This window comes from Calliphora vicina, chromosome 1 (assembly GCF_958450345.1).
Source record: "Calliphora vicina chromosome 1, idCalVici1.1, whole genome shotgun sequence".
NCBI classification, from domain to species: Eukaryota; Metazoa; Arthropoda; class Insecta; order Diptera; family Calliphoridae; genus Calliphora; species Calliphora vicina.
This window is the reverse complement of record NC_088780.1, coordinates 163,148,399-163,292,577: the sequence shown is the minus strand read 5'-3', so window position 1 is coordinate 163,292,577 and position 144,179 is coordinate 163,148,399. Positions and strand designations below refer to the sequence as shown.

Sequence of the window (144,179 nt, the reverse complement as noted above, 5' to 3'; positions counted from 1 at the left end):
TGGATTCATACAAAAATTAACTAACAGGTTGTTATTTGGAGTGCCATGGTGTATTTTAGGCCAAATCCGGGTAAACAGTTTGGAACTTTTTCAAAACATATTTATTATTGGGCTCATTGCAAAATGAAATATTTTTAAATTTCAAAATTTGAGGGGTGTTCAAGGAGGAAAAGGGAAATTGGTACTTTTCTCCTAATGGTACCTTTTTAATATTTTAAATTATTTCACTTAGAAATTAAAGTTAGCTGATATGTATCTGAGTGAAGTTAGTGTTGAAATAAGGGATTATATTTAGGTACCATGAGAACTGTGAGAACTGAACTATAGGTACTTTTTCATTCTTCTAATGGTACTTTTTGAATTTTGTTTTACAATGGACTTAGAAACATGAAATTAAGCATATATGGTCCTAAGTGAGTGAGAATTCTAGGGGAAGACTTTTTGGTACTTTTTCTTTATTTGAATTGTACTTTTTGTAATTTCTTCACCAATGAACCTAGAAACATGAAATAAAGCTTACATGGGCCCGATTGGGTGGGAATCCACAAGTGGCTGCTTTTTGGTACTTTTTCTATATTCTAATGGTACTTTTTGAATTTTCTATAATAATGGATATGAAATTAAGTGTATATGGTCCTAAGTGAGTGAAAATTCAAGCGGATACTTCATGGTACTTTTTTTATTATAACGGTACTTTTTTTAATTTTCTTGAATAATGGACTTAGAAACATGAAATTAAGCGTACATGGTCCTAAGTGAGTGAGAATTCTAGGGGTAGACTTTTTGGTACTTTTTATTTATTCTAATGGTACTTTTTGTAATTTCTTCACCAATGAACCTAGAAACATGAAATAAAGCTTATATGGACCCAAGTAAGTGGGAAACTACAAGTATATATGGTCCTAAGTGAGTGAAAATTCAAGGGGATACTTCATGATACTTTTTCATTTATCTAATGGTACTTTTTTGAAATTTCTATAACAATGGACTTAGAATCATGAAATTAAGCATATATGGTCCTAAGTGAGTTAGGATTCTAGGGTAGACTTTTTGGTAGTATTTCTTTATTCGAATGGTACTATTAGTATTTAGAAACATGAAATAAAGATTATGTGCACTGGAGTGAGCGGGAGACTTAATAGTACTATTTCTTTCTTCTAATTGGGGTGGCGAAGCGCACCGGGTCAGCTAGTGCAATATATTTGTAATTTATGTAGGTCAAGTGTTCTCCTGTTTAGAACTAGTCACGTAAATAGCTATTTATGTAAATGATAGGTAAAATCACTAGTTCGTTACAGTCACCCAGTCACACTGCTGGAATATTTGAGTTTTGAAATCTATACGAAAATATTACTTGTTCTACTGTCCATGTGTTCAAATCAACAACCAAAATAAAAACTAAATTTTGCCGAATTATAATTGCAGTAGTTGTTGCCACAGTTGTAGCGGTAGTCAAAACATGTTGTAATTTTCGGTTTTAGCTTTAAAACATTTTAATCTATTTTAAACTATCAATAAATTGTGTTTTTGTTTTTTTCTAAATGTTTACACCCTACACACAGCAAGGGGTCCATGTAATGTTTTAATTTAACAATTTAACAAATGTGTTTTTATTTTTGATTACAAACAACATTAGAGTCATGGTTAACAATGTTTTTAAAATCAAAATGAATGTTAAAGTTCAAAATACTTAATTCTTAATTCAGTTATCAAAATTAAATTATATCTATTAACTATTCTCTTAAGGAATTCATTACAAATGAATTCATAGGCTTAATTCATATGAATTCATTCTTTATAGAATCTCTTATTTAATAATTCAAGTTTTATTTTATTCAAATCCATTCAAGTTTTCTTTAATTAAAATTCATCAAATCGAATGTCCTTCCTCCTTCCCACAACCTATTTTCCAAGTTCCAACACAATGCTTTGCATGAGTAGGTGTCATCCCATTTCAAAACGGGATCCCTTCGACTCTTCTTTATTGTTCGCATATAGTGAACTACCACGCTAACCAAGGTGTCATCCCATGATTGCTGGTCCAAGAGGGAAAAATAGCTTAATTAAAAATGAGAGGATAACAGCAACAAAAAAATTACATAAATATTGGGTGTATCACTTAAAAATGGGGGATGTTCAATATATGGTGGATCTTTTTAACGCCCAATTATGAATAAAAAATTCCCCGGAAGTTTTTTCCCTTTTCCCATTAAAATTCAATGGGAAAAAACTCCCGGGGAATTTTTTATTCATAATTGGGCGTTAAAAAGATCCACCATATATTGAACATCCCGCATTTTAATTCATAATTGGGCTGAATAACTTTTATGTGTTTTTGAAAGCTACATATCTGTAATTTATTCTTACTTAGTTATTGAACATTATTGTGTTTTTTTTTTTTGCTTCGAAAATGTCGAATTTTGTATCAACAGAGCGTCATATGCCGGAAGTTTTGCTTTACTTCTTTAATTTGAAAAAAGTGCCGCTGAAACACACCGATTGCTCACCGAAGCTTGTTTTGTTTTATAGGCTTCCATGTGAGATAGATAGAGAAAAATAGTCCAGACCACCCAAATAAGTTTGTAGACCAAGAATTGAAGGCATTACTCCATGAAGATCGTTGTCAAACTAAACAAGAGCTTGCAAAATCATTGGAAGCTACTTAAATTCATCCAAAAGCAGGGAAACTGGGTACCATACGAATTGAAGCCGAGAGACCTTGAAAGACGATTTTGCATGTCCGAAATGATTACCAAATGATCACCAAATTATTACTTTTCATGTTAAAAAAAGGATTCATTACGATAACCCGAAGCGAAAGGTAATTATCTGTATTTGGTGGAACAAAAAGGGTCCTACCTATTATGAGCTGCTGAAAGTATTCAGAATGAAGTCGTTGGGAAATTTTGCTTCACTCGCTTTGTAGTGGCCCGTCCGACAACTATTTTTTTTTTTGATCGATTCTTCTGAATCGACTGTCTCTGGAATACGCTTCACTTTGGAACAGAGTCTTGATTCGTTCTTGGCCTCAAAAGATTACCTGTTAATTTGACTCGGAATTCATATATGTTGCCAGAAATATGGGAAAAATTCTCGAATTAAATTCTCTATAATAATCCGAATGACAACTTTAGATAACACAGGTCAACAGCAAAAAAAGGCTTCACTAATCACTATATAGATTTGATGTGTCAGTACAAAAATTGTAATATTTTTGAATTCTATGGATAGATTTTTAAAAATTTTTTTTTTTTCTAAAATTTTGAATTTTTTTAGATGTTTCTCCACGTAATTTATGATAATTTAAAAAGTGTTAGTCCGATATTATTGAAGTAAACTTAGAAAAGTTTAGATTTAAATAGCCTTTAATCTGTTTATATATTGCGTTTTAATTGGCTCAGTAGTTTCGGAGTTATAATAACAAATTGAAGCGAAAAATATATTTTTTATGTGAAAATATAAAATTTTTATGTTTAAAAAAAATCAGAAAAAATCGAAATCGGCAGAACTTTTTCAGGTTTAGCGTAGACAGACCACAGCGTTAATTTGCATTAGCAGTCTTAATTCAAATTAACTTGTGAATTATCCCCATCCTAATGCGCATTAACTTTGATGTAAATGCTCAAAATCAAACTGAATTTAGCTATTTCAATATGGCAATACCGTTGACAATCAATCAACTGTGGGCAAATTGTTTATTATTGTGGTATAGAAAAAAAAGAGGGAAATTAATCTGTAACTTCTAAACGGTCAGCCCGGTTTGAATGTAATTTCACATGCGCAATGAGGTGTTGTCAAATTTAAGTTTTGTATTTGGACCACATGTGTCCACCAGGCACGCGGTCAGTGGTCCCCAAAGTAGGACACCTCCGGTATGTTAAATTTTAAAAACGATCCAATTTCTTCGTTTGTGTCCTGATTTCAAACAAATTTCATATATAGAATCTTCACATAGAGCACTACAATTATAGATATATGTGACAAAAATACTAGCTTTCAATTATCTCTTACAGCTTATGAGATATTCGCATTGGAAAATTAAATTTTCAAAATTACCCACCCTACTCCAGTTTTTTTATAATAGCGGGTTCAAATATTTCCCGATTTTTTCCATTTTTCCTTTATTGGACTAACGACAAATGTATGCATCAAATAAAAATAATAATTGTTGAAAAATCATGACTGACTCCAAAGTTATTCACCCCTATCGTGAAAAACATGTGAAATTTATGTTCCCATGAAATATTTATTTCCCTCGAAGGGAAAATTGCTATCGTGATATTCCCTTAAACTTTTCATTCACAATAGTTGATTTTGTTCGTAGCAGCTGTTTATTGTTTACAAAATTTCATCTAAAAATTTCACAACATGGGGAATTTTTTCACGTGAACAAAGTTTATGAACGAAAAATGGGAAATAGGAACATATTTCATGTGAAATATTGATTCGCGATAGGGGTGATTGCATTTGAATTCAAAAAAATTTAAAAATGCGATTTTTCGCTAGTTTTTTTGGGAATAATACATTTTATACCCTACACCACCATAGTGGGGAGGGTATTATGCGTTTGTGCAGATGTGTGTAACGCCCAAAAATATTAGTCTAACACCCACCTTAAAGTATACCGATCGAATTATAATCACTTTCTGAGTCGATTAAACGATGTCCGTCCGTCTGGCTGGTTGGTTGGCTGTCCATGTAAACCTTGTGCGCAGAATACAGGTCGCAATTTTGAAGATATTTCTATAATTGGTACATATAATTGTTTCGGCTCAAGGACAAAGCCTATTGAAACTGGCTGAAATCGGTCCATTATTTCACATAGCCCCCATACAAATTTTGGACTTTATCGGTCATAAATGTTTAATTTATACATGTATCTACACAAAATTCGCTCCAAAGATGTTTTATATATACAAAATTCTTGTCACCAAATTTTGTTACGATCGGTCCATAATTAGTCATAGCTCCCATATAGACCCGCTTCCGAAAATCACTTTAACATGCATAAATCGCTTAAAAATGTTGGTATACTCACAAAATTCAACATAGTAAACTTTCATATAGACATAAATCACACGACCTAATTTCATGGTGATCGGTCCATAATTGGTGATAGCACCCCATATAAGGCCCACTTCCGAAAATCACTCAAAAATATAAATTATTGAAATTTTAAAAGAAAAATGTTTTTGCTCTTTTACTTAGTGTAGGGTATTATGTGGTCGGGCTTGACTTTCTTACTTGTTTATCTTTTTAAGTTATCTAAAAAAAATCTACGAAGATGTATAAGGAATTTATACTTTTTGAAAAGCTAACTTTACAAAAAATATTTTAAATGAAAATCGATTTTAAAATTGTTGATACCGAACGGACCAGTTCCATCCAAAAAATTGCTATTTTTTATGTAAAATTTAACTTTAGGGCAAAAATTCTCAAATCGCATAGTCGATATCAAAATATAGTAACTCAGTTTAGATGGCCCAATATGTTCTTAATTATTTTGTAAAAGGTTCCGATAACACCGCTCCTGGTATGGATATTATAGCCAAAAAAAACAAAAATCCCATTTTTGGGATTTTTCAAAACTTTTTTGGGAATTGTTTTAAATTTTGCATTTTCAATAGAAAAATCTATATAACTGTTAAATTTCATTCAACAAATATTCACAAATAAAAATTCGCAAAATTAATATCTTCGCAAAAACTCAATAAAAAGATTTTTTTGTCATATTTTTGATAAAAGTATTCCATGATTTTTTTAATTGTCAAATGTTATACATATTTTTGAGAAATAGACAAAATTCCCTATCCATTGATATATAACATGTCTACTTTATGTTTTTTACGTGACAATTAATTAGGGAAAACTTAACATCTAGCAGAGAATTTACCGATTTGCAAAAATTTTTTTCACAATTAAACAGTTGTTTACAAACAAACAGCTGTTTACTAAATGCAAAAAATTGTCATCTGTCAGGGTTAAGTTTTAATTCACATTAGTGTGCTGCAAGGCGAATTCATACAAGGTGGTGTCAGTTCTACAAAAAACAACGATTGGTATTAACAAATGTCAAAAAACCAAAATGAAAAATTAAACAAATAAGTATTTTAACTTAATATAGTGTAGATAATTCAATAGTGAGGGCTTTACTTATTTATGTAAACAATAAATATTTTGTTAATAAGCTTAGAATATGTAGATATTTAAATATATAAAACAAGCTATGACAGTTGTTAGAACCAAAAAGCGAAAAAAAAATTATCAGCTGTTTGACTGACTCCACCTTGTATAAATTCGCCTTGGTGTGCTGTTAATGCAAGTTAACTCTGTCGTCTGTCTACGGTATTACTTTGTCGCAAAGCCGAATATAATAGCAACCAAATGAGATATCAATCTTATTAACTACTCAATTTTGAGACAAATCAACAATTCAGGCAAGCTTGACAATAAATTGCAGATCATTGTAAAACATTTGGGAACAAATTGATATAGAATTTAACAATAAATTTTGTCTTACATCATAAAGGAGTAGGGTTTTTTCCAGTTGCCTAAATCCAATCAATAATGAGTAGTTATATTCGTAATTCGTTTTCCCCCACACCGTATTTATTAATGTTCTATGCCAGTAATATAAATAATTACAACTTTATAAGACAAGGTTTAACTTACGAAATTTTAAACTTAAATGTTGAAAAAGTAACATTAATTAAAATAACGACCTACAAATGCACATGTACAACAAAATTATTGTAAAAATCTGGTTTCGTATAAAAACAAAATTTTTGTTTTTTATTTCGGCAAAAAAACGGCGTTAAAATTGCTTCCGATATCTAGGCTTACTACGCCTAAGAAAAAAACTTATATCAGTTGTGTTTAAAAACAAGTTTTCAAATAGTTCAAATATGTTTTTCAATATGCTAAATTTTGGATAATTGTTTGGCAAAAATATTTTTTGGTTTATTAAGTATTTTAAGTATGCATTTTAATTAAATTTAATGTTTGAAATACATGCACTTGTTCAAACAACTATTTCTTAAATTAGATGATATGAAAATTTTTGAAAATTGTTAAATGACAGTTCTTGAAATGGCAATGAATATGCTGTCTTTCAAACATTTAATAAAATGATTTCTAATCCTTAAATGGTAATTGGTTGGATATATCAAGGACAAGTGTTTAGAAAGATATTTCAAAATGGTAATTTCAACAAACTTAAACAATTGAACATTCTATATGGTAAAAATGTGGTATTAAAATTGATTGCACTTACCATGTTACTGTACAGCAGCAATAATAAATTGAATAAAATCTGAAATTAAAAAAAATTATTTTCAAATCCATATTATATTTTACAAATCAACAATTATTTAAGTAAATAGTTTTACAGGTCAATAATTTGCAGGTCAATGTTTGTTGTAAACTAATACTTTGTTGCATTTGAAATATTTATTTAGCGTATAAGTATAGAACTATGTGTGTGCATGTATTTAATTAGTAACAAATATTTTAAGTTGTCATTTAAATCACATTTGTCAATTAGCTGCCAAAACAAAAAGTGATTGAAAATATGTTCATATGTATGTATCTTAACATTATTGCAATGCACTAATTCTAAATATCCAAACTTTAATTAAAACTAAATTAATTTTTAATGTTACTTATAAAATGTTTTAATAATTAAATGCTCGCGTGATCGTTATTTTAACATAAAATTAAATTTAATAAAAATTAATAGACTCAGACATGAGTGACCTTCATGTGTAAGATTTTGGTTTGATTTCTTCTTGTAAACAAATTAAATTTGTTTAAACCCATAAATCTATTACTTTTACATTCAAAAACGTACTTAGATTTATTTAAAATCTTAACAGTTTTATTGTTATTTTATTACAATATTATTTGTCTTGCATTTCGTTCGGTATGTTCAATGTGAACTTGACAGTAGATACATTTCAATTTGACACTTTGTAAATAACAGGGTACAGCCAATATAAGGTAGTTAAATAGATGTGGACATTAGTATTTGCGATCAAAGCTAATTTTATTAAAAACATTTTAATTATTTAATTGCAGCGTATTTGTTTGTGCCAGCAAAATATTTCTAAACATTTGTCATTTTTGTTTAGCATATTAAGTAATGGCTATCAAATACTGTCTTCATTATTAAGAAGCAGTTTAGTAATGACTGGCTTATACAATTTTTTTTAATAAAGAGTAATTTATTGAACTTAAGTCTAAGGACTTATTAATTAGTTATTACAGTCATTACATGTAACTAGTTATTTTAATTGTGACATGTAATGACTTAAGCAGAGCAATGAATTAATTATTTAATTAATTCCATTTGAGCTTAACTCACTAACTTGGCGGTTACACGATCAAGTTTTGCCTTTTAAGTTTTAATACACTCACACTTTTTTACTAATACACTTGCATTCAATTTCTTATTCAAGTTGGTGTTTCAATTTTCAATCAAGAAAACAGCTGATTACATTTTGTACAATTTGTACTAAAATTGTTTTCAAGTTCCGTGCAGCCTACCTTACAGCTTTAAATTTTTATACATTTTGACAAACAGTTATGTAAAAGACTATCAAGAAAAACTTGATCGTGTGGCTGCAGGGTAAAATCTTATTTCGGAATTAAACAAGTAAGAGAGCTATGTATATTCGGTTATGCCGAATCTTATATACCCTTCACCAAATTATACTTCAAAATAAATATTTTAAATATTTTAGATAAAGAAAATTTATTTTTTTTCTAAAGTTGTTTTTTCATTTTTTGGAAAAAAAAAATTTCGAATTGTTTTTTTTAAATTTAAAATTTTTTTTTGGTTTTTTAAATTTTTTTTTTTTTTTAAAAATGTTGAAAAAATATTCGGGTTAAAAAATTTCCGATTTTGACCCATTGTAGGTCCAACTTATTATGGTCTTATATACGTCGTTGCAAAGGCCTTTGAAATATCTATCATTAGATATCCATATTGTCTATATTAATGACTTAGTAATCCAGATATAGGTCAAAAATAGGTCAAAAATCGACGATGTCCTGGTTTTTTCCTTATATTTCAGCCATTTGTGGACCGATTTTCTCGATATATCATATCAACCGAGTCGGAAGAATTCCGGAGATATTGATGTATAAATCGTGTACGTAAGTTATTTGGGGGCTTCGGAAAGTTGATTTCAACAGACAGACAGACGGACATGGCTTAATCGACTCCGCTATCTATAAGGATCCAGAATATATATACTTTATAGGGTCGGAAAATTATATTGTGGAAATTACAAACGAAGGTGAAGGGTATAAAAATGTCAACCACTCATTGCATAAATCCATTCCCAACATCTAATTCTTTAGCATCATTCATAGGCTTAAATAGAATTCATTCATCATTGAAAAAAATTTAATTATTCAACAAATTTTATTAAGCTATTTTGTAAAGGATTGTAACTAAAGAAAACTTGAATGGTTCAATAAGCAAATAAATCTATAAAGAATAAATTCTCACAGGAATAACTTATGTACATGCGTATGAAGTACTAATGAACTAACTACTAACCCGCAAGAGTGCCTTTACAAAACACCAATTATCTCAAAAAGTAATTATAATTTTTATAGTTTAAGTTTGTCATTCCGTTTGTAATTTCTACATTTTTCATTTCCGACCCTATAAAGTATTCTGGATCCTTATAGATAGCGGAGTCGATTAAGCCATGTCCGTCTGTCTGTTGAAATCAATTTTATGAAGACCCCAGATATCTTCGGGATCCAAATCTTTAATAATTCTGTCAGACATGCTTTCGAGAAGTTTGCTATTTAAAATCAGCAAAATCGGTCCATAAATAACGGAGATATGAGCAAAAACCCGGGACAACCTCGATTTTTGACCTATTTTTGATCTATATTGGATTACTAAGTCATTAATATAGACAATATGGATATCTAATGATAGATATTTCAAAGTCCATTGCAACGATGTACATAAGGCTATAGTAAGTTGGACCCACAATGGGTCAAATAGGGAAAAATATTTTTTTAAAAAAAAAAAAAAAATTTAAAAATTGTTTTTAAAAAAAATTTGGAAAAAACGTTTTTTTTAAAAAAAATTAAAAAACAATTTGGAAAAAAAAATTTTGAAATACAATTAAAAAAAAAAATTAAATTTTGTTTACCTAAAAATATTTAAAAAAATTTATTTTAAAGTATAATTTGGTGAAAGATTCGGCACAGCCGAATATAGATCTCTTACTTGTTTTTTTTTTTTTAATTTTACTGTGACTTTAGTTACAGATTTGTTAACATTTCCATCGATGGTGGAAATGCATTCTAACTTTTAGTTTTTGTTCTGTCAGCTATTTTGTGAGTGATGTCATAATTTTGGCACGTGAAATTGTGTCTAAATCAAAGTTTTACTAACTTTTAGTCGCCCGATATATTCGAAATATTTTTTATTAGTTCTTTTTCATTAGTTTTTCAATAAAATCGATCATAATTACTGTTTTTTACACATAAACCGGCAACAATGCCCTGAGGCACTCTTCACCTTTTTGCACCTGGTTCCTAAACATAATTTGCAAATTAGTTTCTGATTTATTGGGTCATAGTTAATCTAAAAAAATTATTCGACATCTTTTTTTTAGCTTTTTAAAGTTTGGGGATTGAGGGTTAAGCATATGAATTCATTCGTAATAAATTCTTTTAAAGAATAGTTAAGAGAAAAATTTAATATGATTTTGAAAATTGAATTTAGCATTAAATATTTTGAACTTAAAGCAGTTGTGGGCATAAAAATAACATGAAAAATGGAGAATTAATAAGGGTCCTCATGTAAGCGCTTAAATGTCTCGTAAACTGTGCAATCTGTGCATTTTTTACACTCTCGCAAATGAACTGTCAAAAAATTTATGGAAATTCGATATTATGGTTTCATATCTGGCCGCATATTCTGGGCATTTTTCGGCCATTGCTTGCTTTAAACGAATCAGTTCCGTTCGGTACAGGTTCCCTAGAAACAGATTTACCAGATTTCAGCAGCTCATAATAGATAGGACCCTTTTGATAGCACCAAATACAGATAATTACCTTAGCGCCATGGATATTTGACTTTGGTATCGATTCGGCTGGTTGGCCGGGCTTCACATACGATCTCTTACGCTTCGGATTATCGTAATGGATCCATTTTTCATCGCTAGTAATGATTCGGTGCAAAAGCAATTTTCTTTTATAGCGTTCAATCTTCATTACGGACATGCAAAATCCTATTTCAAGGTCTCTCGGTTTCAATTCGTGTGGTATCCAATTTCCCTGCTTTTGGATGAATCCTGCTGCTCGCAAACGTGTTGAAATTGCTGCTTGTGTAGCTCCCAATGATTTTGCATGATCTAGTTGAGTTTTACAACAATCTTCGACTTGTTTGGCTGGCCTGGCCGATCTTTGCCTTCAGTGTCAAAATCACCACTTCTGAACCGCACAAAATATATTTCGCATATTGAAATCGTTGAAACATTCACCATAAGCTTTGGTGAACAATCGGTGTGCTTCAGCGTTTCTTCCCGCACAAACCATCTCTCGTTCATTGAAACCATTGAAACTCATTCAGTAAGCAATAGGCGTGCAAAACTTCCCGCATATGACGCTTCGTTGCTAATCATGTTGTTCGCTGGCAAATAATCGATTTTTTGGCAATGAGCGCCGACGACTGGTTTAAAGTACATATTTTGGATTTACTTCATGCGGAGTAAAAACTTTTGTTCGGAAATTGATTAAAAGTTTATTGGTTCTGGAAATCGATTTTGAAAACAAAAAACGGGAGTGATGTATAAACTTCGATTCAAATACTTTGGTAATACTGTATATGATATTTTATGCCTAAATTATTTAATGGCAAATAACTATTTGTCATATGTAATTTATTTTGCAAGAAAAGAAAAAGCGATGGGTTTAAGAAATAATTCTTGAAATCGGTCGAAATCATCTATCCTTTCAATTGAGCAATGACTACTGTTTTGTAAAGGTTAAATACTGCCCCTCTATTATGGTGAAGCAAAGACGAGAAATTCTTGTTTAGTGCAAAAAGAAGTCAAGTGATGGTTCTTTGTTTCCGCAACCAGTCAAGTGCAAACTTTATATTATTTTTTAAATATACATATGTTTATATAGATAAAAAAAAAGTTTTATGTTTATCAAACAAAAATATTAATTTAGTAAAAGTAATTTTTAGGTTTAGGTTTCTTTGATTTACTCAAAATCAATAATATGTTGCTTGACTGGTTTTTGAAATAAACGATTGAATCTATGCCCCATTGGCCACATACTGTAAAAATTCTTCAAAAAAGACCATATGTATGCGTAAAATTGTTGATATTTAATTTAATTATAGTAAACAACCTAATATAAAAAATTATGTACATAATAAGGAAATTAATGCAAACAATATTTAAAATCTATTACATACTTACTACACGTAATCTACAAGATGTTAACCCTGAACTTCAATTAAAAACAAACAAAAATCTACATTTTAAAAGAAATAAAAAAACATTTGACTGTAACAGTAGCAGCCATGATCAAATTTTAATTATAATAAAACTTTTAAAGGTTTTCATTTAATTGTTACTCCGTCCGCACTGAAGGCAGAAAAGAATTACGGAAAAAAACTAAATATTTTTTTTATGTTTATTAAACAATATAAATTTAAAAGCCATGATGATTATTGCATGTTTTATTTTTTTAAACTACTGACAGCAGCTACAAAATAATTACAAAATTTAATTTTAAATTTATCAAGATAATTAAGCCAAAAACAAGATGTTAAAACTATGATTGTTATTCAACAAACAAAAAAAGTAATAAATAAATACTTTTCTGTATAAGATGCATAATTTTGTGATGTTTTAAAGTAGGAAATGTATTAAATCACAATTACAGCTATTTTCCCATCCTTTGTTTTTATTTTTTATTTTTATAGATTTGTATATATTTTCATTTTAAAAAATAAAAAAATTTGAAAGGTTTTTTAACAATGATCATTATGAATTCAGTATAAAAAGTAAATTGTTTGAGTATTTTTTTATTTATTTAAACATCTCGGCAGCATTACAATTGTTCACATTTGTTTGCTAACCAATAAATAACGTTTATTTACACTTGTTACTTGTCGCCTTTTCCCCCATTTGATTTCAAATCCAATAAATCGAATTATTGATAGCTGGTTTAAATTATTCTAATGTGTAATAACTACAATATAATGAAACAAAAATGTTAAAAACAAATTGCATTCGTTTTTATTTCACTTTTAATTGAGATTTGTTATGCACTTTTAACATGTGTAACTGACTTTTATAATCGATTAAAGCGTTTAATAAATAATGATTATTTTAAACGCATTTCAAATTCTTGTATCCGGATTTATATAACCTTAATCTTAGTTACGGTTTGTCAGATAGTGACGGCCTACTTTGGTCTAAACTAAAAAATTATTACATCAGAAATAATCAATTTTTTTGAGAGCTCGATATATTTTTTTATCAGTATTGAAAGCAAAAGTTTGAAAGTGTATAAATTCTTAATTCAAATCACATGTTTTCCAATCCCAATTCATCAAGTTGCGGAAAAAAGAACTCGCAATATTCCGCCATCTGGAGCGTGTATTTCGCATGTGTTTACTACACAAATGTCAAAACAGAACTGACATTAGGGGCCAATCGCAAAATTTATAGCATTTTCTGATAGGAGGATTACTTTTGCGCCACCTTGTATAATAAAAAATATTTGAAATTTCGTCTAATTTACAAATAATATAAATATGAATTTGGCTTCCCATATTCTAATTCCTAATAATAGTAAGTTAAATAGATGAAATTTACAATAAGACCTTGACAATGAAGATTGTTGATGACGCCCTTGGCAGGGTAGAAAATGCATTCCAATTTGACAATTGTCAAAATTTTAGTATTCAGTGATATTCATTGAATTGTTACAAATAAATTATAATAAAATGAACTTAAGCCTAATTAAAAATTTACTTTCAAATTTGTATCTATACAAAAACTCAATAAAATGCATTTTTTGTCATATTTTTCAAAAAAGTTTTCCATGAAAAGTAGACAAAATCCTCTATCCATTGATATATAACATGTCTACCTTATGTTTTTTACGTGGCAAATTAATTAGGGAAAACTTAACAACTCGTAGATAATTTACCTTACTCACAATTTTCATTTAATTTGATCTGTTGTTAATCCTATAAAAGAAAAATGGAGAAAATCGGGAAATATTTGGAACCGCGGTCATCAAAAAACTGAAATCGGAATACCAACGAAGAAATAGGATCATTTTTAAAATTGACCATACCCGAGGTGTCCTACTTTGGGGACCCCTGGCCCAGCTCCTGGTGGGCTCATGAGGTCCAGATTCAAAACTTAAACTCCCCTTTGCGCATGTGAAATTTCATTCAAATTGGACTAAGGGTTTTTTTCTCATACCACTGTGCAACGTGGGAGAATAACGACTATGCAATTTACCTAGAAAGTTTGATAGATGAAGCCATTGCTCAACAGTTGGCGACTGCAGCAGAGCTATTCAGCACTCGACAACATTTCATGCAGCAGCAATAGTAATGCAAAATATGCCCGTTGTTCATTAATTTTTTATTGTTAAAATGTTTTTAATTTTATTATTAATTTTATAAAAATGTCTATGTTCTTTTTTTGTGAGGATACCAAATAAAAATCTCATTTTCAATTGTTAATTTCCTAATTTCAAATAAAAAATTCTAATATTCAACTGAGCTTTTCCGAATTTTAAATGAAAATTCTCATTATCAATTGTTCATTTCCAAATTTGAAATTAAAATTCTCAATATCAATTGCTCTTTTCCGAATTTCAAATGAAAATTCTCATTATCAATTTTTCTTTTCCGATTTAGAAATTAAAAATCTCAGTTTTAATTGGGTTTTTCTGAATATCAAATGAAAAATCTCAATTCCAATTGATCGTTCCTGAATTGAATTGAAAAGTTCTCATTTTCAATTGAAAAAGGTGTAGAACGGTTGTCTCTAGCGTATCTCTACTCACGCTTAAAGGAAAGTTGTCGGCATTTTAACTAGTGCAATTGTCGATAGAGAAAGAAAGAGTGTTGACATTGAGACATATGATTCTAGGCTGACTAAATGCAACCATACAACATTTCATTTATTTTATTTTATTTCCTTTTTCAATATACTTGTTAATGGGGTGCCTGAATATATTTAACCAGCTTGAATATATTCTATTTTTAATCATACTTGATTAATTAGTAACATTTATTTGAAATGTATTGACATTAATTGACCATAATATATGAGCATTCTTGGCTTAAGTAATCGAAATCCCTATAGACCCATATAATTAATAATTTTTTAATTTTTATTACCTGTCAGCACAAACATACAAAGGCTTTCAATGCCGCATTTTTATTAAATGGAACGACATTTTTACGACAAATGCAGATATTTACAGTTGTGGTTGAGAAAAAGGCAGTTACTGGTGTCTTTATTAATTCTTAATTATTTTGTAATACTAATACTTTAAGAACTATTAAGAGATTAAACGTTTAGAAAGGAACAAGTTATTCCCAAATACAGCTTATTTTATTTCAATATTCCCTGTAATTTATATTTGGTCAGTTCACAAGGTCTCTAATCATGTCATATTGTCATAATGTTCTAATATTTCACAATGATTTGAAAATGTTGTTATTGCCTTTCAAGCTCAAAATGTCCTAAAATAATATGTATTACTCTGTACCAGCAGAGACCTCCGACGAACGCCTAAGAGTCGGCTAAGACAAGTTGTCGAGTCGTGAAATATAAGGACATTGTGACAATATGACATGACCTTGTGAATTGAACAATTATATTCACTCTTGTAAGGAGCATGAGACTGTATTTGAATGTTTGAATTAAAACATTTCAACTTTCCAAGTTGTCTATAGAAATTTATATAATTAACAATAAATCTATATTATTAATTTTGTAGCTACAACATACAACAATATCAAATGTTAGATATTTCTATGTTTAAAATACCTTTTAAATTGACTAACCAATCAACTTCATTCAGTTTCCCTTTACATTTCAATTAATTTATGGCAATTATTATAATAATTTTTTTAGCCATTTCAAAACGCCATATTCAACGATTTCAATTTATTATGTATAATTTAAGTTAATCATTTTATAACTTATCAAAGAGACTGCTGCTGGTTGTCGCAGTAGCGACATAAAAAATCTAAAAGAATTATAAAAACCATCAATTTACCACCTTGTTAAGCAAAAGAAATCTATGAGTTTCAATATAACGTATCTCAAGATTAAGTAAGCAAAAAGTTGTTAGAACGTTTGTTTTTTTTTTGTTTTTTTTGTATCAAAAGAATTATAATTTCACATAAATTGTTCGCAACAGGTCTTGAGATCATTTACGAGTACTTAATTTATTTATATGATTGAATTTATAATTTTCTTTACAACTTTATTGTTTGAAATTGTGCAAACAGGTGGCGCTGTGCGGTTTTCACTCTTTTTATACCCTTCAGCTTCGTGAGAAGGGTATATATAAGTTTGTCATTCCGTTTGTAATTTCTACATTTTTCATTTCCGACCCTATAAAGTATATATATTCTGGATCCTTATAGATAGCGGAGTCGATTAAGCCATGTCCGTCTGTCTGTCTGTCTGTCTGTCTGTCTGTCCGTCTGTCTGTCTGTCTGTTGAAATCAGTTTTCTGAAGACCCCAGATATCTTCGGGATCCAAATCTTCAATAATTCGGTCAGACATGCTTTCGAGAATTTTGCTATTTAAAATCAGCAAAATCGGTCCACAAATGGCTGAGATATGAGGAAAAAACCAAGACAACCTCTATTTTTGACCTATTTTTTACCTATATCTGGATTACTAAGACATTAATATAGACAATATGGATATCTAATGATAGATATTTCAAAGACATTTGCAACGACGTATATAAGACCATAGTAAGTTGGACCTACAATGGGTCAAAATCGGGAAAAAAATTTTGAACCCGAATTTTTTTTTTTAAAAAAAAAAATTTAAAAAACAAAAAAAAAAATTTTTAAATTTAAAAAAAAAAAAAATTTTAAATTTTAAAAAAAAAATTTTTTAAAATTTAAAAAAAAAAAATTTAAATTTAAAAAAAAAAATAATTAAATTTAAAATAACAATCGAAAAATTTTTTTTTTTCAAAAAATTCAAAAAACAACTGGAAAAAAATTAAATTTTGTTTACCTAAAAATATTTAAAATTTTGAAGTATAATTTGGTGAAGGGTATATAAGATTCGGCACAGCCGAATATAGCACTCTTACTTGTTTTGTTTGTGATTGTTCATTACAGTTTTAATAATTTCAAAAATAATCGTTATTTATTGCTTTTATTGTTTTAGCAGTTTTATTATGATCAAATAATGTTGGTGGCTGTTTTTTAGCCGGCCAATAAAACGTTTGCTTGTTAATTATAAAATGTTTATTTCAAATATTTTATAATTAATTTTACAATTATTGTAATTTTACAAGTTTTTTTTTATTTCTAAAGTTCTAAATGAAACTGTATTTAATCGATACTATCACCGCCTCCATATTTAATTAAGAAGGTAGATTTTATTTGTAATCTTTATTAAATAGTTGTTAGTATGTATACGTTTATGTAATAATAATTTAATTAAAATGTAAACACAATCTGGAGATTGGAGAATATAAGTATTTGAAAACTCGTACTGTGACAGTTTATAGCGGCTATATTATTGAAGCTTCAGTTTGTTTTGCCAAAATTACCATGGAAGGATATACATAGCGTTCAATAACACGACTAATTGTAAAATTGTTTTAACAAAATTGAAAGTGCTTAATGAAAGACCCTTTAGAACTAAGTACAAAACAACAAAAAAACGAGTAAGAGAGCTATATTCGGCTGTGCCGAATCTTATATGTCTACCCTTCACCAATTTATACTTAAAAATAAAAATTTGTAATATTTTTAGGTAAACAAAATTTAGTTTTTTTCCAAAGTTGTTTTTTTAATTTCTTGGAAATTTTTTTTTAAATTTTTAAAATTTGAATAAAACAAGTAAGAGTGCTATATTCGGCTGTGCCGAATCTTATATACCCTTCACCAAATTATACTTCAAAATTTTAAATATTTTTAGGTAAACAAAATTTAATTTTTTTTCCAGTTGTTTTTTTCATTTTTTGGAGAAAAAATTTTTTCGATTGTTATTTTATTTTTTTTATTTTTTTTTTAAATTTAAATTTTTTTTTTTTAAATTTAAATTTTTTTTTTAAATTTTTAAATTTTAAAAATTCGGGTTAAAATTTTTTTCCGATTTTGACCCATTGTAGGTCCAACTTACTATGGTCTTATATACGTTGCAAATGTCTGAAATATCTATCATTAGATATCCATATTGTCTATATTAATGTCTTAGTAATCCAGATATAGGTCAAAAATAGGCCAAAAATCGAGGTTGTCTTGGTTTTTTCCTCATATCTCAGCCATTTGTGGACCGATTTTGCTGATTTTAAATAGCAAAATTCTCGAAAGCATGTCTGACAGAATTATTGAAGATTTGGATCCCGAAGATATCTGGGATCTTCAGAAAATTGATTTCAACAGACAGACAGACGGACATGGCTTAATCGACTCCGCTATCTATAAGGATCCAGAATATATATACTTTATAGGGTCGGAAATGAAAAATGTAGAAATTACAAACTTATATATACCCTTCTCACAAAGGTGAAGGGTATAAACAAATTTTTGTGAAAAAACAAAATTCGGGTTAAAAAATATTTTTTCAGATTTTGACCCATTGTAGGTCCAACTTACTATGGTCTTATATACGTCGTTGCAAAAGTCTTTAAAATATCTATCATTAGATATCCATATTGTCTATATTAATGACTTAGTAATCCAGATATAGGTCAAAAATAGGTAAAAAATCGAGGTTGTCCTGGTTTTTTCCTTATATCTCAGCCATTTTTAATAGCAACCGAGCCGGAAGAATTCCGGAGATATTGATGTATGAATCGTGTATGTAAGTTATTTAGGGGCTTCGAAAAGTTGATTTCAACAAACAGACAGACGGACAAGGCTTAAGGGTCGGAAAAGTATACCTTCTCACGAAGGTGAAGGGTATAAAAAAAAATAAAAAAAATTGATTCCCTTAAATATGCTCTAAGCTTTGCTTTGCTCACCAAAGCTTATAGTAAATGCCCAGGCCAGCCAAAAAAAGTTTGAAGACCAAGAATTGGAGGTATTACTCCATGAAGATTGTTGTAAAACTCAACAAGAAATTGCTAAATTATTGAGAGCTACTCAAGCTGTAATTTCAAAAAGTTTGCGAACAGCTGGATACATCCAAAAGCAGGGAAATTGAGTACCATACTAATTGAAGCCGACCTTGAAATACGATTTTGCATGTACGAAATTATGCCTGAACGCTATAAAAGAAAATCATTTTTGCACCGAATCATTACTAGCGATGAAAAATGGATCCATTACGATAACACGAAGCGTAAGTGATCGTATGTGAAGCTCAGCGAACCAGCCAAATCGACACCAAAACCAAATATCTATGGCTCTAAGGTAATTCTATGTTTTTGGTGGGAGCAAAAGGGTCCTATCTATTATTAGCTGCTAAAATTTGGCCTGACCATTACAGGGAATCTTTACCGAACATAAATGATACGTTTGAAGCAAGCATAAGGCCGAAAAACGCCCACAATATGACAACGCTCGGCCACATGTTGCAATACCTGTTAAAAAGTATTTACAATGTGGTTGGAAAGTTTTGCCTCACCAGACATAGTCCAGACCGTGCTTCGTCCGATTACTATTATTTTCGATCGATGCAGAACGTTCTCTCCGGGATACGCTTCACTTTAGAACAGAGTATCCGATATTCGTTCTCGGCCTCAAAAGATGAGCAGTTCTTTTAGCGCGAAATCCGTATGTTGCCAGGAAGTTGGGGAAAAAGATTGTACATATTTTTAAGTCTTACACCCAATATTTAAAAATGAATAATTTGAACAACATATTTCTAAAGATACCTCCAATTCGTATACATACTTAGTGGATTCACAAAGTATCGTATCATGTCATATTGTCATAATGAGTTAATATGGTTTAAAAATGCATTTTAAGCAAAAAAAAATTGCTAAAATAATACTATTCTATAGGCTATGTTTATTGTGCTGTGGTAACCAATAAGCAGATACCTGAGCCGAATGCCTGAGAGCCGGATAAGTCGAGACGCTGAGTCATGAAATATTAGAACATTATGACAATATGATAGGATAGTAGGATACCTTGTGAATCCTCTAACTGTGTTTTGGTTTAAAATGTAAAATAAATTAAATAAAACATGAAAATTGTTCGAGTTGTCTATATGAATTTTTGGTATCATATGAAAGGAAAAGGTTAGAACATGAGAGACCATATATTGTACTTAAAGATAATTGTATCTCCAGGGTCTTTGATTTTGGAAAAGTTGTTTTATAATTAAAATACTTTATAATGATTGAGTGAAAACCCGCCCCAAGGTGATACTAACCATAATAATATATATAATTTACGAACAAAGAGTGTGAAATAAATGTAAAAACAGTCAGTAACTATGTGTAAATTAAGGGCTATTAATTTACATAGTACAACTACTAGTTTTTACAATTACATAACATAACATCATATCTATATAATTTTAGAAATGATTCAATTAAAAATTCATTTAAAACTAACTTATTCTAATACGAATACAAAAACAAACCTTTTTTTAAACTAAATTTTTAGTTATCTCAAATCTCATCGATATTTAAATGTAACAATTTAGTCATACAAAAAACAAGTAGATAAGTTTTAATTAAAACATTTAAATCTAGCTATTAATTAAATCTATCTAAACACTCAATAGATATAATTAATTTAAAATGAAATTAATAAATAGTTATCAATTTACAAGCTAAATAATTATAAATACATAAATATAACACTATTATTTATGTATATTTATATTAACATACATATCAGTAACATACAAAGCGTTTTAGTTTAAATTGAATAGAAACAAAAAAAAAATAATAAACATAAAAAACTAATAAATGTTGGTATATTATGATACATATTATTGTTAATATGACAACATTATGACTACAAAGCTGTAGATTTCATGAAAAATTACCTCTAACATATTTGTTTATAAAAAAAAAATAATAATTATTTCAGCTGCTATATACAGAAACATGTTGGAATATTACACATATTCAATGGACCGAATCTGGTTTACCCTTCATTTTTGTATATTGCTTAAGTATCTAATAGTACATGTAATAATAGTTTGTTTTTTTCAAATTTAAATTCGGCTATCATTTCAAATTCATACTTTTCATGAATACCTGTTCAAGGACATTATGGTCTGGAAATTTAACCACTAAACAACAATTTCTGCTTAGAGCTAGCTGTAATTGTCATTTTATAATGAATTTATTGTTTTTTTTTTTTGATTGAACAACTTATTTCCACAATGTAATGGTTGCTAATGGATTTCCATTTTTTGGAAACTTATGAACAACTAGATTTCAAATCCGTATAATCAGATCCTGCATAGCTTTGTATTGCCCGAAAATAACTCTAACTACAACTTACCCCCAGTAACACGAAGTCTGGTTATATGTTAACTAATAGTTAAACTGACAGTTTTCATACAAAAATAATTTTAACCGACCGTATAACTATTAGTTAACACCTAACCAGGCTTCGTGTTACTGGGGGTTACTGTTACAAATCCAAGGTCGGCTACAGATTCGAAACGGTTAAAAGGTAACGGTAATGCTAATTTCTATTATTTTGATAGCTTAACGGTAACAGTTATTGTTGTAATAGCAGTGCTTGCTGAGTTGACCGAGTGAACTCGGGTCATTCCGATGCGTAGAATCGTCTGTCGTGGGGATGAGGGGTAACAATGCTTAAAACTATTGGTACATGTTATATTTCCCAATTTTTACAACGAATCATTACTTGCGACGAAAAATGGATCCATTACGATAACCCGAAGCGTAAGAGATCGTATGTGAAGCCAGGCCAACCAGCCGAATCGACACCAAAGTCAAATATCCGTTCTCTGTATTTGGTGGGAGCAATAGAAGCTGCTGAAAACTGGCCAGACCATCACAGGGAACCTGTATCAAAATCAACTGATTCGTTTGAAGCGACCATTGGCCGGAAAACGCCCAGAATATGCGGCCAGACATGAAACTGTAATATTCCATCATGGCAACGCTAGGCTACACTTTGCAATACCTGTTAAAAACTATTTAGAAAGAAGTGTTTAGGAAATTTTGCCTCATCCGCCTTATAGTCAAGACCTTGCCCCGTTCAACTACTATTGGTTTCGATCGATGCAGAACGCTCACTCTCTGGGATACTTTCGGGAACAAAGTATCCGAAATTGACTTGAATCCTTCTTGGCCTCAAATGATGAACAGTTCTTTTGCCATATGTTGCCAAAATAAACTAGTTACCCCCATTAATACGATGGCTGGTTATGTGTTAACTAATAGTTATACTGACAGTTTACATTTTAACCGACAGCATAACTATTAGTTAACACATAACCAGCCATCGTGTTAATGGGGGTAAGAGTGTTATATTCAGATGTACCGAATCTTGTATACCCACCAGCAATATGTGACAATAAAATATTTGTCTGATATAGGGGTTATATGGGGGTCAATTATGGACCTATCCTCACAAAAGATGGTAGAAAAATATATTTTTTTTCTCCCCTCTTGGGAGCATTTGGCTTTCACAAAGCATCTCCATCTTATACGTTTTTGCACTCCTAGTTATTGGAGTATCGTGCTTCACCATTAACGATGTTGCCATTAGATCAAGTCTGTTGTTATTTTTCCCTTTTATCAGTTTCGTTAATCGGTTGTTGTTCCAGCTAAGTAGATGATTGGTCTGCTGTAGCTGGTCTAGGATAATGGGGCTGCCACCTGTCGTTGTCTAGAAACAATGTCCTCTGTATATTTGGTGTAGTGGTAAGGAAACTTGCTAATCTTTGATTCCTATCTTTTTTTACCATGATGTTATCCTCTTTTCCAGGGGGAGGGGTGGTCAGGGGGATTATTGGATTTTTAAAAACTTGAAAACCATGATGAACATTTTTCGTTCTCTGCCAGGGATCGAACCTGGGGTGCTTGGTTTTGTAGGCAAGCACTTTAAGCACTACACCATGCCGCCACGGTAGACAGATATAGGTTCATATAAAACTTGTTTATGTCCAATTTCATCATGTCCTCATACCTCAGACTAGGGTCAAACGTTGCCCGATTTTCGACATACTTTACAGTATAATTTTAGAGTACTTAGAAATAATTTGTGCAAAATTGTATCACAATTGTCGCATAATGTCACATATTTATGACTGCCCAAACAGTATTCCGAAGCTAGGTGAAATCATGGACCGATATTGCTCATTTTCATTACCAAACAAACCTTATCAACAGAGAGTATTTGTGGAAAATTTTACCTAGAAAAGAAGCTAGTCTTTTGTTTGGGACCTCTCGTGTTTTCAACAGACAGACGGACATAAGGATCCAAAATAACTTTTTCTATGTGAAGACCAGTTATTAAATCTTTTGCGAATTTGCATAGATGAAAGGCATCCAATTACGGAATTCAAACCTTTTATGACAGACAACTCATGACTTATCCAACTAATCATACCAAACATTCACCTATAGCGACAATAACTCATAAAATAATCATACAACTAGCATTTGTACAAATAGATGTAAAACAAACTCATAACTTCAAGCACGATTTAAAGTTTCCATTTCCAAAGTGCATACATTGCATTGCATTGTAACAGCAAACAAAAAATCTAAATTGTATTTAATTCTAATGAACGCATCATTAAACACAGTACTGAATACATATTGATATAGTAAATATTTAATAGATTTAAACACTATTTAAGAAAATATTACCATTATTATTAATGTATAGAACATACTAAATGTTGCCTAACCAATAATCATGCTTAAACACATACCCTACTTTGGCATTAAACGAATTAGTTGGCTGACTAATTCATATAATTGCAGTGTGTGTGTTATAAAGTAATCAAATTTAATAGTAAGGATTGGAAAATGCTAATTTTTAAAAAAATTACAGAAAGATTTATACTGCACTGTTTAAGAATTGCTTGTGCTTACACGTTTTTGTTGAGATAACTAAACAAATTGAATAATTTTAAAGTTTTGCAATACTTTCCTATACTTTTTGTATTACAAATTTACTAGCTACTCATTGAAAAAATAAAAAAAAAAACTTAAAAAAATCGATTTTTTACCTTTTTTTCCCTGTTCAGGTCCATAGGTAGCAAACCGTTCAAAATTCAAGGAAACAATCAACTACAAAAATGTACCTAAGATCTCAATAAACAACTTTCTAGAACATATGAACTTCCTAGGAATGATTCTTAACACCGATTAGGTAGGTCACTATATGTTAATAAGAAAAAACTAAAGGAATTAAATGTTTTGGGAAATAAACTATTAAATTATTATAAACTAAAGCATACTTTTAGGCAGCTTTAAACAAATGTATTTCGAATTTTTTTAAGTTTTTTGCGATTTTTGATTATTTATGTTAACAATTTTTGTTCTTTATGACAAGGGCTGCAACTTTGCCTCAGAGAGTAAATCAAAATTCGGAACTGTTTGCAAGATATTAGCCTGAGAAAATTATCACTTTTTTGCAAAAATTACACCGAGGCCCCAAATCTTTGGGGGCCCATTAAAAAAGTGGATGACTTTGGGCAAAACTGGGAAATACGTGTCTTTTTTTTTTGGTCTTTTATCACGTAGTGGTGGTGTCCGTATATGATGTAATTAATATCGTGATGAAAGTGGACATAAACAAGTTGTAACAGCATTCAGAATCTGGCGTAACAACAAAAATGGCGAAACTGATGACGCGAGATCTTCGTGTGCCAAAGTGCTGAGGCGTGAAAAATCTCTACACGAGCAGCGCCTTCGAGCCAAAGTTCTTACTGCTCACCGGGGCAGTAAGAGCTTTTGGTCATTCGTTAAAAGAATTAAGGATAATGCTAGTTCATCAATTCCTACACTTTTAAGGGATGACCAACCATTCACTGACCCGGTTGATAAAGCTAACCTTTTGGCTGAATTATTTTCAAATAATTCGAACTTACCGGAAAGCAATCAACCACTACCCGAGCTCGAAAGAGTATCAGTTACTATGCCGGATATATTCTTTCGCGCTCGCGCAGTTAAAAGGTTTTTAGCGGATCTCAACATAAATAAGTCTCCTGGGCCTGATGGTATACCAGCACTGGTCTTGAAGCAGTGTTCTTCGACGCTAGCTCGTCCATTAGCTAACCTTTTCAGCACTTTATACCGTTCCGGCAAATTTCCAGTATGTTGGAAAGTTGCTAATGTAACGCCAATTCCTAAAAAGGGAGAGGCTAACAACCCTGAAAAATATCGCCCAATAGCAATTTGTTCTGCACTTTCCAAAGTTATGGAGAGTATGGTTAACTACCATCTTGTGAAATATTTAGAGTCCAACAATTCACTCAGCGACCGGCAGTATGGCTTTCATAGAGGACGCTCTACGTACGGGAGACTTGCTAGCCTTCCGTTTTGGCGAAAGTAAAGTGGTGGCTCTAGATATTTCTAAAGCGTTTGATAGAGTATGGCATGGTGCGCTTTTAGCAAACTTATTGCTTTTGGTGTTGGTAATAACTTATGTCGATTTATATCGAGCTTTCTCAGAGATCGCACTATACGAGTTGTTATAGATGGAATTTCATCAAACGAGTTCAAGATCAGTTCAGGGGTACCGCAAGGCTCCGTCCTTTCTCCTACTCTATTTCTTATCTTTATAAATGACCTTCTACGTCAATCTTCCAACCCTATATACTCTTTTGCAGATGACAGCAACATTTGCCATTCATATGCATTCAATTATAGACCAAGCCTGTCGGAGATTGGGGCAATGAGGCAAAATATGAATGATACGCTCAACCAAGATCTTGTGACAATCTCTGAATGGGGTTGTGCGAATAGAGTCGATTTTAATGCGCGCAAGACTCAATGTTGTATGTTAACCCATAAACGCACAACAGATCATGTTGCTCCATCTGTTTTTATGGGTGGTGTAAATATTAAGGAATCAGAAGCTCTTGATGTTCTAGGCATGAGTATTCAGTGCGATGTCCGCTGGACAAAACACATTTTTCGAGTGTCGAAAGAAGCATTCAAGTGCCATGGTTTTCTAAAACGGTGTAAGAAATACTTCACTTCATCTGATCTCCTTACTATTTACACCACTTATATCCGACCTAAAATGGAATACAACTCTCATGTGTGGGCCGATGCTTCGAAGTCTATTTTGGAGTTACTCGACCGAGTACAGGAGAGGGCGAAGATGCTTATCGGTGACAGTAGGGTATCCAGCTCTATTGACTCACTGGAACATCGTCGCAATGTGGGTTTTGTTTCACTGTTCTACCGATACTACAATGGTATGTGCTCTGCTGAAATTAGGGAACTTGTTCCCGAAACCCGTAGATTTTTACGCAACACACGCTCTTCGGCAAGGGCACATCAATTCGTTCTTTAGCCGTACTGTCCGTATGTGGAAGAAGCTTCCTCCTGAAGTATTTCCTGTAACTTTCAATATAGGAAAATTCAAATCAAATGTCCACAAACACTACTCCCTCTATCCTCCCTCCCATAACCTATTTTCCTAGTTCCAACACAATGCTTTGCATGAGTAGGGGATCCCCTGAGTGCTGGTCCAAGAAAAAAAAAATCGAAAGTTATCGGTTTTATATTCGATCTAGAATTAAATGCTTTATCGACTAAACAAAAAATTGCGACAATTATTGGATTCTATGACAACCCCAATTGTACCGTTTTACTGACCTCATGATCCCAAAAATCTTAAATTTAGAATGAAGCATATGTTACCAACTATTGCCGGTAACCTAACTGTTTTAATTTGCCAATGAAGGGTATTTAAACTTTTTAACACCCGTTAAATTAGAAAGAAATACTAGTTTTAAGAAGAAAAAAAAACTAAATTAAAATGTTTGCTCAATTGAATGAACCCCTTGGCGATACGTTCTATCAAATTTATTAAAGTGGGTTGGATTAATGTAAATAAATTTCATTAGAATTGTAATAAATCAGGAATGGTGGCAAATAAATATTAATCACTCTGACAATATAATTGCAGTTTTTTTTTTTTTTTTGTTTAACTAGGTTTTGAAATAAAAAATTATTAATATTTTGAATACAACTTGTTGCACAACATTCAAAAAATGAATTAAATGATTTTTGGTTCTTTGATTAAAAATGCAGGGTGGTAGAAGTTTTAGCATTTCATTGGTTACAAAAAAGCAAACAATCTGTTTGCATGTACATACCTTTTGCATTACTTAGAATCAGTTTAGTAATAGTTGGAATAAAATCTAGTCATTCAATAACTATTACTGAAGAGAATTCAGAATCCATAGAAACGAAAACTGAACAAGTTCATTAAGATATGTATTAATAGTATTAAATTACCCCTTCAAATAAGATGAGCCCTGTCACTTTAACAGTTAGAACTAAAACTGTTTCCTGCCACCAGTAGCCAGTCAAGTGACTAGTATTGTGTCAGTTACATTGTCCCTAAGTAAATAAAATCAAAAATAAACTAAATCTATCAGCCCAATTATGAATAAAAATTCCCCGGGAGTTTTTCCCCTTTTCTTATTTTTCCTATTCAAATTTAATGGGAAAAAAACTCCCGGGGGACAAACTCTCGCCGAATTTTTTATTCATAATTGGGCTGTATCTGTATTTATTCAGTCAAAATATTTAACCCCCAGTTCCCCTAGTTCAAAGACGCTACTTGTTTAATTAATACGAAATATGTTGAAATCAAAACATTTGTAATTAATCATTTTTCAACTACTATTAATTTTAATACGTTTTGTTGTTTCGGTTTTATTACATGACATCTACATAAATAATAACTAGTTGTAATATTACAATACTTGCCTTTGTTCTAATTCTAATTATACTTGAAAATGTACATATTTAATAAATACGACTAAAACTTTATATTACAGAAAAAACAACTAACATCTGACTAATCCAAGGCACAAATATGGGTACCATTGCCAAATTATCGATTGTTAAGGGCCAACAATTGGAAATTGTTTCCCGACCTTTGCATAGAATCTTTGAAGAAAATCTACCACATCATTCACATGAAACAGCTTTAATTTCCAATCAGGACAACAGCAATGACTTGCAAACTCCCAGACAAACCACCTACTTGCATATGAATCAACGGGCCAATCAATGTGCCCGCCTTTTGGTGCGTGAGGCCACCCAACGTTTTGCCCCACCCAACTCGGATGGTGACTTTATTGTGGCCGTATGCATGCAACCATCCGATGCTTTGGTCACCACACTTTTGGCCATTTGGAAATCGGGTGCTTCATATCTGCCCATAGATCCCACATTTCCCATCAATCGTATACAACACATTTTAAAGGAATCATGTCCGATTTTGGTGATTCACGACGATGATGTGGATAAGTCACGTTTCGGTGCTGTACCCACTTTGACCATAACCGAGTTAAGCATGAATTCGTCGCAATTGAAGGAGGAAAATTTAATGTCTGATGAAATGTTGGACGATGGTGACACAGACTTGGCAATTGTTTTATATACTTCCGGTAGCACTGGTATACCAAAGGGTGTGCGTTTGCCTCATGAGGTTCTTTTAAATCGTTTACAATGGCAATGGTCTACATTCCCCTATACGGCCCACGAAACGGTGGGAGTTTTTAAGACGGCCTTGACATTTGTTGATTCGGTGGCTGAATTGTGGGGACCGCTATTGTGTGGTGAGTAAAGTCATTATGAAATAAGACCCCTTTCACACTAGGCAATTTAGTTGCGTAAGTCTCTTGTGCGCAACTAAATTGCCTAGTGTGAAAGGGGTCTAAGCTAAGCATACTGTTTAACATTTTGTATTTCTGAAGTTGTTATAATCGGGGTTGTACAGTTTATTGGTTACAAATTGTTCAGTTTAATTCAGAATAACTTTAATCTATGCGGCTGGAGCGATTTGGCTGATTTTTTTTTATTCGGTTCGAAATTTTCAGAAGATGGTTTGTAAAGAAAACTCGGAATTTTTTTTTTTTGAGTTCAGTCAATTATAATAAAAAAGCTCCCTAAAGTATGCAGTACAAATTTAGATATTTTATTTGCAAATAAATAAGAACAGGCAGGTGTATGTGGGTAGGAGAAACTTGAAGAACTAACATTAGTAAATGCTACCGGGCGAAGCCGGGGCGGTAAACTAGTTTTATATATTTGTAAAGGTTGCCTGCTTAGGTTATTTCGTGCTGAACATTATTTTTAGTTAAATTTTGTTCTTATTTGTGTACAACAACAAGACAGCAATAAATTTGGACAACTAACCTTCTTTGTTTTGTATGTTTAGGTTTTTTCATAGTCTATCAGCCCAATTATGAATAAAAAATTCCGCGGCAGTTTGTTCCCCGGGAGTTTTTTCCCATTGAATTTGAATAGGAAAAATGAGAAAAGGGAAAAAACTCCCGGGGAATTTTTATTCATAATTGGGCTGTATATTTAAATAATAGCTTTAACAGTAAGGGCGGATCGATGTTGATAATCTGTGGCAGCGTAGCCATCGCTAATATTCAGCCATATCTATGGAGGCAGAGTCATTGAAAATTGGAGCTTTCTGCGATCATTTAAAATCTGTCATATCTCATACAATATATAATAGCGTGCATAGGCATTTTAAATATTGGATGTATGACTTAAAAATGCAGGATTTACTATAGATTTCGTAAACAACAAAGTTTATTTATGCTTCGAAAATGTTGAATTTTATGCCAACAAAGCGTCATATGCAGGAAGTTTTGTTTGACTTCTTTAATTTGAAGAAATTAGCGCTGAAGCACAGCGATTGCTCACCGAAGCTTATGGTGAATGTGTTTCGTCGGTTTCAAAATCATTGGCAGCTACTCAAGCAGCAATTTCAAAACGTTTGAGAGCAGCAGAATTCATCCAAAAGAGGTCCAAATTGGGTAGCATACGAATTGATGCCGAGAGACTTTGAAAGACAATTGTATAAAAGGAAATCATTTTGGCTCCGAATCATTACTTGCGATGAAAAATGTATCCATTACGATAACTCGAAGAGTAAGATATCGTATGTGAGGCCCGGCCAGCCAGTTGATTCGACACCAAAGCCAAATATCCATGGTTCTTAGGTAATGCTCTGTATTTGGTAAGAGCAAAAGGGTCCTATGTATTATGAACTGCTGAAATCTTGCGAGACCATCACATGGAAGCTGTACCGAAAGCAGCTGATTCGTTTGAAGCGAGCATTAACGCCAAGAATATGCGGCCAGAAATGAAACTGAATATTCCATCACGACAACGCTCGGCCACATGTTGCAATACCTGTTAAAACTATTTAGAAGCAAGTGGTTGGGAAGTTTTGCCTCACCCGTCTTATAGTCCTAACCAGGGAACCTGTACCGAACGTAGCGTTTGAAGCAACTGATCCATTTCTATAACACGAAGAGTAAGAGATCGTTTGTGATCACCATTTCAGCAATTCGAATCCACACCAAAGCCAAATATCCATGACACTAAAGTAATGCTCTGTATTTCGTGGGAGCAAAAGGGTCCTATCTATTATCGGCTGCTGAAATCTTGCCAGACCATCACTGGGAACCTGTACCGAAAGCAGCTGATTCGTTTGAAGCGAGCATTGGCCGAAAAACGCCAAGAATATGCGGCCAGACATGAAACCTTAATATTCCATCATGACAACTCTCGGTCACATTTTGCAATACCTGTTAAAAACTATTTAGAATAAAGTGGTTGGGAAGTTTTGCCTCACCCGCCTTATAGTACTGATCTTGCCCCGTCCGACTACGATGCAGAATGCTCTCTGGGATATGCTTCACTTTGGAACAGAGTATCCGAAATTGGCTTGATTCGTTCTTGGCCTCAAAAGATGAGCAGTTCTTTTGGCTCGGAATCCATATGTTGCCAGAAAAATGGGAAAAGGTCATAGCTAATAATGGCCAATAGTTTGAATAAATTTATATTCTACAAATGTTTCAAAATAAAAGCTAAACATTTGAAAAAATACAGCATTTTTAAGTCACCTCACATACCATTTCAACCATCGATCCGCCCATATTGGAAAACACTTTCATAATAGGATATTCTATGTTATTTTAAGCGTTTCGTCCAAATTTGTACCCAAAAACTGACCGAAACGAAATGTATATGCAAATCTCAAAAAATCCACAAACTCAAAAATATCTTTCCATTACAGGTCTAGCAATTTTGGTGGTGCCCAAAGCCATTACCAAAGATCCCGAACGTTTGGTTGAGGTATTAGAGAAATATAAAATACGTCGTTTGGTGCTAGTGCCCACTCTGTTGCGTTCTCTACTCATGTACCTAAAATTAGATGGTGGCAACAATCGTAATGCAGCAGCTACTAATACCGAAAGTAAACTTTTGTACAACTTACAAATATGGGTGTGTTCGGGTGAACCATTACCCGTTGCCTTGGCCATGCATTTCTATGACTACTTCGAAGAGGGAACCCACACGTTGTATAATTTCTATGGATCAACTGAGGTAATGGGTGATGTTACCTATTTTACGTGTGAGAGTAAAAAACAATTGCAACATTTTGAACGTGTCCCGATTGGAATACCCGTCTGTAATACCGTGCTATATCTTTTGGATACGGATTATAGGCCGGTGAAGAATGGAGAAATTGGTGAAATATTTGTATCGGGTTTGAATTTGGCCAATGGTTATGTAAATGGTCGTGATCCGGAGAAGTTTTTGGAAAATCCTTTGGCGGTTGAATTGAGTAAGTTTGCGTTACTTTATTTAAAATATTCAAAACTTTAATTTCAATTAATTTCCCTTTAGAATATTCCCGCATTTATCGCACTGGTGATTATGGTTCCCTTTACGATGGTTACATTATGTATGAGGGACGCACCGATTCTCAAATCAAAATACGCGGTCATCGTGTCGATCTTTCTGAAGTTGAGAAAAATGTTGCCGAACTATCTGAGGTGGAAAAGGCCATAGTGCTTTGTTATCATGCCGGTCTAGTCGACCAGGCTCTATTGGCTTTCGTTAAACTACGTGATGATTCTCCACTAATGACAGAACTGCAACTAGAAGCCAAATTAAAAGATAAATTGGCCGATTACATGATACCACAAGTGGTATTAATTGATCAGGTACCTTTGCTGGTCAATGGCAAAGTTGATCGTCAGTCTTTGTTGAAACTCTATGAAACGGCCAACAATAATGAGGGAGATTCCAGCATTGTCTTGGACTTTGATTACTCCCAAATACCCGATGAACTGAGATCAGTGGCTGAGGATCTATTCGAGACGGTAGGCAGTGTAATTGGTCGTTCGACTAGAACCACTCTGGCACCACACAGTAATTTCTATGAATTGGGCGGAAATTCTCTTAATTCAATTTACACCGTCACGCTATTAAGAGATAAAGGCTATAGCATTAGTATTTCGGAATTTATAGCGGCCAAGAATTTGGGTGCAATATTGCAAAGCATGACCAAAGATCGTGAGATAAATATGGTGGAAGATACAGAGGTTTGGATAAGTGCTTGTCCTCATTTGGACCTGGAGGCTATACCCTTGCAATATTCTCATAAAACTGATGTAATACAGTAAGTATTGAACACAAAACATTTAACTATGAAACATTTAATTAATATTAAACACTATTTGCAGAATTATTGTGGACAGTTTTTATGGCAAAGCAGATTTGGAGCAATGGCTTAAACCCGATATCTTGCGCACAGATTATAGTGATATTATTTCGGTAGGTTTAAATTAAATTAAATTAAACAAATAACTATATATTTGTTTTAAACGTTTATGCGATTTTCAGGATATTTGGAATGAATTAGTGGAAAAGGATTTAAGTTTTGTGGTTTATGACAGAAATACGAGCAGAGTTATTGGCACCGCCTTAAATTTTGATGCCCGTGCTGAGCCCGAAGTTGATGTCAAATCAAAGTTGATAATTGTATTTGAATTTTTGGAATATGTAGAAGGGCCTATTAGGTATTAATAAATACCCTTAATATTAAAATAAAACATGAACTTATTAATTTAATTGTATTTCCATTTCCAGAGACAATTATTTGCCCCAGGGTTTAAACAAAATATTGCACTCTTTTATGATGGGCACTCATGCTGATTTGAATCCTCAAGAAAATATTGCCTGCATGCATTTTATGGAACATGAAGTTTTAAGATTGGCCAAAGCAAAACAATTTGCCGGTATTCTAACCACCAATACCAGTCCTCTAACACAGGTATATAAAACTGTTTTTACGCAAACAAAATTTGTTCAAACTTCTAAAATCTTCTAAAAATTTCATGTAATTTCAGCAATTGGGCAATGATGTCTACAATTACAAAACACTATTGGATTATCAGGTCAATGAATATGTTTATTCCGATGGCACTCATCCCTTTGGCAAGGCTCCCGATTCCCAACGAGCCATTGTTCATTGGAAGGAAGTGACACCTTAAGCACTTACATACATATTATTATAGTATTGTTGTTAAATTAACATTTAAAAAATTATTCAGTATTTAGAATTTAATGAAAAGAATCTCTTAGAAATTCATCTTAAAAAAAAGAGAATTTCATTCCATTTAGTGCTCTTTAGTATTTAATCTATGAATCTACAAACATAAGTGTACCTGTGTAAAACATTTGCTTAACATCATTTACTATTCCCACTCATACATTTCATTTTTTTCTGATTTTTTCTTGTTTTTTTTAGATGTCATTGGCATTAATTTTGATGTTAATTAGTTTATAAGTCAAACGTATTCTATTTTTTTCGTTTGATAGTTTTTAAGTTTAATTTTAGTTCAATATACATACATACTGCATATTTTCAAATAAATTTAATAACTATAAACATAAAGGTACAACATACATAATTGTTTCTGTTAATAAAATGATTTTTGAGATCCCTTATACCAGAATATTACCATTATTTTTATTCATATAGCATAAATAACTACCGATTGGTCAATTCACAAGGTCTCTTAACCCTCTAACCGGCAAGGCTGCCTTTAGGCGGGTATGTTAAATGTATGTAATGCTGCTTTATTTGGTTATTTTTCCCGTTATAACGGTATATATGAGTAAAGAGACAAACAATTTACTTATTGTGATAAACAAGAACGTGCACTTGTCTTTTGTTTGTTTTTATTCCAACGTATTTATTTTTTGTCAAACAATAACCTGGTATATTATTTTATCTCGAAATGAAATTGGCCGGTTAGAGGGTTAAAGAAGTGGCCACTTAAAATCCGTACGGATTAAAGCGAGCATAACTTTTAAATGAAACAACGTATGTTAACATTTTATTCATGAAATTAAAGGTAATTTATTAAGCTTTCACAAAATATAACTGTAGGTTTATGTGTCTTTATTGCGAATAAATTTGGATTTTCTTCTTATGCCTCCCATTAATAGCTGCACAACTTTTCTTCCCACTTCTTCCGTTATTCCACCATATTTATTTCACTTTGTTCTCATCAAAATCTGGTTATTTACTGTACCTGCACTCTTTTTCACTTTACGTTTAACAATTGCCTCGAGCTACCGAGACGTAAAAATTTTGACCTGCCGAAAATCAGATTTTGGCTATCTTTTAACCCGACAAAGTCTGATTTTCTAGATATTTGTGTACAATTTTATCTCAAGCTTCATTTTTCATTGTGTCTACACTTTTTAAAACTAAACATAATGACTTGCAATTCATTGTAGAATAATGGTAGATTTGTTGTTATAAACGTATGGAAATATTTTTCCATTTTGATAAAAGGGGCATCGTTGTTATGATTACTATAGTGCGTACGGATTTTAAGTGGCCACTTCTTTATTAGTCATATTGTCATAATATATCACGACTCGCCGGCTGCAGAGCCACTATTTATAACACTGCCATCTGCACTCTAGATTGCTCTTTAACTGTCAAAGTTTGAATATTCTAGATCTTACTAATACATACGCCATCTGTGGTGTACTTTCTACAATGTTCTTTAACTGAATATTCGAATTCGAATATACGGTCGCCGCAAACAGCGTTGCCAACTTACGATCAATGGTCAACCGAAAGCTTTTATTTAATAATGCCCACAGATATGTTACAGTTTGCTATTACAGCACTGTTATTTGAAAGCATTATGCTACTTTTAAATCAGCCCTTAAAATCGTTATATTTGAATTCGTAACAATATCAAAAAATGGTTTGGATATGTATATAATTAAGATAATTATGAGAGCTCAACTATTTTCAGATAAGGCAGTTGTATGGGGGCTATTAGAAATAATGACCGAATAATTCTAACCAAATTCAATAGGCTTCGTCCTTGGAGCAGTATAAAAGTTTATGCCAAATTTTGTCGAATGAATTATCTTTGAAATTGCGACCTATAGTTTAATTAGAAGGTTTACAATATTTTGCAATTTATCACTATATTCAATTTTGATATGAAATTTTACTAAAACTCCACTTTTATTGAAAAATATAAGTTATCATAGTGATTATTGCTATTTTATCAATTATATAAATACCTAGTTATAGCCGATTGAAGTTTTCATATAATTTTTTTTAAAAAACTCGGTTTTTTTAATTCGATTGATATAAAATTTATTTAAAAATCGATTTTTATTGAAGAATAAAAATCAATCACCCCTATCCCGAATCAATATTTCACATGAAATATTTTCCCTTTTCCTTTTTTCATTCATCAACTTTGTTCACGTGAAAAAATTCCCCTTGTTGTGAAATTTTTAGATGGAATTTTCTAAACAATAAACAGCTGTTACGAACAAAATCAACTATTGTGAATGTAAAGTTCATCGTGATATTCCCGATAGCAATTTCCCCTTCGAGGGAAGTGGATATTTCATGGGAACAAAATTCGAAAAAACAACAAATTCGAAAAAAAAATTTAGAGGCTTTTTAAACCACTACACAATTTTGATGTATTGTGGTTTCAGTAGTACAAATATGGTCGAAATTTTAAATTCTATGGAGAAGTTTTTTTTAAATTTTTTTTTTTTCTAAAATTACGATTTTTGACATAATTTATGACAACTCAAAAAGGATAAGTCCGATTTTATTAAAATAAACGAATCTTATATACCCTTCACCAAATTATACTTTAAAATAAAAATTTTAAATATTTTTAGGTAAACAAAATTTAAATTTTTTTCCAGTTGTTTTTTCGAAATTGTTTTTTAAAATTTTTTTTTTAATTTTATAATTTTTTTTTTAATTTTATAATTTTTTTTTTAATTTTAAAATTTTTTTTTTTTATTTAGTGAAAAAAATGTTGGTGAAAAAAAAATTCGGGTTAAAAAATATTTTTTCCGATTTTGACCCATAGTAGGTCCAACTTACTATGGTCTTATATACGTCGTTGCACAGGTCTTTGAAATATTGTTTTGTTTTTTACTTATATCTCAGCCATTTGTGGACCGATTTTCTCGATTTTAAATAGCAACCGAGCCGGAAGAATTTCGGAGATATTGATGTATCATTCGTGTATGTAAGTTTGGGAGCTTCAGAAAGTTGATTTCAACACACAGACGGACAGATGGATATGGCTATATCGACTCCGCAATCTATAACGATTCAGAATATATATACTTTGTGGGGTCGCAAATGAAAAATGTAGAAATTACAAACGGAATAACAAATTTATATACATATACCCTTGCCACTCCTGGTGAAGGGTATAACAAGTAAGAAAGTATGGTGAAGGGTATAACAAGTAAGAAAGTATGGTCGGGCTTCACCAAAAGAGCAAAAACATTTTTCTTATAAAATTTCAATAATTTATATTTTTGAGTAATTTTCGGAAGTGGGCCTTATATGGGAGCTATTACCAATTGTGGACCGATCACAATGAAATTAGGTCATGTGATTTATGTCTAAAGTTAAAGTTAACTATGTTGAATTTTGTGCGTGTACCAACATTTTTAAACGATTTATGCACGTTAAAGTGATTTTCGGAAGAGGGCCTATATGGGAGCTATGACGAATTATGGACCGATCGTAACAAAATTTGGTGACATGAATTTTGTATATATATAGAACTTATTTGGAGAGGAATTTGTGGAGATACATATATAAATTAATCATTTATGACCGATAATGTCCAATTTCGGAAGGACATTTGTATGGGGGCTAGGTGAAATAATGGACCGATTTCAGCCAGTTCCAATAGGCTTTGGACCGAAAAAATAATATGTACCAAATTTGATTGAAATATCTTCAAAATTGCAACCTGTACTCTGCGCACAAGGTTTACATGGACAGCCAGCCAACCAGCCAGACGGACATCGTTTTATCGACTCAGAAAGTGATTCTAAGTCGATCGGTCTAACACCCACCTTAAAGTAGGGTATTAGACCAATATTTTTGGGCGTTACAAACATCTGCACAAACGGATTATACCCTCCCCACTATGGTGGTGTAGGGAACTACTGAGCCGATTAAAACGCAATATATAAACGGATAAAAAGTTATGTAAATTTTCTTTTTGAGTTATCATAAATTATGTGGAGAGACATCTAAAAAGTTCACAATTTTAGAAAAAAATTAAAAAAAATCTATCCATAGCATTTATCCATTGCATCTAGGGTTTTTATCCCGGGAATTCCGGGGAATTTTGCCAATTTTTCACTACCCGATTCCCGGGATTTTTAGTCGGGATTCCTGGGTATTAAAAACTGACGAAACTACAAAGAAAACATGTTAGAACTCTATTTTTTTTTAAAAAAAAAAAGTGAAAAGTTTACTTTTTTACAATTTTTCGTTTATATCTCGGCAACAATAGACCACTTATTATTATTATTATTTATTTTGTTTTTTTCGAATGAACATTTAAAAAAGCATATGGAAAGCTGCACGATCTAGAAATAAAGGTGAATAATCTTCAATGTCAAGATGGACCAGTGTGAATTATACCACAAACCTCCAGTAGAACAAAGTCCCCTACATTTGATGGCGGTACACCATTTGGTAATTTGAAGTATAGAATTGATTTTGGCCTTGAAAGGAAACACAGCAATAGTCCTTGGTAACATGTCAGCTTTATAATGAGTGTGTTTATAAAAATTCACCTTTGAATCCAATAATTTGGAAATTTTCGATATCAACATAAATTTTATCTCTTAACTATTCAGTTAAATGTATTGAATTCATTCCTTTTACTAAAAGGATTATGAAATTTTTTTTTAATTCATTTTGAAAATGATTAAAAGTTAAATAAACTGAATGAAGAAAAAACATTTTAACATTTTAAGTAGATTTGAATCAACAAAAATTTAATCATTCAAAGTTTGAATAAATTCTGTTATTAATTAACTTAATTAATTCAATTAAATAAAGCCTTTGAAGGAAGCTAAAGAATTAGATATTGGGAATGGATTTATGAAATGAAAGGCTGACATTTTTTAATTGCGGATTAAGATTTTAGTGAATTAAGCTCAAATTGAATTAATTACTACGAAGTTCTATAAATAATGATTATAACACTAAGTTTGTATATGAAATTTTGCTTAATATCCATAGTTTACAGTATTATTATATATTTCGGGAATAGCCGGGTACCCGGGAATGTAGAGAAAAATTTTACCGATTCCCGGGAATCAAAAAAGGTCGGGAAATTAAAAACCCTAATTGCATAAAATCTGTATAGTGGTTAGTGAATCCTTTTTTTTTTTTTGCTGTTGACCTGTGTTATTTTTATATTTACCGAGTTATATGAAATTTTATTAAATTTTATCACTTTTCTCTCTTATTTACTTCAGCCTCGGGTTATCGCTATTCTCCGGCATACTACACGTAGTTTGAACGAGTATCATTATTATTATTTTATTGAAAACAAAAATGGATAGACCATATTTAAAAAAATATAAAATCATTTTGTTTTTTTTTTAATATTTGTTTAACATGTAAGCCAAATAATTATTGATTTTCTTTTTATTTAAATTATTATATAATTATTGTTTATTATATTATTTTCAACTCTCATTGTATGTTGTTTGTATTTTTTATCATGAATTATTTAGTTTTTTTTTACCAAATGTTTTATTAAAATGGGTTCTATTTTTTAGCATTTGTAATTAATTATTCTCAGTTGTTGATAAATTTTTGAAATATATTGCAAAGAAATTTGGTTAAGCTCTAAAAAAGTTTCAAATTATACAAAAAAAAAACTAAAACAAAACTTTGAGAGTTTAGTTAAAATTTAGAATAAAACGAAAAAGACTAATACGATGAGTTAGGCTAAAAATTAAAAAGAGAGGGTCTAATTAGGAAGGGACATTAATTGGTTTTATATATATATATATTCTGATGTTGTCTTATTATATATTTTATATATAGTTTTTTTATATTTATATAAATCTAAGCATTATGAATAAACTACCAGGGTTTTATTTTTTTTCCTTAATTTTTTGTTTGTTTTTTTGTACAACTAAATTATTAATAAACGTTTTACATTAAATTTATCATAATTATTATTTTTTTCTTTTTGTTATCATTTCATTAATTTTTTTGTTTTGTTTTGTTTTCAATATATAGAGAAGTTAAATAAATGTATTAAAAAGTTAAAGTTTCAAAATAATCAAGAAGTTGTTTGTATGTATTAAATTGAAAAATTGAAAATTCTTGTATTTAGTATGTATGTATGTATTTCATATAATTCCTAGTTAATTCAAAAAATATATATATATGTATATATTTATCTATGTATGTATGTATTTATGTTTGTATTTCAAAAATTCTTTAGAAAGTTAAATAAATTTTTTTGCATTTTATTAAATTATTGGGTACAAAGGCAAAAATAATGTTAAATTGATGTTGTGGTTGGGTAGGGGGATTTGGTTGGTTATGAATATAAAGTATGTATGTAATTATATGATTAGGAATTTGTAAACTATAAAAAATAATTCAATTGATAAGAATTTACTTACCAACATTCAAACAAATTCTAATTATGTATGATTATGATGATAATAATGATGATTATACTGTTGATGTAGTTATGAATTCTAAGCAGCTAAACTGCATTTAATACAGCATTTAGATTTTATGTTTCTTTCAAACAAGATGAATTTGATTGAGTGTAAAACAAAATAGAGATGTTTTAAGCAGTAGTACTTTTAACGATGATGGCGGCGACGATGACTTTTTGGGAACAAAAGCTCGCTGTTTAATTGTTTTAAACAAAGAAGAAAACGTGTGTTGTGTGGGTGCATGATTGGATTGTGTGGTTTTCATTTTATCTGCTTAATTTATGTTGATTGATTGATGAATGTTTGTTTGTTTAGTTTGATGATTTGAATGGGTTTCAATGTGTTAAGCGCTTTTACTAAGCTTTCCCTATGATGAGTGTGGTTTCTTTTAAATTACAAAATGTTTAATTTTCATTTAGATTTTGTATTTTCATTTTTTTAGATTTTGTTTTGATGTTGATGGGCCCGTTGATGTAGCGGGCCTTATTCATTATATGACCACGGAATTTTGTGTTTGCATAACATTACCGGCACCTCCACCACCACCCCCACTATCACCAGTACTTTGATTACTTTGATCGAGGCGTCTGTAGTTTTGGAATGTTTTCCATTCGCCTGTATTATAATCTAAACGTATATGAGACTCAACTAAACATAATGCTGTTTGACCATCTTCCTGTTGAACTTTTTCCTGTAAAAATTTTAATTTCAAGAATTGAGTATAAGAATATGCTGTAACTTTGTATTTTTTTACAATGTTCTTACCTCTTTCTCACCCAATTTAATAACAATCACATTTTCGGAATTTGGGCGGGGATTATCACGCAAACCAGCCATGAAGCCCAAAATTAAAGCCTTATCTGGACGAGATACTTTATTAGCTTTACGAAACATCTCGTGAGCTTTGTGGACATGTTCATTCTAGGGAAAACAAAAAGAACACGTCAACATTTAAATGTCATAAAATAAAATAAGTTGGTAATAAGCCTACCGATAATGATAATCCTTTACGCTGTGCCGCAGCTTGTGTCTGTTGCTGTTGTTGCTGCTGTTGGGGCACTTGTATGATGTGTGTACGTTGTATACCACCCGTATTTGTTTGCTGTAATTGAATTTGCTGTGTACCCGAGGTAGCCAGGCCGCCTGTTGTTGTTATTATACGCTGTTGCGTAGTTGCCGGTTTTTGTTGCAACACTATTTGTTGGGGACGCAATTGCGTCTGCTGTTGCAGGGCTGGTTGCGTTATAATGGTACGTTGTATTTGAGTTTGCTGTTGTTGCTGCGGTGTGGTCTGTACCTGTACCAGTTGGGGCTGTTGGCCAGGTCTTTGAATTAATGTCAAGCCACCTGGTAGTGTTGTGAGACCACTTTGTACATTCGTCATTACCGGTCTTATAATGGTTTGTTGCGAAGGTTGCTACATACAGGGTAGAAAAGTGAATTTTTAATAAAAATATATTAAAAATAAGTAAAAAAAAAAATATTTTTTTTTTTATAATAAACATCCAAGCACTTACATTCGTTATTAAACTTGTTGTGGCCTGTGGTTGTTGCTGCACAATCAAATGCTGTTGCTGTGGTATTATGGTGGTCAACTGTTTTGAGGCCTGCGAACCCTGTTGCTGTTGCAATGTTATCGTTTGTGTAGCATGTTGTTGCATAGTGGTTGCCGATGTCGTTTTCACAAGTCCAGGCGGACCAGCCGCAGTTGTCATGAGTGTTGTAGCACCTGTGCCAAGGGATTGCAAGCCACCCACATTGCTAATGGGTATCTGTTGATACATATCACCGCCAATGTTGCGCAAAATGACACCTTTTTGTGTTAGAATAATGGTTTTGTTCTTGACATTGGCATTACCACCGCCCACCGCCGATTGGGTCGAAACAGTGGTGGCATTACTCGAACCGGGCTGCATGAGAACCTGTGTGAGTTTCGGTTGTTGGGTAGCGGTGTTATTGGAGACTAAGGTGTGTTGCTGCTGCTGTTGTTGCTGTTGCAATTGGGCTTGTATGTGTTGTTGTTGGGCAGCTTGAGAAGCAGGTTGTATCGTGACAGGTCGATTGGGCAGCTGAACATTTTGTATATTCAATAGAGTTGGTTGCGTTGAGGTGCTGGAGGAGGAGGACGAGGCTATTAGAGGTGGTGGATTGCCACTACTCACATTAATCGTTTGCTGTTGCGGCTGCTGTTGTTGTTGACGTATGACCACCGAGGAGCTGGGCGAAGTTTTCAACAGGATTTTTGTGGATGTTGGTGTTTGTGGTGCTGATGACGAGGTTGTTTGATACGAGGTTTGATGTTGACGATTTGGTGTGAATGTTGTTAATGTTGGTAGCGTTTGTTGTTGCTGTTGTTGTGTTAAAATATATTGTGTAGTTGTGGTGGTTGGCTGCTGTTTTTGTTGCTGCTGCTGTATAATTTGAGTTTTCTGTTGTTGATTTACAGCCTGTTGCTGCTGTTGGGCTCTCTTGGCCGGTTGTATGATGGTCTGTGAAATGATCACCGGCCCACTATTGGTGGCATTCTTTAGTTGACTCAAAGGCATAGACTTTATGGCCTGGGCTGTTTGTGGTGTGGCATTCTGTGTTGTAGCTGTGGCCGTTGCCAATTGTTTTTGCCTTAATGCGGCCGTCTGTGAGGGTGTTGAAGCCAATATCACTGGAGTTGAACTGTTAATCAAGATGGGTTGCTGTTGTTGTTGCTGCTGTTGGGGCTGTTGCTGCTGCTGCTGTGGCTGTGTTACTTTACCCGTTTTAGTCGATGTAATTTTCACGGAAATATTGTTGGGTAAATTGGCCAATGGATTTGTAGACGTAGAGTTGGTGACAGGACGCATTGGTTGTTGTTGAGTTATTATGGTACCCGGTTGAGTGGTGGTATTGCGCACCAAGGGCTTGATTTCTAGTTTTTCCATTTTTATTGGTGTTGTTGGTGTATTCTGTTGACGTACCGTCAATGTTTGCTTTTGCTGCTGTGGCGACGTACGTATTATGACATGTTGTGTGGTTGGTTGCTGTTGTTGAGATGTTGACGTTTGTATCTGATGCAATGTCGGCAAAGCTTGTTGCTGTATAATAACTCTTTGTTGGGTTTGGTGTTGCAAATGCTGCTGTTGCTGCTGCTGTTGAATACGCTGACCCAATGTTTGCGTTTGCGTGTGTTGCGTTATAGTTGGCTGCTCGATTTTTTCCACCTTAATAGTGGCCGGTACCAGTATCTCTTCACTTTCGATTTTGATTTCTTGCTTAATACGCTTATTTACATGATTCAGATTATTGTTGTTGTTAGTAGTTGTTTTCTGTTGCTGCTGCTGCTGCTGTTGTGTCTGCAACGGAATTGTGGCTTTCTCTGGGGACTTTGTTGGCATTATGGTCTTAATCAAGGTCTGTGGATTTGGTTTGGTGTCTTCCAGTTGAGAATTATTAACGCTATCCAATATTCCAGCCGGTGTATTTTGGGTGTAGCTCAACGATGGTGGAGCATATTCGGGAGTTATAGCTGGTTTCTCATCCTCCTTAATTGTAGTTGTTGTAGCAATAATGACCGGTTTAATGTCTTCCTTGGTGTCGGAAGCATGACCCTCATCGGCACTGCTGCTTTGACTTTGATTAAGATTAGTTTCGGTTTTAATTTCAAAACTATTATTAGCCGATGTGGGCGTAGTGGGTGTATTTGCCTCTTTACCACTTTGGGAACTATTATTAGCCGCCGATGGTGAAGTACTATCCGTACTAGCAGTGGTTGCAGCAGCTGCTGCTGCGGCTGCTTTTTGTTCCTGCTTTCTGGCCTGTTCCTCGAGTTGCTGTTCACGTTTACGCTTCTTAGCGGCCGCATAGCCCAAAGGTTGTTCGGATAATTCAATGAGTTTAATGCCACCATCTTTGCGTCCGGCTGGCGTACGACTTAAATTTGGCCGCTGTGCATTTGTGGCATTAATACTGGGACTGCGAAATCCTGATGTAGGCACTCTAGATGGTATACCTTTTAGGGGTGTTGTGTCCGTCATTTTACGTGGCATGCCTCGAGATCTTAATGGTATGGTTGGTGCTGAAGCTTTTTTCAGTGAAGACTGTGCATCAGCAGATTTGTGTAAAAGTTCTGTACGCAAAGTAGCACTTTTTGGTTTGCGTTTAATGGTAAAGTGCTTGACAGTATTTGGTTGTTGGCCAACCTGCAAACAAAACAAAAAACAGATGTATTAAAAAGGATTTTCTTTGAGAAATTTAACCGCAATGAAATATTAATTTGGAAATTAGTGGAAATTATTTTTCAATCACTATTAACCAAATCAATTTCTGATTCAGATTTCATATACAGTACTCAACTCACCACAGATGTTAAAGCATTCTTATTTAGATATTGGCATTCCAAAGGCAACATGCCCAAATCACTGTGTTTCGAAACAAGTTTTCGTAAATCGTTGACCATGTCGGTGAATATGGGACGGGTGTCCTCATAATCCGAGATCTCTGTATTGAGCGAGCTGGTCGCTGGAAATGTTTTCATACTTTCGGCCAACATGGATACCCATAATTCTGAATCTAGACAAGCAACTTCGATGACTTCTTCTAATTCGGCTTTCCACTATTGAAAATTATGATAGATGATAATATTTATTAGAATGAATAAACATAAAACAAATCAAAACAAACACACACACTGACAAATATTTAATAACAATAACAAATTTATTAAATGTTGTTGGACTTATAGATCCCCCCAAAAATCAGAGCTAAGTGGCGGGAAAAATACAACACTGAAATAATTCGTCAGCAAAATGATCCAACAACAAATCAAAAAATGAAATCACTTTAACAAGAACAAATAACAGCGTAACATTTCACTTTTAATTTAACACACTTATTATGTTTTGCATTTATTAAATGATAAAAGCCTTTTTTTAAATCCATTATTTGCATTAGGGCTTATTTTCTCTATAGGAACAGGGAAAACAAACAATAGAATTTTTGTTTAAGCACTGAATCTTTTTTATTTATATTTTTACACCACCACACAATTTCCTTTGCTTTTCATTCTTTCTTTTTTGTTTTCTTATTTCACCAACATTTTATGTTTTGTTGTTGTAATTGCATTGTGTGATGTTGGTAATTTTGGTTTATGCGAGTGTATGCGTGCGTATGTGTGAGCGTTGTTGAAACCGAAACTTGATTTTTTCACTATTTCACCAACATGAAGGAAAAAAATTTTTTTGTTACCTCTTCCACAAGGCGACGAGGAATATGGAAAAAACTTAATAATAATTTCAATTTCACTTGTGTCTGAAGATCGGGAAAGCATTCCTTTATGTTGCGCAACACTTCCTTGTTTAATTGGGAGCATATTGAACCACTTATCCACGAATCATTTGATGTCCCGAGTTTATTATGCAGCCACAGTGATGTGTCGCTGTCTCGCGTCGTCATTTTTTCTTCCTCTTGTTTTCAATTGTTCTTTTTACAACGACTTAATTAATAAGATTTATGTAAAAAATGGCGTCTAGCGTCACTTATGATAACTTTGTAATTGTAATTATTTGTAGAAAATTATGTTTTATTTTTTCTTCTACTTTTTGTTCGTCGTCTCTCTTTGCATGACGTTTTTTTATTTTATATTTTGGAACTTGTCGTTTTTTCTGCCAACACAGTTGCAAAAAAGTAGTAGTAGAAAAACTCCGCTCATCTGGCTCACGTCAAACACTTTACAAACACACTCCCCGTGTATTGCTTATGGGTTGTTTGATAGGTTTGAAGACCCCCGTTTCACCTAACGAAAAACCTATGTATATAATAACGCTTATTTTTTATAATAAAATAAAATCTAATTCAACAAAATAAAATATTTTCTTGTATGAAAAACTATATCTCAAAATCAAGGCGAATTAAAATGTTATTTATAATAATAAATGTAAACATTAACAAAGTTTGACAGAACATCAACATTAAACCACGGCGAATTAAGATTCAGCTGATTTTATGTACTCATCTTGGGTCTGCTTTTATAAAGTTCAAAATATGTTTCTTTCGAAAACTCATATAAGAAACGATTCTTATTTGAATTTTATTAAAACAGGCGTGTTCAATAATAAATCCTTCATGTAAAATCCCCTTTTTTGTCATTTTAAAAAGTAACTACGGTAACCCTGCATACACATACAACATTTTATCCAAAGCGAATCTAATAAGGTGACATCGCTAGAACAGCTGTCTCAAGGTGCATTTAATAAGGTGCCAAATAACAAATAAGTCATTTTTACAGTTTAACAATAAAGTCGAAATCAAGGTGCATTTAATAAGGTGCCATCGGCAGCACAGCTGATTATAGAAATAGCACGCACAAATGTCAAACTACATATATAAAAAATATTCGCCTGTACGCCCGTATGTCAAACTCTATATATAAAAAATAAGTGAATTCGCCTGTATTTATTTCAATTCGCCACTGCTGTCACCTTGTTAAATACGCCTTGGTCGAAATCAAAAATAATAGACAGCTCAAGGCGTATTTAACAAGGTGACAGCAGTGGCGAATTGAAATAAATACAGGCGAATTCACTTATTTTTTATATATAGAGTTTGACATACGGACGTACGGGCGAATATTTTTTACATATGTAGTTTGACATTTGTGCGAGCTATTTCTATAATCAGCTGTGCTGCCGATGGCACCTTATTAAATGCACCTTGGACACTACCAAAGTAAATTAATAAAGTAGGCTCAGTAGAACAGCTGACTATTTTTTTTACTTTGGTCTGAACTGTCAATTCACTTGTGGTTGTTGTGGCGAAAAATACAACAAGCCCAAAAGCAAAAACAACAACAGGCAACTTTGACAGCTCAGACCTTAAACCAAAAACAAAATTGCTTGTGGTTTTTGTAAATGTTGTATTTGTTGTAGTACTGTCGCTATTAAATTAATAAAATTTACTTTGGACACTACCTTATAATTAATATACATACCTTGCTTCCAACGTGGAAAATATGGTTTTTCTTTTTTTACTTTTGGGTTTGTTGTATTTTTCGCCGCAACAACCACAAGTGAATTGACAGTTCACTTGTCTAAACAACTGAATATAAAAAATAATCAGGTCGCCTTCTATAAATTCGCATTGGTCGTTACTTCTTTGTTATTTTAAAAGCATTGATAAAAGTGCTGCCAGATCTGTACAATCTGGCAGCACTTTATTAGCCGTTCAATGTGAACAGATCCGGCAACTCTCCGGATGACACCAGCATGACTACACACACACTCCGTGTATTTCTTATGGGGTTGAGTTGGCTCAAGACCCCCCAAATTTAGCTAATATGAACTTCATATAAAAAAATGTAGGTTTGCTGATGTCAGCCGTTGGCGTTGCCACTTTTTCAAAATTAATTTTGAGTGTCAAAACTAAAACAGAGCCGGATTTATAAGTTATCGTAACGCAACCCTGTTAAGGAAAATTTCATACAAACTACCATCCCTATTATAAAATAAAAACAAGTCGTCGGTTGTTCTTTGAAGATTTTTAATTTGGAATAGTTTTTATTAAATTTTTTATAAAATGGATTTTACTATAACGGACACAAAACCCAGTCAGCGCAAGACCGTGTCTACTTCAGCCAAGTTTTTAATTTTTGCCACCGGTGGTGTGGGCGTGGGCTTATCTGTTATTTGTTATTCATTTGTAGCTCCGGCATTTCGTCGAATTTGTCTACCATATGTTCCAGCCACTACAGAACAAGTTAACAATGTTTTGCAGTTCCTGCCGCGCAATACTCCTAAAAAATTGCTTGATATAGGTTCAGGAGATGGAAGAATTGTTTTCGGTTTGTTGTAAAATGTAGCCGATATGGAGACCTTGGGTTATGTTTATATAATAAATTTTAATGTTTACATTTGCAGCTACAGCAAAACATGGTCTGCAATCTGATGGAGTTGAATTGAACCCCTGGCTCGTGTGGTGGTCTCGCATAGCAGCTTTAAGAGAAGGTGTAGGATCAAAGACAAAATTCTTTCGTAAAGATTTATGGAAATTTGATTTGAAACCCTATGATTATGTAGTTATATTCGGTGTGGAACAGATGGTGAGTGAAATGTTTTGTGTGTTTGTGCTTAGTTTGATGTAAAAAGTGTTAAATGAAATTCTAAATTATACCCTCCTTCACAATAAGTTTTATATTTAAATCGTTAGCCACACTAAGCAACGTGGTGCTAAGTCCACTTTTTATGAAAATTTAGATTTTGATACTAAACACTAGAATAAGTATGCAAAAGTGCTAATGTAAATTATTTAGTTTTTAAGGAAATATTTGATATCAAAAACGTGTCTTTATATGCAATGCATTGTTACATTTCAATTCCAAGGATTTAATAAGAATTTCCCATATATTCTAACTGTATCTTTCATCTATTTCTGTTTTATTTTCGCCACATTATGTATTTGCAGATGAAAGATTTGGAGACAAAACTAGTTGCTGAAGCGCCCAATTCCAAAGTAATAGCCTGTCGTTTTCCTTTGCCCAACTTAGAGCCTTTAAAAACTATCGACGAAGGAGTCAATACAGTTTGGTTTTACGATCTTGGTAAAATTTCACAAATTAACAAATCAAACCACAGTAAATAAATAAAACTGCTAAATGTGTACATTTTTTGTAGTTTTTATTTTTTGGAAAAATAAAAAAGTAATTAAATGCATATTTTGACGGCCGACAAAAAGACATTGCAAAAAACGTTTGATATAATATTTTTAAATATATAAAATGTAAAAAAGATTAATGTCCTAGTAGAACACCAATATCTAAAATGATATAAATACTACGTTAAAAAAAAAGAATTGTAAACAGACGACGATACGTTTTTTTTGAGTTAACGTAAAAATGAAAATAATACACAGGACTACTAACACAGTACGGGATAGAATTAAGTAAAAATAGGATATTAATGTTATGAAGGAAGCAAAACTAAGCTGTTTGCCAATTGGTTTGTTCTAATACAAGAGATTCTCAATTTTTTTCTGATAAGCTACATAACCAATTTTGTGTGTGTGTGTGTGTTAAATACTATTTATATTTTTTGTGTGGGTAAATCTATACACTGCATCTGCTAAAAACGTCTGCCAAAATAAATGAAATTCTCAACATCATCGCGATAAATTTCGCCGAAGCCCAGTTTCAAATAGTATTGTACCAGGGGTAGGCTGTAATCTTTACTTGATAAGCGCACATGAACACCAAAGCAACCATTTGCCCTCAATGTGGCTAATAACACGGTTATTAAACGTTTACCCACACCATAATCGGGAGTTAGCAAATTGGATAACACAATCGACGTCATAACTGCCGGATAAGAACTTATAACTTCTGTAGGACATGCCGATTCACATTCACCATGAAATTCCTTGATCATAGAGCCCAGCATTTCATTTAGTTTTTCGCATTTTGAAAATGCATTTATATCTTCACGTAGGTTTTGGGGATATTTTTCTTTCATTTCTGGCATCCAACACATGGCAGTGTTACGCGAGTAGGTGTGGTAATCCAAAGCAGCCGCTGCATAGCCTACAATTTTGCCCGCATTGTCGGTGGCAACAATACAAAACTCTGGTTGTAGTGTAATGAAGGGACCCAATAAATAATCTGGTATAAGATCTCTTATATTTTCGGACAATTCTAATTGAGCTTGATCACTATCAACAACCGGAGAGGTCAGAGATAAAACCCCTTCTGTAGACACTTGATAAATGGAGGACTCATCCAGGAGAGTAAAGGGACGCATGACATGATAATCAGTGGTTGGTAATTCTGGCAGTTTGTATAAAAATAAATCATTACCTTGATCGACAGGCATGAGACGTTGTAAGTCGGCTATAAGACCACCACGAAATACCCAAGGCTCTTGGTCACCCGACATAAAGGCCTCCTTCCAACCTTTGCTAAACCCTTAGAAACCAAACAAAAACAATTAAAACCAATAGCGTTTGTACTCAACAAACAGAATATTCTACTTACATGTATACGTGCCCTGTGTATAGCTGTATACATTGGGCGGAAAATGCCCCAAACGCAGCCACTTCACAAATGCATTTAACAAAGATAATGCTCCGGCTATGTCCCATACATAGCAGAACAAATCATGGCAAATTTCTTTATTGTCACACAAAGCTATCTTGCGCAATAGCTCTTGTACACAATTGCACAGTTTGGTGAAATATTCTGCTCTCTGTATCCATTCAGCAACTTCCGGTTTTGTGGGCGTGTCAACTTCACCGCCAGAATTATTGCACTTACCTTCATCCAACAGTACATGAGCATTAGCTTTGAGCCAGTTAAACTCATTAAGTAATTTACAGCCACGCGTGCCATGCTCAAAAGGCAAATAGAACAGATCGCATAATAAATATAAATCCTCTGGAGTCATTTTACTGGCCTCAGCAGGAATTCTAAATAAAAATATTTTTACAATTTTACAATTAGCCAGTAATATATAAATAAAATAACGTACTTTTCTACTTCCGTCATTTCGGCATTTGAAATTGGAGATGATTCTAGACTTTCCACTTGCATTGTATTCTAGAAAATTAAAATATAAATCGTAAATTTATTACTTAAATTTATACTGGGGCATATTCCTATAAACGCACATAAATTTTTCGAAACAACTTAACAAAAATGAGGATAAAACAGCTTAATTCACTAAAACCTTAATCCGGAATTAAAAATGTAAGCCATTCATTCAATAAATCCATACCGAACATCTAATTCTTTAGCATCATTCAATTCGTTATAGTATCGAAAGAAATTTTGTGTTCGATTTTATTAAATGAATTTTTGTCAAGTTATTAGGAATAGGAATATGTACCATGTATTGACACCACTTCTTAAGACTTACATTTACGTCACCTATTGAACCTGTTTCAGCCATTACAATATCTTCTGTCATGGCTGTTGCGGCCAAAACTTTACCGGCATCTTCTTTAGGTGAAATCTGCGAAGTGACACTACTACTACATTCCATGGGCTCATTGCCGGTACTGAGAGGACTCAAATTATTGTCGTCCACCATGGCATCTATAGACAAACCAGAATTATCAGCTTCTGCTGCTTTTTCTTCTATTGTTACATCTTCTTCCAATTTTTCGTCGACTTTAGCAGTCTCCTCTTCATCCACCACCTCTGGTAATATTTCTTTATCGTTACTTTCTAAGAGAGCACGAACTTCTGACTTCCCAACAAGATCTTCTGGTTTAATGGGCGAAACTTCATTGTCCGTATCACGCATATCTTCACTTTCGGTATCAGACACCTCTTTGGCGGCCATTATTGGTACCGAGACGATGGAGATGGGAATCTTTTTGGGTAGCTCAATGTTTGAGGCAATATTTGATGATATTGGATTGAGTATATCTTCATTAGTGACTACCTTGGTGGGCGAGACCAAAGAGTTCATGACGGCATTTGATATGGGAGTGACGGACGATGAATTCACAGTGCTACAGACATCAGCTAAGGCCTGCAATTGTGTTGCATTCACTTGGGGTACTGTAACAGTCTTGGAATTGGTAGATGTTGTCGTAGTGGTTGTTAAACTCATGCACGTGTTAATAGAGGGTATAATGGGTATGATGGGCATTACCACTACGAATAAAAAAATAAATAATTACTTTCTATAATAAAATTAAATAAATTTTAATTTCTTCTTACTGGTAACAGCCGGCTGAGGTTTTGTAATCGGACCCCAGGCCTCTTTTTCTATGAAAAACTCGGGCAACCATTCGCCAATAGCATTTCTAAAATTATAGTTAATTGGTTTAAGAAGTGAATCGTTAATTGTATTTTAAATTTTCGACTCAAAATTACTATTTTTCTTCTCCATAAGAAGTGAGTTGCTGTAATGAACATATGTCTATTCTAAAACTTACTTAAGAGCCATGCGAGGATGATAGATATTCTTCGATAAACAGCATTCAACAGGTAAATCATCGGTGCCAGTGTCATCATCATTTTCCGTTTCCAACTTAATATCCGCCGATATGGAACCTTAATTATACATAGAGAGTAAACTACCACCCCAGTTTTATGTTTAAAAAATAAACTTACTATTTATTTTCGAGTCCAAACTACATCTTGACCAATACGCTAGCGTATGAATGGCTATGGTATTGGCATGAAATTCGCAATTTGGATTGGTCATAACACCGCGTAAATGCGGTATTAGTTCAGGTGAACGGCCCGAATATGGACCCAAAAATACTCGCTTCTGGTCGTAATCATTGGCATGTAAATTATCCCAAATTACTGGTGGTCTCCTTAGAATTTCCGTTATCTCTTGAATCGATTCCAAAGTAATTATTTTCGATATAACCTTGCTGCCAGTCCACATAATATCGATTTCATGATTGAGCTTTGAACCCAAAGTATTTAAATATTCAGAATCATGAACAGAAGGCACAGCACGTGTACTGCAGTATTGAGTGGGGCAGAATAGGAATCTCGGATTGCCAAGATGAGTAAATATTTCGTTGGTAACAGAAACCTGGGCATTAGCAAACGTTTGATAAACTTCCTTGTCCGATTTCGACAACTCAGACTCTATGTCATCGAAAAGCAAGGCAAACGCTCCGCAGCCAAACTGGCTCACTTGATCCAATTTACGTTTTAGAGTTTGCAATTCCTTTTGACTGCTGTAAGTCATATCTAGACCAGGAGACAGGGCATAGTAAAATGTAATGCCCTGTTCCTTTGCGGCTGCTATCAAACCTGTTTATTGTATAAATATTATTAATAAATAAAACTGCCATATTTTCCATTGGAAATTTTTACTGACCCGACAAATGATCAGCCTCTTCCACAGTGTACAATTCACGCCAATAAGCACGATGTTTATAATCATCCTTGGGTGCATACACATACGAATCCATACCCCATTTCTTCAACCTTTACGAAAACAAATAATTTATTTATATTTAAATATTTCTTTACAACCTAGGTATGTATTTAGTAAATTCATCATACTTCCTAAATAAATCCTTTCTCTGCTCCGTTGTCCAGGGACGCCCATAAAAACCTTCAATGACCCCACATATAAACGCCGGTTTCGTTTGTTGTTCATTTTTGGCCAGTTCCTTAGCTCTATTGTTGTTGGCACTGCCACCGCTAATTTCCTGAGCATTCGACGTCGTAGTTGCCTTAGTTTCATCACACTCTTCCATATTCAATGCTTTTTTAGACTCTTGTCTCACTAGAGTTTTTAAGAAATTGCTGATTCTATCGAAGCACACTTTAATTCAGGTGATGTTTTCAATTGTTTTTAATCAATTTATTATTTATTTAAATATTTTTTATTTTAAATTTCAACTAAGAAAAAGAATGTGTGCAAATTTTTTCGGCAAAACAAAACTAGAATAGGGTTTTTTATATCGACTTTAAAATAATCGCTTTCTGTGGAAAAAGTCGTAGATTCGGAAAATTTAAAAACGTCGTAAAGACGATCTTTTTTATTTAAAAGATGAGATTCAAATGATTATAAAGTAGAATTTTGTTTAAAGTTTAAACTAGAACAGAGTGTCAAGTTAACGCAGAATTATAGCAAATAAAGGATATAATTGTGGGGATTGTGGGAATTTTACGAATAACTCTTAATGTGTCTGGGTAATTTAGTGTTTTGATTGTTAGCCCACGTAACAAAAGTTTGAACATTTTAATGTTCACAACTGTCAAATTTTACTCCCTGTCTATACTTGACAAATATATATCATAACATATAATGAAGTTTGTTGTCTATTCAAAAAAATTATTATACAAGCGGAGTGGATTTTATTTGTTTTGCTGTCACAAAAGTTTGTTCTATTGTTTTTGCACAGTTAAAACTAAATTTTAAATGGAAAAAAAAACATTTGACACCTTATGTTAAAACATTATTGCTCTGCCTAATTATTATTGCTCTGCTTGAACAATTATGCGGAATTTAACAGTTGCAAACATACAAATTTCCAAACTTTCGTTACAAAAACATTGTTTTCCAATAGACGCTAAGACTTAATGTATGACATTTTACTATACACATTTGTGATATTATCATATAAAATTGTATTTTTTACAGCTTCAACAAAGCAAGATAGCAATGTCTTGTTTATATGAGAAATACGAATGGATCAGATTGAGAGAGCAGATTGGATGTTATTAGTATAATTTTCCAAAAGACGTACGTAAATTCATATCGTCTAAAGCAGCTATAAAATCCACTCCGCTTGTAAACAACACAGATTGTGTTGCCAACTTAAATTTTTATCAACAGATTTCTATTATTTGACATTTCTGCCATTCGTAAACAAATAATAGAAAGAAAAAAAAACAAAACACTTTTAAGGGTGTCGGAATAAATTAACAATTAATTAATAATGTTTTAAGTTTTATTTATTAATAAATTAACTATTTTTATTAAGTAAATTGTACGTTGCAAATAATTTTACACAATATACTTTAAAGAGGATAAAATAATCATTCCATATTAAATGTTACTAAAGTTTAATGACCATAAGATAAAAAATTTGAAAGATTATATTTTACACAAGAATTAAGCATATTATTAAATTTTATTAACATAGCATTTAAATGCAACCTTTTATCGTAATACGCAACTATCGAGAAGATGATGAACTCAAATGTCAGGAGTTGGTGCGTGATTATATCATGTCCTTTTCTACAAAATCATTTTTTTGCTTTTGCTTCCGAGAGGTGAGTGACTTGATTATGTTAAAGTATTTGGATTTATTGTAATTAGTTTGCATAGTTACTAAAAGTAATGTGTGATAATGGAATTCAACGAAAATAAATCAATAAAAATTTATTTTTATAATGTACACAAAAAATAATTTTTCTATTACAGATAACATTGCAGTTCATTGTAATAACATGGGCCATTTTATTTATATTTTTGGGTGTTCCTTTGACATTTTGCTCCTTAACTATACCTGGTTGTATATTTTTCTTATTTTCCGGAACATATTTTTCATTCTACGCAAAGGCAGTGGAATTAATGAGGGTAGAGTATTATTCAAATTTAAAGAAACAAGATCTTTTTGGTACAAAAATAAAACACTGGTTTTTATTTTATATATGTAAATTAATTAATATAACAACATTAAAAAAATATATATATTTCGATTTAGACCAAACCAAATCAATCGCTGGTGGCGGAATGCTATGAACCTTTTATATTTCGGTTAAAACCTACTGAATGTACATATCAAATATTTTTGGATGATGCACCTTATGAACAGGCCTTTAAAAATAAGTTCCGTAAAAAGGTGTGTTGTGACTTTTAGCAATTAAAACTGAAAAGTAATAACATTATTTTTACAGATAATTGCTTGTGTTAGTGTTAAGAACCATAAAGATGTTTATAACGCAGCTTGGATTTATAGATTCGCCGTTGCTCCTGGTTACCCATTTCAAAAGATAGCAGAACCTATGATAAATATAGTTTCAAAGAATTGTGTTCAACAAGGTTATGGTACTTTGGAGTGTACCATGTCAGAATGGCAGGAAGAACAACGTGATTTTTTTGATGGCTTAGGGTAATTTGATTTTTTACAAAAAATATATTACTATTCATTTTTAACTTTTCAAAACTTTTATTTTTTAGTTTCTTAACCCGGCAAATATATCACAAACAAATTATCGGCAGCAGCTTAACGGTGATGAAAACTCAACTAACTTATGACTTAAAAACGGCTAATTCGATACAAAAGCAAAATTAATATAACATTTTAGAAGCATTTATATACATACAAGAAAGTAAAAGAACACTGCACGAATTTATTGAATCTCTTTTCTACACATTCCTACACAAACTGCCAACACACTCACTATTTTACTACAGTATTTTAAACACAATGCTAGAACATATAACAAAAATACACAAAATCACAAACAAATCTTCCTTTCGAATAAATAGTTTTGATACATAAAATATTAAAATGAATGGGAATTATTCTGTGTTTTATTAAAATGTTAAAGCCGTGGTAATTTTTAGGAAATTATAAAATTAATAATAACACCGAGTCCCTAAATCCCACCAAATCATTCCCACGACAGCCGGTTCTACGCACCGGAATGACCCGAGTTCAATCGACCAAGGGCTGTCAACTCAGCAATCACTGCTGCTACAACAACAACATCCCACCAAATATCGACTTACTCTATAGAGGAAAAAGGGCAATAATCTGTGATCACTCATATTTCCCACCAAATATCGATTTTTATATGAAAAAGGGCAATAATTTGTCCACTAAATATCGATTTATATATGAAAAATCTAAAATCACTCATAGTTCGTTAATAAGAGGTCCTAGAGGAAAAAGGGCAATAATCTGTGATCACTCATATTTCCCACCAAATATCGATTTTTATATGAAAAATCTAAAATCATTTGTGTATATTTAATACGAAGTCCTAGATGAAAAAGGGCAATAATCTGTGATCACTCATATTTCCTACCAAATATCGATTTTTATATGAAAAATCTAAAATCACTCATAGTTCGTTAATAAGAGGTCCTAGAGGAAAAAGGGCAATTATCTGTGATCACTCACATTTCCCACCATATATCGATTTTTATATGAAAAATCTAAAATCACTCATAGTTCGTTAATAAGAGGTCCTAGAGGAAAAAGGGCAATAATCTGTGATCACTCATATTTCCCACCAAATATCAGAGATGGTTAATAAGAGGTCCTAGATGAAAAAGGGCAATTATCTGTGATCACTCATATTTCCTACCAAATATCGATTTTTATATGAAAAATCTAAAATCACTCATAGTTCGTTAATAAGAGGTCCTAGAGGAAAAAGGGCAATAATCTGTGATCACTCATATTTCCCACCAAATATCAGAGATGGTTAATAAGAGGTCCTAGATGAAAAAGGGCAATTATCTGTGATCACTCATATTTCCTACCAAATATCGATTTTTATATGAAAAATCTAAAATCACTCATAGTTCGTTAATAAGAGGTCCTAGAGGAAAAAGGGCAATAATCTGTGATCACTCACATTTCCCACCATATATCGATTTTTATATGAAAAATCTAAAATCACCCATAGTTTGTTAATAAGAGGTCCTAGAGGAAAAAGGGGCAATAATCTGTGATCACTCATATTTCTCACCAAATATCGATTTTTATATGAAAGATCTAAAATCACTCATAGTTCGTTAATAAGAGGTCCTAGAGGAAAAAGGGCAATTATCTGTGATCACTCATATTTCCCACCAAATATCGATTTTTATATGAAAAATCTAAAATCATTTGTGTATATTTAATACGAAGTCCTAGATGAAAAAGGGCAATAATCTGTGATCACTCATATTTCCTACCAAATATCGATTTTTATATGAAAAATCTAAAATCACTCATAGTTCGTTAATAAGAGGTCCTAGAGGAAAAAGGGCAATTATCTGTGATCACTCACATTTCCCACCATATATCGATTTTTATATGAAAAATCTAAAATCACTCATAGTTCGTTAATAAGAGGTCCTAGAGGAAAAAGGGCAATAATCTGTGATCACTCATATTTCCCACCAAATATCGATTTTTATATGAAAAATCTAAAATCGCTCATAGATGGTTAATAAGAGGTCCTAGAGGAAAAAGGGCAATAATCTGTGATCACTCATATTTCTCACCAAATATCAGAGATGGTTAATAAGAGGTCCTAGATGAAAAAGGGCAATTATCTGTGATCACTCACATTTCCCACCATATATCGATTTTTATATGAAAAATCTAAAATCACTCATAGTTCGTTAATAAGAGGTCCTAGAGGAAAAAGGGCAATAATCTGTGATCACTCATATTTCGCACCAAATATCGATTTTTATATGAAAGATCTAAAATCACCCATAGTTTGTTAATAAGAGGTCCTAGAGGAAAAAGGGGCAATAATCTGTGATCACTCATATTTCTCACCAAATATCGATTTTTATATGAAAGATCTAAAATCACTCATAGTTCGTTAATAAGAGGTCCTAGAGGAAAAAGGGCAATTATCTGTGATCACTCATATTTCCCACCAAATATCGATTTTTATATGAAAAATCTAAAATCACTCATAGATTATTAATAAGAGGTCCTAGGGAAAAGGGGCAATAATCTGAGATCACTTTGATCGATTTTTATATGAAAAATCTAAAAACACTTATAGATGGTTAATACGAGGTCTTAGATGAAAAAGGGCAATAATTTGTCCACTAAATATCGATTTATATATGAAAAATCTAAAATCACTCATAGTTCGTTAATAAGAGGTCCTAGAGGAAAAAGGGCAATAATCTGTGATCACTCATATTTCCCACCAAATATCGATTTTTATATGAAAAATCTAAAATCATTTGTATATCTTTAATACGAATTCCTAGATGAAAAAGGGCAATAATCTGTGATCACTCATATTTCCCACCAAATATCGATTTTTATATGAAAAATCTAAAATCACTCATAGTTCGTTAATAAGAGGTCCTAGAGGAAAAAGGGCAATTATCTGTGATCACTCATATTTCCCACCAAATATCGATTTTTATATGAAAAATCTAAAATCACTCATAGTTCGTTAATAAGAGGTCCTAAAAAAGGCAATAATCTGTGATCACTCATATTTCCCACCAAATATCGATTTTTATATGAAAAATCTAAAATCATTTGTGTATATTTAATACGAAGTCCTAGATGAAAAAGGGCAATAATCTGTGATCACTCATATTTCCTACCAAATATCGATTTTTATATGAAAAATCTAAAATCACTCATAGTTCGTTAATAAGAGGTCCTAGAGGAAAAAGGGCAATTATCTGTGATCACTCACATTTCCCACCATATATCGATTTATATATGAAAAATCTAAAATCACTCATAGTTCGTTAATAAGAGGTCCTAGAGGAAAAAGGGCAATAATCTGTGATCACTCATATTTCCCACCAAATATCGATTTTTATATGAAAAATCTAAAATCGCTCATAGATGGTTAATAAGAGGTCCTAGAGGAAAAAGGGCAATAATCTGTGATCACTCATATTTCTCACCAAATATCAGAGATGGTTAATAAGAGGTCCTAGATGAAAAAGGGCAATTATCTGTGATCACTCACATTTCCCACCATATATCGATTTTTATATGAAAAATCTAAAATCACTCATAGTTCGTTAATAAGAGGTCCTAGAGGAAAAAGGGCAATAATCTGTGATCACTCATATTTCGCACCAAATATCGATTTTTATATGAAAGATCTAAAATCACCCATAGTTTGTTAATAAGAGGTCCTAGAGGAAAAAGGGGCAATAATCTGTGATCACTCATATTTCTCACCAAATATCGATTTTTATATGAAAGATCTAAAATCACTCATAGTTCGTTAATAAGAGGTCCTAGAGGAAAAAGGGCAATTATCTGTGATCACTCATATTTCCCACCAAATATCGATTTTTATATGAAAAATCTAAAATCACTCATAGATTATTAATAAGAGGTCCTAGGGAAAAGGGGCAATAATCTGAGATCACTTTGATCGATTTTTATATGAAAAATCTAAAAACACTTATAGATGGTTAATACGAGGTCTTAGATGAAAAAGGGCAATAATTTGTCCACTAAATATCGATTTATATATGAAAAATCTAAAATCACTCATAGTTCGTTAATAAGAGGTCCTAGAGGAAAAAGGGCAATAATCTGTGATCACTCATATTTCCCACCAAATATCGATTTTTATATGAAAAATCTAAAATCATTTGTATATCTTTAATACGAATTCCTAGATGAAAAAGGGCAATAATCTGTGATCACTCATATTTCCCACCAAATATCGATTTTTATATGAAAAATCTAAAATCACTCATAGTTCGTTAATAAGAGGTCCTAGAGGAAAAAGGGCAATTATCTGTGATCACTCATATTTCCCACCAAATATCGATTTTTATATGAAAAATCTAAAATCACTCATAGTTCGTTAATAAGAGGTCCTAAAAAAGGCAATAATCTGTGATCACTCATATTTCCCACCAAATATCGATTTTTATATGAAAAATCTAAAATCATTTGTGTATATTTAATACGAAGTCCTAGATGAAAAAGGGCAATAATCTGTGATCACTCATATTTCCTACCAAATATCGATTTTTATATGAAAAATCTAAAATCACTCATAGTTCGTTAATAAGAGGTCCTAGAGGAAAAAGGGCAATTATCTGTGATCACTCACATTTCCCACCATATATCGATTTATATATGAAAAATCTAAAATCACTCATAGTTCGTTAATAAGAGGTCCTAGAGGAAAAAGGGCAATAATCTGTGATCACTCATATTTCCCACCAAATATCGATTTTTATATGAAAAATCTAAAATCGCTCATAGATGGTTAATAAGAGGTCCTAGAGGAAAAAGGGCAATAATCTGTGATCACTCATATTTCTCACCAAATATCAGAGATGGTTAATAAGAGGTCCTAGATGAAAAAGGGCAATTATCTGTGATCACTCATATTTCCTACCAAATATCGATTTTTATATGAAAAATCTAAAATCACTCATAGTTCGTTAATAAGAGGTCCTAGAGGAAAAAGGGCAATAATCTGTGATCACTCACATTTCCCACCATATATCGATTTTTATATGAAAAATCTAAAATCACCCATAGTTTGTTAATAAGAGGTCCTAGAGGAAAAAGGGGCAATAATCTGTGATCACTCATATTTCTCACCAAATATCGATTTTTATATGAAAGATCTAAAATCACTCATAGTTCGTTAATAAGAGGTCCTAGAGGAAAAAGGGGCAATAATCTGTGATCACTCATATTTCTCACCAAATATCGATTTTTATATGAAAGATCTAAAATCACTCATAGTTCGTTAATAAGAGGTCCTAGAGGAAAAAGGGCAATTATCTGTGATCACTCATATTTCCCACCAAATATCGATTTTTATATGAAAAATCTAAAATCATTTGTGTATATTTAATACGAAGTCCTAGATGAAAAAGGGCAATAATCTGTGATCACTCATATTTCCTACCAAATATCGATTTTTATATGAAAAATCTAAAATCACTCATAGTTCGTTAATAAGAGGTCCTAGAGGAAAAAGGGCAATTATCTGTGATCACTCATATTTCCCACCAAATATCGATTTTTATATGAAAAATCTAAAATCGCTCATAGATGGTTAATAAGAGGTCCTAGAGGAAAAAGGGCAATAATCTGTGATCACTCATATTTCTCACCAAATATCAGAGATGGTTAATAAGAGGTCCTAGATGAAAAAGGGCAATTATCTGTGATCACTCACATTTCCCACCATATATCGATTTTTATATGAAAAATCTAAAATCACTCATAGTTCGTTAATAAGAGGTCCTAGAGGAAAAAGGGCAATAATCTGTGATCACTCATATTTCGCACCAAATATCGATTTTTATATGAAAGATCTAAAATCACCCATAGTTTGTTAATAAGAGGTCCTAGAGGAAAAAGGGGCAATAATCTGTGATCACTCATATTTCTCACCAAATATCGATTTTTATATGAAAGATCTAAAATCACTCATAGTTCGTTAATAAGAGGTCCTAGAGGAAAAAGGGCAATTATCTGTGATCACTCATATTTCCCACCAAATATCGATTTTTATATGAAAAATCTAAAATCACTCATAGATTATTAATAAGAGGTCCTAGGGAAAAGGGGCAATAATCTGAGATCACTTTGATCGATTTTTATATGAAAAATCTAAAAACACTTATAGATGGTTAATACGAGGTCTTAGATGAAAAAGGGCAATAATTTGTCCACTAAATATCGATTTATATATGAAAAATCTAAAATCACTCATAGTTCGTTAATAAGAGGTCCTAGAGGAAAAAGGGCAATAATCTGTGATCACTCATATTTCCCACCAAATATCGATTTTTATATGAAAAATCTAAAATCATTTGTATATCTTTAATACGAATTCCTAGATGAAAAAGGGCAATAATCTGTGATCACTCATATTTCCCACCAAATATCGATTTTTATATGAAAAATCTAAAATCACTCATAGTTCGTTAATAAGAGGTCCTAGAGGAAAAAGGGCAATTATCTGTGATCACTCATATTTCCCACCAAATATCGATTTTTATATGAAAAATCTAAAATCACTCATAGTTCGTTAATAAGAGGTCCTAAAAAAGGCAATAATCTGTGATCACTCATATTTCCCACCAAATATCGATTTTTATATGAAAAATCTAAAATCTCTTGTATATCTTTAATAAGAGGTCCTAGAGGAAAAAGGGCAATAATCTGTGATCACTCATATTTCCCACCAAATATCGATTTTTATATGAAAAATCTAAAATCACTCATAGTTCGTTAATAAGAGGTCCTAGAGGAAAAAGGGCAATAATCTGTGATCACTCATATTTCCCACCAAATATCGATTTTTATATGAAAAATCTAAAATCACTCATAGTTCGTTAATAAGAGGTCCTAGAGGAAAAAGGGCAATAATCTGTGATCACTCATATTTCCCACCAAATATCGATTTTTATATGAAAAATCTAAAATCACTCATAGATGGTTAATAAGAGTTCCTATAGGAAAAAGGGCAATAATCTGTGATCACTCATATTTCCCACCAAATATCGATTTTTATATGAAAAATCTAAAATCACTCATAGTTCGTTAATAAGAGGTCCTAGAGGAAAAAGGGCAATAATCTGTGATCACTCATATTTCCCACCAAATATCGATTTTTATATGAAAAATCTAAAATCACTCATAGTTCGTTAATAAGAGGTCCTAGAGGAAAAAGGGCAATAATCTGTGATCACTCATATTTCCCACCAAATATCGATTTTTATATGAAAAATCTAAAATCACTCATAGATGGTTAATAAGAGGTCCTAGAGGAAAAAGGGCAATAATCTGTGATCACTCATATTTCCCACCAAATATTGATTTTTATATGAAAAATCTAAAATCACTCATAGATGGTTAATAAGAGGTCCTAGAGGGAAAAGGGCAATAATCTGTGATCACTCATATTTCCCACCAAATATCGATTTTTATATGAAAAATCTAAAATCACTCATAGATGGTTAATAAGAGGTCCTAGAGGGAAAAGGGCAATAATCTGTGATCACTCATATTTCCTACCAAATAACGATTTTTATATGAAAAATAATGAAAAACTAAAATCACTCATAGTTCGTTAATAAGAGGTCCTAGAGGAAAAAGGGCAATAATCTGTGATCACTCATATTTCCCACCAAATATCGATTTTTATATGAAAAATCTAAAATCACTCATAGATGGTTAATAAGAGTTCCTATAGGAAAAAGGGCAATAATCTGTGATCACTCATATTTCCCACCAAATATCGATTTTTATATGAAAAATCTAAAATCACTCATAGTTCGTTAATAAGAGGTCCTAAAAAAGGCAATAATCTGTGATCACTCATATTTCTCACCAAATATCGATTTTTATATGAAAAATCTAAAATCACTCATAGATGGTTAATAAGAGGTCCTAGAGGAAAAAGGGCAATAATCTGTGATCACTCATATTTCCCACCAAATATCGATTTTTATATGAAAAATCTAAAATCACTCATAGATGGTTAATAAGAGGTCCTAGAGGAAAAAGGGCAATAATCTGTGATCACTCATATTTCCCACCAAATATCGATTTTTATATGAAAAATCTAAAATCACTCATAGTTCGTTAATAAGAGTTCCTATAGGAAAAAGGGCAATAATCTGTGATCACTCATATTTCCCACCAAATATCGATTTTTATATGAAAAATCTAAAATCACTCATAGATGGTTAATAAGAGGTCCTAGAGGAAAAAGGGCAATAATCTGTGATCACTCATATTTCCCACCAAATATCGATTTTTATATGAAAAATCTAAAATCACTCATAGATGGTTAATAAGAGGTCCTAGAGGGAAAAGGGCAATAATCTGTGATCACTCATATTTCCTACCAAATAACGATTTTTATATGAAAAATAATGAAAAACTAAAATCACTCATAGTTCGTTAATAAGAGAGGTCCTAGAGGAAAAAGGGCAATAATCTGTGATCACTCATATTTCCCACCAAATATCGATTTTTATATGAAAAATCTAAAATCACTCATAGATGGTTAATAAGAGGTCCTAGAGGAAAAAGGGCAATAATCTGTGATCACTCATATTTCCCACCAAATATCGATTTTTATATGAAAAATCTAAAATCACTCATAGATGGTTAATAAGAGGTCCTAGAGGGAAAAGGGCAATAATCTGTGATCACTCATATTTCCTACCAAATAACGATTTTTATATGAAAAATAATGAAAAACTAAAATCACTCATAGTTCGTTAATAAGAGGTCCTAGAGGAAAAAGGGCAATAATCTGTGATCACTCATATTTCCCACCAAATATCGATTTTTATATGAAAAATCTAAAATCACTCATAGATGGTTAATAAGAGGTCCTAGAGGAAAAAGGGCAATAATCTGTGATCACTCATATTTCCCACCAAATATCGATTTTTATATGAAAAATCTAAAATCACTCATAGTTCGTTAATAAGAGGTCCTAGAGGAAAAAGGGCAATAATCTGTGATCACTCATATTTCCCACCAAATATCGATTTTTATATGAAAAATCTAAAATCACTCATAGATGGTTAATAAGAGGTCCTAGAGGAAAAAGGGCAATAATCTGTGATCACTCATATTTCCCACCAAATATCGATTTTTATATGAAAAATCTAAAATCACTCATAGATGGTTAATAAGAGGTCCTAGAGGAAAAAGGGCAATAATCTGTGATCACTCATATTTCCCACCAAATATCGATTTTTATATGAAAAATCTAAAATCACTCATAGATGGTTAATAAGAGGTCCTAGAGGAAAATGGGCAATAATCTGTGATCACTCATATTTCCCACCAAATATCGATTTTTATATGAAAAATCTAAAATCACTCATAGATGGTTAATAAGAGGTCCTAGAGGAAAAAGGGCAATAATCTGTGATCACTCATATTTCCCACCAAATATCGATTTTTATATGAAAAATCTAAAATCACTCATAGTTCGTTAATAAGAGGTCCTAGAGGAAAAAGGGCAATAATCTGTGATCACTCATATTTCCCACCAAATATCGATTTTTATATGAAAAATCTAAAATCACTCATAGATGGTTAATAAGAGGTCCTAGAGGAAAAAGGGCAATAATCTGTGATCACTCATATTTCCCACCAAATATCGATTTTTATATGAAAAATCTAAAATCACTCATAGATGGTTAATAAGAGGTCCTAGAGGAAAAAGGGCAATAATCTGTGATCACTCATATTTCCCACCAAATATCGATTTTTATATGAAAAATCTAAAATCACTCATAGATGGTTAATAAGAGGTCCTAGAGGAAAAAGGGCAATAATCTGTGATCACTCATATTTCCCACCAAATATCGATTTTTATATGAAAAATCTAAAATCACTCATAGATGGTTAATAAGAGGTCCTAGAGGAAAAAGGGCAATAATCTGTGATCACTCATATTTCCCACCAAATATCGATTTTTATATGAAAAATCTAAAATCACTCATAGATGGTTAATAAGAGGTCCTAGAGGAAAAAGGGCAATAATCTGTGATCACTCATATTTCCCACCAAATATCGATTTTTATATGAAAAATCTAAAATCACTCATAGATGGTTAATAAGAGGTCCTAGAGGAAAAAGGGCAATAATCTGTGATCACTCATATTTCCCACCAAATATCGATTTTTATATGAAAAATCTAAAATCACTCATAGACATAAGAGGTCCTAGATGAAAAAGGGCAATAATCTGTGATCACTCAATTTCCCACCAAATATCGATTTTTATATGAAAAATCTAAAATCACTCATAGTTCGTTAATAAGAGGTCCTAGAGGAAAAAGGGCAATAATCTGTGATCACTCATATTTCCCACCAAATATCGATTTTTATATGAAAAATCTAAAATCTCTTGTATATCTTTAATAAGAGGTCCTAGAGGAAAAAGGGCAATAACCTGTGATCACTCATATTTCCCACCAAATATCGATTTTTATATGAAAAATCTAAAATCACTCATAGTTCGTTAATAAGAGGTCATAGAGGAAAAAGGGCAATAATCTGTGATCACTCATATTTCCTACTAAATATAGATTTTTATATGAAAAATCTAAAATCACTCATAGATTATTAATAAGAGGTCCTAAGGAAAAGGGGCAATAATCTGAGATCACTGTGATCGATTTTTATATGAAAAATCTAAAATCACTCATAGATGGTTAATAAGAGGTCCTAGAAGAAAAAGGGCAATTTTCTGTGATCACTCATATTTTCCACTAAATATCGATTTATATATGAAAAATCTTAAATTCGTTAATAAGAGGTCCTCATAGTTCGTTAATAAGAGGTCCTAGATGAAAAAGGGCAATAATTTGTTATCACTCATATTTCCCACCTAATATCGATTTATATATGAAAAATCTAAAATCGCTCATAGATGGTTAATAAGAGGTCCTAGAAGAAAAAGAGCAATAATCTGTGAGCACTCATATTTCCTACCAAATATCGATTTTTATAGGAAAAATCTAAAATCACTCATAGTTCGTTAATAAGAGGTCCTAGAGGAAAAAGGGCATTAATCTGTGATCACTCATATTTCCCACCAAATATCGATTTTGATAAGAAAAATCTAAAATCACTCATAGATGGTTAATAAGAGGTCCTAGAGGAAAAAGGGCATTAATCTGTGATCACTCATATTTCTCACCAAATATCGATTTTTATATGAAAAATCTAAAATCACTCATAGATGGTTAATAAGAGGTCCTAGATGAAAAAGGGCAATAATCTGTGATCACTCATATTTCCCACCAAATATCGATTTTTATATGAAAAATCTAAAATCACTCATAGTTCGTTAATAAGAGTTCCTATAGGAAAAAGGGCAATAATCTGTGATCACTCATATTTCCCACCAAATATCGATTTTTATATGAAAAATCTAAAATCACTCATAGATGGTTAATAAGAGGTCCTAGAGGAAAAAGGGCAATAATCTGTGATCACTCATATTTCCCACCAAATATCGATTTTTATATGAAAAATCTAAAATCACTCATAGATGGTTAATAAGAGGTCCTAGATGAAAAAGGGCAATAATCTGTGATCACTCATATTTCCCACCAAATATCACTCATAGTTCGTTAATAAGAGGTCCTAGATGAAAAAGGGCAATAATTTGTGATCACTCATATTTCCCACCAAATATCGATTTTTATATGAAAAATCTAAAATCACTCATAGATGGTTAATAAGAGGTCCTAGAAGAAAAAGGGCAATAATTTGTTATCACTCATATTTCCCACCAAATATCACTCATAGTTCGTTAATAAGAGGTCCTAGATGAAAAAGGGCAATAATTTGTGATCACTCATATTTCCCACCAAATATCGATTTTTATATGAAAAATCTAAAATCACTCATAGATGGTTAATAAGAGGTCATAGAGGAAAAAGGGCAATAATCTGTGATCACTCATATTTTCCACCAAATATCGATTTTTATATCAAAAAGAGGTCTCAGAGGAAAAAGGGCAAAAATCTGTGATCACTCATATTTCCCACTAAATATCGAATTTTATATGAATAAGAGGTCCTAGAGGAAAAAGGGCAATAATCTGTGATCACTCATATTTCTCACCAAATATGGATTTTTATGTTCACATTAATTAAGGTAAGCAAATGGAGAGTTGTTTATTTTGTTGTTTTTTTGCAATAAAAATTATACGGAATGAAACAAATATTAAAATCAATCAATTGAGATTTTGAGATTGATTTCAGTTTTGAAAACGATCGATTATCATCACATGCCTGATTATGATATAAAGCTTGTGTAATTTTTCTTCTGATGTGTAATTTTGGAATCAGCCATGTGTAATTTACAATTATCTTGTGGCAGCACTGAAAAATAGCTAAAATTCATTTATTGGAGACAAAAACCAAAAATGTGCTGCTCTTTATTTAAGTCACATTTTTCAATGAGTTCATTTAAAAGTCAACAGATTACTGTAATAATAATTCCCTTTAGTTTTAAATGATTTTTAGTATAAAAATAGGAAATAAAAAATCTTTGTACAAAATATGCAATGATTGCGGATTACAATAATATCCCAAATATCAAGATCACAAAATTTAAGTTTTGACCCAAGAATATTGATTTATTATTAATTTACCTAGTGGCATATGTCATCTGGAAACTGCACTAGAAAGCTCATGCATAAATTAATACCAGAGACCGAAAATAACTTGTACATTAACAAAATACCCACATTTTTTACTTGGTTTAGTACGACTTTTATTAGTTTTTGTGGTATTTTATTTAATACTTTGGTGAGAGACAAGTTGATCTTAATAAGCTGTTACTATTATTTATCCTTTATTTACATACAATATTTTTATAATTTGTTTAATGCAGTGCCGAGATTGTTGGAAAAGTAATTTTTGAGTTCTACCCTATTTAAACTTTAATTTTTATATGTTTAAAATTGTTAAATTATCAGCCCAATTATGAATAAAAATTCCGCGGCAGTTCTTTCCCTTTTCTCATTTTTCCTATTCAAATTCAATGGGAAAAAACTCCCGGGGAACAAACTCCCGCGGAATTTTTTATTCATAATTGGGCTGTTTAATTCAAATTGAATGGAAATAATTTGAATACAAAAACAGGCACTATAAGACCTAGCAAAAAATAAAACCAAATATTTTTATTTATTTTCCAGCATTTGAAATTGAAATTTATTTATTTTTTTTTAATTTGTTTCCATATAATTACTATTATAAGCTTATTATTTAGAATTAATTTCTTTTCTTTTTAATAATTTATATCTTTGTTTTTTTAGTTTATAATTCTTTTTGTTTTATTATTTATAAATAAATAAAATATATATAGTGTTTCTTTTCTTTATAATATTTTTTATTTGTTTTTGACATTTATATAGTTATTTGTTTTTCTTTGTAACTTGAAAAAAATATTAATTATTATTATTATTACTAAATTTGTATTGCATATGAAAAACAAAAATAAATAGTTTAGCTGCATAAACAAGAAAGTTAAATAGAAAATTAAAATAAAGTGTAAAAGAAGACTTTTAAGGAAATAAACTTGCCAAAAACTTTTACTTTTACAAATACATAATTAAAAATCTTAATAAATTAGGAAGTAAACAAATTAAAACAAAAGTATTTAAAATGACATACGACGACGTATAAATATAATTAAATAAAAACATTTTAATTAACTGGAAGAAGACAATAAAACCATATGTTTGTTTATACATATATAGAATAGTACTTGATATAATTATAAAGTTTTATAATAGTAGTAATAATAATAATAGCAGTAGTAGTTGTAGAAATTTAAAAATCCTAATTTATAAAAATATATATGTATAAAGAAAAAAGCTTCTTTTAATAATGCCATGCGTTGCTACTACAAAAGTCGGCGGTTAAAGGCTGCATTCTTATTGGGGAACTTAAACAAGACCATTTAATTTTTTTGAGGGAAAAAAAATTAAGCCAATTTAAAGTGTTCAATTTTGAATTTTAAAAAAAATAAAAATCTAGCTGCATACGTGATGATTTCAAAGTGTGGGTGGTAAGTGTGAGGAATTGTTTTTTTTATAATTAAAATTTCTTAATTTTTTTTGTTACTTTCTTTGTTTTGTGGTGTATTGTAGTGTTTAAATATTTTGGATTTAGATTTTTTATTTGTTATTATTTTTTTGGTTGTAGTTTTTTTTTTACTAAAGCTGTTTAACATTTAACGTGTTTTTTTATTTTTGTTTTGCTTTTAGAAATTACGCAAAAAAATAGTTTTTAGAAAAAATATATGTTTGTTTTGGTATCAATTTACACAGTTTTGCTTTCAAAACTGCTTTTAGGCTTACAAAAAACTAAAAACCTTTTCATTTTACTTCTCAATTATATTGTGTGTGAGTGTGTGTTTTGATTTAGAATAATTTAACACGTCGTTTCAATTCATTTCGTCGCCATTGTGGGAATCTGTAGAAATCGGCTCTTGTACATTGTAAAATGTGTTCAAATTCAACATCTGATAAATGGCGCTGGAAAAGAGAATAAAAAAATAGTTGATTTATTTTTATTTCAAGGTTGAATTTGCAGTTTTATCAAACAGAATCAATTGAAATTGTTCTGCAAATCACACAATTTTGTACATTGAAACAGATTTCTTTACTAGAAAGTATTGTTAAACGAGTAAATCTGTTGATTCGATTTACAGAACACGAATAAACGAAATATTCGGAATCGATTTTGAAAACGACAGAAAAAGTACATTGGCCTTGTGAAATCGAAAGTTATCGGTTTTAGATTCGATCTAGAATTAAATTCTTTATCGATTAAAGAAAAAAATTACCTTGGATTTCATAAGTCAAATGTAACTTTTTTGTCGTTTTCAAAACCGATTCCGACAATGATTGGATTTTATGACAACCTCGATTACTTGAATTCGGTTTACAGAACAGGGTGGTTTAAATGTTTTATTTTTCTAGCTTACCTCTAAATTGCAGCGATCAACGTCTGAAGGCAAACGATAGTTTGTGATAACAAGCAAATGATAAGGATAAATTTTAGCCGGCTCATGTACCAGCATCGAATGGGCCATATTAGGCAAGCTGCGGCGTATTAAACCAGCCTGGGGATAATGATAAGACAAAGCGCCCGAATATGTGCTAGATGCGGGTAAATCACCACCCATTAATGCACGTCTATCACCTTCGGTTATAGAATCAACTGAGGCTAAAATGATAAAGAATATTTTAAGAAATTAATTATGGGAACCTTCTGGCAATACTATAATTGAGATATTAACTGCCATAGTATTTAACATTACTTACCTTCTGATTTGCCACAACTTAAATCTGTACTGTGCGTTTTATCACCAAGACCTCCATATGAAAAATCCTGTTTAGTTTCGAAAATAAAATAAGTTTGTTATTTTAATATATATTTTTTTTAAATATTCATTTATTTAATTATTGCACTAATTTGAAAGCGTTTAATTATGAAAAATATAAAGTAATACAAAAAGTACATGCTTAAAATGAAAATGTGCATGCCTTTAAAGCGTGATGATGTTGTTTAATAAAAGTAAATCATAATGTAAATATGAATATTCTTTGTCAAGATACGGCCTATATCTCCAAAAATAAAATGTTTAAATGAAAAAGCTGTTGTGTGTTTTACAGAAATAATGATAAATCGTATATAAGTAAATGTTAATTAAACATTGGTTTTGAAAAGAAACAAAATATATGAAATAAAGGCATTTGTAATAATCTCATTTACTATAAAACTAAAATGTTCTTTAAATTAAACTAAACATGTTTAGACCTAAATAATTATGTTGTTCTGTTTTGGTTAAGCTACGGCTAATTTATTTTATGGAAATATACAGTTTCCCTTATTACCTTAATATACTTTTTTATCCCATAATATTTATGGCACTTCATAGGTTTAAACCGAAACAGAAACTGACAATTTTTCTTCGGTTTTTCTTTTGTAATTGATTTCAACAGAAAAATTCATCATTTAAAACCGGAAAACAAACTAATTTATTGTGTTATTTCCAAAAATATCTACTTGAATGGAAAAAGCAGACAGGAGTTTAGATCCACGTAGCAATTTGTATTGCTAAACACAAGCAATAACGTCGGCAAAACAACAGCACAGCGATTGTTGATTTCTTTAGGTGGAGAAAACGTTCGTCACAAATAAAAAATTTTCAACGCGAGAAGTTCTATGAAAAACTGAGGTGTATTTTGCTTATATTATGTGTTGAATGTTTTTTTTCACTAATTTGATCGTTTATTTACTTTTGGTACTTAAATAAATTAAATATGTATGAATTAATCAATCACACTGAATCATAGAAAGAAGAAATTTTACATTAATGTTAACTAAACTGACAGCTTATTGCTTAGCAATAATTGCTCAGGCAATCAGTAAAGCAATCATTGCGCAATGGATTGCTACATATGGCAATTTGCGGTCTACACTCGCAAATTTCATTGACGCAATCAAATTTGACAATTGCTGCAATAAATATTGCTACGTGGAGACCTAGGGTGATGAACATTTTTCAAAACAAAATTTTCAAGTTTTTAAAAAAGGTATGGTATTTGTAAGAATTAATTCTTAATTCAATTTTCAAAAACAAATTAGATTATATCTCTTAACTATCCCATCATTAATTCATTACGATTTGATTTATAGGCTGAATTTCTTAGTACTTCAAGTTATTCCTGTGCGAATTCATTCTTTATATAATTAATTTCTTATTGTTTCTTCGAGTTTTCCGTAATCAAATCCATTACAAAAAATAGCTTTAAAAATGTACTAAATGATTAAATTACAAACATGTTTCAAACATCAATATAACCGCTATAGGCCCAGTTCGATTGCTATTTAAAATCGATAAAATCGTCCCTCAAATGGCTGAGATTTAATGGAAAAAGCACGACAACCTCGATTTTTGGCCTATATCTGGATTACTTAGTCATTAATATATACAATAGTAAAGACAAACATTTTTCGATATTGTGCCATCGATTTTTCGATAGCTTTTGGCATGAGGAAACAAATTATTTTATTTAGTAGCTTTTATTAGCCATTAATGGCCCCTAAGGCTTGGTTATATAAATTGAAGATAAATAAATAAAATATTTGTTGCGCCATTGTACATAATATATTTTTATTTGAATTTGTAATGAATTAATTACTTTAAATCACTGTTAATTACCCTAGCATTTTGACAATTAACTATCTTTGAATTACCTACTCTAATTGTCAGAATGTTTGGGTAATTTTTCTAAACTGTTATATTGTCAAATACTGAAGAAACCATTTTTATATCATTCTTGTGAAACTATCGAAAGCCACTGGTTTTGTATTTCTTAACTTTTTGCGAATATTATTTTTATTCAGTTCCGAAAAACATTTTTAAAAGTTTGCTAAAATTAATAATTTTATAAAGTGCAAACGGTCCTTGAAAAATATCAAGGATAAACAATATTTATTATAAAAAAAAATCATTTTCAAGGCGCCCCAAATTAAAATTTTTAGACTTTTTTTTAGTAGGTAATAAAAATATCGTCCGATTTAATTTTTTTTTAATATTAGCTTTCCAAGGTGAAATTGTACGCTAAAAATGATGGCGATAACAGTTTTTTTTTGTTAAAAAAATTCACCGATTTCCTATTTTTTTTTTTAATATATCCTATACAAGGTAAAATTGTACGCTTAAAACGATGGCCTTAATAGACAATATGTATACCTAATGATAGATATTTCAATTAAAAAAATAATAAATTTGAAAAATATCTGGAGGTTGTCTCAGATTTTAGTTGTTGTTGTAGCAGCAGTGGTTGCTGAGTTAACAGCCCTTGGCTGAGTGAACTCGTGTTATTCCGGTGCGTAGAACCGGCAGTCGTCACATTTTGGTCCATAACCCTGATTGTATTTTACCGATTTTTATTATCAATACCAAACATTTCTGATAAACAATGAATATTTGAGGATAATTTCCACAGACGGACATAGGTAGATCTTATGAAAATTTCGACGTCTTACAAACGGAATGAAAAAAATCAATATACCTCCATTTACATTATTTTAAATTTAGGCGAACAACTAACTACATATTAAGACCATTTTTCTCAACCTCTGGTTATTATTATCGTGACGATATACTGAGATGACAGTTCTTATACAAAAATTATATGAATTATATGGTCGATTTTTTTTCACGAAAAATATGAGGAAAATTCTAAGAAATTTTCCTCAAGAAACCATAGGTCTTAGATCAAATCCTATCTTGCGCATTTCGTCTTTTATCCAATGACATTTCCGTATTTATTTTCTTTTTTAATAGTTTTTTTTGGATAAAAGACGAAATGCGTAAGATAAGATTTGATTTTAGACCTATGGTGGAGGAAACTTTTTTACTTTTTGATCGTTCATACAAATTAACCAGAGATTGAGAAAATGGAGCTAAGAGTTCCTATTTCAGTACATAAGTTTACCAATGTTTAATTAAAAAAAATTAACAATTACATACTAATAAATGAAACTGATTTTGAATATTTAAAGCAATTACTAAGGTATTTACAATGAAAGCTATAAAGAACATAAATTCATTACACAGAGCCAAAGAACTTAAAAGTTTTTACTTTTTTTTATAATAAAATAAGAAAAATATCCACTATAAAATCAAAACCGTGAAATTAAAATCAACTACATACTAACTAAACTAAATAACTGAACGCCAAACTATTAAAATAAGCTGCTGATGATGATGATGATTAAATGAGAAATGTAATAAAATCAAGCAAATTAAAATAATGAAAGAAAACACTGAACGCAATAAGAAATTATAAATTATAAATCAAATTAAAAAGCCACAAACTGAATTGCATGTAAATATGTAGTAAGTTAAGAATGTAGTTAAATATGAATGAATAAATGTAATAATGTATATTTAACACTGAATGAAATTAAAAGCGCTTACGGTGACGCCGTGCATAATGGCGCCGGCCGATGTGGTTGAACTAAAAGTGTGGGAACGTGGAGCTAAGCCGTATCCAGGTTTAGGTACATGACGTAGAGAGCTCACCACTACAAAACGTAAGTGATGTTGGTGTAGGTAGATGAATTTATATATAAATATCACGCAAAAGTACACAAACAGAGAGACACAAGTTAAGTAACACAAATAGCGAGCGAGATATATAGAGAGAGAGCCATAATACAATACAACATCAAGGTAGGTGACATGCAATTTAATTTGTTTGTTTTTGTTCAATGTGTGATGAGTATGATTTATGTAGTTGTTGTTGTTGTGGTGGTGGTGGTTTGGATGATGCAGTGATGAAAGTTGTCCATAAATTATGTATGATTTAAAAATTGGTTTGTTGTAAAATTTATCGATGATCAAAATGATAATGATGATGATGAGTATTTGTATGAGGTGTGTGTATGAATGATAACGATGTTGGTGATGTGATGTGAAGTGATGTTGTTGTTAATGTTATATTTTTTTTTATTTATTTAATAATGTGTGTTGTTGTTTTATATGTTCATTTCAGTTTTTTTTTGGAGGGAGAAAATGTGGCAAAAAAACGAAATAAATATGATTTTTTTTTATATTAAAAGTGCATTCATTACATAAATAATTTGTATTTTATTCACCAAAGCCCCATTTTCAACAAAAAAATAGAGAGAGTACACATTATGTTTTAGTAGCAGTAGCAGTAGTTTTTGTTGTTGCAGTCGTCATTTTAATCCATATTTGTTATTATTATAGTTTTTGTTAGATTTGTCGATATAAATGTTGTTGATGATGATTAATATTACGGTAAGACAGGTTGTGTGTACAAAACACCATTATATGATTTTTTTTATTATATTTTGTTGTATTAAAGGCAATGTTGATCCATAAATATTAATAATTTTGTTTGTTTAGTTTGTTTTTTTATGATTTTTATTGTTAGGCAGCATTGAATAAAAGACAAGAGGAGAAAACAAGTCAGAGCAGAGGAAAAAAGAAACAAAAAGAGAAATTATGTAGATGATGAGAAACCAACAATTGTCTTAATTAAGACCATTTTCATTTTAATACTATATAGAATTAAAGGTTCACACAAAATTTGGCTATATTAGCAAATGTTTCAGTTTTTAAAAACATTTGTTTGGATAAAGAATTAAATTTTCATGTTAGGACTCATTTATTTTTCATCTATGATATATTATGTACTTTCCACAATTTTGGTACTGAATCCGCTAAATCTGTCCATATACACACAGCCTCAAAAATAAGTAAACAGCAGTGAATTTTTTCGATTTATTTTAGATCATGAAAATCATTATAGTCCGACTTAAATCTAATTAATTTGTGGTGCTAATCACTTTTGACGTTGTGTTTATGTGATAAAAACCACAATGGACTTATAATTTATTGACTTACAGCCATACCCAAATAAGAACGTTGCTCGTTTTTTGTTTGTCAAAAATTGTCAAGCTCTATAACTAGTATAAAACGAAATAACGCGGCGGCAACGCAGAGCTATTCAACCTTATCGTGGCTGGCTTAAACGTCTTACGTACTTGATTAAAGATAAAATGCAAACTGTTTCTTTAATCTAGTACTAAACTGTCGTAAGCGTAAGACGTTTACGCCAACCTCGATAATGGTGATTGTAAAATGCCCTTATTAAAGTTGTTTTTTTTTACTTATTCATTACTTAGTGCATACAAACTATTGTATTGTTGACAAAACGATTACGCTCTTGTTTATGTAAGCTACTTAAGCGTTAATACTGCGCGGCAGAAAACGTAACGCTCGAAACTTTTATTTAGGTAAGGCCGTTAAATAAGCGATAAATATTCAATTAATAAATCAGCAGATTCAAAAATTATTTCAAAAAATGTTGAGACAGGAACTTTAAAAACTCAACATTTGGGAGAACTACCTTGTAAAACTACTCAAAGACAATAAAATGTAATAACAAGAGAGTGTAATACTCCATAACAAGATAATTTAATAACTCCCCGGTCTTGGACTGTTTGTCACATGACAAATGAGTCTGGTCTTGGTTTCTATCGCCAAGACCGTATACAATTTGCCAAAGAACATTTAAACTGGTCGAGACAGAAATGTTATACTGTTCTCTTTTCGTATGAATCCAAATATAAGGGAAAGAGCCTGGCCCCCAATTTTGAAAATAACTGGTCCCAAAGCCATTCAAGTTTGATGGTGGTTTGGCCTGTTTTTGGCAAGGTATGTGTCCAATTCATATCTTCAAATTTAGTATGACTGGAGTCGGATAAATTTCCATTTTAAACGATGATATGTATCCATATGCTAAGAAAAAATGCCGCTAGTTTTGAGATAACAGCACCAAAATTATCCCAAAAACACACCACTAGGTTTGTAACTAAATGGTTGCGCATTTTTTGAAGTGGCTTGCCTAGCAAAATACGGACTCAAAATTATACCACGAAGGAAGCTTTAGGATAAGATTTAATTTATTGTCGCTGTGAAGCAATAATAAAAAACAAGGGATATCCAACAAAATACTGAGTCTCCAAAAGGGCCAGATAATTTTTCTACAAAAAGTTTTCCCTGTTTTGTCAATACCATAATAAACGTTCTAGTTTATTCTGTAATATAACTAAATAAAAGTATATATTAATGAAATACTAAAAAAATAAAAAAATGTTAAGATTTTTTTTTGGATTTTGACGTATTATTTGAATATTTGGAAATGTTAAAATGATGTATTAGATGCTTTATCGCTAAAATCAATTGAAAAATTAATTCCTCAAAATCTCACAAAAGTTATGTGAAGGAAATCGATTTTGAAACCGAAACAATTTCATATCCGTTAATAATTATATTTTTATAATTTATTTATTTAAAATATTTCCAAATTTTGCATGAACCATTCATTAAATATCATCATTGTAGCAACAAATAAAAAAAAATAACCATAACTTCGCCATCGCTGTTAATCTGTAAATTAATGTGTATGAGAAAGAAATAAGTGTGTGTGGATGGATGGATGAATTATTCTGTAATGTGATGTGATGTAGTAGATGCGTGTGGTGGCTTAATGAGTTTTAAGTTCGATGATGTAATTTAACCATTACTAGTTATTATTAATATTGCATTAATGTTATTAATATGATCTAAACCACAAGAGTTTAGAGTTTTTTTTAATGTTTAATATACCAACAACCAAAATACTTTTTTTTTTGCTTTTAAAATTAACAAAACACAGCATTTACAAATTAGAAATGGAAAGCAATAGGGTGTCTGTTATAAATTGTCTTAACCTCCAAACTTTAAGTAAGTAGGTAGTTATAGAGTTGAGAGTATTGTTTTTTCATATTTTGCACACTTACTGAACTATAGCCATTGCGTATATACGGCGGCAAGGTTGAAGTTTTAAATCCATATCCAGGTTTTGGTGGTGCTCGGTAGGAATGTATAGCTGTGTTTATTTTTTATTTATTTGTTGGTAGTTTACAGTTGGTTTTTTCGGATATATTTTTTTTGCAGAATTCAGAGTGAAATCAAGTTTTTTTTGTCAAGTATCAGAACAAAACACCCAAATAGAATTTGTGTTTTTTGTTTAAATAAATTATAAACCGAAATAAATCATAAAAAAAGAAAATGAATAATAAGAAATTTATAAAAACAAAAGATTTGAACAGAGCAGTAAAATAAAATTATACATAAATAAAAATCCCATAACCTCTAGCTGTAGTTTAAGTATAAGGACCTGTGTTTGTTTCTAAATTGTTTTTAGTTGTTCAGAAGAATTTGTTCGGGTTTTTGCAGTAGTAAGAAAAGTGTAAACTCGAGGATTTGTTTTATATTGTATATAATTTATATGAAGATATTTTTCGATTATTCTGTAAAGAGTATTTTATAGCTTACCGTTATAACTTGGTGCATTGCCCAATGATTTACCAAGTGATCCTCTGTAGCTCGTTGAACGATCGAAGATTTCATCCTCGTAGAATGGCTTCTGATGATCCAAATGACGTGATGGTGAGGCACCAATTGGAGACTCGTATCTAAAGCATAAATAATTAAATAAATTGATTTCTTAGTAAATCCTACATGTAGAGGCAGGACAAACCAACCACTACGACACACAGTGAGGGAACTGAATTCTAAACGGATAGTCCGATTTTAATTAAATTTCACATGACTATAGAGAAGGTCAGAGTTTAAGTTTTGAATTTGGACCCTAATGTGGGGGTGATGGATATGATGGAAAGTGTTTGTTATCGATACGACTTGAAACAATTCTTTTATATAAAAATAATTAATTTATTAATTTGCAGTTAATTAAAAACAAACATTTCAAAAAAAAAAATCGGCAAAGATTTGTATCCGCTATTGCAAACAAAAAAAAATGAAATTTTAATTTTCAAATGCAATTGCCTCGTAAACTTAAGATCTCTGCTAGTAGATTCTATCTTCAAATCGAATAGAGAACAAACATTTTGTCACAATTTAAACTGTTAAACCACTTGAGTCATTAATTCTTCTATAACTGTTCATAAATAAATTACTAACCCAACTCATTAAATTTACCTTAATTTATATACTGGTTCTTTGGATGCCGATGGTGTACGTGATGCATTTCTGGGATCTAGATTTTGTTGTTTCCACTTGCGATATTTTGCCGTTTCTTTCAAATCTTTAGCAATTACTGAACCAATGCCGGAATTTAGTTTTTCCAATTCCTTAGCTTCACGTTGTAGGCGTCTAAAAAAATTCATTGAATACAAATCTTTCACCCCAAAAAAAAAAAAACACAACTTACGAATCTGTTTCACCATTTTTCTTTTCGGTTTCCTCCTCATCATCCGATACGGGAACACCTTTGTATGAGTCGCTATAACGCCGTCTTCGCTCTGGATCAGTGTAGGGATATGGCGGTGCAGGGAAATCATCACGTTCGATTTTGGGTTTTTCACCCGGTTGTGGCTTTTTGGCACCCGGATAATGTGACAATTCTATGGGTTCTTCGTTGTTCATGGCAGGACTTTTAGGTCTGGGTGTTTCTGAACTTATAGCATCCACTAACACCTTCATGGCACTGCGTGTACGTGAGCTGGGACGCGATGGTGGTCTACTGCCAGCTACCGAACCGGCATTACTAGTGGCATATGATGATGGCCTATGGAAGTGTGGTGAGAGTGGAGTCTTATCATATGGATCAATCGGTTTACGCAAATAATTGGGAGCATCTGTTAAATAGCTGTAGGTGTAGATACGTGAAATATCTTCTCCGCCATGACGGCCGTATTCACGTAATATCAAACCTGGACTAACTGTACGGAAGTGCTGTAAAATATTATAAATCGATAAAATTAATAATTAACACATTTTCGTATAGCAAAAGAGTAAGGATTCTTAAGAAAACTCTCTTCTTATTCTTCTTATTTATATTGAAATTCAAATTGACGTTTAATGTTAGTAAAAGTGAGAGAGAGCGAGAAAGTAAAAAATGCATTAAAAGCAAAAAAAAAGTAATAATTATAAATGTTTAAAATTAAAAAAAAATATATAATTAAAAAACAAACCTTGCGGCTAGAGGAATATACGGAACCATTAAAACTCGGCGTTCGGGAGCGTATGTACTGTAAACAATAAAAACAAAAAAGAAAATCTTGCAAGCTCAGAAAAAATGGTGTGAATTTAAATCAAAATAAACACAAAATTAATATTAAAATAATGATAATAATGTGGTTGAGTTTGAGTGTAAATTAAATGAATGAATGATTTATAATGGTGTTGTAAATCTCCAGTTATAATCCAATTTATAATTGTTTTTTTTTTTTAATAATAATAAGGTGGATGGGTGTAGGTGTCATTAAGTTTTCAGGTCATAAGTTAGTAGTTATTTGTTTCTACAGCCAGCTGTGGATGGGTGTGTGCAATGGTTATTTTGTATGTGTTTTCAAAAGGTGTAATGAAATTAAACAAAATGTTCTTTTTAATCCAAATATAATCATACAAATAATTTTGTAATATTATGTTTAATTTCATGTACACATTTCGTAGCAGTATAAATTTCCAAATCCAGTTAGGTTTTCCTCAACATTTAACTCACCATATCACTTAAAGCACTCGAACTCATGCGGTCACATTCGGTATCGGTGAAATTGCCATTCGATACACCAACACCACTGCCTCCATTCAATATCAGACCGGTTTCATTGGGTCCCGGACCACAGCGTGGATGCCATATGGCACTGCCTTGCAAATACATTTCCTCGCCATCACCAAACGGATCACCACATTTGGTGCAGCGAGCACATGTTGGATGGAAATGATGATTCTCTCCCGCCTGCAAAACTTTGCCGCTAATAAAACGATTACAGTACGCACACTTGACGCCAAACGACTTCTGATAGCATTTTTCACAATACGGCACCCGGTCTTTGCCCATATATTCGCCATTTAGAACAGCCGTACAGGATTTACAACGGAAACACCAAACATGCCATTGACGATCTAATGCTACCAATGCTTGACCTTCTTTCAACATTTCACCACAGCCGGCGCAATCGTTTGGATCGTAATCCTCTTTCAGATGTGCCTTATCGGACAAAACACCAGTGGTCATTTGTTGATGGGCCGTAGCTCGAGTTGGTGACTCGGCAACGGGCGTTGGCGATACTGTACCATCTTTGGTTACTTGCTGCTGCTGTTGTTGTTGTCGTGTGGGTGATGCAGCACCGGGCCCAGCAACACAATTTTCACAAAGCACCTCTTTACCCGTGTTAGTTACCTGCAATGGAAAAATTCATAGATTAAAAAGATGTTTTTAAAAGTTCAAGTAGATATAGTTTTATTCGTTGTAATTAATTAAAACAAAGTCTGTTAAATTGTTATCTTATAGTTAACACATAACTGTCGGTTAAAACAATTTTTGAATAAAAACTGACAGTTTAACTTTAGTTTAAAACATTACTGGGTTAAAGCATACACAGAGAAGGCAGATGCGTTGTAGCAACCAAATTTGTTGCCAAACGAATCTGTAACTAATGGTGTTTAGAAGTATAAAAAAGCAAAATAAACTAGTTGGAGTTTAAAACAAAACTACAGTTTTGTATAATCCTGTCCAAGACAAGGAGACCTTGTATGGTCGAAATTAAAATTCCGTTATGATTTGAAGTCCGAATATCAATTTCCATCCCTTTAAGAATCCCGGGAAAGAAGCACATACATCAAATTTAAGGTAAAATTACATTTTTAATCAGAATTAGTAAAAAACAGTTTCCAAAAATAAGGTATCCATTTAAATTTCAGTTGCTATTTTACGATTTTCAGCCAAATTTAAAAAATCGGGCAAACTGAACCCTAATTTATTTAATTCATAAAAACAATTAGATGTTTTTTATAATTTAGTTTATTCGGGATTGTCATAGAATCCAATCATTGTCGGAATCGGTTTTGAAAACGACAAAAAATGTACATTTCACTTATCAAATCCAATGTTTAATCGAAAAATAATTTAATTCTAGATCGAATATACAACCGATAACTTTCAATGTACTTTTTCGGTCGTTTTCAAAACCGATTCCGACAATGATTGGATTCTATGACAACCCCGATTAACATATTTTTATGACCATTTTACACAGGGCCAGAATAACCACATTTTACAGAGCCGACAACGCATAGTGTGGGAAAGGGATAGTCTGATTTTAATAAAATTTCCTGTAGAGGATATGTAACAGTGTTTGAGTTTTGAATTGAACACCAAGGGGGAGAGGGTAGTGTCGCAGTAACAAGCCCCCAAATATTAAAAAAATGTCAAATTTTTGTTCTCGATTCGATTTGAAGGATTTGTATATAGTTATAAAACTTAAAAGCCGGACAATCCTTTTAGAAGTTACTGATTTATTTCCAGCCTTTTATTAATTCCCCCACTATGCAACTTTTGTTTTATTGATAAATATAACTGTGATTGTAGCTGATGACAGCGTCGTTAAAGTTCTTGGAATTGATAACATTCGTATTCAAAACAATGTAAATAACAAGATGCATTATTTTTAGCAAACCTTTCTGCAAATAGTTGTCATTTCTGTAAGTCAACTTACAGAAGGTTTTGAAGGTAATTTTGTTGGCAATAAATGTAAAATTAAGTTGCTCATATGTATATGCTAAAAAACTTAGCCAGCTATTAATTACAACGAATAATAATGTGCAAAAATATGTATTTGTGATAAGATGTAAAAGCAATTTAAATGTGGTGCTCAATATTACCTATTAATTGTGTGAGTTCACAAGACCAATGCTAATCCATAGTCAAATATTTCTCATTAATATCGTCATTATTTCACATTTTCTTTAATTAAACTTATGCAAAAACTATATAAGGAAATAGCAAATAAAGTATTTTAAAAAAGCTATTTTTTTCTGTTTTTCTGCATTATCTATGCTTTTCAGTATTGTAAATATTTATTTATATTTTTTATACGTTATTCGTATCGAAATGTAGATAACACAAGTTCAATAAAATTAAGCGTTCTATGTATACAAGTAGTTAAAGACACTTGTCTCAGATATTATTAGAAATATACATATAAAGAAACAAAAAATAATAACACTTAAAACATGACGTCAACATGAGTCATTCAGTATGGCAGCAGTAAAATGGATCTACTGGATATAACTTAACCAAAAAATGCTTACGACTTGCCCAAAAGTGAGGAACCAAGAAACATATTTACAAGCGAAATGTTTAATTACAATGCCAAATTTGTTGTCATGTACATATTTAGGCTCAATGTACTTATTAGTGTGACAAAATTTCATTTAATTTAATACATTACATGTATGAATGTTTGGGAAAAAATTTGACAGGAATATTTAAATAATACACATTTACATTAGACATGCCCTTAAAAAATAGATAGATTCTTTGGATGTGCCTTATTTTGTTCATTAGTAGCTAAAACTAACTACTGCAAAATTTAAGTGCAATCGGATATATATAACCCTTGGCGGAAATCGATTGAAAGTTGTAAAATTGGGTACTTTTTTCGATATCTTAAAAAAATTCCCTATTTAAATAATATTTTCTAAACATTTGAAATAAATCTAATCTTCTCGAGAAAATTGTCTTTCTAGCAAGGTAAAAATAACACTCCTCAAATGAGTTTTACTTAATGACGCAAAAAATAAAACTCCTCAATGAGTTTAATTTAAGACGGGAAAAATAAAACTCCCTAAATGAGTTAAAACTCTCTTTTAGGTTGAAAAATAACTATTAACTATGGAGTTGAGATTGTTTTTTAAATATATGACAGTATAGGTCATATAATGAACTTATTCTTTGACACTAGTTATAGACTAGCTTTGAAACAACTTTTTGGAACCGTTTTAAAACATTATTTTTTTGAAAACATAAAACATTTTAAAATTAATATATTGGGTCTATGACTTAAAAATGAGAGATTTATATTAGATGACGTATCTTCTGAACACGGTTTTTGTTTTTAATAACTTATATGTCATTTTGAAGGCTACATATCTGTCATTTATTTTCACTTAGTTATTGAACATTATAGTGTAAAAAACAACGTTCTTTTGCTTCGAAAATGTCGACTTTTGTACCTTTGCGGTTTCAATGTGCGATAAATGGTTTGTTCTGTTCAGAAGTGGTGATTTGACACGGAAGACAAAGATCGCCCTGGCCAGCCGAAAAAGTTTTAAGGCCATGAATTGGAGGTATTACTCCATGAAGATTGTTGTAAAACTCAACAAGAAATTGCTAAATTATTGGGAGCTACTCAAGCACTAATTTTAAAAAGTTTGCGAACAGCTGGATTCATCCAAAAGCATGGAAATTGGGTACCATACGAATAGAAGACGAGAGAAATTGAAATACGATTTTGCATGTCCGAAATGATTCTTGAACTTTATAAAGGAAATTAATTTTTGCCTCGAATCATTACATGCGATGGAAAATGGATCTATTACGACAACCCGATGTGTAAGAGATCATATGTGAAGCCCGGCCAACCAGCCGAATCCAACCAGCTAGTCAATTGTTTTGTAGATTGTTCGGGAGTTAATCTGATGAGAATATTTCTGTTGAAAATTTTTGTTTTCGAATGTTTGTTTTCGAATGTTTTTTAACATTATCAATACTTGAATTGTTAACTTTAACGTTATTTTTTGGTTTTCTTTAACAAACAAATATTAAAAATCCGACATCAAAACTTCATTCTTTACTTTTTTAAAAAAAAATTAAATTATTCGAATAATTCAAGTTAAACAAGTTAAAATCTCTTATTCGAATTATTCGTTTTATTCTAACAAGAGAAAAATCGAATAATTCGAATACCCTAGTATCTATTAGGGTATTCAATCGGTTAACCGATTAATTTTTGTCGGTTAACTGTTCGAATAATTCAAATTTGCCGATTTTCAAATAACGAATAAACCGATTAATTTGTGTCGGTTAACCGAATAACCGAAATTTTTGTATGTTTTTGTTCTTTTTATTAATAAAATACTTCAATAAGTACGCAAAATTCGAGATTTAGTTTCAGTTTAACATTTAAATAGAAATTATTCGGTTAATCGAATAATTTAAAATTAACCTATTATTAACCGATTAAATCTAAACCCCGATTAATTATTTGCTCGATTAACCGAATAAACCAGAAACCCGATTAATTGAATACCCTAGTATCTATACAAGAGCTACTCAATTCGTATTGAGAGGAAAAAAGTAATTTTGTTACCCCCTTCAAAAATAACTTGGTTTGTTTTAATAAATCTTAAAGGAATGGGACAAATGTATTGGGAATGTGGAAAATAATTCAACATTTCGGCAATATTTGGGAAACGAATCTTTTTCCTAATCCTTTTCAATAGAATTCTCTATTGTATATGTTTAGCATCCAAATGCAACGTACTCTGAATGAATTCAAAATTCTTTTAATAAATTTTCGGTAAATATAAGTCTCGTAATGCTAATTCTATAAATGAAGCAAAGGAACAATAAATATTCCCTTGAAACTTGTTCCAAGGGGGTAAATTTAAAAATAAATTTGCTGATAAAAGAACTAGTTCTTGAATTCTTCCTAAGAATGTGCGTTTGCTCCATTAAGATTTCCTAAAACTAGTTGCGGGACTTACAATTTCCAAAAAAAAAAATTATTGATATAAAATAACGTGTGCTAGTTTTGAAACGATTTTGAGATTTTGAGAACCAGTTCTGGAGTTGACAATTTTAAACAAAAAGCATTGGTCGCAACTCCAAAATAGAAAAAGTATTTCTATATACATACATGCTGGTTGTTGAACACAGGTTTTCCTGTGATAATATAATTTTTCTCTCAAATCTATTATCTTCTTACATTTTTTCCTCTGCATTGTGTTATTGCTGCTTAAAAAATCCCGGGAGAGATTTTCCAACTTAAATGTTTAACCAGCCATTTATTTCTCAAACATACCTCCATAGATATTTTCAATATTGCCATAATTAAACATAAGTATAAATAAATACCAGTCATACATTTACTTATTCCGCTTATATAGATAAAACAAATAAAATAACATTTAAAATATTTCCATCTTACCTTACTGCCAGATTTGAATGGATGTTTACATTTGGAACATGTGAAACACTTTTGGTGATAAGTTTTACCCATTGTTGAGACGACTTCCCCCTCCACATAACTCGAACAGGCAGCACATTTTGTACCATATAAACGCTGATAATCGGGTATACAATAGTAAGCACCATCTTTGGTAAAGAAACCACCTGTGGCTAATGATTTCTTACACTGACAACATTGGAAGCAGGCCTTATGGAAATGTTTATCAGCGACACGTAACACTTCACCGGAACATTTTTTGTCGCATTTGGCGCAATAGATTTTTTGTTTACCTGCAATTGAAATTAAAGTTGAAATGAACAATTAATAAATAATTATTAATTAATATTATAAACAATATGTAAAATATTACATATTACAAACACATGTCACAAAGCCAAAAAGAGTAAGAAGTCGAATTGTTTAATGAATATAAATTAATAACAGACAAAAACAAAAACCCCGAATAAAAAACTGCTCATTACAAACCCATGATTATCTCATCGTCATCGTTATAAAATATACAAACAAACGGGCACAGAAGTCCGATACACAAACAAAATCATTCGCACAATTGAAAAAATAATGTTGTAGTCATCATCGTCACCATCATCGTTCCGTTCCTATCATCCTCTTCATACACACTTGTAGTAGCATAACATCACTTTTTCATTTTTCATTTTTCGTTTTTTTTTTTGTTGTTTTGCAAAATGTATTTTATATGTATTTAAACAAAAAATAAACATGTATTTATTTTTTGTTTGTTTATTTACTTAAATATTTGTATGTTTGTCAGTTGAAGCGTCTAAATAAATAATAGAAATATGTAGATTTGGTATATTATACGTCCGTCAATTTATTTTACTCTATGTCTCTTAAACAGCCAGTTTGCGGTCACGTATCGGAATAAGAGTTGCCAAATTTTATAGAACTCTTTGAAATCTCACTATAGATTTCGTTTTCTGCCTATATAGTTACGCTCGATATTCTCTAACAAGAGCCAAGAATGGCCAAACCTTTGCGGGATGGTAGATTGGCTCTATAAATCCTTGATCGAGTTGTATTTTCAACGGACTTTCTTGAATTCACCCACACGTAATATTCCTAAGACTTTTCGACTGAGTCCTCTGTATAATATCAATAAGGGTTTTGGAGGCAGTTTGGATTCCATATGTTTTTTGGCTTTTAAACAACTTTATACAGGATGAATTTATACAAGGCTCAATTTTAATTGGTCACTTACTAGTGAAGGTTAGAAAGGTCTCTAGCTTCATGTGTCACTTGTAATGTAATCAAAACAAACAAATAAACAAAACAATGAAAAGGGCACTTTGTAAAGAAAGAGACAAATATAAAACGATAGTATTTTCTGTCTCGTGACACCTCTGTATAATTTGTGGTGACGGTATGACCAAATTTCAGCAGCTTATAATAGATAGCCTTTTGCTTTCACCAAATACAGAGCACTGATGGCTCAAAAAGGGGCAGTAGGGTCGGTGGAGGTTTCTTTATAGATAACTTTGGGATTAAATCCTACTTCAGGCTACCTAACTTCTGTACGGCTCTTCAGGCGGAAGTTACGGCCATTAAACGTGCATCCAACTGGCTGAGGTTTTATCGAATATTTGGTGATATATGTATATATACTGATAGCAAGGCTGCCGTTAATGGAATAGCGGATGTCTTTACGACATCTAGGTTAACCGAGGAATGCCGAGTATCCCTTAATGAGATAGCGAGACATTCTAGGATAACGCTTATATGGGCACCTGGTCATGATGGAAACCAGTGTAATTGTATATCGGATGAACTGGCCAAAAGGGGTGCGATGATGGATGATGAAAGTGATCGACCCCTTTTTTGATACTTTATGGGTCTGCACAAAGCAGGTTGACAAACGAGTCATCTTGTGCTAAAACGATGATGCCAGCAGAACGAATCTATTTATGGAATTTCGTCGTGAGCAAATTAGGCTAATTGTCTCCTTTATTACATGAGACATAATTGGGACACATGCTAGAAGATTGGGCCTACGATACAATGACTACTGTAGGAGCTGTCATAATAAAGAAGAGGAGGAGACGGTGTCCCACCAATTCTGTCAATGCCCGGCTCTAATGAACCTGAGGGAACGTATTCTCGGAATTCCATTCCTCTCATGTTTAGATGAGCTTTCAAGGATGAGTCTTAACGAATCTACTCCTTCATCAGAGAATGTGGTTGGTTTAGCCTGGAGACAACGGACGTATAATAAGTACCCTGCTGTTTACCCCTTGGGTATCACAATGGGATCAGTTTTGAATGGACCCAAGTGAGCTGCTTGAAGAGTGGATGCCCATGGAACCTAACCTAAATACAGAGCACTACCTCCCTTATCAAAACGGAGTCCCTTCGACTCTACTTCGCACGTTGTAAACTACCACGTAAACCAACCTGGGCAATGGATATTTGGCTTTGGTATCGTTCAGGCTGGTTGGCCGGGCTTCACATACGATCTCTTATGCTTCAGGTTATCGTAATGCATCCATTTTTCAAAGATTGGGTGAATTTTTTTTTGTTTTATAGCGTTCAAGCATCATTTCAGACATGCAAAATCATCTTTCAAGGTCTCTCGGCTTCAATTTGTATGGTACCCAATTTTTCTGCTATTGGGTGAATCCTGCTGCTTTTTTGCAAGCTCTTGTTGAGTTTGACAACAATTTTCATGCTTTCAAAAGATACGTCATCTATTGTAAATCCCCAATTTTTAAGTCATACATCCAATAATAAAATCTATTACCATTTGAAACAAATAGTTTGTTAAAAAACCGAGAAAGCTGATGATTGTCATGTTGCAAAGAATTACAAATTCATTACAAATTATGAAACGATGTAATTTGATATTGGAGAGAAATCGTTAAATACCACAACAAAAAATTTAAGCCAAATTAACAACATTGATGACGATGATGATGTTGATGACGATGACTGTGTTGTCCAACCAACCCAATCAGCATTTCTTTTCTACACATGTTTCTGTTTCTGTATCTGTAATTGTAGTTGTTGTTTATTCAATTAGTAAAGTTCAACTAATTACTTGTGGCTTTTTTTTGTTGCTGCCGTTTTTGTTGTTATTGTTGTACAATTATTTTAGAATGTCTATAATAAATACAATACGAAAAAATACATCCACCACTCACACACAAATTTTTATTTATTTGTTCATAATTGGATAGTTTGTTTTCTGTTTTTTATTTTTTGTGCATATATAATTAAAAAGGCCTTAAATCTAGTGAAACTCTTTACTTTACTTCTCTATTTTTACAATATCAGTTGAATGTATGCACGTACTATCACTCTCTTTCTAAAGGGTGTTTTTTTAAGCCCGATGGAACTTACAAAAGGGTTAACTGTCAAACGAACTGTCATACTGTGCTCACTTCATGAATAGATTGACAGGCACTTGAACAACGCTACCAAATTATCCAAATTTACATTGAAAATCAGTCATCGATTCGATCACATACTCCCTAAATGATCCAATAACACCAACATGTCGAAGGAATGTGAGTACTGATGAGAATATCGCCGCTGTAAAGAAAGAAGAGGCCTTAGGGGCCAACATTGTTCGATAAAGTGGCCCAAAATTGGAAGTTCAGATTGCGCCTCATTAAGAACTTCCGCGTTGATCACATGTCCGTAATAATTTTCAAATGTTAATGCCATGTATTGATCTTTCAAACGAAAAAAAGGATTTTTGATTAAAATTGACTTTTTTGTTACAATTTCAAGATCTATAAGGCTTAAAAAAACACCCATTATCTATGTATCTACTATCTCCCTGCTATTTTAGGCGTTGTGTTGCCAAACTGACTGCTGTTTATTTGCCAGAGTTAAGTTCTAAAAGTTGTTTCCATGTTATTGTATTAAATTTAAATGTATTCAAGTATTTGATCTTGTAAACAATGTACAATTTAGTAGACAGACATTGGGAGTTGTTTTGTTTTTGTTTTTTTGCATTAATTTTTTTTGTTTAAATGGGAGGGGAAGATTCCCAAAGCAATTAACAGTTCTATTTTTGTAATATCTGTGTTATTTATTTATATTTGTTTTCTTCATTATATTTCCAACGTATGTTTGTTTCATTTTGTATAGAGATTATGAAATCCTAAATGCCATTTAAGAATTATGATCTTGAAAAAATATACACAACTTTTTTGTTTTTTATGGCTTTTTGTTTAAAACTTCAAGGGCTTAAAATGAAGTGATTAGGAACAAATGTTTTTCTTTTTTTATATCTGTTGTTTAAATTTAAAAATAGTTTACATTTCTATTCTATTTTTAGTATAAATGATTTATGAAAATTAAATTGGAAGTTAATTTAAATAAAAAACAAAAAAAAATCTTAGAACATTTTTATGGCCGTGTTTTAAATGCATTTTTATGAGTTAATGTAGAAAATTCTTAAATATTTTATTACGTAGAAAAGCAAGTGGTGGTTTGAGTTAGTCGGCCGGATGTTTTATTTGTTTGTTTAAAATGCAAATACACGTAAATGACCTCATCAAAACTATTAAACACTTAGTAAAATAAGCATTTTTTACACCCGCGTAAATTGTCAAAAATCATTATGCAATAAATTGGCGTAAGTAACAAACGTATAAATAAGGCTTTCATAATTCAAACAATTCAGTTCTATCGTTATCCATATTTAATGGAAAATTAAGATTTTTGGAATGATAATGCTATACCAGTGAGTGACAATACCATGGAAACTTTTTTGAAAACTATATTCCGTGATTTCATTTCACAAAAGCATGACTTTTTATCATAGTAGCATGATGCCAAATCGGACTACAAACATAAAAGGGAAAACCCGTTTTTGTAAACCCGTAAATGGCACATGATAATTTAATAGCAAGAGAGTTTAAAAAATTCCCAAAAATTAAGCCCCTGGTTTGGAGATGTTAGCACTACAATGACCCCAAACACACTTTAAGGCTTTAAGAATTTTTAAGTAAATAAAATAAAGTATACATTAATGAAATAATAAAAAATAAAAATTTCTTAATTTTTTTTTTGTTCAACATTTCTAAAAATTTTGGAAATGTTTCTATCCACTGTAATACATTCTGAATTCATGTCACCTAATTTTATGATGATCGGTCCATAATTAGTCATAGCTCCCATATACAGTGCTTGACAAAACAATGGAAACTTTTCCAAATATTCCATATGTAGCCCAAAATTTGAAATATTTTTTTAAAATAAAATTTTTTTTTTAGTATTTTACAACAAACAAACAACATAATTAATTATATTCTGAAAAAAGGGAACAAAATTAAAAAATATTCACTATTTCGCTACTGACCAAACAATGGAAACTTTTAAACTTCTGCAAGAAAGAAGTGTAAAACGAAAATAATATTTAAAAGAACGATGTAAAAAGCATCCTGTTTACAGTTATTTAATTTTTAAATTCTGGTAATTTTTCACAATTTCTTTTTTAAGTTTTTCGCATAATTTCTTTTTTTCAAAGTTAACGAAAATGACTAAAGTTAAGATTTGTGAAGACTTAAAAAATAAAATAATTAACGATTTTAAAGCTGGTTTAAAACAAAAAAGTATCTGGGACAAATATTCAATAAATAAATAAGCAGTTTCAAAAATTATAAAAAAATTTCGTGAAAACGGTTCTGTAAAAACTCAACATTTAAGTGGAAGACCTCGTAAGACTACTCCTAGACAATATAATTTAATAGCGAGAGAGTTCAAGAAATCCCCAAAAATAACTTCTCGAGAGGTAGTTAATAGAGGTTGTTAATAGTTAATAGGATAATTTAAACTGGTCGATACAGAAATGGAATACTGTCCTCTTTTCCGACGAATCCAAATACAGTTTAAGAGGCAGTGATGGGAGAACATTTGAAAGACGACCAAAGGGAAAAAGATTAGATCCAAAGTACACAAATAAGACTGTAAAGTTTGGCGGTGGCAATATTATGGTATGGGGATGTTTTTCAGGGCAAGGTGTGGGCCCTATTCATATTATAAAAGATAGCATGACAGGTATTAGGATACAGAACCATATTAAACGATGTTATGTATCCATACGCTGACAGTTACAACAGTTTTTATATTACAGTAGGTATCATCTATTGATTCAAAAAGATACAAATTTATATTTAAGCTATCTCTCTGCAGGTAGAAAAAGTTGTATTACTTTATTATTTTGATGATTTCCATACCTGATGATAATTATACCAAAAAAAATGTATTTTTTTTATCACAACATTCAATTACTTATTTTGTTACTTTAAAACACAGTTTAAAGCTTTAAATTACTCCATACTTCTTAATTTTGCTGTAGTTAATGTTTCCTGTTAAAAAACGAAAATTAAAATGACTATATTAACATAATTGACCTCATATACACGTGTAAGTGACCTCCATTTTTTTTCTATTGAAAGTTGGAAACAACAACAACAGCAAAAAGGTTTTTAGAGAAATAACAACAAAATTTACTCTGTTAATCTAGTAAAAAAGAGTGTGTATAGAAATGTACGTGTTTATATTTTGAGTTTGTTATGTATAGTAAAATACTCAGTTGTTATTGCTTTTTTTGTTCTCTAACAAGTGACATCATCAGCGTAGCCGACTTTTTGTTGTCGACACGGTGTCGCAATTAAAACAAAAAAAGCACACTGATACATACTAACTTACAAACATTCACACATGTAAGAACGAACCACTTTAGACAGAGTTGGCTGGCTGGTTTGTTTGTTTGTTTGCCGTAGAGATAGTAAATCTATTTTGGACGGAGAATTCGAAACAAAAATAAATAAATGAATGACTGACTGGTTGACATGATGACTGAGTATGTCTGTGACACTGTTTTTTTTTTTTTTTGAGTGTAGTAATGTGCGTGTGTAAAAGAAATGTAATCAAAAGCAAAACTTTACAAATGATTAACAAAAAATAAAAATTTTAAGAGTTATTACAGTTGGTTTTTTGCCCTTTCTTTATACATAATTTCAAAGAGAAAGAATTTTAACAGGAAATATTTTTAAGTACCTACATACTTAAACTACTCCCAAATTTTCAGAGTTTTTTTTATTGCTAAAATTTTATACACACAACAAATAAATTCAAATGTAGAATAAATATCAGTGATTGCATAATTATTATCACTTTTGTTTTTGTTTAAACAATACGTCATGATTTAATAAAAAGAATATATTTGGTGAGAATAATAAAAACAAATAAAACTCTAGCTGGCTGGGCTGAATGGCCAACAAACAACAACAACATCATTCTCTTAAGACCCCCTTCGTGTGCTCCAATCCAACTCTTTCGTGGTGAAAACTATAACATGTTTTATGGGTGTATGACTATGACCGACTTTAATTTATCAATGTTATAAAAAAAATATGTAGTATGTACATATATAAAACGGCTAAAAAAGCTAACACAAATATTTATTATTTAATTTCTGTATACATATATTTTGTCATAGCACGAAGTTAATCTGAAAAGTTTAAAAAAAAAAATCGAACGATTTATTACAGACATGTGATAAAGACGAGACCTATCATTTGGCCAAAAAATCTGGGCTTGCATAAACACCATGCAAGCCTTTAGAAAATTGCATTATAAATGCACTTTAAAATTGAAATATTACTTTTTCGCTCAGATTTACAAGATACGAATACATAACCGTACATACTTTGTCACTTCTCGAACATTAAATTTGGTGAATAAGTTTTTAAAAATGGAAATTCCTAAATGGATCCATAGGGATGTCCGACTTAAAAATGCGGGATTTACTATAGACGGCTTATCAATCGAACGCGGTTTTTGTTTTCAATAACATTTTGAAGGGTACATATCTGTCATTTATTCTCTTTTTTTCTTGCTTTGAAAATGTCGATTTTGTGCCAACACAGCCTCATAAGTTTGCTTTACATCTTTAACTTGGAAAAATGTGCCTTTGAAACACACAGATTATTCAACGTGCGATAGATGGTTTGTTCGGTTTAGAAGTGGTAATTTTGACAAAGATATCCTAGGCCAGCCAAAAAAGTTTGTAGACCAAGAATTTGAGGCATTACTTCTTAAAGATTGTTGTAAAACTCAACAAGAGTTTGAAAAATCATTAAGAGCTACACAATCAGCAATTTAAAAACTTTTCCTTCAGTAGGATTCATCCAAAAGTAGGGAAATTGGGAACCATATGAATAGAAGCCGATAAACCTTGAAATACGATTTTGCATGTGCTTGAACGCTATAAAAGAAAATAATTTTTGCGATGATAAATGGATCCATTACAATAACCCGAAGCGTAAGTGCACTGATACACATTCAATATATATTGACCGCCATTCAGTATCGCCATATTTATTGAACGTGTAGCATGCAGTATTGATGGATGATCCATTACTATGGATCGCGATCCAAACATCACAATATATATTGAACGTGTAGCAGTGCCCTATGATATTGTATGTGAAGTCCGGCCAACCAGCCGAATCGTCTCCAAAGCCAAATATCGATGGCACAAAATACAGACCACAGGTCTGTGCTCTGTATTTCTTAAAAATGTTGGTATTCAAATAAAATTACATATACAATACATTTCATATAAACAGAAGACATGCCACCTAATTTTATGGCGATTGGTCCATAATTAGTCATAGCTCCCTATAAATGTTAAAAGAAAACTGTTTATAATCATCTTCTCGGTGTAGTGTATCATATTTATGAACTTTTCAGCATTTACTTTTAATCCGTCATTGGAAAAAATAGTTCACTGACCCCGAAATCACAAATGGTTAACAACAATAAAAAACCTGTTCAGAAAACTTAGTATTACCTACTTACAGTGGTGGTCAAAACATATGCAACCGGCAACAGAATTTTACAAAAGTTGTTTAAACTAGTTTAAGATGTAAACAAAAATATTCATTTGCTTATAATATTTTTTAATTAATGCTTTAAAAATAAGAATATGAAATTTAATTCAGAATTTTTTGCATTGAAAAGAAAAAAAATTTAAAAAACTACGTATGGGTTGATATTTCATTGGCCAAAACATATGCAACTAATTGCTTTTAAAACATTTCTATCTATAAAACTTAATATTTCGTGGCAAATCCTATATTTTCAATGACGGCCTTACATCGGCAAGGCAGTGAAGCTATCAAATTGGCAATAAAATTTGCAGGAGTAGCGTTCCAAGCATCTACCAATCCTTGAAACATAATATCTGAATTAGTGCAATTTTCGGGGTCGATTCTTTGATTAACGATTTCCCAAATGTTCTCAATGGGATTTAGATCTGGTAATTGTGGTGGCCATTCCATTACCGAAACTCTTTCTTGTGCTAACCACGATTTAACAACATGTGAAGAGTGCTTGGGGTCGTTATCGTGCTGAATAACTCATGGAAGAGGCTTATTATCCTCAGAATTTGGAGGCATTACTCTTTCCAAGATGTCTCTATAGATAAATCCATCCATTATTTCATTAATTTAGAGCGATGGGCCAACACCAGCAGCAGAAAAACTGCCCCCATACCATTACGTTGCATCCTCCATGTTTCAGTGTATTTTTATAGTATCGTGCTTGAAGCCGCGTGTTAAGTGGTCGTCTTACGTAACACATGAAATCACTTCCGATGATATTAAATTCGGATTCGTCGCTAAATAGGACAGTCGTCCATTTGTTTTCTGGCCAATTTAAATACTCCATAGCAAACTTCAAACGTTTCTTTTGATTACGTTTTGATATAAGAGGTTTTTGCGCGTAGGGAAAACGTCGGTGAAGCATGCAGGATGCAACGTAATGGTTTGGGGTTGTTTTTCTGCTGCTAGAGTTGGCCCATCGCTCTAAATTAATGAAATAATGGATGGATTTATCTATGGAGACATCTTGGAAAGAGTAATGCCTCCAAATTCTGAGGATAATAAGCCTCTTCGATGAGTTATTCAGCACGATAACGACCCCAAGCACTCTTCACATGTTGTTAAATCGTGGTTAGCACAAGAAAGTGTTTCGGTAATGGAATGGCCACCACAATTACCAGATCTAAATCCCATTGAGAACATTTGGGAAATCGTTAATCAAAGAATCGACCCCGAAAATTGCACTAATTCAGATATTATGTTTCAAGGATTGGTAGATGCTTGGAACGCTATTCCTGCAAATTTTATTGCCAATTTGATAGCTTCACTGCCTTGCCGATGTAAGGCCGTCATTGAAAATATAGGATTTGCCACGAAATATTAAGTTTTATAGACAGAAATGTTTTAGAAGCAATTAGTTGCATATGTTTTGGCCAATGAAATATCAACCCATACGTAGTTTTATAAATTTTTTTTCTTTTCAATGCAAAAAATTCTGAATTAAATTTCATATTCTTATTTTTAAAGCATTAATTAAAAAATATTATAAGCAAATGAATATTTTTGTTTACATCTTAAACTAGTTTAAACAACTTTTGTAAAATTCTTTTGCTGGTTGCATATGTTTTGACCACCACTGTATATTCAAAAGTTTTATCTTGGATATACTTTCTTCAAAAAGTTTACAAATCCTAAAACCCTAAAAGAATCACATATTTAGAGAGCTTTCTGAAATTCTGTAGAAACATTTCAGCCCGCCCTTGTGTAAAGAACAAACCAACCCATTACAATATTAAAAATAAAAAAATATTTTTCTTCAAACATATGCTGACTGTCAGCCATCAATTTACTGCGATGATATGTTGTAACCTTTATTTTTTTCTATTTCAATATGTAGGTATTTCAAACCGTTATTTTATTGTACATAAAAAATAGTTTAACATATTTGTACATAGAACTATAAATTTCTATACACATTCGTATATAGTTACATACATAAAAAAGTATCTAAACATACATAATATCTATGTACAAAACTGTCAATCCCTCTACATTTGGCTGACTGAGAACTTTGAGCAGACAATAACGGTACTAAGAGTATGTAGTAATATGTAGATGAGTTAGTATTAGTTTGTAGTCTTTTTTTGTTGTTTACTAATGTCTGTTGAGTTTAGTTTTTGTTTTTGTTGCTTCTTTTCTCCAATTTGTTTAAATTAAATTTTATTTTATGATTGCTTGTATGTATGAATATTTGTTGATGTCATTGTCACTCACGCGTAAAGAATGCATTGATTACATACGTTAGATACATATGTACATAAACTAAACAATATAACATTTATTGAACAAGTGTTAATATGTAAAATGTACAAGAAATTCCATAATGAAATAAAAAAAGAAATGCTGAAAAAGGTGTTTTTTGTATTTTTCTTCTTCAATAAATTGACAGGCTGACCATATGAAATAAATATGGCTGATTAAATTTGGTTTAGAACAAAAATATACATACAGTCATTTACAAATAAAAACGTTTATAGTCTTAAGGCCATATTCATAATAAAATTTATGTATAGAAAGAAGCTTAATAGAACAAATTTTGCATGGGAAGAATTTTGTTTATAAAAACCTTTGGCAAATTTAAAAAGTTATTCAGCCCAATTATGAATAAAAAATTCCGCGAGAGTTTGTTCCCCGGGAGTTTTTTCCCATTGAATTTGAATAGGAAAAATGAGAAAAGGGAAAAAATTTTGTTTATAAAAACCTTTGGTAAATTTAAAAAGTTATTTAGCCCAATTATGAATAAAAAATTGAATTTGAATAGAAAAAATGAGAAAAGGGAAAAAACTCCCGGGGAATTTTTATTCATAATTGGGCTGATTATGATTAAACCCCATTTTTAACAAGCAAGAAAGTATAATTGGGTAAGTCCGATCAAATAATACTCTACACTGAGTACAAATCCAAAAACGGTTTTAGTTTAAAATTTCAATAATTTGTTATTCATGACTAAGCTATGACTAATTGTGAACCGATCGTCATGAAATTAGGACGAGTAATTTATTTCTATTGGGTATATGACTTAAAAATACGGGATTTACAATAGATGGCGTATGTTTTGAACACAGTTTTTAGTCATTTATTCTCACTTAGTTATTGAACATTCGAAATGCGGGAAGTTTTGCTTTACTTCATTAATTCGAAAAAAAAAAGTACCGATGAAGCAAACCGATTGCTCTATGAAGCTTATGGTGAATGTGTTCCATCGGTTTCAACGGGCGAGAGATGTTTTGTTCGGTTCAGAAGTGGGGTTTTTGACACCGAAGAAAAATATCGCCCAGGCCAGCCGAAAAAGTTTGAAGACCAAGAATTAGAGGCATGAAAATTGCTGTAAAACTCAACAAGAGCTTGCAAAATCATGCTCAAGCAACAATTTCAAGACCTTTGCAAGCAGCTGGACTCGTCCAAAAGCAGGGAAATTGGGTACCATACGAATTGAAGCCGAGATACCCTGAAAGACGATTTTGCATGTCCGAAATGATACTTGAACGCTATAAAAGAAAATCATTTTTGCAACGAGTCATTCATTGCTTGCAATGGAAAATGGATCCATTACTATAACCCGAAGTGTAAGAGATCGTATGTAAAGCCCGGCCAACCAGCCGAATCGATACCAAAACCAAATATTGATGGCGGTATTGCTCTGTATAAGGGTCCTATCTATTAAGAGCTGCTGAAATCTGGTAAGGGAATCTGTACTGAACGCATCTGATTCGTTTGAAGCGATAATAATCCATCGATTTTTATGGTCTATATCTCATTTTGTTCCTATTACATGTGGCTTTCCGATAAAGCAATAAATCTGAACAATTTCTGACGTTTTCAATTTTTCATGATTTTTTTAAAACAAAAAAATTTGCTATTTTCACGTAAAAAATATATTTTTTGCTTCAATTTGTTATTATAACTCCGAAACTTCTGAACAGATTAAAATGCAATATATTGTTACGTTTTAACCTTTTCAAAACGTTGGTTTATTTCCTTTAAATAAACCGGATACTTTTGATTGCAAATAAAAGCCGTTTAGTAGTTTGAAAATTGTAACAACTCTTTATTTAAAATGTACAACAGAATTAAATAGACACTCAATGTTATATTTTATACACGTTTATAAATTCTCAGAACTACAGACACACTTTATAATGTACACGAATTCACTTGAAAAACACATCACTCTTTAAGGCACTCAGTTGAAGTTTATTCGAAAAGCGTCTCTGATAAACTCACTAACTACTACAACCTCTGGCACTATTTATAACACTGCCATCTGCATTCTAGATTGCTCTTTAACTGTCTAGAGCTTTCTAATACATACGCCATCTGTGGTGTACTTTCTACAATGTTCTTTAACTGAATATTCGAATTCGAATATATGGTCGCAGCAAACAGCGTTGCCAACTTACGATCAATGGTCAACTGAAAGCTTTTATTCAATGTTAATAATGCCCACAGATATGTTACAGATTGCTATTACAGCACTGCTATTTGAAAGCATTCTGCTACTTTTAAATCAGCCGTTAAAATCGTTACATTTGAATTCCAAGTACAATTTCGTAACAATATAAACGGTTAAAGGTTATGCAAATTTAAACTTTTCTAAGTTTATTTTAATAACATCGGACTAACCCTTTTTGAGTTATCATAAATTATGTGGTGAAACGTCTAAACAAATTCACAATTTTACAAAAAAAAAAAAAAAATTAAAAAAACTTCTCCATAGAATTTAGAATTTGGACCATATTTGTACTACTGAAACCACAATACATCAAAATTGTATAGTGGTTTAAAAAGCCATTAAATTTTTTTCGATTTTATTATTGATCGATTATATCTAATTTATTATTATTTACATACATCTATATTTTTATTCGAAAAACCAAGAAAATTTTGATAATTAATCGAACACTTGAATAATAAAAAATTTATAAACTTTTATTAGATTCAAATAAAACAGGAATAAGAGATATTTCATATAATTTTTGTGAATAACATTATATTTTAGGGCACCCTTAATACATATTTGAAGAAAATATGTATCAATTAATTGAAAACCATAACTAATTTCACACATTTTAGAAATTTGATTAACATCTTGTGACAAAAAAATTCCATCTGCATAAAATTTAACTTCATTAGAATGATGTTATGCTTGCATAATACAATTAGCCTAATAATGAATAAAAATTCCCCGGGAGTTTTTTCCCTTTTCCCATTTTTCCTATTAAAATTCAATGTTAAAAATAAGAAAATGGAAAAAAACTAGCGGGAATTTTTATTCATAATTGGGCTGAATATAATATTCCTTACTGGAATTATTAATAATTATAAAGATTTTTAAGAAGATTATTATGGAATGCAGATATTCCAAAGTGCAGAAATTCAGTGCTAAACAGCAAACAATTAAATAATATTTATAAACAAATAACAAAATGAACAGCTGAACCAACATTTATAAAGCAGTTGTACAAAAAAAAATTAATCTAAAACAAGTTTGGAATCTAGATTTGAATTTATTTTTTTAATTTTGAAATTTAATACTCGTCTGTAGTAAAGATCATAATTATTTAATAATTGTCATAATATTTTATTACAGCAACATTTTAAATGTAGAACAAAACGGTCACCCCTCATTGTAAATGTCTTACACGTTGATCTCACCTCACAGCATTATAATTCTACACAGAAATTTAAATCGTTTTAAAATATATATATTTTTATACCGTATAAAATTTCATTGATTTCATACGTTGAAAGTTTTATCTCTTATAACTTAATCACATATTTTATACAATAAGTATCTACGGTCTCAGGTTTTACTTGAATATTTTTCTCATCTATTCATAGATTTTTATTATTTTTGTTGTTTTTTTTTTTATCTAATCAAAAAGTTTTGTTGATCGCATTATCAACTGCATGATATGTGAGTAAATACTCATTCATACTCATACCAAGGAAGTAAATAAATTCTCAGCTGCACTTGAGGAAAGAAGAAAGTATGGGTGGTGTGGTGTGGAGTGTGCGTGCGTGAGGTTCAGTTCTCATATTTAAGATAAAGTGAAAAGTATCTGAAGTAAAATCATTTTTATAAGAATGAGTGTATACTTTAGTAAATTTATTTAAGAAAAAACAAAAAATGGGGACTTACATGTTTGCACAATTAATATTGTGGTATTTTTTATTTTTTGAAAATAAAAATTGCACTTTTTAGCCCTTATTATAATGAAATATGTTTTTGATGTCACAAAATAGAAAAATTAGTTTTCTAAACTAATACATAGACGCAAATAAAAAATTACCATAATCGATCAGCGTCATATTATGATAGGAGTTTAAGGTAAAATATAATAATATGATCCTATTTAACCATACTTTAATCATGCGTAATCATATTATGGTTAAATGGATCACATTAGATATGACTGTATCCAACCAAAATATGAGTTCAGCTCAATCATAATATGGTTATTTTTACACCTGTTAGATGACATGACCATATTATGGTTGTAGTCAAATGTCCATATTATAGAGTATTTGTGATCATATATACATAAATACATTTAATTTAGAGACACTTAAAAGTCAATTGCTAGATTACATGGGATGTATAAAGTAACGAATTGACTTCTCTCTTCAAAATACCAAATATGTAGGTGTCAAATGACCCAAAATGTATAAATTGGAGTCAGCCAAGTGATCAAATATTAGTGACAATTACTGTCCATAATACATTTACTATTTGCTTAACTGCTTGGTTATTACGTGATGAAAATTAAGGTTGGATGCTAATTTACAGCACGATCAAAATATTGATGATTTTAAAATGGCAAGTCGCAAGATAGAAGTTGTAAATAATATACCTTTAAACAAGTATACATACCAAGATATTATAATTAATATATCCATCGTTTTCTCAGAAGAGTAATTATAATTTTAAAACTTTAACTATTTAATTCCCGATATAATTTAAAGAGTCCTAACTGCTGGGAACACTACTGTGTATATTTTAAACATTGCGCGATCCATAGTTAATTATTTTACAGTTCTGCACAAAAATATAAGTGCATATTTTTTAAATTTTTAGGTCATATTTAGATTTGTTTAAAGCATATTTTATGCACATATTTTCCAATAATAAATGCATGAAAATTCGCATCACCACTACAAAAAACCTAGGAGATATTCACATTTGAAAATTAAATTTTCAACATTTTTACCCACCTTACTCCAGTTTTTTGATAATAGAAAAATCTATATAACTGTAAAATTTCATTAAAAAATATTCGTAAATAAATATTTAATTTCAATTTGAAAAATTTTTATCTTTGCAAAAACTCAATAAAAAGCATTTTTTGTTATATTTTTAGTTTAGGTTAAGATTTGAATACTTATTTGTAAATTTCTAAAAAGAAAGATTCAATAAAGAAAAAAAAATACTGAAAAAAAAAGAAAAAATATTTTTCAAAAAAGTATTCCATGAATTTTTTAATTGTCAAAAGTTATATATTGTTACGAAATTGTACTTGAATTCAAATATAACGATTTTAACGGCAGATTTAAAAGTAGCCTAATGCTTTCAAATAACAGTGCTGTAATAGCAAACTGTAACATATCAGTGCGCATTATTAACATTGAATAAAAGCTTTCAGTTGACCATTGATCGTAAGTTGGCAACGCTGTTTGCTGCGACCGTATATTCGAATTCGAATTCAGTTAAAGAACATTGTAGAAAGTACACCACAGATGGCGTATGTATTAGAGACCTCTAGACAGTTAAAGAGAAATCTAGAATGCAGATGGCAGTGTTATAAATAGATTCAGAGGTTGTAGTAGTTAGTGAGTTTATCAGAGACGCTTTTCGAATAAACATCAACTGAGTGCCTTAAAGAGTGATGTGTTTTTCAAGTGAATTCGTGTACATTATAAAGTGTCTGTATTTCTGAGAATTTATAAACATGTATAAAAAAAATATTGAGTGACTACTTAATTCTGTTGTTGTACATCTTTAAATAAATAAAGAGTTGTTACAATTTTTAAACTACTAAACGGCTTTTATTTGCAATCAAAAGTATCCGGTTTATTTAAAGGAAATAAACCAGCGTTTTAAAAAGGTTAAAACGTAACAATATTTTCATATAAACTTTATATATATTTCTGAAAAATAGACAAAATCCTCTTATCCATGAGGTCGAAATTCAAACTTAAAGCGACTTTAATAACGCTATACAAATTCGGAAAGACAATGGGTCAAAATTAGGAAACAATTCGTTTAGTTTTCAATATTTATCTTAACCGTTGCGGGTTGCATACATTAAAAAGCTGAAAAAAAAATTGTCGAACAATAAACTCAGAACAGCCATCAGAAACTAATTTGCAAATTAAGTTTAGGAATCAGGTGCAAAAAGGTGAAGATTGCCTCAGGGCATTGTTGCCGGTTTAGGTGTAATAAACAATAATTATGATACGATTTTATTGAAAAACTAATAAAAAATATTTCGAATAGATGGGGCGACTAAAAATTAGTAAAACTTTGATTAAAAAAAAAAACACACCCAAAATTTCACGTGCTAAAATTATGACATCACTCACAAAATAGCTGACAGAACAAAAACTAAGTCAGAATGCATTTCGACCTTCGAGGGAAATGTTAACAAATCTGTAACTAATGTCACATTTCAATTTAAAAAAATATATATAATTACTTTTTGAGATAATTGGTGTTTTGTAATGCTTGCTTTGAGGCTCTCTTGCGGCTTAGAGGGTTAAAGTATACCTTAGTGATAGGATTCCAATCTCTCTTATTTGTTTTTTATATTCATTTCTTAAATTTTGAATGGCAAACATGATTGATATTGAAAATTATAAAAAAAATATTCAAAATTGTTTGTGTTTTTTGGCTAAAATAACTCAATTAATATTAATAAAAAAAATCATTAAATGAGTTCAAAATTTAATTAAAAAAATAAATCGCGTGTTTGTAGAATGTAGTTTAAATATGGTTAATAGCTTTAATTGATTTAAATTGTTTTTTTTTTCTCTGTTAATTTGGCAACAAAGTCAGTCAATAGATTTTTTTTTATTTAATAAAAAAATCTAACTGCTTTAAAAACTATATTTTGTTGTTTATTTTTAGCAAACATTTTAGTGTAAAATTAAACATTTGCATTATTCAATTTAAAATTTTAATTTTATTTTCGGCTTTGTTTACTTTTGTTGTTGGTGTTTATTTAATTTTTTTTTCCTCTATTCGCACTCGTTCGTATGCGTGAAATTATTTTTATTGGTTTGTTTTTGGGGGAAAACATGACGTAGCCGTTAAAATATGTTGCACGTTTAATGAACAAATTCTGTTTTTTTTTATTTATTAAATGAAATTATGAATTTAAATTAAATTAAAATCAACCCACTAGTATAAAATATGGATTTAATTTAATTAATATTAAGGTTTAAATAAATATTTGTTTAGATTTTTTTTTAACCAAACAATTTAAAAGTATACTTTTTTTATTATTATTGTTGTTATCTTAATATAACTGTTTATTATAATATTTTTCAGTTTTCCTTTTTAGTATTTCATTTAGTACAACAAAAAAAAACCGTATTTTTTTTTAGTCAGTCACAGACTGTGTGCCTCTGTGTTTGTGTTTATTTTGTAGTTGCAATTACTGTTGTTGTTGCTGCTTTTGTTATTTCTTTTGTTTTGAATTGTATTCAATTAAAAAGAAAAGTAATGAGAGCATCATGTCATCGACAGACATTTTTATTTTTGCATTTTATCATGTTTATTAGGTCTTTCTTCTTCTTTTTTTGTTTTGTTTGTTTAAATAAAAATTTGTAAAATATTTTAAAATTAAAATAATTCAAACAAAATGTATGCCAACAAACATTTTTTTCTAAATGAAATGAGTGAATTTCAGTCGGTATTCCAAATATGTAAACATGCAGATAGAAATTTCACAAGAGTTTACGAGAATATCAAAAATAAAATAAAAATAAATTAATTTCTCTTTTCGAGAGAATTTAGCGAAATAAAAATGTTTATTAAATAAATAAACACAGCACTTTTTTGTTCAAACAACAACAAATTATAGCAATAAAACATAAACTTCCAAATAATTTTAGTGATGTGTTCATTATGGTGGAAATATTTATTTTATTTATTTTTCGCAATCATCAAAATTTTTGTATAATATTTTTCCTGCCTTTTAGGTTAATTTGTAATAAAACACATTTCTGATATTTAGGTTCCTAATAATTCTTTTATAAAAGAATGGAAACACGAATCCAATAGATTCTTCGGTGTAAACACTTCTTCTAATTCTAATACTTTATGAGAATAAGACCTGTCACTTGGCGACCTGGCGATGTTCTACGAAGGGTTAAATTTACACTCTTTAGACAATCGTTGACAGGTCACGAAACTAACTCAAAAGCACTTATACCATTGTACCAATGGGCTAATTTTCGCATTCTTATATCAGGGAATGTTTTTTATGTTATCGAATTAAATCTATAGAAATTTATAAAAACACTTTTTAACCTAGCCCTACCCACTACCCACTTTTTGAAACTAGTAATGTCAATTTATGGCGTATCTTTTGAAAATGTAGATTTTTGTACCAGCAAAGCGTGATATGCGGGATGTTTTGCTTTACTTCATTAATTTGAAAAAAGTAAGCACACTAGAGCTTATGGTGAATGTGTTCCTTCGGTGTTCAATGTGCGATAGATGGTTCGTTCGGTACAGAAGTGGAACACGGAATACAAAGATCGCCCAGGCCAGCGAAGAAAGTTTGAAGACCAAGAATTGGAGGTATTACTCCATGAAGATTGTTGTAAAGCTCAACCAGAGATTGCTTAATTATTGGCATTCATCCAAAAGCAGGGAAATTGAGTATTATACGAATTGAAGCCGAGAGACCTTGAAAGACAATTTTGCATGTCCGAAATGAGTTGAAAACTCTCAAATTGCCAGGTTATCCCACGTTGATTTTAGTTCCGACCTATATCTTCATATAGGAAGCTGGAACTTTAAATCATTTATTAAAAAGTTAGGTTATGAAAACCAAAAACGATTGCATGTGGACAATGCAAACTTCAAGAAACTGTAACGCGGTACAGTTAGACGACGCCAAACATTATCCAATGCGAGAGTGAGCCGCAAAACTCTCGAAGGCACCGAAAAAGGGACGGCCTGATATGACATAAGCGATAATGACAATGGCGTGCGAGCTCTTTCTCCACCCAGAGCTGAATTACGACTGCGAAATGATGTTTGAACGCTATAAAGAAAATGATTTTTGGACCGTAGCATTACTTGCGATGAAAACTGGAATCATTACGATAACTCGAAGCGTAAGAGATCGTATGTCGGGCCAACCAGCCGAATCGACACCAGAGCCAAATATCCATGGCGCTAAGGTAATTCTCCGTATTTTGTGTGAGCAAAAAGGGTCGTATCTATTATGAACTGCTGATATCTGACCAGACCATTACAGGGAATCTGTAAAGACCGCAACTGATTTGTTTGAAGAGATCATTTGCCGAAAACGCCCAGATTGCCTTAATTTTGAAATGCACTTTTGAAAGATTTTATCTACAGATGTTTAAAATACCGACTAAATTAACACTTTTTGAGCACTTATTTTTCTCGGGTTTTTTTGAACATAATCTACAACCGTTTTTATTTAAAAATATCAGGAAATTTGTTTTCACTTTATAAATGTGTGGAATTCGAAAGATGTTGAAGAACACCAAAATCGTCTGGGCATGACAGTTTTAAGCTAGAGCAGTTACGAGGAAATTTTCTTTTTAAAAAATAATCTTTGATATTCCTAATATATTAATTAGAATTGAGGGTCAAACAAAAATCCAAAAAATTCCAAATTTTAAGCAACTTGGTAATTTGCCATACAAATACTGAATTTTTGGATCTTGCTGAAATCAAAGATCACTGATCAAAACATTAGTGTCTTTACATAATCGCATAATTGAAAATGTCCCAAGTTTTACAGCTCAATGTTTGTTTGAGGCCTCAAAAGCTTCTTCTTTTTGGCTTTGACTTCATCCTGCTGGCCTTTAGTTTAGACGTTTCAGCAACATTACTTCTCAATCATTTGGTCATTATTGCACTTTCTAACAGCTTTGAAAATATATTTTTTGGTCACAGATATTTTTCTCCATTGAAACTTGTAGATAAGATCAATTCCAATGATTCTGAGTAGTTTAGAGAGCAATTTTTTTCTCCATTGCAAACTATCTGGAAGTAGTATGTCATGTTTCTCAAATATATTTCGATCAAGCTAAAAAAATTTACTATTATTGGCCTGAAAAACTATTAAGAAACATATGTGCATTCGAAACTAACTCGAAGGAGTTAAGTTAAGACTCATATGTTTTGACCTTTTTAAACGCTTTTCTTATTGTGCTTAGATTTTTACCAATCCACAGGTACATATTACTGTTTTGCAATTCTCAATATGTATGTAGTATTTTCCCTGGCACAAATTGACTCACACTCAGCATCAGTTTTCTTATTTATATTTTGGTTTTATTTTTTCAAAAGGCGTGGGCATTTTCAAAATATACACAATATAAATTCTGATTAAATCGTTGTATAACTTGGACAACCATAAAGACAACAAAATTTAAATAAATAAATAATAACAATGATCTTACGTATGTTTCCAAAAAAGTTTAAAAATCGTGATGAATTGCTTTTTTTCATAATCTTGCAATTTATGTTACTCGCTGGTGTGGTGGTTGATGGTTTCTTTTTTTAATATAAATATTTATAAAAATAATTAAAAAATAATGTTTATTTTTATTTACACGTAATTTTATTATTTTTTTTAATTTTTTTTTCACCGAAAAACCGAAACGTTAATATTATTTCACTAAAGGTGAATGAAACAACAGAACGCAAGGCGATAAAACCGCAGACACTAAAGTAACAATATAGACTAAACCGAAACAGTATGGCAAAAAACTATATAAACATACATCGGAGAGTATTAAAAATTTATCTGAAATGAAAATATTTTCTTTAGATACTATTATATATTTAGTAATTTTCACATTTTAACTCATATGATCGCCTGAGCATAGGAAAATGTATTTTGTAGATAAACAACAAACACATGCTAAAATGAAAAACAAAACAAAAATTCTCAAAACTCAACAAAATTAAGAGAAAATTCTTAAAAAATTTAAACATAAATTCAAAAAAAAAGCAAAGAAAACGAATGTGAAAATACCAAATATTTCGAATAGCAAAAGTAACAAGAAAAAAAAAAGATATAAACACTAAATGATTGAATGCTAAAAATAGTTTATCAATTAAATAGAGAAGCATCAAGTGTATATGACCTATATTATGGGCACCCTTTCTTTTGCCTTTTGAAGAGTGCGCTCTTACCCGCCAAACAAAAATACCAACCAAAATGTACTAAGGAGTTAATTGTTAAATGGGGATAAAGCACTTAGGCACGTTTACATTTCTTGTTGTGGCCATGTACGAGTTGGGAACATAAAAAATTACACTAAAATTAAAATCAAAAGAATTTCAATTATTATGTCTTGTAAAGGCCTGCTGCTGCCAAACATACGTTTAACATCATAAATTATAGGTGTGAGAAATCGATAGACGAGAAGACATGGGACAGTATATTATTGCTCATATTTTGTTTATTTAAAATTGATTAATTTTTTATAACAATAAAACACTTTAAATTGCTAAATATATTATAGAAATTGTTCAAAGAGTTATCGATTATCAAAAATAATGATGTCATTTTAACTTAATGAGTGTAATAATGATAAAGGAAATCGATCAAAATTAAAAATGTTTTAATCATTGTTCCAAATTTGTTTACAATGAGGACAACTGTCACTTTTGCTATACATACATACAGATCTGCATATTTACATACAAACACACATACAGTGAGTGACAATACCAGAGATACTTTTTGAAAACAATGTTCCGTATTGACCCCTTATCAAAAACACAGGGCAACAAAATCGAAAAAATTTTGCAGGCTTTCTAAACCACTACACAATTTTGATGTATTGTGGTTCCACTAGTACAAAAATGGTAAAATTTTGGATATGGATAGATTTTTAAAAATTTTTTTTTTTTTCTGAAATTGTGAATTTTTTTAAATCTTTCTCCACATATGTAATTTATGATAACTCAAAAACGGTTATTCCGATATTATTGAAGTAAACTTAAAATTACATAATCTTTAATCCGTTTATGTATTGCGTTTTAATCGGCTCAGTAGTTTCGGAGTTATAATAACAAATTGAATCAAAAAATATATTTTTTATGTAAAAATATCCAATTTTTTTTTTGTTTTAAAAAAATCATGAAAAATTTAAAACGGCAGAAATTGTTTAGATTTATTACTTTATCGCAAAGCCACATGTAATAGGAACAAAATGAGATATCGATCATAAAAATCGATGGAGTATTTTCAAATTTATTCACAATAAAGAGAATTCGCTTATTTTCAGAAAATTGTGTGTGCGTTTAAGCGTGTAATTTGAGTGTAAATTTTAGAAAACATTTTTTTCAAAAAAATCTATCCATATAATTTAAAAATTTTACGAATGCGGGATTTTTTTAAAATTTTTAGCCAATTTTTTAAATTTATTCAAAATATTGGCCAAAATAACTGCTCATCTTCTGAGGCCAAGAACGAATCAAACCAATATCGGTTACTCTGTTCTGAAGTGAAGCATATTCCAGAGAGAGCGTTCTGCATCTATCAAAACATATAGTAGTCGGACGGGGCAGGGTCTGGACTATAAAGCGGGTGAGGTAAAACTTCCCAACATGTGTGACGTGCAGTTACAAAAGTCAATACATCAACTTAACAAATATGGTTGTTAATAATTCCCAAATAGTTTATGTGAATTTTAATATAAGACATCTAAGAAAATCATGTATAAAGGAAGGCTAGAACCGAAGCACAAAGTATACAGAGGCGTCGCGAGACAGAAAATAATCTCGTTTTCCCTCTGTCTCTATCTTTATAAACTGCCCTTTTCATCGTTTTGTTTTGTTTATTTGTTTGTTTTGATTGCATTACTTTGTCTACCATATTCGCGTTATGTATAGCGTATTGCTTTAACACATCACTGATATTGTAGTACAAAATATTTGCTATCCCTTTTTAAGAGAACTGCCCTATCATATGATTTTGAATTTTTGAAACGTCAAATTTGACATCTCTGTATACTTTGTGACCGAAGTCCCGATCTACTTATACTTTGCTACCGGTTAACATAAGTAAAGGTAGACGAGGCCATAGTTCTTACTTCGTACTAATACCGTAGTTAAAATGGATGGAATATAACGGTTTCATGCCTGCGCGTTTTTCGGCAAATTCTCGTTTCGAACGAATTAGATTTAAGCAGCTCATAATTGATGAAAGAGGACCCTTTTCCACCTACCAAATACAGAGCATTACCTTAGCGCCATGTGGCTTTGGTTTCGCTTCGGCTGGTTGGCCGAGCTACACATACGATCTCTTTCGCTTCGGGTTAACGTTATGGATTAATTGTTCATCACATGTAACGATTCGGTGCAAAAATTATTGTCTGTTATAGCGTTCAATCATTCATTCAATCATCATTGCACTATAATGTTCAATAACTGGCCGAGACAGAAATGGAATTCTTTTCTCTTAACGGCTAAATTCAAATACAATTTAAGAGGCAGTGAATGGAGAATATTTGTAAGACGGTCGAAGGGAATAATGCTGGACCCCAAGTACACAAGATAGTCAAGGTTGGCGGTGAAGGTATTGGTCCAATTTATACCATAAAAGATACTATGACTTGAATCTGATATATATCAATTTCAAACATTATTATCTTATCCATACGCTGAGGGATATATAACCCTAATTTGGAGGTTCCAGTATGGTGATGACCATAAAAACACCTCTTGAGTTGTTACCGAGTGGTTACAATCCAATGAGGTACGTGGCCTGGCCAATTGTCAAATCTCAATTCCTAAGAATACCTATGGGAAATTGTAGATAGCAAATTACGGACTCAAAATTATACCACGAAGGAAGCTTTAACAGATTAACCGCTGATTAAGGGCATGGAAAAATATTTCAAAGAAGTCGATTGATTATTTAATTGGTTCAATGCATCGTCGCTATGAAGCAGTAATAGAAATTAAGAGTTAACCAACAAAATACTCAGACACTAAAAAAAGTATTTTTTTTCTGGTGGACAATAACGTACTTAAAAATGTAACACAAAAAAACATGTGGCCTATTTATATATAAGATTTGGAAAAGTGTTATTTTGGAATCTAAAATATTTTGGTTTGACGAGTTATAGAACAAATTATTTTAAATTACCAAATAATTGGAAATGATTTTTTCACCTATTTATTTAGGTTAAGTTAGCTTTAAAGTAATTTTGCTTTTCTGGATTTTAAAATAAAACTTTACAAAACTATATTTTCTAAATCAAAGGCAATACATTAAATTCTGTATTTTCTGTATTGATTTAAATCATATTAATCTATTGACATTTGTGTGCAAAGCAAAACCTTAAACAAATAAAAAATGGATTTTTCATGAAATATGTATGTAGCTATGTATGCTAATATTAACAATTAGTAGTATGTTTATGACACTTTCGTGTGATAAACTAAAACAACAATAAGAAATGCTAAATACCAGAGAGAATGTCAAACAATTGAGTGCAGCAATAAATTGACAAGGAGAATCCTTTCGCTTTCATTTGCGTGATAATGTTGCATTCAATGAATAATTTATATACATATACACAGTTTTCAATTCAATTTTTTTTTTATTTTATTGTCTCTATTTTTTTGTTGTTGTATTTTTTGCTTTCTTTTGTAAACTTACGGTACAAAAAAATATATATATTTTTATTATAAAATAACAGTAACATAAGAAAAGATTTGTCAAGTTGAGAAAACCCCATCAAAATCATCATACATCAACAACAAGTACTTTTTTTACAATCGAAAGAAATAAAATAAAAAAAAAAAAATATTTCAAATTGAAATGAAAATCTTTTCATTCATGACACGTTTACATACCGTACGTACACTTGCTATTGTAAATGCATGTGTAAGTCAGTACATGCAACAGGGAAGAAAATTGGAACTATTTTTTGGTACTTTTCAAACAATAATCAAGATACCTTGAAATCCGATGTTGTGTGTCTGAAATGCTGCTTGAACGCCATATTTTATTACTTGCCATATGTGAAGCCTGACCAACCAACCGAATCGAGATCAATGCCAAATATCCATTGCGCTAAGGTAATGCTCTGTTTTTGGTTAAAGCAAAAGGGTCCTATCTATTATGAGGTGCTGAAATCTGGCCAGACCATCACAGGGAACATGTACCGAACGCAACTGATTTGTTTGAAGCATATTCTGGGCCGAAAAAAGCCAAAAATATGCGGTCAGACATGAAACCGTAATATTTCATCATGACAACACTTGACAATACATGTTAAAAACTATTATGAAAAAAGTGTTTGGGAAGCTTTGCTTCACTCGCTTTATAGACCAGATCTTGCCCCTTCTGACTACTATTTGTTTCGAAATAAGCAGAACGCTTTCTCTTGGATACGCTTTACTTCAGAACAGAGTATCCGATATTGGCTTGATTCGTTCTTGACCTCAAAAGATGAGCAGTTCTTTTGGCGCGGAATACTCTACTATTAGACAGACTTATTGAAACATGTAATGCGAATAGTTGGATCAATGGTACAATAAAAAGTACAATTTTACTTCATCCTTGGTACCAAGCATAACTTTTATTTCACGTGCCTGGTATACATGCCAGTATGGATGAACTTTAAAGGCATGGGTGGAAAAGAAAAACGACAGATTGAATGAAATAATAAAAATGACTATATCGTCAATTTGTTTAAAGCATGTTAGGCACGTTACTGCTAAATAAAGAAGTATGTATGTACAACAAAAAACGTCGACAAAAAAAATGCAACCAACAATAATAATAATACAAGTAATAATATTAATAATAGTGGCGGCGGCGGTGGTGATGATGATGACAATACATATTGTATTGGACGGACTAAATGGACAGACTTGACAATCATACAAAACTAAAGACGTACTCATAGTCAAACAAGTGTATGTATGTATGTAAGTACGAATACAGTTTTTTTGTATACAACATTGTAAAGTAGGCATGTTACGAGAGTATGTAAGCAATTCATTCAATTTAACTAAAACCCAACAACAGACAAGTCAGCCCCAAAGCAAACCAATCAACCATCTAAAGCGACCGACCTACGACGAACATTCATCCATCCATCCAAACGACCGTCCTCATATGGACAAAATACTGAATATAATGTTTGTGCCTGTGTGTTATGCTTGAGTTTTAATAGATTTTTGTACTGACATGAGAAAAAACAAAAAAAAAACTATTGAAATGAAAGGCCGCGGACAGACGTTTATTCACCCGTCATTTTTTTTTGTTTGTTTGTGACATTACAAAAACAATTTGAAAAAAGCTTAAAAACGGGGAAGGAAGTAGCATACATTTTGTTGGGATTATTAAAGAAACAAATAGAATTGTAAAAAGCCAACAAAAATATCCAGTTGAAAAGACAAAATTTAAACCAACTGGAAAGAATGTGCAGTGATGACAACTTTTTTACAAATGTTTGTAAAACAGTACACGTTGAAATGGGAATTAAATACTAAATACATGTGTTTGAAAGCTTTTAGCAAATATTTTAAAAACTTTTTCGAAATATTTCTGAAGTTTCGATCAAAATAATTAGAATTAGAAAAGCTTAATGCTTGAAACACATTGAGTACAGCAGGCTATACAGCTACAAATGCCGTTTGCCGCTATTGTCGGACTGTAGTCTGCTACCTAATTATAATGAAAACGACAGCATTTGGAATTGATATTTTGGAATTTGACGTTTCGATACATATTTCCTTTCAACATTCATACAAAATATTACTAGTAATGATTGACTAGTTTCATTAGAACTCACAAAACTAAAAAAACTTTGAACATAACCACAAAAGATATTAAGAGAATTAAACTCGACTTTACTTACCCTGCAGCCACACGATCAAGTTTTTCTTGATAGTCTTTTACATATACTGTTTGTCGAAATTTACCAAAATTGAAAGCTGAGACGCAACTTGGAAACAATGTTAGTACAAATTGTGCAAAAAAAATGTAATCAGCTGTTTTGTTGAATGAAAATTGAAACACAAACTTGAATGAGAAATTAAATGCAAATTCGTTTCAATTTTTAAAAGTGTAAGTGTATTACTAAAAAAGTGTGAGTGTATTAAAACTTTAAAGGCAAAACTTGATCATGTAAGCCCCAAGTTAAGAGTGTACTTTAGGTCTATCATAGACAAGTTAAAGTATACTTCTGACTAGAGTTGTCAAAACAGTTTTCGAATTATTCGAAAAAGGACGGTTTTTGAGTTATTCGACAAACCGGTTTTTTTGTCTCGAATTATTCGACAAAATCGAATATTTTTTACTTTTTAATAATTATCTATTCCCCTTTTTAATTTTAAACAAATTTTAATACAAAAATGTTATATTTAAATTAACAAACCAATGTTAAGAAACTTTAACATATAGAAGTCATAAAACTCATCGAGCAAAAAATAACCAGATGGGTTTTTAACGTCACCTGTAATAAATTCGCCTTGTTGTACCGTATGCAGTAACACTTTTTAATTGACTTTTTGGTCATAACTAAATGAAAGTTCATCAAGCTCTGATTTACAATATATTGAAGGTGACTCGCAAAATTTTCTTAAATTGACAAAAAAGACTAAAAACCAGTTATTCGAACCGGTTTTTGATAGAAAAAACCGAAAACCGGTTTTAAAAATTAAGCTTTTTCGAATGATTCGAAAACCGGTTTTTAGAATATGTCGAATATTTGACAACTCTACTTCTGACGTTGAATTCGACTCTAAATATAAAACTATCTGTTTTTAACTCGTTTAACAACAGCATCAGCTGTTTTTCGCCAAGCTGCTGTTCTCCGTAAAGTTCGCAGAAAATTTACAATTATTGAACAGTTATCAATAATATTAGTACAAAAATATCCTAAAAATTATAGTAATCTTAAAAGCTGGTTTTTATTTTAAAGTTGTTTTAAGAAATAACCGATTTTAGTATTTGACTTATTATGGGCCTTTTTATTTTGAATATTTGTTAAAGTCGACTTTATTTTAAAATAGAACTTTTGGTTTTTGTGTACCATAAAATCTATTTGAAATAAAGTTTTCAAAACTTTTTTCAATGCATACGTTCAAATCAAAGCTCCAATGAATTTATCTTAATTCTGAATTCTAATACTTTAGCTTCAAAGGATTTTATTTAAATAGAATTCATTCATCGTTTAATGCATTCAACCTTTGAATTATTAAATTTTTGTAAATTCAAATCTAAAATCTAACACAAATTGAATTGAACAAAATTTTCAACATTTTTTAAAAAAAAATATTTTTTAAATTTCTTAATTTTTTTTCCAATCCAAATATATAGATCAAAAAAAGGTCATAAATCGAGGTTATCCTGGTTTTTTCCTTTAATCTCAGCCATTTGTGGGAAAATTTTCCCGATTTTAAATTGCAACCGAACCGGTTCTATACCGGATATATTGATGGATGAATCAGCTACGGAAAGCTGATTTCAACATACAAACGGAGAGACAGAGATGTCTATATCGACTCCGCTATCTATAACGATCAGGAATATATGTATATCTTTGTGGTGTCGCAAATGAAAAATGTAGAAATGTACAAAAGGAATGACAATGGTGAAGGGTGTACAAAATTGACTTAAGCTTTTTTTGTAATTGATTTGAATTAAAAAAAAATAATTATTCAATACATTTTTAAAGCTATTTTCTAATGAATTCCAGTTCAAGAAAATTTAAATGATTCGATAAGGAATTAATTCTATAAAAAATGAATTATCAAAGAAATGAATTCAAAACCTTTGAAGTACAAAGGAATTAAGCTTATGAATTAATTCATAATGAATTCATTAACCGAATAATTAAGATATCAAATTTAATTTGAATTCAAAAATGGAAATAAGAATTAATACTTATGAACATTTGATTCAAATAATTGAAAATATTTGTCAATGAATGTAGGTTTGCAATTTGTTGTTTGGTACGAAATTTAAAATAATAGTCGACTTTATTGATTAAAATTCGACTTCACTTGCTTTTGTGGTAGTTGAAATAAAAACTACTGCAATAAAACTGAAAAATTAGAATTTTTCATGTACATACATATAATTTTTGATCGACCTTTCCTTCGATTATTCTATTTAGTTTCCTATATACAGGCTTTCAAGTTCATTAATTTCATGTACACTAAAGATTATTTACTTATTTTTTAGTAAAATCTGACATTTCATTGGTATTCTTTCACACTTTTTAGGGATTAAATTTTTAGTTTAATATACAACTTACAATCTTTTTTTTACAAGTTTATATTCATTTATAAACTATAACACAATACTTAAAATATTAAAATAAATGTATTTATGTAAAAATATCTTCAAAACAATCTAAAAAATATTAAAAAAAAACTCCACACATTTTAAAAAATACTTTGCTTCTTTCTATTTAACTTTAAGTCGTTTTAGATGTGTAGCGATATTTATATATGTAATTTAACTTGTATTTCAATAAAATCTACTATTTGTTCAAGGTTAAATCGAATTCTAAACATTATTTGCCCCAAATTTACATTATATGCTTTATTTTTATACAGCTACCAGGTATACAGTTGTTTTAAATAACCATTTTTATTTCAGCAAAAAACTTCTAAATTAGCAGCACTGTTTACATGATTTGGATTAGACAACAACAACAATAGCAAAGTTCATTCAATAAAAAAAAAACATAAAATAAAAAAACTAAAACTTGACAGATTAAATACACACATGATGTTTTCATAATAATGACAACGATGACGTATGTTCGTTTATTTATTGAATAAGAAGAGATTTATTTCATTAAATGTTTATTAATTTATTTATTTATACACCAGCCAACAAAACCCCAAAGTAAACAATTAATACAAATATTTATGTACCTATAATTATATTTTACATTGTTAAATAACACAAACAAATTTGGAAGTACATTCAACAAATATAATTTTTGTGTTTAAATTCTAAGGTGGTGGTTTCAAATTGTTTAACATTTATTTGCGTACGGGTCACACACTGGTGATATCATACTTTTTCGAATTCGATTCTACAACAAAAAATTGCAGAAAATTCTAATTCGAAACAAACACAATCAAAACAAGCAAAAAAAAACAAAAACAAGAGCCAGCAAGAGAACATGACGAATTTGTTGCTCTTATTTTCCTTATCTGTGTTTCTCTTTTTCTGAGTCTGTTCTGTTTTTTTACACTACCAAAATAGGGAGTGTACAAAATCAAATAAACCGCACTCTTTCACATGTTTATTTAATCGAAAGATGAGGAGAAAAAAACATGTAAATTTAATTAAAATGGTAACACAAAATATAACTATGGCAAATATTTATTAACACCTTCATTATCGAATCGTATTTGCTGTAGTAAAACATTTATTTTTTCATAGATTAGTTTGTTTTAGAAAAATTAACAAACAACCCCAAAAATTTAACTTCACCTTCTTCTATTTTTTTTCTTTTGACATTTTCATGTTTTTGTGTCTTCTTTTTTTTTTAAATTGCAAACTCACCCATTACACTCTTCTTTTTCTGCTTCTTCGCCCTTTTTGTTACTTTTTTTCAATGATTTGCTTGTGCTTTTTTCCTTCTAATCTTTTTTAGATTGCTTTTTTTCAACTTTTTATAACTTTTATCGTTTTATTTTTATGTATTTCAACTTCCATTAACTTTTTATTAATCACTTTTATTAATGAAAACTTTGGCCGTTGTTTTTTGATATTTTGTTGAATTTTTTTTTTCAAAATAAATGCATTTTTTAATTCTCTTTTTAAGATATTTCTTCACCAAAAAATTTATAAAAAGAAATAGTACCAGGAAATCACAATGACAATTATAAAAAAAAGTGTTAATGAATGTCACCACAATAATTATCCGCACACAAATTGCTTACGACTACCAACCAAGACGACCACTTTTAAACTGAGGTATTTTTCTCTTAAAAACGTTAACTCTGCTGCACAGTGTTGCCAGACAAAGTTTACCTCATGTCTCCAATTTGAAAGTCGATGTCCCCAAAAACTCCCCATTTCAAAATTGAAATCCCCAATTTGTACCCGTAAGTTTATATATATTTATAAAAAACAAAATTAAAAAAAAACTTAATTTTTTTGTTAATACTAAATTTTACTATTGTCCGTTTTATAAAAAGTTGATTCATCGATTTTGGAACAACTTTTTTAGAAGATATTATTTTTTAGAACTCCTTGAGAAATCAAGAGTTTTTTAATATTCGATTTTTAAAATGTAGGGGTTTGAACTTTTTATCCCAAAAAATTATGTTTTTATAGAAAAGGTAAATTCAGTTCACCTTTTAGTACATAATTAAGATTCGAATTTAGAACTTTAACTTAATTTGCAATGAAATTGATAAATAAGATGGATACTGTAATATGTAAAAATATTTTTTAACCCGATTTTTTTTTCACCAAAATTTTTTTTTTCTAAATATTAAAAAAAAAATTAAAAATTTAAAAAAACAATTTGAAAATTTTTTTTTTCAAAAAATGTTTGATTTTGTAGGTAACTAAGTGCAAATACTGTTTTATCGCGTGGGTAATTATTTAGAAATTGCAAAATGCTAAACAGAAATTGTAAATATTTAATTTGAAATCAGTGTTGCCGTTTTGGTTATTAGATGTGTATTTATTTTTTATTTTGGTTACTTTTTTCAAAACATTTTGGTATAGACAGATTTTTCAATATTTAAATATATATACGATCCTAACGAGATCGAAAATTGAAAAATGTATACGTTTTTCATATAATGCATGCAAAATTTGTTACACCAAACTTTGTTTTGTTAAGTCAGTATGTTTTTGAATTCAAAATTTACATTTGATATGTTAACTAGTAACATTTTGCATGAAATATGTATGTATGTATATGAAAAAAACGTACAAATACATATATTAAGAATTTAAATTTTTGAATTTTTTTTCTTTACAAACAATCTCCTGAAAATTTCGAATCAAATAAAAAAAAATCAGCCAAATCGCTCCAGCCGTTATCATGTGATGCTATTACATACATGGACCATTTCATTTTTATATATAAGTATAGATAGATTTGATATTGTTGAAAACGTTAGGACTTGAAGATTGATATTTTAGTAAAATTAAATAATTTTATTAATTTTTGGGACGTCATTTACCTTAAAAAATTTAATATGGTGATTTTCCATAAAGAAAAATATAAAATTTTAACGGTTAAAGATAGCATAACAAAATTTGGAACTAATATAGACTCAAATGTCCTTAAATCAACGACGAATTTTGACATTTTTATACCCTACACTACCGTAGTGGGGAGGGATAATGCGTTTGTGCAGATGTATATAGATGTATATATACCAATCGACTTAGCATCACTTTCTGAGTCGATTAAACGATGTCCGTTGTAATAATTGCGTCGAAGAAATAAGTTCCAATATTTTTAATGTGTTGTGTAAAAAATGTTTTAAATGTGAATTAAAAGTACACACACAAAAAAATATTCGAGGTAATATTACCTTACCATACGTCCTCTTTTTTAGAGGACAATCATCTATTTTAACTGACTGTCATCTATAAAATTTGTGTCCTCTTTCTGTCATCTTTTTCCATAATCTGTCATCTTAATTTTTCAAAGCATGATCAATATTTATTTTTATAAACTAAAACAAATTTTATTGTCGTACTTTTTCTGTTCATACTCTTACTGAATATATTCAAAATTTTTATTTTGAATTATAATTTGTTGAAGGGTATATAAGATTCGGCACAGCCGAATATAGCTCTCTTACTTGTTTATTTTCATTTTTGTGAATGATGAAGAAGTTTATAAAATGATGATGAAGATTATGATAATTGGGATATTTGTGGTGAATTTGAGAATTCAGAATAATACAAATATTTTAATATATTATTTATTAAAAAGGTAAAACGAAAGATTCCCCAAAAAGTTTTAAATTTTTTATTTTTTCAGATTAATTTTTACATTTACTGAATTTAGTGAAAGCAAAAACTGGATACAAATTTATACTAATAGGAATACATATTATTAACTTATTATTTAAATTCATTTTGATTTCAAAGTTACAGCGTAAATTGTGGATCAGGTCAAGAATTTGTTTTATTAAATTTTATATGAAAATCTCAATATATTTAAAATCCTTAATATCATGGTAAATATGATTGTTTCTCCTTTTTTATTTTTTTTTACTTATATACAAGATTTCTCTGTTTCTTAATCACGAAATAAGACTCTTGCATTGGCCATGTTTTATCCCGAAGTCTATAATTCTATTTCTTAATATGGAAATTAACTAAATCAGAGAAAAATTAGATTTTTACAGTAAATTTCAAACAAAAATTTGAAGAGTCCAACCAAAAAGTTAGTAGGGTGTCTTCTGCTGTAAAAAGTTAGTTCAAGTTTTTGATATCTATTTCTGGTTTAGTTGTTGGACAATACAAAGCAGTTTGCCAGAGTAACAAATACATACTGCAATTCATTTGACGAAAAATATAATTTATTTATATACGTTAACTAACTATTAAATTAATCTAAATTAATTTATTTTCTTAAGTTATATTTATAAAAGTCAATAATTTAATATTTTTTTGTGTAAGTTTAAAAATATTAAAGCAAATGGCAACTATTTTTTTTTAACAATGTTTTCTTGTGTTGACGGATTTTAAAATCACACCGAAAAATACTGAAATGTGTGATTTACAGAACAGGCACAAATCAAACACGTGATATAAAAACGATTAGTGATTTGAAATCACTTGGATATCAGAACAGGCCTGATTTCCACCATTTTTTATTTAAATTTTAAATACATTTTTCATTATTAAGTATAAATTAATAATTATGGATTTTTTCAGATTTTTTTTTTTCAGAAGTAGGCCGAACGAAAAAGTTTGTTATAAATATTTAACATTATTTAATTTAAATAAAATAAGCTATTTTCATGAATAGTACTGGGAAAACGGTTTAAAACTTGAATATTTTCCATAGAATTGTATTTTAACGTTTGTCGTTTCGTTTTATAAAATGAGGCCTTTTAAGACTTTGTTATTTATAAAATTCAAAATAAATTTCCTTCGAAAATTCACATAAGAAACGGTTCTTATTTGAATTTTATTAAAGCAGGCATCATAGATTATTACAGATATGAAACAAATGACAGTTCTCAAAAAAGTAATGACGAACCGTATGGTTATTTTGACATTCTACATTGTAGAATCTACAACCCAAGGCATATTTAACCAGGTGGCAGCGTAACGCCAGCTGACTATTTTTTGCTCTACTCATGTTTTGCCTTGTGAAATGTCAAAAACTTGTTTACAAACCTTTTAAAATTTGTAATAAGATTAAAAAGATTATTTTATATTTAAAAAAGTTAGTATTTATCAACGCTTTATGTGCATAAAATATTTAAAAGTGTTAAAAAAAACTTTTTCATTTATAAAAGTGCGATTTTGTGAATTTTTTTTGACAGTTTACACGGTTTTACACAAACAAAAATGACTATTGTTCTTGTATTGTTGTAGTTAAGCTGCCATCTTGTTAATACATCTTGCTACAACCACTTTTTAATGGTTGTGATTAGCAGAGTGAGAGAAAAAATAAAATGTTTAACAGGCAACGAGTGTGATATATATTTATCCCTCTTTCCAAACCACAACCATTTTGACATCTTTTGTTTTCTATTGCAATATTACTGGAACCAGATGACTTATATCTGGGTAATCTGAGGCTGACATGTTCCATAAATATCCCTTTTTGTGCCTCCTTCATGTAAAATCATCGTTTTAATTACGGTAACCAGTGATGTTAACCGTACGGTAATTACCGTATTGTACGGTAATTTAGACCTCCGTACGGTAGGCAGGTAATTTCTACATTTGTACGGTAATTTTAAAAAGTTTAAATTTTTAAGAATTATATCCCAAAAGTTATATTTCCATAATGAGTCTACATATGATATACATATTTCTCATTAAAATAATTAGACAGTTTTGAGGATGATGATAACCAACTACCGCTAGACGAAATATATATAGGCGGTAAAGTAATCGAAAGTCTTTCAAGTATGGATATTTCAACATACAAATTTGTATTAAAAACTGATTGCAAAAATTTTTTTGAATCAAATCAAATGCAATCATTAAAAACATTGACGTAATAAATCCCCAATTGTTCGATACCAATTAGTTTTTCATTTCCCAGAATGGATGAATTTAATGAAATTGATAAGGAATTTATAAGGCAAATAAAAGAGGTTGATAAAAATGGCATTCTGCCGTTTTACAAACTTGGTCCTATATTCAAAATCCTCTATCTTTGATATTCACGAAAATTACTTTCTGCATCTATGGTGGGAATTTCTTACAAACATATTGATTTTGCTGTTTTATTTGCATTTTTGTTATTTCTCTATGTTATGCAAAAAATAATTAATTTTCAAATATTTTTTGGAATAAGTTCTTCATGTTTTCTTACTAATTTTTGAATGATGAACATGAATTTCACATTTTTCAATCATTTAAAAAAATGAATTACCATGAAAATATTTTTATTTTATATGTTTTTTATCTTATGTTGTGTTATTAGCCATTATCTTAAATAAATCACGTTAAAAACTGACAGATGGCATAAATGAAATCAAAATAATTTAATTCTATTAAACTACAAAATCCTCTATCTTATAATTTTTATACACATACATTGAATATTTTGAGAAAAAAACCCTCTATCTATCATAAAGTCCCCAAAAATGCAAAATTTTAAAAACCAATTATATGTGAGATTCAGTAGTTGCTTTAAAATAATAATTGTAGCATACCGAATTTTAATAACTCAAGTAATATGCGAAAAAACAGTTTTTTGGCTTTCCTGAAAAGTTGTGATTTTTAAGATAGAGAGTTTTGAATATATGCCCTCGATATATTGAATTATAAAAATAAACCTGTTTCAATAAGAAAATATTATTATTTTTGAACAAAACTTTGGATACGGTAATTTTACCTAAAAAACGGTAATTTATTTAGGGCTGTACGGTAATCGAAATTAAAAAGTTAACATCACTGACGGTAACCCTGCATACATTTTATCATAACGGGAAAGTTGTAGAAATTTTTTCTCTCTTGTTCTCATTTTCCATTCACATCAGCGTTGCCACTCATAAAATATTTTTCCTACCAAATTTCTAATTAAAAACTACCAAAACCTACCAAATTTAAAATATTTGAGAAATGCTATATGGATTCGTTTCAAAATAAATAGTTAACTTAAAATTATATTATTGCTGCTATAAAATTATCCAGAGGAAGAAAGTTATTTAATTACACTACAATCATAAATATGTTAAAATCGTTCAGTTTTCGAGATTTTATTTTTGAGTCGATTTAACGATGTCCTTCCGTACGTCTGTCTGGCTGGTTGTCCATGTATTTCACATAGCCCCCATATAAATGTCCTCCAGAAATAAGACATTATCCGCCATAAATGCTTGATTTATATAGATATTAAATAACATTTTTACAAATAAATTACACCTAAAAATTCAATTCATAATTGACCATAGCTACCATATAAGGCCCCCCGAAAATTACTTAAACGAGCATAAAACACCTAAAAGTGTTGGTATCCCGAAAAAAATCAACAAATAAGTTTCATAATAATTTCCATATTTGGATATTTAAAGTGTCAGATGAAACTGAAATATTGAAGCAGAGTTTAACACATATTATTAGAAAATAAAAGTATTGAGAGCCCTTTGGCATTTTTTGAACTCAACACTACTAAATAAATACACATTTACCTGACTAAACTAAATATTTAAGAAAAAGCTATCTTCATATTTTGCAAATATGTAGTTTTATTATTTTAGCATAACATAAGTAGGTTTTTCGTTATTATTTTAATTATTTTGTTCTTAAAAATACTTATGTATTCAACAATATCGTAGCCTACCAAAATACGACAAATATCGGAAAAAACCAACCAAACTACCAGAAGTCAATTTGTTAACTTGAAACTACCAATTTTGGTCCAATTGGACCAAAGCGGCAACGCTGATTCACATCCACAGTAGTGGATGTGAACTGCGACACAAAGTGCATGATAAGAAAATTCTATATATTTCTCTCTTTCTTTCAAAACAGACATGAAGAAGTCGAATTTATAAAAGATGACGACAGAACTACAACAAATACAACAACAGGTACTTTGTTTTTGTCAAATGATAGTTGAACTGTCAAAGTTGTCCGTTGTTATTTTTACTATTGGGTTTGTTATATTTTTCTACACAATATGGCTCTCCTTGTTTGGATTTGGCTTTCTTTATGTATTTCAATACTTCTGAGGATAGATACGAAATGTGGGATAGTTTATTAAAAGCCTACCATACTTCCATGTTTAACACTTTGTCCACAATACTAAAAGCTTCCCAGAAATCTAAACAGGATATAAGGGACATTTTACATCATTATAATTTTGAGAAATTTCAAACACATTTTTCCCGTATCGCCTTTTATGGTTGTATGATTTGTTTACACTTTCTTCCTTGGCTGTTCACGGAGGTGGAATGTAGCCGTCTTTCCCAAACATTTGCAGCAGATTTATATGGTGAAGAGTTTCGTAAGTTGTCTTTGGAGGCTGGCGGTGATGAGGTTACCATGCGTATGCTGGCATTGATAAGACATGCTTGTGAAATGGGCTATATGGATGATTTGTAACATGATTGAATAAATATGAATTTAAAATATAAATTATCATCAAATTACAGTGAATGACAAAACAATAGACATTTTTTTATATTCACAAAGTATAAACGCATAAAAGACAAACATTCTGTAGCCTGATGATCAGCGATACTTACCTCCAAACGTTTTACAATGGCTCATATTTGTAGAGAAGAAGTCTCTTTTCTCAATAGTGGCCGTCACCTTGAATGTTTTGGAGATCTCAACACTATAGATAATGTGGACAGATGTATAAATAATGTACATATGTAAATTCAAGCCTTCACAACAAAATAATTTTTTTGAATACAGAAGTTCTATTATTTTAGCAGCAGTTTGTACATTATACTGTTTTATCGATTAATTAAAACTTGATTTTATATGGGCACTGTATTATCATTTAAAGTAGCAGATTTTATCAAACATATTTACCACATTATCATTTAAATTGCATTTGCAGGTGGGCTACCGATTTCAAACGATAACAAGGTAATGGTAATTAAATTTATTTCAGTAATGGTAGCTTAGCGGTCGTTGTTGTAACAGCTAATAAAGAGGTCAATGACATGGTTAGTCGGCAAATCCATTGGACTAAATGAAGTAGGATTGGCTGGACAGTTAAATATGTGGAGGGTATACATTTGGGAGGGCACGGTCTATGCGGAATCGAAAGGAATTGAGCTAGTTGCTTCATCCCGACCTCAGTAGTTCACTCTATTCGTAGTGTTTAAAGACAAACGCTCACCACCCCGTTTGTCTCTAAACTCTACGAACGACTGGAGGCCACTCCGATAATTTACGACCCATCTTTTAGAGTTGTTGAGCATTGAAGGCCTTCTTCAAGACATATCTTGTGACAGCTGGAGGAGGAGAAGATCCTCGAGTCTTTGCGATAGGTGACAGGATTGCTATTGGCATTTACGATTGTTCCTCAGTAGAGTCCTTCCTTGGTTTGAGGATTGGGATGACTACCTTTTTTCAGGCGTCTTCCTCACTAACAGGTTAAAATTCGTTGTCTGGTACTCAACTCCCCGCTCGCCAAGTTCTTTCAACATCAACATTGATGGCCTCTGCAATTTCAGATGACACAAAAAACCCTAGCTTATTAGCGGTAACGGAATTTGCTCGGTAATGGTATTTTATTGATAGCTGTAATTTGTTTCTGAATTCTATTATTAAAGAAATTTGCAAAAATTAAAAATTAGTTTACATTTGTTGATTTTATTATATTTTAATTTAATTGCTGAAATCAAAAATTGTTATTTTAATAATTTAAAATATTTATAGAACGTCATTTTAGATTATATCGGTAACGGCAGTTGAGCTGAAAGGGTATTTTAGGTACAACCTTGGTAAGAACACAGTTGCATCGTACAAACTAGGATTCCATAAGTAGTAAGTAGATAGCGGATCCAATATATCCTTCTGTAGGTTAAATCATCTACTATCTTCCACCTAGATGATTATCTAGCAATATCATATTTTATAATCTAGAAGTCTTGTTTTCGTATTGCAGCCAAAGCGATAGGTACACAGTTTCTACCGAAGGAGGAAACTTACGCAATACGAATATCAATGTTGCCGCAATACATTTTTTTCTTCTAAGCAATACAATTTCGAATAGTTTTCGTATTAGGCCCCTTTCACATTAGGCAATTAGTTGCGCAATTTTTGTCTGAGAAGAACATTTTTAAAATTTGAGTTCAGATTTGCTTGTACAAGGCAAGTTGGATTGTTCTTTCATTCTTATGTTTGTAAATGAAAAACAGACTTGCGCAACTATTTTACTTTCATACAATTTTTTTTTGGATTTTGATCTAATAGTTAGATATTTGGAAAAGTTTCCATTGTAATGTCAACTGTATATCCTACAGACTTTAATTAAATTTTTCGTTTATCCAAAAACAATTTGTAGTGGAATTATTGCGTTTTGTTACAGACCTCCTCGTTTATGTATAATAACTGTATTGTAGTTTGCGCTTTCAAATTGAACATAAGTTTCGTTTTCACAAAAGGTTATTAAAATAAATGATATATAATAATCAGCACAACAGAATATAACAATCTTATTTGTTTATTGTGAAAACCATACCAAGTCAATAATAATATTGGTTGTAGTTAGTTTAATTCCTTTAATTGATTAATTTGTATTAATTTTTTTTTTTGTATTTTCAATTTACTTTTTTTTTTATTCATTTTGCATAATGATTACAAGAATTTATTTGTTTTCTTTATTTCAATTCATTAATTAAATAACATTACCAACAAAATAATTCAGTTTTTATTTATTCATCATCATATTATGTATATGTACGTATATATAATTAATATAATATACCCCCTTATTTATCAATAAATTTTTAATTTTATAAAGAGTTTATAAAACAAAATTTCATTACAAAAAATTTGTTTCATAAAGCTGTAATAAATTTAAAAATGTATCATGAATAAGGCCTTCTTTAATCTTTAAAAATTCAAATAAGTAAAGAAAAAAGAACCTAATTAAATAATAAAATATAATATAATAAAACAACTATTTAATAATAATTTTTATCTTAAATACCATTTATAATGTAGTACATATTATTAATATATTAATTTAATTATTTATTTATTAATTTCTTTAAAAAAAGGATTGTATATAGAGTTTCTTTACGTTAATTTTATTTACTGCCTTTTAAATTTAAATTATTATAATAGTTATTTAATAATGTTAATGTTAAACTTTTTTTCTAATTAAAATCACCGGCACTGGGGAGAGACAATCTAGGAAATTAATTTTTTTTTAGTAAAGAAATGTAGTTTATTTTTCTTATAATTTCTTGGTTTCAAGGGAAGGGAAAAAAAGAATAAACTATATTGTTGTAATTCACTAAAATTAATAACTACATGAAATATTAAAGTGTGCTGGTTTTATTTTCTGGTTTTATGGGGAAATTCAACTGTTTTCTTATTTTGTATGTTTTATGGTTTAAATAACTTTTAATTGTTGACTTAATTGCCTTTTTCATATAATCCCTTGTAATTTTATCTAAGATTTTATATATTTATGTTCATTTGCACATTCATATTTAAATAATTTAACGCATTCACACTCCACCCACATACATTTCATTTTTGTTGTTTTGTAATATTTTGATTCCAATTGTATTATTTTTATTATTATTATCTTTTTTTAATTTAAAATTTTAGCTAATAAAAAGTGAGTGTATTTTTTGTTTGTTTGGGTTGGTTTTCTTTTAAAGAATGGGATATTTTTTGTAACATTTATTATAACACGGTTTTTATAATTTATTTAGTATTATTTTTTGTATTTTTTTAATAAGTTTAGTTGTAACTATTTCAAAATGAAAACAAATAATGAAAATAAATTCTCTACTAAAATATTTAAATTTATATCAAATATATCATTGTAGATGTTGTTTTAAGCAAATTTAAAAAGAAAAATAACATTGTGTTGCAGACTTACTCTTCATCGGAATCGCCATCACTTGAGTAGCCGATTTGTTGATGTGCCCTTCGCACAAATGGTGCTGTAATCACTTGTCTGTTTGAAAAAAAAACACAGTTTAAATAGTTAAATTGCTAGTTTTGAAATGAAATACTTACGCTATTCTACGGTAATGGTTCAACCATTCCTCCAGCATTTGGGCTACTAAAAGCGGACGTTTACGTAATTTTTGTTGGGCTACCAATAAGCCGCCCTCTGTGACACAGACATCAAGCCATTGTCTCATAATGGACTCTTCACGACCCATCTAAAATAAATAAAAATTTTAATTTAATCAATTTTTAAACATTCATAATTGTATTTTTTTTTTTTAGCACAATTGACACTTCAATAATTTAGCAGTACTCCCATGTTCGATTATGTAAAAACTGCAGATTTTCATAGGAGAATTTAATTGAATTCCAATTAAGATCTAAACTTAATAATAAATTTATATTGTTTAACAAGTAAGAGATATATTTTTCACCAAATTATACGATTTTTAATATTTTTAGGTAAACAAAATTAATTTTTTTCCAGTGTTTTTTTTTATAATTTTTTGGAAAAAAAATTTTTGAATTGTTTTTTAAAATTTTTTTTTTTAAAAAAATTTTTTCGTTTTTAAATATTTTTTTTTAATATTTAGTGAAAAAAAAAAACTTTTGGTGAAAAAAAATTCGGGTTAAAAAATATTTTTTCCGATTTTGACCCATTGTTGGTCCAACTTACTATGGTCTTATTTAAGTCGTTGCAAATGTCTTTGAAATATATATGATTAGATATCCATATTGTCTATATTAATGACTTAGTAATTCAGGCGAACAATAGGTCAAAAATCGATGTTGTCCTGGTTTTTTCCTTATATCTCAGCCATTTGTGGACCGACTTTCTCGACCGAGCCAGAGGAATTCCGAAAATATTGATATATGAATATTGTATGTAAGTTATTTGGGGGCTTCGGAAAGTTGATTTCAACAGACAGACGGACATGGCAAAATCAACTCCGCTATCTATAAGGATCCAGAATATATATACTTTATAGGGTGGGAAAATTATATTGTGGAAATTACAAACGGAATAACAAACTTATATATACCCTTCTCACGAAGGCGAAGGGTATAAAAAGATATTTATTAAATGACCATGAGACTTGGGTGAGTCACAATTTCTTATAAAAGACTTGGGTGAGGCACATTCAGTATTGGGAATGCGAATTAAAAGGAAATGGGGTAATGAATTTTGAACGCGGTTTTTGTTTTCAATAACTTATATGTTATTCTGAAGGATACATATTTGTCATTTATTCTCACTTAGTTATTGAACAACAAAGTTTTATTTGCTTCGACCAACAAAGTGTCATATGCGGGAAGTTATGCTTTACTCCTTTAATTTCCTTGATTTTGACAAGGAAGACAAAGATTGCCCAGGTTAGGCAAAACATTTTGAAGACCAAGAATTGGAGGCATTACTCCATGAAAATTGTTGTAAAACTCAACAAGAACTTGAAAAATCATTGGGAGCTACTCAAGGAGCAATTTCATAACGTGTGCGAGCAGCAGGATTCATCCAAAAGCAGGGAAATTGGGTACCATACGAATTGAAGCAAATATGGGAAAATGTCATAGCTGATAATGGCCAATACTTTGAATACATTTTTATGGAACAAATAAAATAAAAGCTAAAAATAAAAAAAGGCGATTTTTTTAAATCATACACACGATATTTTCTTAATTTACTTTTATATAATTTATTTAATTTGGAATGTTATAGTTTTTCGGAGAAGGTGTTGTAAATCAATTAACCACATTCACGCTTTTTTTAAATATGTTTGAGGTGCTATTACACCATCAACAAGCAGGTAAACGATTAGACTGTTTGTTTGCTGTTTTCTCAATAAAAACGAAAATACCATTTATTTTGACTTACCTCGGCCTGAGTTAGAAAATGTATCGGCAATAATTTCGATTCACAGTCCATAAGCGGCAAGTATGTTACATCCTCGGGTTCATCACGACGCAAATCAATGCGGGCGTAGGGTTCCATTGGTACAAGAGCACTAAAGTGTCCTCGAGTGTAACCTAAAGCTATAGGTGATTTTATGCAAAAGTTTTGATCCCAAAACAAAGGCAAATAAAGTCCTACAAGGAATATACATCGTACAAACGTTGATAATAATATAAATATTGTTTTCCATAAAACACCAATCAAACAAAGGTACAGTACCTTCAAATCTGGCATAACCAATATCTTCGCCACGAAAACTTTTAACATATTTGACACCATACACCACAATGGGTCTACGCAGTATATGGGCTAAAGCAAAAATATGCAATTGTTCGAGAGAAGCGCCCGGTTGACTGGCTAATGATAACAGTGTGGTCCAATCCTCCTGCCACTGAGCTTCCTCCAGGGTGAAATGTAGCATAGAGGCCTGAACCATTTCATATTCCTTCCAGCGTGAATAGAAACTTAAAAGAAATGCATAGAAATATTAAAATATAATTTCTTAAATTTAATTCATTGACTTACATGGGCGCACATTGATGTAAACTATCAGCCAGGGCCCTTCTCAATATATTATCACGATCAAACACACCCCAAGTGGCTTGCATGGCCGAATCCAATAGACAATCGCCAGCACTACGATTCCACAACACCATTAATCTTGAACCCAGACGAGCGGTTATTTCCAAAGACCAATTTAAGGCTGGTGGTGGATTTTCCAATTGTTTTTGAGCATCACGATCTAACAACTCATCGTACAGTTGCTCTTGTATGGGCAAAGGTAGTTCTTCTATTTCTGCCGGCAGAGAGAATGTCGCATGCTCGTGTACGTAAGTACAGGGAAACACGGACTTGCGCATACGCAACATATTGGCGAAGTGACGACGTATATCAGCTGCTAAATCGGGTGCCACATACGAGGGTACTCTCTTAATACCCGGTCCAGAACCGGAAATTTGTGCCAACAGCATGGGTAACATTTCCTCTCGATGAAATCGTATGGCCAAGTGTATCAGTGTATGGCCCACGTCAAAGGCAGAATTGCGATTGAGAGCTGCTATTTCAGTACTGGTTAATGAACGTGCCGGATTGCCGCCACACGACAAGTACGCTTCCACCGCACTAAAGTTATTCTCCACCACACCTAATGTGATTAAAATAAAAGATAATTTAGATAAAATTTTATGAGAATTTATAATTTGAATCTACCTAAACAGGCATTTAACCATTGCCAGTCTACTTGACGTCTTATTTGACGTATTCGACGTTCTTGTCTTTCTTGCATCGTATCACAGTTGTTTATAGTATCTGAACCTGAAAAAGATAAAAAATAAATTTAGAAATATATCACTTCTATTCAATTCATTTCAACAATTCACTTACCCAGTTGATAAATATTTTGCTGTTTATTGAAGGAATTATTTGATGAGACGGTATCATTCAATTTATCACTGCAGGTTACATTTGTTTGATTATTACTAATACCGCTGGCATTATTCTCAATGCTATGGGCGGCGTTGCCACCAACAACACCACCTCCAGAACTATTGATATCACGAGGACTGCCACACATCGAGCATTTGAGACTTTTTGGAAAGTTTTCATAAGTACATGTCTAAAACAAACAAAAACATAGATAGAACTAACGAATATCTAAATTTAAAAACCCAGAAAAAAAACTTACATTGCAGGCCCATTTTTTAATATAATTTGGTTGTTGGGGATTAGAGGAGGATGTTGTAGCAGAAGTGGAGGTGGATTGTGAAGTTAATTGTTGCTGTTGTTGTTGAGTTTGTGAACTATTGGCGAGATTATTGAGATGAGTAGTTGAACCTTCCACAGGACTCAGACGTTGGGCGGCAGCTCCTGTTGCAGCAGCATTAGCACTGGCTGCATTATTACTAGCATTCATTTCTGCATCAATATTTGTTGCTATATGCAGTTTATTTAGCCTCTCTTGTAGTTGTTGCTGGGGATTATGAATCAGATGCTGTGAATTATTCATAATAGCTTCGGCCATCGAGCCACAATCTATTATTGATTTTGGGTCTAAGTTGTCGCTAAATCGTTTATGTTTTTGCATAGCTGAATTGATATTTTGTTCTAATTCACTGTGAGGTGTAGGCTGTTGCTGTTTAAAGGAGGTCACTGAAATAGCACCGATATCTTGCGAGGGACTGTTATCGGAAGCATTCGCTCTTTTCGTATAACATTGAACACAACGTAAACTACGCGGCCAATTTAAATAAGTACACATTTTACAAGACCATTTGCTATCGTTGGCCGCCGTAGCAGCTCCAGCTGAATTTTGTGTGTCTTGAGTTGGGCGTGAACAAGCATTAAAACTAGATGGCTCAACATCTACAACTTCAGCTACAGCAGCACCTCGGGCCTCACCTTCGGTCTCATATGATATTTGAGGAGGGCTAAGTCTAGGGAAAGAATTGCAATTAATTTTAATATTTTTTTTTTATAGAAAACTGAGAAAAACTAACCTGAATATATCCTCATTAACCATTGGCTTAACAGCTTTACACATGGTACACTTTATAGCGGAGGGAAAATTTTCGTAGGTGCAATAATCGCATTTCCATTTTTGTTGTTTTGAACTAGAATCGCACATATTCAATTGTTTACTCCTGTTTAAAGGAAAAACAGTTTCACAGCGACAACAGTAACCGTTTTTTCTTTGGGTTAAAGCTGCAACTGTGTTTCGTTTTTCGTGTTTTTTTTTTTTTGGAAATTAAGTTGAAAATTTAGAAAGAAATAAACGTTAAAAAACGTTTATTTGTATATTATATTCTGCTACTGCTGCGTAGATTTCTTAAATTTGTTGTTTTATGTGGCTTCTATATAAAATGGGAATTTGTTTATTCTATGATTAATTGGTAATGTTTTCGAAATTCGTTATATCGTGCTAAAGGAGAAATAATATATGTATATTAAAACTGCAAATAAATAAATTGAGAAATAAGAGAAATAATTAATTATTTATGTTATTTGCTATAACTTAATGTATATGAAGTGAGTGACAATATATTGGAAATTTTTTTTAAGATAAATTCCGTAATCTCAGCTTTCAAAAATATGACCTTTTACCAATCATAAATGTATTTTTCTAAGATTAATTTAAAAACGAATAGGTTTTCTAGAATTAATGTTTTAAAAGAATACATTTATAGAATATGACTATACTTCTTAGCCTTGTCAAAACAATGGAAACTTTAAAACTTCTTCAAGATACGATGTAAAAAACAAGTAATTTTTTTTTGCAAGTTTTTAAAAAGATTGTAAAACTGGCATATTCAAGATTTGCGAACATTCGTAATTCAGCTCTGGGTGGTCCTTTCAGGTCGTCCTTTTTTCGCTGCCGTCGAGGGATTGCGTTACACTCGCATTGGTTAATGGTTGGCGTCTTCTAACTGTACCGCGTTACGGTTTCTAAAAGTTTTTCACATTAACCACATGTATTCGTTTAGGTTATAATTTATAACATATAATTTGTAGTGATGGAGTACCAAACAAAACTCAAGTTGGACTTAGGTGGAGACAATAAAACTCAGGAGTTGATTTCAAAAAGGTATAGATCGATGTGGCAGTTACTGGACGAAACTCTTCTTAAGAGTAAGCCGTAATTGGTGATGGCGTTATTTTAGGCCAATATATTAAAATGAAACAAATCAAATCAAGATTTGTAAAAATTTTAAAATAAAAATAAGTTAAAAAACTAGAACCAAATATTTTTATATTGGATTCAATATGGACTCAAAATTATACCTCGAAGAATGCTTTATCAGATGCGGTTATAAGGGAATGACAAAATATTTCAAAGGATATGATTGAGTCTATAATTGTTTCAATGTTAGATATTATGTCAATAAAAGGACATGCTAATTTTTTTAAAAATCAGTCCTAATTCCCATTGTTTTGTCAATAACTTAATACTGCAATATGTATTATTAGTTTGTTTTCTATTTCCAGAATTTAATTATGTTCCTTTTTTAGTATAAGAATTCAGTTTCGTTTATTATGAGTTTTAATTAAAGGAATTATGTTGATTCCCTTGCCAGCGAAGGAAGGACATACAGATTTGTGATGACTCATTAAAATGTTTTACATATTTCAAATATTCCATGACTAATTAAAATTGTATATCGTCACCTAAAATGTAAAAGGGCCTATCATTATTTTTAAAAATTTTACAGGAGAGACTAAAAACTAAATAAATTTAAAAGTGTTGTGATTACAAATATGATTTTTTTTCTTTAATAAAGTCGTTATTTTTAAAAATAGAAATACCTAAACAGATGTGAGGATATGTGCCTTGATGCGCTGTACCAATATCCATTAAAAACTCAATTTTTTGGTTGTAACGCCCTTTTGCATTTTAGGTAACGATATGTAAAATTTATACAAATTAAAGTCAGCTAAAAAATACCGTAAAAATATTCTTTCTTTACAATTATGTATATATAAACAATTTATATATCAATACATATTTCTCAACTCCTGATGTTATCATAAATTTTCACTGAAACTCGATTTCCCCTAAAGGCGGGAATTAATTACAACTTTATTCGTTACAATTACAATTGATTCAATATTGTTTATACACTTTCCCTTTTTTTAATATATAAAACAAACAATTCTATAAAATAATATATAATAAAAAAAATAATATAATTCATCACACTCGTAAGATATCAAAGTTCATTTGAATGAAAAGAAATTCTGTAAACGTCACATATGGCCTTCATCATGAACCCATCTACTATTTACTAGCCACCAGCAATTTATATAGAAGAATGCCAATGCAATATCTCTCACATTCATTATTCATTTGTTTGTTGATTTTCTTTCAATATATTTTTGCACAATTTGCCATTAACTACATAAATATGTTAAATATAGATAGTTAAATGGCATTGACTTCCTGGTCTGGTCATCTGCTAATAGTAAATTATTAAATAATCACAATTTAACAAACAAAGACACTAAAGACATACAAAAAATAAAGAAAATTGCAATTAAAATAGAAACAGGCACAGGCACACATACAATAAAAAGTACGACGATTCAGTCAAAGCGACAGACACAAGACACAATTAAAAACTCAATCCTATTTACATATTTGGTGGCCATCAACACCCATTAACATTTTTTCTTTTCTTTTTTGTTCATCTTTTCTTTTGTTTATAACTGTGTTTACATAAATAAATATTTATTTATTTACTGCATTGGCAGATTCACTTAATTTTTGATTGTCTATTCTATCTATCATTAAGAAAAATAAAACAAATAATAAAATAAATAAATAAAAAACAACATGAGACCACGTAATGATGAAACATAAAAATACCAGCAGCCCTGAATGGCTGGCTGGCTGGTTGGGGCAAAAAAGTAATCAAAAGTCAAGCAAAAATTATCAAAGCACTGTCTATAATATACACATCATATTATTTATTACAATTTGCAATCTACATCAAACACATCACATCCAAACAACCAACCAACCATCCATACATTATTGTCATCCACTCATCTTCGCCCCCGTACTACATTCACTTGTTTTTTTTTGTTGTAATTATTGCATGCATATTTTTGTTTAATACATTTATTAATTATTTTCAACACATTTATTCCATTTTTGTATTTTATTGCAAAAAAACTACCAGCGAAAACCGAAAATCTTTACAACTTTCACTTTGTTGTTGGTTGGGTCTTCCTAAGTACGTACAATTATTATATTTTCATTTTCCTGCTGCACTTTTGTTATTTACATTAGGCAATATACAATTTTTTTCGCCTTAAATTATTTGTATTTTCTATTTACCCTTCTGATTTATTTACTTTAATTATTCATGATTTCATTTATTGCGTGATTTTGCTGTTTAGTGGGATTTTATTATGTGATTGAATTTAATAATTTTTCCTGTAAATTTACAAAACGAAATTTTTTTACACTGATATTTTCTTTTAACCAAATTCTTGCGTTTTCTGTTTTGTGCTCAAGTTTCATGCAAAATATATGTCGAGACTGCACTGCTTTATCGACCAGAACTGTCAGAAAATTTATAGAATGCACAACTATAAAACATAATAGAGCTACCATATTGTTTGGAAGCTAAAGCTGTTAAAAAGTGTGTCTAATTAAAAGAGGATTTCTTTCAAAACATTTTTCCAAAAACAAAAAAAAAATATTTTTATATTTTTAAAAAAAATTCTTTGTGATAAATCGAAATATGCTAATATTATCTTCTAAGCACAATAAATTATTCACTCATTTTGTTTTATATCAAGAACTACATACAAGGGTTGTAAGCGAGTGTTTACAATCCAATGATCTACGTGTTTTGAATTGGTCTGATTGGACAGATCTCAATCCAATAGAAAACCTATTTTTGTAAAAATTAAAGCAAGTTTCCATTGTTTTGTAAATCATAATAATGAAACCATTTTGTTTGTTTTCCATTTTCGTATTAATTGCTTAATTAAATTCTTTTTATTTTTACGTATTAATTGTGTATTTGAAAAAGTTGTAAATTAATATTCAATAGATGAAATTTCTGTTTGTGATACAAGTGATGTGAAAATTTGAATTTTTTTATAAAATTATGAAATGTTTTCCTGTAAAACGTTTAATTGTGAAAAAGGCTGTAAAAATTTGACTACACACAACCTCAAAAAAGAGTAAACACCTGTGAATTTTTTGATTTTTTAAGATTTTAGGATTATCATTATCTTAAAAAAATCAAATAATTTATGGTGTTTTACTCACTTTGCATATTTTTGCATTTTGTTTAAGTAACTGTTACTTGCATGTGTCAATTGTTCTTAATTAAGTTAGTGTATTTGCTGGAATTGGATTTTTTTGTGAAATCGTTTATTTCAAATTGAATTTAAAAAAATTATTCATGAACCGATATCGCAGTAATAACCCGAAATTTTTACTGCATCTAAAAAGTACATTTACAAAATGTTGGCAGCCCTTTTATTTACAGTAACAAATACAATTCACAATAACGCCTATTAATTACAGAGTTGTATATGTCGATATGACAGTGTTCTGGTACAAGTACAAAATTAACAAAATATTTAATAATAATTCATATTTTGAATATTTTAAGATAAAGAATTAAATAAAAGTACATAAAATCTATACAAATTATTTAAATAATTTCCAAAATTGTACATATCTAAAACAGAGAATATTGTAAACAAAGAAAACAAAACAATATTAACAACAATAAGGCAACAACAAATGAAGTACAATAATTGCAAGCGAACAATGAACACAAAGAGAACAGTGCAATTAAAAAAATACTCAACTTGAACGAAGATCACACAATCAACGCATCGAGATTAATTTATAAAATTAAATCATTTTAATAATAATAGAATACTAAGGAAGTTATTATATTGTATTAATGTAAAAATAATACAAAATCAAATTACATTTAAATAATTGGCAAATACAAATTTTTAAATTTAAAGATAAATGATTTTTAAACGAGAAAAAGTTTAAGAAAAAAGTGAAAATTATCTTCAATGTGAAATTTTAAAGGAAAATTCCAAAATTTTCTATGGCTTCACGAACTGTTTTTGTGAACATCACAAAAATATCATAAAAATCATTAAAAATAATTATAATTTTGTTAGTTACACTCAGGAATTTAAAGAAATTGTTAATAATTAATTTTTGAGTTGTTTTCTGTTTTCGTAACAAGTAAACAAACAAGTTTGTTGTTTAAATCTTCTTTTTTACAATTTGTTGCTTTTTTTTTGATTGTTGTACCTTTTTTGGGACCCTGGGTGACCCCAAAAACTACAACATAAACTTGGTGAAACAAGGTTTTTTTTATTAAAATTTCTGTGGAAAAAGTAATAAAAATACACTGTTAATTAGTGTTTACGAAATGACGTTAAGAACCCGGGCATTGGTATTCTCCACATTTTTCGGCAGCTGCATAGCTATAGGTCTATTGCTGGTCAGCTTGACCACGAATAGTTGGGTGAAGGCAACTCCTAAGAAACGTAACTCTGAGGTAAGTTAATAATAAAGAAATGGAAGTGATTATAAAACAAAAAATACCACAGCAGCGGCAGCAGGTGGTTGTGTAGTTTTTGTTGTTGCGGTTTTGGTTTGCAATTATAATTTTGAGTACAGTAATATTTAGAATTTTTAATTAAATGATGACTAAATATATTCAACATTAAAATACACATAAATGCTAATTAATAAGAAAAAGTAAGCAAACAAATAGGAAATCTCGATTTTTAAATCGCATCTTGAGCTGGCTTTATGTTTCTTAAGAAATAGGAAATCTTGAGCTATCGATAGATTTTTAAAGGAAATCTTGAGCTAGCGATAGATTTTTATAGGAAAACTTGAGGTAGCGATATATTGTTATAGGAAACCTTGAGCTAGCGATAGATTTTTAAAGGAAACCTTTAGCTAGCGATAGATTTTTATAGGAAACCTTGAGCTAGCGATAGATTTTTATAGGAAACCTTGAGTTAGCGATAGATTTTTATAGGAAATCTTGAAATAGCCTTAGAATTTTATAGGAAATCTTGAGCAAGCGATTGATTTTAATAGGAAATCTTGAGCAAGCGATTGATTTTAATAGGAAATCTTGAGCTAGCGATAGATTTTTATAGGAAATCTTGACCTAGCAATAGATTTTTATAGGAAATTTTGAGATAGCTATAGATTTTTATAGGAAACCTTGAAAAAAGTGACGCTGAAGCACACCGAATGCTCATCCACGATTTTGTTGAATGTGTTTCATCGGTTTCAACGTGTGAGAGATGGTTTGTTAAGTTCAAAAGTGATGATTTTGACACGGAGGAAAAAGATCGCCCAGGGCAGCCAAAAAAGTTTGAAGACCATGAATTGGAGCCATGAAGATCGTTTTTAAACTCAACAAAAGCTTGTAAAATCATTGGAGCTACTCAATCAGACAAAGACGATTTTGTATGTCTGAAATGCTGCTTGCACGCTATAAAAGAAAATAATTTGTGCACCGAATAATTACTTGCGATAAAAAATGGATCTATTACGATAACCCGGAGCGTAAGTGATCGTATGTGAAGCACGGCCAAATAGCAGAATCATCATCAAATCCAAATATCCATGGCGCTAAGGACCATAACAGGGAACCTGTAACGAATACAACTGATTCGTTTAAAGCATGCGTTGGCCGAAAAACACCCAGAAAATGCTTCCAGAAACCGTAATATTTAAATATGACAACGCTAGGCCACATGGTCGATCGATGAAGAACGCTCTCTCTGTGATACGCTTCTTGATTCGTTCTTGGCCTCAAAATATTAGCAGTTCTTTTGGATCGGAATCCATATGTTGCCTGAAAGATGGGAAATGTACAAATTTTTAAAAATAAAATCTAAAAATTTGAAAAATATCCTGCATTATTAAGTCGTACACCATATTAATTAATATTGTAATTTTTTTTTTTTATTTTAGGCATCCAGGGGCGATGTTAATTATGGCTTATTTTATGGCAACAAGTATTTGGATTCCGGATTTGGTGTACGCAGTAATCCCGTTGAAGGTAATTGAAACAAATTTTAAATTCACCTAATAGTTTTAATAGAAATTGCTTAAATTGTTCCTTATTAAATTTTCAGTTTACACCTTCATGCAAACTCAACCAGACACCATGAACTTTTGGCTTTGGCTTATAACAGCTTTAGGTACGGGATTTGGTTTACTAAGCTGTGCCATTTCAGCCATAGCTGCTGTAGTTAAAGCAGCCTCGGCCTCTAAAAAACCTGGCACAATGTTTGTGCTAATTGCCTCAAATATCTCATCAGCTGCCAGTCAAGTTGTTGCCTTTATCTGTTGGCTTATACAATTCTATCAATATTTACAGCACAATGTGTTGGCGGTGGAGGACCACAAGCACAACTGGTATAGTCATGGTTTGGCCTCATTGGGTTACAGTTTTTATATGGTCATCATATCAACTCTAGTCGTGTTAATCAATTTAATAATTCTGTTGTATGCCAGACATTGTGAACATCGCTATCGCCAAAGTCTGGAGCCACCAAGTGAGGAAAAGAATCAAAGTGCTATAATGTTGTATTAACCGAACAATGTACTTAAATAATTAAATTCATTGCAACGTTTAAGTTCATTATGATCGCTTTAAAAAAAAGAACAATGTCAATCCAAACAAACAAACTTTGTACAATTTAATGAATATATTGCCTTTATGCTTTTTTTCACTTTGTGATTAAAGTAAAGAATCTCGTAAATTACTCATACTTACTACATATTTGTATAATACATACTTAAATTTCTTTATAAACTTGTTTATCACTAAATTTTTAGTTAAAATTATATTCCAAGTATTACTTAATTTACTTTATTAAGCAATAGTTTTTAAATGTTTTTCTTTTCTTTTTTTAAATCTAAAAAAAGTTTAATTCTAATTTATATTTTTAAATACTTGCGCATTTACTACGTTTTACTTACTTAAATCTTTAACAAATCTCATATAAACTACTATATGTATACATTTTTATATTTTTGATTTTATTTTTATTTAAACCATTGCATCTTTTAAACAAAACTGTACTGTAATCAAACAGTTTGTTTTATTGTAATAAAATGGTATTTAAGTCATTTTAAAATGTTAAGTTTTTGAATAAAATATTTTAAGAAAAGTAATCTTTTTTAAATGGATGTTTTTTTTTTTGAATTTCCAACATGTGGAGTGAAATATACCCCCGGTCACAGAGTTCTATTCAGATCGAAAGTGGAAATAATTTTTTTTTTTTAGAATTTTCCTTCTTTAGAAAAAGTAAAATCGAATGAAGCCAATGAAGCCAAATACCCTTTGAAATTGGCTTCATTCGGTTTTACTTTTTCTAAAGAAGGGTGGATCGATTTTTTTTCACAAAAAAACGTATAGCAGAAACGCAATCTACGGAAAATTCTTAGGAATTTTCCCCAAGAAACCATAGGTCTAAAATCGAATCCTATCTTGCGCATTTCGTCTTTTATCCAATGATATTTCAGTATTAATTTTTTTTAATAGTTTTTTATTGGTTAAAAGACGAAATACGCAAGATAGGATTTGATTTTAGACCTATGGTTTCTTGAGGAAACTTTCTTAGAATTTTCCGTAGATTGCGTTTCTGCTATACGATTTTTTATTTTTTGATCGTCCATACAATTCGAAACTCAATTTCCGCCATGTCCGTCTGTATGTTGAAATCAACTTTCCGTAGCCCCAAAATAACTCACATACATTATTCATACATCATTATTCATCAGTTGTAGACCCGATTCGGTTGCTATTTAAAATCGAGAAAATCGGCCCACAAACGGCTGAGATATAAAGAAACAAGTAAGAGAGCTATATTCGGCTGTGCCGAATTTTATATACCCTTCACCAAAATATACTTTAAAATAAAAATTTTAAATATTTTTAGGTAAACAAAATTTAATTTTTTTCCAGTTGTTTTTTCGAAATTGTTTTTTTTATTTTTTTTTAATTTTAATTTAAAATAGGTCAAAAATCGAGGTTGTCCTGGTTTTTTCCTTATTTGTGGACCGATTTTCTCGATTTTAAATAGCAACCGAGCCGGAAGAATTTCAGAGATATTGATGTATAATTCGTGTATGTAAGTTATTTGGGGGCTTCAGAAAGTTGATTTCAACACACAGACGGACAGACGGACATGGCTATATCGACTCCGCTATCTATAACGATTGAGAATATATATACTTTGTGGGGTCGCAAATGAAAAATGTAGAAATTACAAACGGAATGGACAAACTTATATGTATATACCCTTGCCACTCATGGTGAAGGCTATAAAAACCAGGACAACCTCCTTTTGTATCTACGATATCGACATTTCATTTAATTTGCGAATAATTTTATATTTAATGTTTAATCTTTGAAAATTACCACTTGTAAATATTTATCAGGGTACACTTTACATCACTGCAATACATTTTTTTAAAAAACTATGGTCACTGTTTGTTAAAATTGAAATTATTGCAATATTCTACATTTGAAGCGTTGCAAAAGTCTACATACGACTTTTACTTCTATACAAAATTGTTATGATAAAGCCGTTAATTTCACAATTGATCAGTTGATTTATATTTATAGTAGCTGAGTGTGTGAGATTTGGTGCTAATTTTTTATTAATTGTAATACAATGAATCTCATAATGGCGAAAATATAGGAAATATCCGCCGACTTCGGAACATTAGTTGTCAAATAAAGGAAAATTTACGGCAAATGTGTCAAAATCTAGAGTCCAAACTATCCATAGGAACTATAAACGGTTTGATAGATATGAAAGTTTGTCACGAACAGGATGTCCATTAAAGTTTGATGAAATTTTATGGTGTAAAATTGTAAGAGAAGTCCTAAAAATTCCAAATAAATTAGCGTAGAATGAACAAAAATATACCAAAAAGGTTATGGAATTGATGTCGATGCAGATACAATTAACTGCTTCTTTAAAAAAGCTGGACTTCTGTCGTGCATGGCCAGATAAAAACAGATCATTAGTCGCAAAACTCTACATACGATTTAATTTCTTCAATACTTTTCCATTTAAATTATCCTATTTTTTGGGAAAGGATTATTTTTGCAGAATAATGTTAGTTTAACATTTTTGGTTACGATGGTCGCGCAAGACTTTGGAAAAAGTGAAAATATTTACAAGTGGTCATTTTCAAAGATTAAACATTAAATACAAAATTATTCGCAAATTAAATGAAATGTCGATATCGTATGCAGAGTTTTGCGACTAAGTGTATATCAGGATTACTGAGTCATTAATATAAACGATATGAATATCTAATGATAGATATTTCAAAGACCTTTGCAACACCATATTAAGCCTACAATGGGTCAATATCGGGAAAAATTTTGAAGTGAAAATTAAAAAAAAATTAATTTTTATCTTTAAATTTAGTTTACCTAAAAAAAATTAAAATTTTTATTTTAAAGTAAAATTTGGTGAAGGGTATATAATAGGGTATTTAATCGATTAACCGTTAATCGGTTAACCGATTAATTTTTGTCGGTTAACTGTTCGAATAATTTAAAATTGACGATTTTAAAATAACGAATAAACCGATTAATTTGTGTCGATTAACTGAAATGTCTCCTTTTTGCACTTTATACAGAATTATTTTTTAAAATTTAATTTCTTAACT

At 30.8% G+C, this 144,179-nt stretch overlaps 8 protein-coding genes across 13 annotated transcripts; 4 read left to right on the top strand and 4 right to left on the bottom strand.

The window, feature by feature from the left end:
• Positions 1-28,212: 28,212 nt before the first annotated feature.
• Positions 28,213-34,161, top strand: e (ebony). The gene is made up of 7 exons (XM_065516502.1): positions 28,213-28,992; positions 31,476-32,027; positions 32,090-32,867; positions 32,932-33,022; positions 33,092-33,267; positions 33,338-33,521; positions 33,598-34,161. Exons 1-7 carry the CDS (start codon positions 28,245-28,247, stop codon positions 33,739-33,741), a joined length of 2,673 nt encoding a protein of 890 aa, XP_065372574.1. The 5' UTR covers positions 28,213-28,244; the 3' UTR covers positions 33,742-34,161.
• Positions 34,162-39,168: 5,007 nt separating this feature from the next.
• Positions 39,169-45,892, bottom strand: Nelf-A (Negative elongation factor A). Its single transcript, XM_065516501.1, has 6 exons — positions 45,482-45,892; positions 44,595-44,849; positions 41,782-44,436; positions 41,256-41,681; positions 41,030-41,185; positions 39,169-40,955 (listed from the first exon to the last, which is right to left on the bottom strand). Exons 1-6 carry the CDS (start codon positions 45,686-45,688, stop codon positions 40,755-40,757), a joined length of 3,900 nt encoding a protein of 1,299 aa, XP_065372573.1. The 5' UTR covers positions 45,689-45,892; the 3' UTR covers positions 39,169-40,754.
• Positions 45,893-47,748: 1,856 nt separating this feature from the next.
• On the top strand, positions 47,749-48,888 carry LOC135964300 (ATP synthase subunit C lysine N-methyltransferase). The gene is made up of 3 exons (XM_065516500.1): positions 47,749-48,071; positions 48,148-48,329; positions 48,692-48,888. The coding sequence occupies exons 1-3, from the start codon at positions 47,807-47,809 to the stop codon at positions 48,866-48,868; spliced, it is 624 nt and encodes a 207-aa protein (XP_065372572.1). The 5' UTR covers positions 47,749-47,806; the 3' UTR covers positions 48,869-48,888.
• On the bottom strand, positions 48,887-53,621 carry Oga (O-GlcNAcase). Its single transcript, XM_065516499.1, has 9 exons — positions 53,256-53,621; positions 53,068-53,177; positions 52,341-53,000; positions 52,163-52,280; positions 51,945-52,030; positions 51,133-51,878; positions 50,746-50,813; positions 50,253-50,683; positions 48,887-50,183 (listed from the first exon to the last, which is right to left on the bottom strand). Exons 1-9 carry the CDS (start codon positions 53,450-53,452, stop codon positions 49,348-49,350), a joined length of 3,252 nt encoding a protein of 1,083 aa, XP_065372571.1. The 5' UTR covers positions 53,453-53,621; the 3' UTR covers positions 48,887-49,347.
• A 1,188-nt stretch (positions 53,622-54,809) lies between these two features.
• Positions 54,810-56,228, top strand: LOC135959968 (uncharacterized). The gene is made up of 5 exons (XM_065511133.1): positions 54,810-54,977; positions 55,129-55,284; positions 55,412-55,549; positions 55,605-55,819; positions 55,888-56,228. Exons 1-5 carry the CDS (start codon positions 54,855-54,857, stop codon positions 56,000-56,002), a joined length of 747 nt encoding a protein of 248 aa, XP_065367205.1. The 5' UTR covers positions 54,810-54,854; the 3' UTR covers positions 56,003-56,228.
• A 14,094-nt stretch (positions 56,229-70,322) lies between these two features.
• Unc-115a (Uncoordinated 115a) lies at positions 70,323-118,666 on the bottom strand. Of its 4 annotated transcripts, none has more exons than XM_065516496.1 (11): positions 118,255-118,666; positions 86,520-86,830; positions 81,029-81,709; positions 80,499-80,555; positions 79,736-80,259; positions 79,504-79,677; positions 78,838-78,977; positions 78,300-78,388; positions 71,234-71,300; positions 70,894-71,135; positions 70,323-70,441 (listed from the first exon to the last, which is right to left on the bottom strand). In XM_065516496.1, the coding sequence occupies exons 1-11, from the start codon at positions 118,256-118,258 to the stop codon at positions 70,328-70,330; spliced, it is 2,403 nt and encodes an 800-aa protein (XP_065372568.1). In that variant the 5' UTR covers positions 118,259-118,666; the 3' UTR covers positions 70,323-70,327. The 4 variants fall into 4 exon arrangements, with proteins under 4 accessions (XP_065372568.1, XP_065372567.1, XP_065372570.1 ...); XM_065516495.1 differs by lacking the exon at positions 78,300-78,388 and adding an exon at positions 74,905-75,011; XM_065516498.1 differs by lacking the exon at positions 80,499-80,555.
• Positions 118,667-127,616: 8,950 nt separating this feature from the next.
• trbd (trabid) lies at positions 127,617-136,971 on the bottom strand. Of its 2 annotated transcripts, none has more exons than XM_065516493.1 (10): positions 136,800-136,971; positions 133,462-133,883; positions 132,651-133,398; positions 132,350-132,581; positions 132,176-132,280; positions 131,492-132,110; positions 131,186-131,430; positions 130,889-131,100; positions 129,082-129,230; positions 127,617-129,019 (listed from the first exon to the last, which is right to left on the bottom strand). In XM_065516493.1, the coding sequence occupies exons 2-10, from the start codon at positions 133,587-133,589 to the stop codon at positions 128,938-128,940; spliced, it is 2,520 nt and encodes an 839-aa protein (XP_065372565.1). In that variant the 5' UTR covers positions 133,590-133,883; positions 136,800-136,971; the 3' UTR covers positions 127,617-128,937. The 2 variants fall into 2 exon arrangements, with proteins under 2 accessions (XP_065372565.1, XP_065372566.1); XM_065516494.1 differs by having other exon boundaries at positions 136,817-136,968.
• A 1,741-nt stretch (positions 136,972-138,712) lies between these two features.
• Positions 138,713-141,662, top strand: LOC135964296 (uncharacterized). Of its 2 annotated transcripts, XM_065516492.1 has the most exons (4): positions 138,713-138,817; positions 138,873-139,011; positions 140,454-140,541; positions 140,618-141,662. In XM_065516492.1, exons 2-4 carry the CDS (start codon positions 138,883-138,885, stop codon positions 141,076-141,078), a joined length of 678 nt encoding a protein of 225 aa, XP_065372564.1. In that variant the 5' UTR covers positions 138,713-138,817; positions 138,873-138,882; the 3' UTR covers positions 141,079-141,662. The 2 variants fall into 2 exon arrangements, with proteins under 2 accessions (XP_065372564.1, XP_065372563.1); XM_065516491.1 differs by lacking the exon at positions 138,713-138,817 and having other exon boundaries at positions 138,824-139,011.
• Positions 141,663-144,179: the final 2,517 nt, after the last annotated feature.

Excerpts from the sequence above, each read along its gene's own strand:
- trbd (XM_065516493.1), bottom strand. The coding sequence starts at position 133,589 with ATGTGCGATTCTAGTTCAAAACAACAAAAATGGAAATGCGATTATTGC. Across the intron at positions 131,101-131,185 it reads TGGTTATGCCAGATTTGAAG|GACTTTATTTGCCTTTGTTT; the intron begins GTACTGTACCTT and ends TATTCCTTGTAG. Across the intron at positions 129,231-130,888 it reads ATTTTCTAACTCAGGCCGAG|ATGGGTCGTGAAGAGTCCAT; the intron begins GTAAGTCAAAAT and ends TATTTATTTTAG.
- LOC135964300 (XM_065516500.1), top strand. The coding sequence starts at position 47,807 with ATGGATTTTACTATAACGGACACAAAACCCAGTCAGCGCAAGACCGTG. Across the intron at positions 48,072-48,147 it reads AGATGGAAGAATTGTTTTCG|CTACAGCAAAACATGGTCTG; the intron begins GTTTGTTGTAAA and ends TTACATTTGCAG. Across the intron at positions 48,330-48,691 it reads TATTCGGTGTGGAACAGATG|ATGAAAGATTTGGAGACAAA; the intron begins GTGAGTGAAATG and ends ATGTATTTGCAG.
- Unc-115a (XM_065516495.1), bottom strand. Across the intron at positions 81,710-86,519 it reads CATTCAAATCTGGCAGTAAG|GTAACTAACACGGGTAAAGA; the intron begins GTAAGATGGAAA and ends TTTCCATTGCAG. Across the intron at positions 78,978-79,503 it reads GAACCAGTATATAAATTAAG|ATACGAGTCTCCAATTGGTG; the intron begins GTAAATTTAATG and ends TTTATGCTTTAG.
- Oga (XM_065516499.1), bottom strand. The coding sequence starts at position 53,452 with ATGGAAGAGTGTGATGAAACTAAGGCAACTACGACGTCGAATGCTCAG. Across the intron at positions 53,178-53,255 it reads AGAAAGGATTTATTTAGGAA|GTTGAAGAAATGGGGTATGG; the intron begins GTATGATGAATT and ends GTTTTCGTAAAG. Across the intron at positions 50,184-50,252 it reads TACACAGGGCACGTATACAT|GGTTTAGCAAAGGTTGGAAG; the intron begins GTAAGTAGAATA and ends TTGGTTTCTAAG.
- LOC135959968 (XM_065511133.1), top strand. The coding sequence starts at position 54,855 with ATGCAACCTTTTATCGTAATACGCAACTATCGAGAAGATGATGAACTC. Across the intron at positions 54,978-55,128 it reads TTTGCTTTTGCTTCCGAGAG|ATAACATTGCAGTTCATTGT; the intron begins GTGAGTGACTTG and ends TTTCTATTACAG. Across the intron at positions 55,285-55,411 it reads AGGCAGTGGAATTAATGAGG|ACCAAACCAAATCAATCGCT; the intron begins GTAGAGTATTAT and ends ATTTCGATTTAG.
- Nelf-A (XM_065516501.1), bottom strand. The coding sequence starts at position 45,688 with ATGACGACGCGAGACAGCGACACATCACTGTGGCTGCATAATAAACTC. Across the intron at positions 41,682-41,781 it reads CAACAAGTTTAATAACGAAT|CAACCTTCGCAACAAACCAT; the intron begins GTAAGTGCTTGG and ends CCCTGTATGTAG. Across the intron at positions 40,956-41,029 it reads TTAAATTGGGTGAGAAAGAG|GAAAAAGTTCAACAGGAAGA; the intron begins GTAAGAACATTG and ends AAATTTTTACAG.
- LOC135964296 (XM_065516492.1), top strand. The coding sequence starts at position 138,883 with ATGACGTTAAGAACCCGGGCATTGGTATTCTCCACATTTTTCGGCAGC. Across the intron at positions 139,012-140,453 it reads CTAAGAAACGTAACTCTGAG|GCATCCAGGGGCGATGTTAA; the intron begins GTAAGTTAATAA and ends TTTTTATTTTAG. Across the intron at positions 140,542-140,617 it reads ACGCAGTAATCCCGTTGAAG|TTTACACCTTCATGCAAACT; the intron begins GTAATTGAAACA and ends TTAAATTTTCAG.
- e (XM_065516502.1), top strand. The coding sequence starts at position 28,245 with ATGGGTACCATTGCCAAATTATCGATTGTTAAGGGCCAACAATTGGAA. Across the intron at positions 33,268-33,337 it reads TATGTAGAAGGGCCTATTAG|AGACAATTATTTGCCCCAGG; the intron begins GTATTAATAAAT and ends TTCCATTTCCAG. Across the intron at positions 33,522-33,597 it reads ATACCAGTCCTCTAACACAG|CAATTGGGCAATGATGTCTA; the intron begins GTATATAAAACT and ends ATGTAATTTCAG.